General features: G+C 43.1%; 5 protein-coding genes across 11 annotated transcripts; 1 reads left to right on the top strand and 4 right to left on the bottom strand.

The window, feature by feature from the left end:
• Positions 1–6,458: 6,458 nt before the first annotated feature.
• Positions 6,459–16,965, bottom strand: LOC115179875 (immunoglobulin superfamily DCC subclass member 3-like). The gene is made up of 11 exons (XM_029741767.1): positions 16,638–16,965; positions 15,773–15,917; positions 15,549–15,691; positions 15,266–15,403; positions 14,950–15,108; positions 9,719–9,884; positions 9,304–9,554; positions 8,923–9,087; positions 8,452–8,640; positions 7,961–8,071; positions 6,459–6,592 (listed from the first exon to the last, which is right to left on the bottom strand). The coding sequence occupies exons 1-11, from the start codon at positions 16,963–16,965 to the stop codon at positions 6,459–6,461; spliced, it is 1,929 nt and encodes a 642-aa protein (XP_029597627.1).
• Positions 16,966–37,280: 20,315 nt separating this feature from the next.
• LOC115179866 (DENN domain-containing protein 4B) lies at positions 37,281–82,103 on the bottom strand. 2 transcript variants are annotated; one of them, XM_029741744.1, is made up of 27 exons: positions 81,626–82,103; positions 62,026–62,343; positions 61,355–61,607; positions 61,171–61,240; positions 60,786–60,955; positions 54,027–54,268; positions 53,806–53,872; positions 53,029–53,087; positions 52,697–52,841; positions 52,402–52,577; positions 52,177–52,277; positions 51,695–51,910; positions 51,330–51,475; positions 50,961–51,094; positions 50,384–50,498; positions 49,597–49,932; positions 49,336–49,480; positions 49,034–49,186; positions 45,032–45,269; positions 44,627–44,909; positions 44,187–44,467; positions 43,699–43,861; positions 43,360–43,599; positions 43,146–43,245; positions 42,879–43,044; positions 40,448–40,506; positions 37,281–40,340 (listed from the first exon to the last, which is right to left on the bottom strand). In XM_029741744.1, the coding sequence occupies exons 2-27, from the start codon at positions 62,322–62,324 to the stop codon at positions 40,195–40,197; spliced, it is 4,503 nt and encodes a 1,500-aa protein (XP_029597604.1). In that variant the 5' UTR covers positions 62,325–62,343; positions 81,626–82,103; the 3' UTR covers positions 37,281–40,194. The 2 variants fall into 2 exon arrangements, with proteins under 2 accessions (XP_029597604.1, XP_029597614.1); XM_029741754.1 differs by having other exon boundaries at positions 43,699–43,849; positions 81,626–82,101.
• A 4,723-nt stretch (positions 82,104–86,826) lies between these two features.
• On the bottom strand, positions 86,827–103,189 carry LOC115179832 (CREB-regulated transcription coactivator 2). 2 transcript variants are annotated; one of them, XM_029741659.1, is made up of 14 exons: positions 102,932–103,189; positions 99,703–99,804; positions 99,350–99,463; positions 99,059–99,120; positions 97,904–97,972; positions 97,397–97,497; positions 97,175–97,201; positions 96,905–97,034; positions 95,818–96,047; positions 93,376–93,854; positions 92,070–92,606; positions 89,225–89,299; positions 88,884–89,085; positions 86,827–88,609 (listed from the first exon to the last, which is right to left on the bottom strand). In XM_029741659.1, the coding sequence occupies exons 1-14, from the start codon at positions 103,103–103,105 to the stop codon at positions 88,410–88,412; spliced, it is 2,502 nt and encodes an 833-aa protein (XP_029597519.1). In that variant the 5' UTR covers positions 103,106–103,189; the 3' UTR covers positions 86,827–88,409. The 2 variants fall into 2 exon arrangements, with proteins under 2 accessions (XP_029597519.1, XP_029597529.1); XM_029741669.1 differs by lacking the exon at positions 97,904–97,972 and having other exon boundaries at positions 102,932–103,114.
• Positions 103,190–103,636: 447 nt separating this feature from the next.
• LOC115179849 (zinc transporter ZIP1) lies at positions 103,637–116,417 on the bottom strand. 4 transcript variants are annotated; one of them, XM_029741721.1, is made up of 5 exons: positions 116,065–116,417; positions 115,665–115,890; positions 107,274–107,565; positions 105,526–105,656; positions 103,637–105,173 (listed from the first exon to the last, which is right to left on the bottom strand). In XM_029741721.1, exons 3-5 carry the CDS (start codon positions 107,461–107,463, stop codon positions 104,487–104,489), a joined length of 1,008 nt encoding a protein of 335 aa, XP_029597581.1. In that variant the 5' UTR covers positions 107,464–107,565; positions 115,665–115,890; positions 116,065–116,417; the 3' UTR covers positions 103,637–104,486. The 4 variants fall into 4 exon arrangements, with proteins under 4 accessions (XP_029597581.1, XP_029597590.1, XP_029597564.1 ...); XM_029741730.1 differs by having other exon boundaries at positions 107,274–107,491; XM_029741704.1 differs by lacking the exons at positions 115,665–115,890; positions 116,065–116,417 and adding an exon at positions 107,997–108,508 and having other exon boundaries at positions 107,274–107,491.
• A 201-nt stretch (positions 116,418–116,618) lies between these two features.
• LOC115179843 (cyclic AMP-responsive element-binding protein 3-like protein 4) lies at positions 116,619–121,262 on the top strand. Of its 2 annotated transcripts, none has more exons than XM_029741691.1 (10): positions 116,619–116,823; positions 117,564–117,704; positions 117,887–118,151; positions 118,292–118,434; positions 118,865–118,954; positions 119,160–119,266; positions 119,539–119,607; positions 119,708–119,792; positions 119,882–119,978; positions 120,070–121,262. In XM_029741691.1, exons 2-10 carry the CDS (start codon positions 117,567–117,569, stop codon positions 120,393–120,395), a joined length of 1,320 nt encoding a protein of 439 aa, XP_029597551.1. In that variant the 5' UTR covers positions 116,619–116,823; positions 117,564–117,566; the 3' UTR covers positions 120,396–121,262. The 2 variants fall into 2 exon arrangements, with proteins under 2 accessions (XP_029597551.1, XP_029597542.1); XM_029741682.1 differs by having other exon boundaries at positions 116,620–116,823; positions 117,564–117,719.
• Positions 121,263–144,179: the final 22,917 nt, after the last annotated feature.

The raw sequence follows: 144,179 nt of genomic DNA, 5'->3' as shown, positions 1-144,179 counted from the left end.
GCTCACGTCGCGTGCACGAGCATTGCAAAATAAATGTACACATACATGTTATTCAATCATTACACCCACACTGCTCGCGAGTGTCCACGTAGCCAGACGCTAAAATAGAACTTGGTTCTATTTGTGACACGACGCGCTGCAAGTCCAGCCTCTCCCATCTCCTCATTGGTTTTTAGGAGCATATACCCACATGCCATCTCCTCATTGGCTTTAAGGGGCATACACCCACGTGGGTGATTGAAAGATGAACTGAGGTTCACACTCCAGTCCAGTTGGTAGTGGTATTGCAACTTAAAGTAGGTTGCCAACCACCATATAAAGTCCAAAGAAGAAGACAATGCCTGAATCAGGAGAGATTACTAGAAACTAACTCGGTTTACCCTTTTATCTGTGGATTACTTGTCAGAGTAAAGGACCTTGTGCATTTCAGGTAAAATAACAACCCAATGTTTATATCCCAGGACAAATTAGCTAGCAACAGCAAGCTAGCTAGCTAGCTAAATTGCCATAAATGTTTAATGCTTTTCGACCTGTCCCCAATTAATATAGTTGGTTCAGAGTTCATTTTGATATTTCGACCTGCGTGTCCTGATCGCATCTGGTGTGGGTGGACAAAATCAACATGCGCACGAGCGGTCTGGTCAGCATGTAATGCTTAAAATAATCTTTAAAAATCTTCTTCTCATGGACTAAAAGTAGATTCACTCCAAATGGGGTCTTTGGACTCATCATAATAGTCCCTAAAGAGTTTGAGAAGATAACGTTGATGCATTCAATGATGGCCACAATATACCAGTAGATGCTGCTAACAATACTTCAAAATCTTATTTTCATGAACCATAGGACCTAAAGACACCACCTTTGTAATGTAGGCCCATGGTACATGCCTTAACTTAGTTTGAGAAAGCAATGGGATTGGTCAAAATATGTCTGAGTCATTGACAAATCAAAAATAAGATTTTATGTGTCCATTTAAACCACTTTAAATCCACTCCACAGTGGCCTATCAACTTTACACTAGGCATCATGGATGTCACTAAGAACAACCACACTGAATTTGGTGTTGAAATCTCAAAAAACAAGGAAACTATTAACGACTCATTCTTTGCATGTGTAACGCTAATGCTCCAAATCATCTTCTCCTCATAAACCATATGTCAGATTCACTCCATGTTTTGTATTTAGACTCATGATTGCACATAAAGGAAGATAGTTCCTACATGATAGACTGCTTGCTTTGTTATCCAACTCATCTTGTGTCCTTTCTGTCATCCTGTGAACTACCTGCTCTCATAATTGACATGACTTTTTTAACTACATGTTGAACTGTTGTATTTCATAGACTAGATCTACAGTATGTCACTGGGGCTGGAATTCAATCAAATCCACACTCTGACTAACCTTGCATTCCGGAAAAAATTGTTGTCACTGCTTCTGAAAAAGGCATTCTTTATGGTGTAATTAATTCTAGGCAACACTTATTTTAAATTAAATTAGTTTTAACATGAACCATTTCATTATAATATTCACATTTTAGCTGGTTCAGGTCTGGGGTATAGCTTTTTGATGAAAGTCTACAACACACATCTTTGAATCAACAATAAGGTGCTTGGAAACTATGAACATTTGAATAGTGTTAATACATTTAAACGTTCATTCATTATAAGGGTATTAGCAGCATTATAAATGAACTCTCCAGGAAGACTGATGTCTACATAAAGGTCTTAGTTTTATTTGGTTTACAGGTGTCATTTCATTTGAAAGAAGGAGAAACATAAAGAAACAGTTGACATATTCAAACAGTAATATCAACCAGAGACATATGGTTTAAAGGTCAGGGACAAAAACAACTACAACGTGATCTTACTCTGAGTTAGTTCAATTCAATTAATAACCAAACAGCGATCCATTTGTACAGTAAAAAAAATACTACGTCTCTAGTTATGCTATAATGGTACACATACACGTCTTCCTCTCTTTCATCTGGTCTGTAACTAGTTTAAAAGCAGTTTAAAGCTTTGGGGGGGGGGGGTTTATGAAACACACAAAAAACATTTTTTTGAGAAAAGAAAAGTATGAACATTAAAGCATTTATTTTTTTCATTGGTTCTTGCATTCATTCACTACTTCTCTACGTTTCAGGTGTTTTCTATTATGTGTAAATGTTTAGCAAGAGGTAGGTTGTGCGTCTGGCATCAAGAAATACTGTACTCAGTTAATAGGTTACAATTCAGTAACCTGATATCAAAGTATGGACTGTAATACACAACAGTAGTGTAAATTATGGCTTAGGAAAACTCCTATATGGCTTACTTTAGTATGGCAAGTGTCCATCTTTGCAAATTAACTTAACATGGTTGTTGCTGAGCTGCTGCTAAAGGAGTTAAGAGAGGAAATATCCATTTGGAGAATACAAGACAGTTCTTTCAATGTCAAAATAGATTTTTTTACACTACCTTTTGCTGACAACACACCGTTCTATTTAGAATTCTCACATTTCTAGCAAACATTTTCACATCATTCAACTACAAATGAAACAGAAACAAAAAGAGCCAACCAATATGAAAATCAAAATGAAAGGGAGTGAATCCAAAAATGGCAATAATTATAATATTAATAACAATAATAACATTTTAAAAAGGAACGTCTTCATTTTGGCAAGATTTCCCATACACAGCAGGACAGCCTTGAGAGGGAGCATTTATAAAATGAAAGAAGAAGAAATGTTCTATAAAAAGAAAAGTATATCATATTTTTTTCATAATATTTTGTTTTGTTCAAAGAAATATTGGGTCAACTTATGTCTTGTTATTCAAATAATAAAATATTGACCATAATGTTTTACATTTTTTCCTTTTGGTATCACACTTATCATACTCCAATAAAAAAATGGTAGATAAGGTATTCACAGTAAAAAATAAAAAAGGAAGGTATCAGTGATACTTGGAGTAAACAGTTGATCTTAAACCTTGAGGATAGTGGCACTATGTGACTTTGTTAGGGTATGTGGCGGTAGCTAATCCAATTCTGCACAGAATACTAGATTCAGAAACTGGCAATGAAAGATGGACCTCCACACAAAACAGAGACATAAACTTGTAGTGAGGCTAAGTTTTTCACATCCATTCAAACAGTTACAACACAATTAATTTGGAGGATCTGAAAGCAAATTTACTTAAATGGAATCCTCTTATGCTTGATGGAGACTTTCCCGAGTATCTCCAGCAAATTGACTGGAATTTTATTCAGTAGTTACAAAAAGGGGAAAGGCGGTGTTCTTTCACAACACGGATATTCCTGTGGTTAGGTCATTAATAAATGGAACAGAAATTATTGAAAATGTTAGAATATGGTCATAGTATTGGTTATAGTACTTCTATAATTCAAAGGACAGTTATTTGGCAATTTCAACTCCATCCTTCCTGTAACAATATATGAAAATGTCCAATTTTGGAAACTGAAAATATGTGGAATTCCATGCCTCAAGTGGTCTGCCAGTGTGATACATGGAAAACAACCTGTGAACATTTTACAGTGTTACAGGTGGTTTCTTGAATTATCTTTGTAATTAGTTTTTTTGGTTTATGTAAGCTGTTTATGTAAGCTGCTTGTGTGTTTCTTAGTTTGTCTCATCATTGGCTAATGGCAGCCCCTTAAAACAGGAACCCAACTGAAAACTACTTTTTTTACGAAAAGGTTAATTGAGGAAAGACTGAAAACCGTAACAATCATACATCTTTGGATATCGTTCGACTTGGTTTTCATAGAATATTTGGAAAGTTTTGTTGAAACAGCGATCTACGGTAAAAGCTAGTGTCATTTGTGCGGTAAGTGTGAGGTAAGAATTGAATATGAATACAAAACAAATTAGTCACTCAAGAAAGTTAACCATGGTCTGCTGAACAGAAGGTTCCCATGACAACAAAGGTATTTGAGGCACTGCAAACCAATCACCTTAAGTTGGTGACAGAAAGCTTCCTGAAAATGGCCGTCTCAGCAACAATATACATTTCTAATTACATTTTGGAATTCTGCAGGAAAGGCCAAAAAAGTCAGCAAATTCATCCATAACATAATGGTGAAACTTGGGTTTTATATTCCTTAATGTCCATACTTTCATGCAATGTTCAAAGTTGAAAAAATGCTGTATCGCTCACTTTCTGTCAGGCTTCCAACTTTATTTCCTGTTGCACGTTTCTGAGTCATGTCTTCCTATAGCAAGACGAGATGGTGTTTGGCAGCAGCAGGTGATGCCTTAATAAAGAGGCATTCATCTCGCTTTCCCTGTTTGACTGAGGAGACATGTCTGTTGTTCTTGTAGTGCTCCACAGCTGGTCTTCGAGACAGCTTGATTTGACATCATCAATGATGGTGGTCTTTCCATCACCCATTTGTGAAGCTGCTGAGTCTGAGGTAGAATATGTACTTGAATCCTAGCCATGTGCTTCCACACTGCATGTCAGTAGCTGAAGTGACCCAACTCTGAATGAACCGCTTTAAATTAAGGCAGACATTCAGGATCTGGACAAGCTGTTGAGTCCCAATCGCAGGGTTAGAAGCTGGCAGGTGATTCTTGCAGAGAATAGGCGATCAGGAATCATACAATGTCAAACAACATAAGTGAACTGGCAAACCCACAGATCCAACCAGTTACATTCTGGGTAGAAGAGGGGCCTAGTGACATTCAATCACAATCCAAGGCCTCCTGCTTTTCTTGACAGGAAGGAATAGAAAGAGTGTACCACCCTCTGAACACAAGGAGTGGCAGCTGGCACAGGACTGGCATTGGCACCCAAAAAGAAAAGGAAAGGGGGGCACAAAAGTACCCTTTTGGTTGAGGTAGGTATGCTTGACCAGCAGCACGACAGGCAAAATGGTTACCTTGATAGCTCTGACGTTCTCGTCAGGCTGAGGTAGCTATCTTTGGAGGTAAAACGTTTTGGTGGGGGAGCAGAAAGTTAACAAAGAGTTTGGGATAGGGGGTTGAACAAAAATGGCTGAATCTGTGATCCCTCGACACCGGACCGCCTCAAGGCTAACATGGTGACAGGTTCGGCAAGGCTAAAGCAGACCACGTTACGTAGCCCTGAGGTACAATCTTGTGGAGCTAACCAGAGAACACCTATCGACTGAAAACATTCACTATATCTACTGTTTCACAAGTTGAATAGAGAAATCACTTTGGTACTGGCCTCAATGTAAGACTGATAGACTTTCTATCTCATCCATTGACTCAAGCTCAACATCTAATCATCTGAGAGCCACGTTCACTGTTCAAACTGGTAAAAGGCCTCAATATATCTATCAGAACCTAAAAATGGCACCATTGGCCATTAACTTAAAATGACATCAAATGAAGCTATTTATGGGTTTTGGTTTTAAGAAGATGCACAATGTCCAATACCACACTGAAAATATAAGGAATATAGTATTATTGCAGTTATCTTCAGAGATGAGCCAGCAGCATTTTACCTAATGAGTAATTTTGAATAATAAATGGTCTATGCCCATTTCCTCTATGGCTATCAATACATTTCCATGGAACTAAAAATAAAATGTTAAAATAAGGCTTTCAGCTTTGGTGTAAAAGACACAAGACAGAAATGGGGTTAAAATCTCAATAGTTACTCATGACTACATTGGTACTACTTTGTTTTTACTTGAAGCTATTATAAAATACCTTTTTTCCTTTGTGGTATTGGACATTCAACAGAAGTCCTCAACACTTCATCTCTTACTTTCAGTTTCATTCTCAATCTCTCTCTCTCATTCACTGCTAGAACTACGGCTGGACACTGCAATAGGCAGACTATGGCTAAGGCGTTGGTGGGCAGGGGAGGTGGAGGAACCATAAAACAGCCATTCATTTCTCAGGCTTTGGGGACTGGGGTTGGGGGAGGTAAGTGGAGTGGTGTTTGGGTGCTTTAGCCGGTGCCTGTGCCAGGCTGGCATGGTGGGGGCTGCTCGATGAGGACTTGGCATTGCGCTGGGGGGGCTTGACCCTTAACAACCATCACTGGAGCAGTGATAGAGTCACATCTCTACAGGCAGAAAAGAGAAGGATGGTTATTATTATACTAACTGCTCCATAGGACACAGAAAGCTAGAACTGTGAGTGTGTATGATGTAGAATTGTGCATATTACAGCGCCTTACCTGAGGCACTAATTCAATGACCTCGGGCATGCGGATCACCCCCTCTTTTGGTGGGCTAGCCCGCTGGTTCCTGTCTCCTCCTCGGGGCCCTGACCAGCCATCTTGGGTCCTTTTCCTGCAGAAGAAGCTGGGGAGAGAAGCATTCAAACATGGAATGAGACCCGTGTCCTCGAGTCAAAGTGACTCAATATCCAGGCAATAATAAATAAAGCAATGGACACATTAAAATCCAAAGTTATTACACTAAAACCATATTCAAAACTTATTCTGCTACCATATTACATTTGGCCAAAAAGTGCTTCCTTACCTGCGGCGGTAGCCAAACATGAGGAACAGAACACAGAAGAGGATGCATGCCATGCCAGTGTGGATTCCCACCACAATGCCAGTCATGGACCCCTCGTCATCCTGCTTGCAGTTACATGGGCTCTGCCCACCTGGACAAACACGCACAAAAATGGGTTTTGTTAGTGGAAAAGCAATAGAGGGATACACACACTCACAAATGCTCGCACAGACACGCATAAGTGCCACGACTCACACCATCGGTGGTGTCAATACAGCGGTCTGCTTTAATTCTAATATAATGAGGCAAATATTGTGCACTAATTACACCCCAGAAAAAGTTGAAAACAAAAGTACACAAAAAACACATTCCCTGTTCTTGTGTACTTGACAAACATCTGTGCAGACACACACTGAGATGTTCTTTCTGTGATCTGAAAGACTAACTAAAGAGATTTACATTATATTTACCTTTTCATAATATAGCTGACGCACTTATCCAGGATGTGTATATGTTTTTACATATATCCTCTGACTAGGGTTGCAAAGCTACTCGTAATTTACCAATGTAAATTTGGTAATTAACAGAAAATATGTGGCAATCTATGGTAACTTTGGTAATTTACTGTATACTTGAATAGCTTACAAAAATATATATGAATGTATAGTATTAATTTATTATATCTGTGTCCATAAGTTCCTAGTAGATAGACTATATGGTTCAACAGAAAATAGCTGAATGAATGAAAAAAGCATTTAATCAGCAATGGCATTATTTTCAATTAACTCTGCAACTCTTCCAACATTTACTTTTTTTCACATCTGCCACCAGTCTGACGCCAACACATTGACAGCAAATACATATTGAAATAGTAAAATAATTAGAAGTGTGTAAAAAAATATATAAAGGATATTTCATATTAAACACTAATGGTATTCACTAGTTGATGGTTTATATTTAGGATAATGTTTTACAGCTTTGTCATTCAATTGTTTTCTTTTTAAATCACCTTACTTAATTATTTTACATGTGATATTGCCAGAGAGAGGGCCACCGATAACTACAGACATCTGTGATAATCTAAAGTATCCAATAGGGCCACTGGATGTCTTTTATAAATTACATACAATTCTTGAAAGTTACCAACATTCTTGTAGGTAACTGGTAAACTTTGAAAGTTTCCAGTAATATATCCTCCCTTTGCAACCCAGGTAGCCTAGCGGTTAAGAGTGTTGGGCCAGTAACTGAAAGGTCGCTGGTTCAAATCCCTGAGCCGACTAGGTGAAAAATCTGTCGATGTGCCCTCGAGCAAAGCACTGAACCCTAATTGCTCCTGTAAGATGCTCTGGATAAATGATCAAAATAAAAATGTACCCCTGACACATACTGACTAACAGCATCATTGCTCCACATTGCCACCTGGTGAGTATGTTAGACAGTACCGTTTTACACTGACAGTTACACATACAGTATTGATCCTAAATCAGCTTAAAGCTCAGTGTTTGTGTCTCACCGGTGCTGGTCTTGGCGCTGGTACCAGTCTCAGCCAGTGAAACCAGACGCTTGTTGGCAGTACCGTCCCCATTGCCGTTGTAGGCCACCAGTTGGATCTCATACACAGCAGCGGGTTCTGAAACAGAGATGGCCAGTTAGGAAAATCAACCATAGAAAGCAACACCCTAATACACAGTTATATTCATTCCATTTCAAAGGTCCTTTTGGTACCAGTACTGGCACTCTGCATTGTGAAAATGTCTGCTTTGTGTGAGTCATTGCAATCTGAGACCCTGCAGTGACAGTGGTTAGTAGTATTCTGCCTCTTTTTTACTAGGCAAGTCAGTTAAGAACAAATTCTTATTTTCAATGACAGCCTAGGAACAGTGGGTTAACTGCCTTGTTTGTGAGCAGAACAACAAATTTGTACCTTGTCAGCTCAGGGATTCAAACTTGCAACCTTGCGGTTACTAGTCCAACGCTCTAACCACTAGGCTACGCTGCCTCATCACTGACCTAGATGGGAGATGGTGTGGGTGTTGATGTGACCGGGAAACGCTTCCTGCCCCTGGAAGTTGGGCTGGGGGACCTCGCGGTAGGACAGCTTGAAGCCCTCTACCTTGCCCGACTTACTGGGCAGCTCCCAGAACACCTGCATGGCCGTCTTGTTCAGCACCTTGGTGAAGAAACTGGGAGAACTGGGTACTGTGAGGGGAAATAGGGGAGGGACAGAGAGGATGAGTGGATTAACATACAAATTGAATTCCAAACATGAGAAGACAGATAGAAAAAAGGGAAAGAGATGGGTGAGGCTTCGAATAAACTGAAACAAGGAGATTTTACAGAAACAGGAAAAGATAGAAAAGTGAGAAAAATTAAAGAGTTGGACAAATAAAAATATATGTGCGATAGAAGAACATGAGAAATTAGGCACTCTGATATGCAACTGCTTATCTCCTCTCATTTCATGATGTCTAAATGACGTACCGCCCCCTAGTGTTGTAGCCACCACAGTGCTGGACTGCTGGCTGGCTCCCAGAGGGGAGTAAGCCTTGAGGTAGATGGAGTAGGTGGTGGCAGGCTCCAGGGTGGTGAACTCATGCTGGAAGGTGGTTTTACTGACAGCCTCCTGCAGCTCTCTGCTGTCTGGCTCTGGAAGGGACAGGAAACAGGAAGTGAGGTCATCATCTTTGCATCTTACGACAGGAAGGTATTAAAAAGAGGCAGTCTGTGTACTACTAGAGTACTAGATGCATAAGTGTCAGCAAAAAATGATCTTCAATTCTTCATATGAATTACATAAAACAGAAAAAATATAATATTCACTTTGGACATTGAAGTTGTATTATATTACAACAGCCTCCTTACCGCCCAACATGCGGATGTGCAGCACATATCCGATTATGCCGTCTGTGACCTCTGGAGCGGGCTGGACCCAGCTGAGCTGTAGGGCGGTGGGGGACAGGGCCGTGGCAGTCAGGTCCTGGGGGGCCTCGGGCAACTCCGTGGACTGGGTGAGGGCCAGGCGGGCACTGGCCTGGTTGGTGCCAGCGCTGTTCTCAGCAATACACTGGTAGATGGCCTCGTCTTCCGTGGTGATGCGTGTTACCGCCAGCGTACTGGGGGGGGGGGGGGGGGGGGGGGGATATTGTTAAGAGTTGTAGTGACTAATGATGATGGTGTAATGAATGTATTAATAACATTACATAATGTTTCATTTGAATCTTATATTTGCAGATCTAAAAGTAAATCTAGATGAGTAAAAGCATACTAACTACTGTACCTGTTATTGTTGGTGAGCTTGACGTTGTCACCAGGCGTCAGGATTTTGCCGTTCTTCAGCCAGATGAGGTGAGGTTCGGGAACTCCCTGGGCCATACACGTAAACACTGCACTGCTCCCTGCTGGTCTGGAGACAGACTGCGGCCACTGCAAAAACTCAGGAGGAGCTGGGAATAGAGAGAAAGAAAAGGAAAGAGAGTGAGCTTCTCCTATTTCGCAATGTGCTATGTAATTAATGCATGTGATGAAATGTTCCACCATCTTCTATTGTCTCAAAGTCTGCTTGGCAATATCTACATTATGTAGTTTATTTCAATTTCATTTAAATGAGAGGGGGATGCTGAGGGAGATGGATAGGGGACGAGATACTGCTTGCTATTATGGGGCTCAGTGGCTGCTTTGACTGTGCAGTGTTGCCTATGTCTTGCAGTTACTATAAAGCACAGTAGAGGGCAGCATAGGTGTTTCAGCAACGCACTTGACACATGGACTTGATATTATTCTGACCATTCTGGCTGTGAGACTAAAATGAGACTAAGATAAACTTGCCAAAATGATGTTTGGGATAATGGACATTGTACGAGAGATACAATCTTAATTTAAATTCTAGGGTTTACTCAATATTTTACATACCCTGTTTGTGCTCAAATTAATATAGTTTAGGTGTCGAATGTTACTCAAAGAACTTGAAAAGGATGAAATGTCATTCTGTTCTGTGTTTTATGTGGTCAGGATGAGTGTTTGCCTCTGAATCCAAATCCCCAAATAATCCACAAACAAGAAGAGCCACCACATCTCCAACAAGATAAGAACATTAAGGTCCAGACTCAGACTCCAATTGAGCATATGCCAAAACAAGGAGTCCAAAATCAAGTTCATTATCCATGACAGCAGCATCTCGTCCCCAAATTAAAGCGGCACCCCTGTCCGTCCCTCTCGTGACACCCGAGTGGAGAGGGAGACAGAGGGGGGCACAGAAGCAGTCTCTCTGCCACAATGGCATAATGTCTGTGTGCAAAAACCTGAGGCTTCGCCCCCGTCCACACGCATCTCATTGATCTACTACTTCCCCCACCCCCCTCGTAAAAATTAGCCTGCTCACAAATCCATTGTCAGGACTCTGGGAAAAGCGGACCAAGAGGAGAGGGAGGTGGGGTGGGGGGTGTAGGGGTGAAGGGGCTGGGGGCATGGGGGGTTGGGGCGGCCATCAATCAATGGCAGGGATGGATTTTATTTCTAACCAGGGCGCTGGGCCTCAATCTCTTTGCATTAACAAGGGACAGGAAAATAAAAGATGACATGCAAGCTGGGCCTCTAAAGCTTGTGTACCGAAAAGATAAACATAAATACTTAGTTTAATCCTGTGGAGATTTTAGGATATTGAGGAGATATATATCTGTTACGGTTCCCAGGGTAGCAGAACTTGGATATGACAACAAATTGTGCTAAACGTTTTTATATTACCACAGGAACATGTTTAGTCTCCCGAACAGAAATCCACCTGAGAGCAAAGCATAGGGCTAAATATTGGTTTAAGGAAAGTTGAAACAGTAAGCTGCCATATATGGCCCTCTAGACATATCCACCAGCAACGAACTGTCCAATTCCTTATGCCTAGACTGACAGGAGTACTCCAAACTGTCTAGAATAAGTGTTTATTAAGTGTGTATTTCACTTCAGCTTCAGCAGTGTGGAGAGCTGAAATTGAGTTAGAGTAAACCACTCAATCAATGGTGGATGTGTGTGAGAGCCTGGTGACAGAACGGCAGTCAGGGTCATTGTCATTGTCATTCTGTTTGCAGAGAGAGCTCCCCAGCTGTCCCAGCCTGCCCCTCTGCAAAAGGGACCGAGGGGGTAGAGAAGAGGTGGAGGAGGGAGACTGTGGTTAGGGTGCAGGTTTGCTGGTTTGAGAGCAAAAAAAGATGGCTCCCATTGTGAGAGTGAATGGAGGCTGCTCCATACTACTGGATTTGGGGGAAGGACGGGTAATGAATCTACCCTCTAGCATCCCTCTCTCCTGTGCTAGAGTGCACTTCACACTTGGGCGAGGCCATTTATTTAGAGTAGAGATGCATTCAAGCCCTGTTATTTCAATGAGGGTTAGTGGTTCCTTTTGTTTCAGTGAACAAGAGGAGAAACCTGCAGTGAATGCTTTTCTTTGGGTCTGTCTGTCCCTTCGTCTAGGTGTTTGCCTACCAAAGGTGTGGCTGGACTATCTAGAGTTTTCTGTGTTCCTGTACGTTGCTGTGACTCTTATTGAATACAGCAGACTTCAGCATCCTGGTCACACACACATTTAGGTCCTCAATTATGAAAACCAATCACGGTCATAGATTGAAAAATGATGTGAAACAGTTGAAAACCAATCTGAACTATCCAGAAATATACTGAACTATCCAGAAATATACTGAATGTGCTTCCCTCTCTGTAAACCTGATTGCAGTGTCATCAGAGCAATCGAACACAACTTCCATAATGACAAAGTTCAGGACACATAGGTCCCAATCAAACACCACATGGCAATTGGGAATTGTCCTAACTTCCCTGGAATATTATGCACATATTCAGAAGGTGTGAATGAAAAGTAACTATCAGCTTTCCCTATGCATGAGGATGCTAACCAAAAGCCATGGGAATGGCCTGTAGGCCTACACATAGACGTCCCTTAGAATAAGCTGTTTTGCAAACACACAATGGCTGTCATGTCGCTTTGTGTCCTGAGCCCTTCTGTGTGTCTGTCTGGCACTCGGTGGCCTCTGTCCCCTGAACTTGGCCTTGCCTGTGTCTGTCGCCTGCAGCTGTGACAAAGACAAGTGTCCCCACAGGCCAGGGAGGTGGAGCGGGGACCGTCTCGCTGCTCTATCAAGGCCTGCCAATCAATGGCCTATAGCACCAAAACTCAAATCCCACCCCCAACCATCTCACGCATAATTTCCTTAGGGCCTGCAAGGAGAGGGTCAGGGGTGGGAGGTCAGAGGTGATCTCTCACTCTGGCACGTTTACTCTGCTCCCCCTCCTCCTGCACTTGGGCTTTGCTAGCACTGTCTGTTTTATTCTGTTTCTATATCTTGTTATCTTTTTTCAGTTCTCTGTTTTACAATTTCATCTGTATCTGTTCTCCCTATATCTCTCTTTTTCGCTCTGTCAACCTTCAGATGTAGGATCTTAATTTGATCATCCTATTGTAGAAAAACTTTCCTGCAATGCACTTGTAGTGTATTTGAGGTTAAAAATTCTTCTTAAAAGGCTTGGTTGTAAGTTCCACTTTAATATTTCAGACTTGATTTTCCCCTTACGATTTTTGTATTATTATTTTTTTATTACTGTCTGTTTTCTAATTTATTATTTTAATCATCCTTTACTCTACCTCTCTCTGCTTCCCTGTACAGTATATATCTCCTTGCTGTCTATGAGTGTGTACAGTATACTGCAATACTCCATTTCTGTATGCCTTTGTTTCCCGTGTACACGTCCCACTATTTCTATATTTCTCCATGCATCTTTCTCTCTCTCTGTCTCTTTCTCTTCCCCACAGATGGTGGCTATGCAGCCATTGTCTGACTGTGGCCTGCATCTGTCCTGGTCAGGTGGTCCCCTGGTGCAGCCAATTTATGACCCCCAGCAGCCAGCACCCCAAATTAGTTTGGGGAGGGGGGCAGGAGGCAGACGCAACCAGGGAGATGAGGTCTGAAAGGGCATCCCATAATATGCAAAGCCAGCCCAGACTTCATAAGACCGAAAAGGTCTGCAGAAGGTAAAGGCTGGTCAGGTTCAAGTAGAATCAGTGAATTTAGGAGATGTTCAGGCACATTGAGGCAGATGGTATTTGACATGAGATATCAAGGGATTGAGTTAACTAGAATTAATATGGTATGTATTATTGATGTTAGATTTGGGTATGGCCTGAGTAAAAAAAAAAGCAAGGGAAACTAAACCGATTCATATCTGTATATGAACGCTGACTGCAATTGTACTCCTCCAAACTATTTGATGGTTTGACCTCTTTGTTTTCAAATCAAGTTATGCTCTTTGTGCCTTTTCCAACATCAATCAATAAATGAATGAATATATTCACCAAGCCCAGTAAGGGTGCTATGCCAGATCATGATTTTGAAAGACACAGAAAGCAGATATTGATTGATTGAGTTGGGTGGCGAGGACAAGCAGACAGACTCAGCCATTAACACCAGCTACCAGTATACATTTACAAATGTGTGTACTACCGTGCCATTTGGCAGTGTATTACTGATGTACAGGAAAGTATCACCTGACTAAACACTCCAACTATGAACACATACACACACTCCCTCTGAAACCCAAATTTGAGTGTGTTTGTGTTTGAGTGTTAATCTGAGTTTATATTTGTGTCAGCATAATTGTGAGTTGAATCCGTGGGATGAACCACCATTAAGATGCTATAGTATAAAACAAGGTATTATGAGCTAAAATAGGTAGAGTAAAGAGGTAGGTATATAACGCCTCGTTGAAGTAGAGGGAGGGTCATTTCAGCAATAAACGGTATCTCCTCCTTCATCTTTGTCCAGCTGGAGCCCAATGCCAATAGAACATGTTGGCCAACAGCAGAACACTAAGGCCCCGTGCCAGGAGGTCAAAGGTGACCAGAAGAGTTGGGGGATGTCAGTTCACCCTTAAGGTCATGGTCAAATCTACCAAAGGTTAATATAGTCTGACCTTCCTAAAATAACCCCAGCATCCCCACCATCCTCCATCCTGCTTATTACCTCTTTCCCTCCATCTCCCCATCCCTCCCCACACCCCTCTATCTCTACCCCCCAAAACAGAGCCCTGGGAGAGTCAGGTGCTCCCCTGAGGGAGACTTGAGATGAATTTCCAAATGGACCCCCAGACCCGACTCCCCCAGGCTCTTCTGTAGATCTGGAAAGACCACATAGGTTTCAAAAAGATGCAAATAGCTTCACCTTGTCTCTTGATTGGCTGGGTGGAATGTCTGACATGTTTTTTCTACCTATCCACTCATTTCAGATCTACAGGAGTGTTTTCTGGGTATGGGCTAGGGGGGCATTCAGCATAGGCCTGGGAGGCACCGGTCTATTGAGGTGATGGTTGACTGGTTTCCTGGAGGCTGGTAATGGTGGGTTGGGGATCTGAAAAGTGCTGTATCAACAAAACCAATATTGCATTGTGTGTATTTGGGGTTTGAGGGTTATTACTAGTGTGTTTGGTGTGAGACTGATGGGTACCACGACTCACCCTGCACCACCAGTCTGCCCAGCGCGGTACGCCTCATCCTGGTGCCAGGGCGGTTGGCAGAGCACACGTACACCCCAGAGTGTTGCAGGTTGGCATCTGAGATCATCAGGTTCCCCGTACCCAGCACCTGGATACCCTCCACCCCAATGGAGCGCCCGTCTGGAGGAGAAGAGAGAGATAAAGAGAAAGGGGGGAGAGTTAGAGTGCTGAAGGTCTCATCTGTAGCAAACATGGATGATCTATTTAGCACAGAACTACTCAACAATATTAAGGCAGCATTCAGTCAATAATAGAGTGAAAGGGGGCAGAGCCCTACCCAGCCGACTCCAGGACACGATGGGTCGAGGGTTGCCAGTGGCGATGCACTCCAAGATGGCGGTCTGGTGCACAGTGATGGTCAGGTTCTGAGGACCCGACAGAATTACTGGCTCCTTGTAGATCCGTGGAGCTGCCACTGTAGAGACAAAGAGAGAGAGAGCGAGAGAGAGACAGGAAATGGTGACAAAGTAAAAAATACAGATATCAGTAAATACACAAACGGATAGGCATATTTGTTATTAGCAGATCTGATCACTGACACATACAGACTCAGAGAGGACAGCTTCTCTTACCAGTGACAGTGAGCTGGGCCTCGTGGCTGTAGCGAGTGTTAGCGATGTTGGTGGCTACGCAGCGATACACACCACTGTCAGTCCGCCTTACACCGGTTATCTGCAGGATCCCTGTGGGCAGGATGGTGTACCTGAATACAGGAAAGGAGAATTATAGTGTGTGCGTGTTGTGTGTGTGTGTATGTGTGTGTGTGCGTACCCATGCGTTTTACCTGTTATCATCAGTATTCACAGCAGTTCTGTTTTTCTCCCAGGAGATGCTGGCCTCTGGGATGCCATTCACCTGGCAGGTCAGTCTGGCAACGCCACCCTCATCCACCGACTTGGACTCTGGGTGTATGTGGAACTTAGGGAGAGCTGTGTGTGAGAGAAAATAGATCAGAGATTTTGAATAGACATCTCCAAGACGGTTTTCAATGTCCTAGAACCCAAAAAACAACAAAGTCCCTGGAGACAGGTCTTTCTGATAGGCTTAGAGCAACTGCGTTTTTCTTAAATGAAAGTGAATCACCATGGTAACCCCTTTCCCTGAGGGGAGCACCACCAATCCTTCCAATAGCCATAATTCTGCTGGTTTCCCCAAAATTCCCTGCACCTCCCAACCCCCAACTGCCCACTTCTGGTTTTATTTGGCCAGAGGGAGGGGTCAGGGGAGTGAGTGAATGAAAGGTTGTCCACTCAGTGGGGCGTTTAGAGTGGGGGGAGGTGCTGTGGTTATTAATGTTCAGTCCCAACTGGGGAGCTGGTCAGATAATGGAGGAAGGGGTGGGAAGGAAGGATTAAAGCAGTCAGGTATGATTTAAAGGCACAATGTGCAGTATCAAATGAATGAACACACATAAAGATGTCTTGACCAGCATGGGAGACGGTTTATGTGAGATGCTATGTTCACTTCAATGGCTTGCTAGCCATTTCAAAGAGTTTACATACAACGTCTGCATGCCATGTAATGTGTCACACATGACTCTTACAGTATACAGTATGTGTATCATCTGTCTTATGTATGACTCCTAATGTGTGTGTGAGCACTCCAATATGTATATGTGCCTGTGGGTGTCTGTGGTGTGTGTAACTTACATGCCAGCTGAACCCTGGCCTTGCGGCTGATCAACATGCCATAGTGGTTCTGGGCAGCACAGTCATACTCCCCAGCGTCCGTCTCATTGCTCTCTTTCCTCTTCTGGAAGCTCTTGATCAGGAGAGTTCCGTTGGCCAACACGCTAGCCTTCGGCCCGGTGGGAACGGGCACTCCGTTGCGCCGCCACGTCACAGAGATAGGCCCCTCCCCTTCCACCTGGCAGTCCAGCATCAGGGGCCGATCACGCACGGCGATGACATCATTGGGCTCCTTCAGGAAGGCCAGCTCAGAGGCTCCGCCCAACACTGGGTGAGAGAAGAGGAGCATGGGAGGTCAGGTACTGCTGAAGTTCTCCTCCATTCAGATGATGATAAGGATGATGATGATGGAGGTAAGAGGGCTGATGAAGATGAAAAGGGAGATCCTCAGGACAGAATGGAGCCACTGATGATGATGATGGTGGTGGTGGTAGAGTTGATGATGAAGAAGAGGACAATGATGGAAGTAAGAGGGCTGTTGAAAAATGACAATGATGAAAATGAAAATGAGGATGATAATAATGATGACATACACACACACACACACACACGCAAAATACTCTTAAGGCTGAACTGACATCAGGAATATGACCTATCACCTAATATTACACTACTACACCAATCAATCAGTGATTCCAGTACAGAGCCTTCAGAGGGCCAGATGTTGAAAATCTCCCTGCCTGCAGGCTTTACAATGTTAACCTCAAGAAGCAGAGAAGGGCCAGAGGTGGTGCTCCTCAGTTTATAGAGTCATGAACGAATTGAAGACCACATTTTACAATGCCCACTCAACGTTAAGGTGAGGGGAGGAGGGAGGAAGACACTGAAAGATGGCTGACGAAGCCACCCAAGTGCTGATGTCATCGATCTAAGTGGACTTTTTTCATAAATGATTCACTGTTAACAACCTAACTATTGGTTTCGTGAAGCGCCTTAATCATATATCACATTGTGTTAGATCACCATTGTAAAATATGGCTCCTAGACAGTTAGCAAGTTTAGGAGCTTCCAATACCGACAATATATGGCCATCTGGTTCTGGGGAAATATATTGAAGCATCTTTCTTGGTGGATTGATTTATAAGAAATAAACAGTGTGTCTTATAGTTCTTGAGGAATCTACCATTACTACCCATTCTCTACTGGTATTTCATATTTTGTTTAATGTATTTTCCATTATTCATCTTGCCCTACAGCTCCTTTATATTGAAATATCAAGTAAAGGTTAAGTCAAAAAACAGAAAAAGGCCCAAACTTTTCCAGTGCTCTATGTAAACCAAGTTGTGCATCTCTGCCCAACTAGATGTTGGACATAATCCAGGCCCTTGTGTTCTTAATAACACCTTAATTACCGCTGAATAACAGGGTTGTTAATGAGAGATTAAGAGGGGAAAAAGAGGACGCTGGATTACTCCTTGGCTGGGTTTATAGCGCTAGGCTGGGAATCACACACTGAGAAATTGCCAGCTTCATTGAGCAAGAGCAGACAGCCTGAAGCCCTAACTCTTTCCCCACAATGAGACCCTGTGAAAAGTGGGACTGCCTCTCTCAGTGGTGTGCCCCACACACTGTGTGCACTGGTGACAGCTTCATTCTCCAGATGGGGGTGTGTGTGAGTGTGAGAGAGAGAGAGAGAGAGAGAGAGAGAGAGAGAGAGAGGGAGAGAGAGAGAGAGAGGGGGAGAGAGAGAGAGAGAGAGAGGGAGAGAGAGAGAGAGAGGGAGAGAGAGAGAGAGAGGGGGAGAGAGAGAGAGAGAGAGAGAGAGAGAGAGAGAGAGAGAGAAAGGGGTATTGGACTGAAAAAGTGAGAAACAACAGCGCAGAGGGAGGGGAGCAAAGATAATGTCTTCAGAGGAGTCTGTTTGGGTAGTTTTCAGAAGGGTGAACTTGCACTTGACTTTCCTCCAGCCTGATTGATAGCTCTGTTAGTCACCTCCACCCCCCATCCTATTCTGCCTTTCACAGTGCCCCCCCTCCTTCCCCGACACGCAAACACAATTAATTCCCAAAACTGCCTTACAATAGTGCCGAATGCCATGGAGCCATTGAAGCAAGAGAGGGCCTGAACAATGCAAGAAGTGGGGAAGAAGGGGGGGGGGGGGTTAGGGGTCAAGTTTGGATGACTTCAATGAAGTCTGGGTGGATGACTAGTGATAGCCCCCCCACACACCCCCTTTCCCCTTTCCCCCTCTGTCCCCTTCAGTCATCGCCCACTCGGATGAGAACATCTGCCCCCCTCTCACCAGCCACTCTACAGCACCCCCCTGTCCCCCTCTCCCCTTTTTAACTTGAACTTGGAGGTGACTTTCCCATGCCACCCCCATCGCTCACACTTCGCCGAACCCCGTCACCAATTCTGTCGACACGCCCGTCCCCCCATTATACGCACCATTTGGTGATACCCCTTATGTTCCCCCTGATTTTTAACCCTCTCCCTTTCCCCTGACCCATTCTAAAGACCAATCCTCCTTTCCCAGATGTTCAAGATAAAAAAAAGGAGAGATGCTGAGAAGAAGACAAGGTTCAATTCATTTTCGGTCTCTTATGTTTACGTGGCGAGCTGTGGAATTGTAGCGTGTGACGTCTGGATCCCCTGACCCTGTGACCCTTCTTTAGAACAACAATACACACTACCCAGACACAACAAACCCCCTCCAACATCAACACGGCCGGCCACAGCGAACCTCTGCAACCGTCAAACATCCCACCAAAACACGCCAGACAGCTGCTCTTTCTTTCCTAACTCCTTCCCCCCATCCATCCATAGTCTTCCCATCCTCGCCATAGTCCTCTCCCATAGCCCCCTCGCCCACATCAGCCCATTCTGGGAGACACAGTCTAAACTCCAACTCTTGGCTCTGCTCCAACACATGCTGTGTAATCTCCACTGCCTCCAGTTGTTTTTTTGTTTGTCCAATTAGCCTCCCTTTACTCCATTTAATCCCTCCCCCTTTTCCCATTAATCCACCTCCATTGACTTCCTCTGTAACAAATAACAACTAACCAGAAACTACAATCTATTCACAGTAGCTGGCTGTGTAGTGGCTGTGCATCCACAGGACAGATCCTTAAAGCATCTTAATCTAAATGAAGATATCTTCTCGCTCCAGTAGATACCTGATCATTACATTTAGATTCTGGTTATACACTTTTTAATCACTGACATATAATTATTCTCAATCACCTGCACCTTCCAACAACTATATATTATATGAGTGCATGGGCCATTCAGGGTAAAACTCCATCATTTACACAATCATGGATGCATGCCAAACGAGCAGCCGCAGTACAAGGAATCTTAAACCCTTCAACCTTATTTTACAATCTCCTTCATTTCTGCTCTGCAAAATATATAAATTCTGGATTTCAATACTATGACCCAGGACAAGGTCGAAGCTTAAGTCACTCTGGCCTGGAGTCTTAGAACAGGCCCCAAGTCACACTGCCTGACACAGCTGGGAAGCTTGGGCCCCAGGTCTTTGTAGTTCAGAACGACTGCTTGCACTACCCAGAGACACTCAGTCAAGCTTAACATCTGATGTAAGAGGTAGCAGTGGATAATGGAATACCTGGGATGGCTATGCTGGGGATGTAAAGAGAGTGAGATGTCGGTCACGGTAACTAAGGATTAGCTGCATGTCAGATCTTCTGTGGGGACATATTGGATTAGAGATATCTGGGGACTTCCATGCTGGGGATAGAGGGAGAGTGTGTAATGTAAGAAGGGACTATGAAGGAAGCAGTTAAGTCTGATGTCAAATTGTGTTGATTGAGGCTTTGAGGGGTGAGAGCTCTGTAATCAGCACATTATTTTTGGGTTGCTCGATAAGGAAACCTTAATCATTCGTTTTTAGTAGTCGTTTTTTTTCTTCATTTGTACTTGAAATCAGAGGCATAAAGCGAATGATGACATTATTTATCATCTACATGTATGTATGCCATATAAAAGCAGCCAAGCTCAGCTGTGCCTTATAAATTCCCAGCCGTATTCCACACAGACAAAATGCAAAGCCCATCTTTACCACTGCAGCCCTGCATTCACCCTTGTGCCGCGGAGTGTGATTAAGTGTTAAGTTTAGGGATAAATTCGCCACCCATCTGGATGCTCATAATAAGCAGAAGGGGGGCTATCCAGAACACTGAGGACAGGGACCCCCGGCCCCATCCCCCAGCTTTCCCTCACACTCCACCCCACCAAAATCCCAAATCTCCACCCATCAGCCCCAGACTGTGACCCCAGACCCTAAAAGGTCATGAGAGAGTTGGCTGAGGGGCCTGAGGGGGCCGGGGTGGAGGACAGCTTGCATTCGGTCACCAAAGCACCCCCTACCCCAGTCCCTTCATTGTTTATTGTCGCCTCAGACTTGGCAGTGAACTTCACAGTTTCCATTGTGACTGTGGCGTGAAGGTGGCTAAGCCCCCCAGGACGATGAAAAGGGGGTTCAGGGTCGAGGCAGAGAAGACAAACACAAGTAAATCCCTTCATTGGTTGCGTCCTCTATATTGAGTGAGTGAGTCAAGCCCAGTTGCAAGTCTGTCACTGAATCCTTAATTGACTCGTCCCATACTATCCCCTCTCCCTAACCCTGGGAACCCCTGCATGAAGGGGAGAGGCCGACTTTGGAAATAGACGAATGCCATAGTGAAAATGAACATCTTTTATGTGCGCTTCACTTTATGTGCTTTCCTAAATTTTTACAGTGTTGATAAGCTCCATTAGGTGAAATTAATAAGATCAATGACCATGCTATAATAAGCATAGAATTCTAAAGGCTTAGTTGTACTTTCAGCTCAAGTCGTACTACAGGCAGACCCTCTGGTATCGGCTTAAACATTTCTTATTACCAGTGGATATTGCTATAGCCAGCAGCTCTCCTTCTCCCCTTTCACCTTTTCCTTCACTAGCCTCCTTCACTCTTCATCATAGCAGAGGGATAGGCACAGATGATGTCTACTGAATTAGGCCCATGCAGGCAGGCAGGCATAATAGATGGAGGGGAGGGGGGTAGATAGGCCTGTATAAGTATTGGGGACTGATTCCTGGGCCCAGCTGGGATTGAGGATTGGGGGTGCTGGGGCAGGGGGCCGTGTGGATTTGGGGACTGACGTCGCAGGGCTGGGCCTATTGTCCCACTAATAGGAGTTAAACTCCCCTCTCTACCCCTCTCCCAGCCCCAACCTTGACGAGCTGCATGGCACGCTCTTCTTTATGGCTGGCGATGGTGCACCAGCAGATCTGCTCCCAGCATAGCTCCTCTCCTATTGTTTAAACAGCCACTTCTTCATTAATTGCCAGCCAATTTGGCATTAGTGTGTGTGTGAACACGAGACCCTTTTCCCATTGCGCTAATTAATTCACTTCCGCCTACAAGCACTTCCTTACACACCCATGGGTTCGTTCAGCAAGGGTAGGGGGCATTTAAGGACCAATTACAAGGGGTGGCATTGTAGGAATGTGGGCAATGTTGGCAACAGACCAAGCATCCATTATGCAACATTTTGAGATAACATATTTAGCTTGTCTGTTATTCATCATTCTACAACCATTAATAGCCTAGTTAATGACAATACATTCTAATGACACACACTGTGATGATGAATTCATCAGTATTTTAACACTTGTTCTAACTACTTAGAATACGCTCCAAGCATATGTTTTATTTATTTTGGCCAGAGTCTGTATTAAAGCGAAAATCACTTTCCAGAATTTTTCTCACCCCCAGTTTGCTGTAAGTGGGATAGGCTTATACTTAGTTCAGCACTCTGTGACCATGTAAAAACAGCACAATCAAAATAAGACAGATCATAAACTAACCAACTTCGCTTTCCCTTTGCCTCGGCCTGAGTTCCTCAGAAACATGTTAGAGAGATGCAGTGGAGCGCATTATGTCAAAGTAATTGCAACCCCGAATCGGGATGACCAAAATGTATTGACATTGTTACACAGAAATTGCCTATGTCATCTTGTACTGCTGCTTGTGAAAGTGGCTTCTGTCAAGAAGTCAATATCAGAGCCTCCCAGGTGGCGCAGTGGTCTAAGGCTGTGCCACCAGAGACTCTGGGTTCGAGCCCAGGCTCTGTCGCAGCCGGCCGTGACCGGGAGGTCCATGGGGCGGCACACAATTGGCCCAGCGTTGTCCGGGTTAAGGAGGATTTGGCCGGCAAGGAATTTCCTTGTCTTGTCTCGTCATGCACTAGCGACTCCTGTGGCGAGCCGGGCGCAGTGCCCGCTGACACGGTGGCCAGGTATTACGGTGTTTCCTCCGACACATTGGTGCGGCTGGCTTCCGGGTTGGATGGGCATTGTGTCAAGAAGCAGTGCGGCCTGGTTGGGTTGTGTTATGGAGGACGCATGGCTCTCGACCTTCGCCTCTCCTGAGTCCGTACGGGCGTTGCAGCGATGAGACAAGGCTGTAACTACAACCAATTGGATACCACGAAATTGGGGAGGAAAAAAGGGGGTAAAAAAAAAAAAAAAAAATCAATATCAGGTCTCATTGACCACCAGCATTTGATTGAATGGATTTCACTTTTAATAACAGGAAGTCTAGTTTATCTTTAATCGAAAACAATGCCAGAACGAAGGTTGTTCCATGTTTCTATTCAGTAAAAGGGGCATCGGTATTGTTTCAATTAAACTGGTAGATAGAGATGGACATGTTTTTCCAATACTGTCCTCAGAATTCACTTTTACACGCTTTCTTGGTAACTTTCTTTCTTGAGGTTAATACATCTCAGTGTGTCTTTCTCTTTCTCTTATAAAAGGTTTCATTGTATAGTGAACAAAATGTTATTTTCAGTCTCTATACATCCCACCTCAAAGGGCCTTGGGAGAATTTTGCTCTCAATGTATGAGACTCGTAGTGTAAATTTGTTCTTTCATCATGCCCATGATACACAGGCAATTTGTTTTGGCAATATTAACCTTATTGACTAGGTGGCCCTGCCGATTACATTTCCCCAGATAATAAAACGATTCTCTTTTGCAATAGAAAAAGTTGCGGTAACCATTGCTCTGCAATATTGCATCAAAACAATGGCCAGTGTTGCCTTTAGGTCTTACTTATTAAAGTCCTATAAAATGTAATACATATTGAAACACATACCTACAAACTATATGTCATTCATAACTGCTGTCAAAAAGGGTTGAATACCTGCGTTTTTATTTGGTCTATGCATGTAATTAACTCAGTTTTTCAACTGTGGGGAACTTTCTTATCCCTCATACACACAGCAATAACAGCCAGCAGCACTGTTCCTATGCACCAACTTCAGTCTTATTTGTTATATATGAACCCAGGGTGGGTCCAGCCACATAAGAGGTGAAGAAGTGGGGAGGCCACCAGGGAAGGCTATGGCACAGAGAGCAAATATGTCTGAAGGAACTAAGGCCAAGCTTTTGAGCCTCATGGCAGAGTAGCGCCTTGGCCCTGATTCTACCTCATTGTAGATCTTTGGGATTAACACCCCCAGTCAGAAGGGTGTCTGGTTGAGATTGCACTGTCTGTGCAGGCTGGGGGAGAATGTTTGTGTGTGTGTGTGTGTGTGTGTGTGTGTGTGTGTGTGTGTGTGTGTGTGTGTGTGTGTGTGTGTGTGTGTGTGCCTAGGTTTTAGGGGAAGTCTAGTAAGGCAGCTGCAGGGGGATTACTGAACACCCAATCCCACACACCATCATGCCCCAAATGAGGTGTGGGGTGGGAGGCAGACAGAGAGGGTCTGTCTGCTTTATGTAAATTAAGGTGTGAGGTCATCAATCATTGTTTGACCCCAATGTTCAGTCCACATGGCTGCCCTGTGTCTGACCATGACCATGAAAGGTAGATGAGTCTGATCTGACCAAATATCCCTGATGAGATTTCAATGCAAGTGGTAGCCAAAACATTGCCGTTTCCCACCCTACAGTTATTGGATTTACAGATATGTTCCTTGCCTGAGTTTAACACTTTTTTTATGAGAAGTGTAAACATGGTTCTTATGGAAACAGTTACAAACTGCACATCTTGGTTAAAGATGATACAGTGTTTTGAATCAGATGGAGACTTGAACAGCCAATACCTGATTAAGGAATAAATGCATGAGAGGCAATAATCAGGTTCAGGGGATGAGTCAAATTTACTAGCATGTTCAAGGTTAATATTGAAAGGTTGTATTGGATTATTGTTGTGATGATTATGTGAAGTTTGTTTCATGGATAGTCATTGTCATTAATTGGTATTAAGTGGTGTAATCAGAGAAAATAATGTGGGAGCTGACTAAAGTTAATAACATGAAGCCTGACATGATAAAGCACCGTCAGTTCCTGTCCCCAAATTGCCTTATAGAGAAGTAAACTTGCGCGTAAAAGGAGAGAGAATAGGCTAGTATCTTTACGCATCTGCTGAATGGTGCATCATACTAGCACACCGTTAAAATCTCTGATCAAACATCTGTCAACTTTTGTGCTGATAACACACAATTAATGAAACAAATTGGAATGAAAAACGTTTTTAAAAAGTATCTAATGCTCTTGTATTTCACCTTACCCGAATCAATAACAAAAAGTTTTCTATTTTTTGAAGGCTCTCCATTCTGCTTTCCACGCATAATGAAAATATTAACACTATAGACATGTATGTTGAAGGTCAAAAGCCTCCCTCCAAAGACACAGTTGTAAATATCCTAACGGTTCCAACTTGCCATTCATCTTTACGCGCGCCTTAATAGCACCCATTGATTTCTCTAATTACACCCATGGTATCCCAGAGGCCGCAAACTACACATGTCCCCTAATCGACACCAATGACTTTATGGAAGACATATACAGACGAGATGGAGTCGACAGGAAAGGAAAAATAGCTTTTACGCACTGCAATAGGCTAGAGAGGCAGGTGCACACTAAAGACGCATGGCTTCACGAACACCTCAAATACAGGAGATAGTGAGGCTGCATGCTAAAATCATTTCAAAGTCACATGCAAGTAGCAAGACATTCAGTGTGCTCCGCATGGAGCACATTTACTTGACGTTTACTATCGTTACCTATTCAAAGCTCGAACACTCATCCGCTTATACATGAAAAGCATTACCTGAAGATATGACCACCAATAGAAAAAGCAGAAAAATCCTCGTCTGGTTCATGTTTTAGTATTAATCCCTTTTAGTTTGAGGTCTAACTATTATAGCGACGCTTTAATAGCGAGCTTCACTCCTTAAAATGTATTAAATTAAAATCCCAACAAAATCTCAAAAAAACATTTCCGCAGTTTCAGTTCCACAGTCCAGCGAACGGCTGGCTTCTGGACGCGTACAAGGCTGCTTTGAGAATGTCCTGTTTGCTATTGTAGAAGGGCCCTCGCGGGGTACTGGGGCTATTAGTTATGCGTAAGGTATTGTTGTCCCCGCTGACATCCCGGTCAATGAATGGACACTGATACAACAATAGAACTGGCCAGCGGAGGCTGGGGCATGTAAACGAGCCAATGGCAGGATGGGGGCCAGTCAAAAGAGGTGGCCCCTTCTGCACCCCAAAGCATCACTTGAGGGGACCTGCTATAAAGAAGCTCCAAAAGCCAAATGTTGTCTTGATATGCAGGTCATCATCATTATATTGTCAACCTACAACACTATACATACACTTTAATGCTGTTATAGTGGTTATTGCTGTCAGTTGTGGAGGTGCTGGCAATGACAATGTTACTGGTACTCCAATAACCACTTTCCAAATGACATTGTGAGCATCTGTAAAAAAAAATATATATATATATATATATATATATATATATATATATATATATATACAGTGCATTCAGAAAGTATGTTATAGCCTTATTCTAAATTTGATTAAATAAAAAATGTTCCTCATCAATCTCCACACAATACTCAATAATGAGACAGCAAAAACAGGTTTAGAAATGTATGCAAATGTATTAAAAATAAAAAACAGAAATACCTTATTTACATAAGTATTCAGATCCTTGCTAAGAAATACGAAATTGAGCTCAGGTGCAGCCTGTTCCCATGGATCATCCTTGAGATGTTTCTACAACTTGATTGGAGTCCACCTGTGGTAAATTCAATTGATTATACATGATTTGGAAAGGCACACACCTGTCTATATAAGGCCCCACAATTGACAGAGCATGTCAGAGCAAAAACAAAGGTTTTTGAGGTCGAAGGAATTGTCAGTAGAGCGCCGAGGCAGGATTGTGTCGAGGCATAGATCTGGGGAAGGTTACCAGCACATTTCTGCAGCATTGAAGGTCCCCAAGAACACAGTGGCCTCCATCATTCTTAAATGGAAGAAGTTTGGAACCACCAAGACTCTTCATAGAGCAGGCCGCCCGACCAAACTGAGGCCACTTCTCGGGGGAGAAGGGCCTTGGTCAGGGAGAACCCGATGGCCACTCTGACAGAGCTCTAGAGTTCCTCTGTGGAGATGGGAGAACCTTCCAGAAGGACAACCATCTCTACAGTACTCCACCAATCAGGCCTTTATGGTAGAGTGGCCAGACTGAAGCCACTCCTCAATAAAAGGCACATGACAGCCTGCCTGGAGTTTGACAAAAGTCACCTAAAGGACTCTCAGACCATGAGAAACAAGATTCTCTGGTCTGATGAAACCAAGATTGAACTCTTTGGCCTGAATGCCAAGCGTCACATCTGGAGGAAACCTGGAACCATCCCTACGGTGAAGCATGGTTGTGGCAGAATAATGCTGTGTGGATGTTTCTCAGCGGCAGGGACTGGGAGACTAGTCAGGATCGAGGACAAGATGAACAAAGGAAAGTACAGAGATCCTTGATGAAAACTTGCTCCAGAGCGCTCAGGACCTCAGACTGGGGTGAAGGTTCACATTCCAACAGGACAACGACCCTAAGCACACAGCCAAGACAACGCAGGAGTGGATCTGCAGAGAATAATGGGAGAAACTCCCCAAATACAGGTGTGTCCAGCTTGTAGCGTCATACCCAAGAGACTCAAGGCTGTAATCGCTGCCAAAGGTGCTTCAACAAAGTATGAGTAAAGGCTCTGAATACTTATGTAAATGTGATATCAGTTTTTTATTTTTAATACATTAGCAAACACTTCAAAAAAGCAGTTTTTGCTTTGTAATTATGGGGTATTATGTGTAGATTGATGAGGAAAATCAAACAATTTCATACATTTTAGAATAATGCTGTGACATAACAAAATGTGGAAAAGTGAAGGTGTCTGAATACTTTCCAAATGCACTGTATATATATATATATCCTTAACTTGACACCCAGCATCATAACATGTTATGACATGGTCATAACCATGTCATGTCATAACAGCTGACATAACTTGTCATAACCTGTTATAATATAGTCATAACACTGTCATGACATATCAAATCAAATGTTATTTGTCACATGCGCCAAATACAACAGGTGTAGACCATACAGTGAAATGCTTACTTACAAGCCATTAACCAACAATGCAGTTTTAAGAAAAATAAGTGTTAAAATATTTACTAAAATTAACTGAAGTACAAAAGAAATAAAGAAAAAAGAAAAAGAAATCCAGGTCCCCATTTGATTAATTGTTCAGCAGTCTTATTGCTTGGGGGTAGAAGCTGTTAAGAAGCCTTTTGGACCTAGAGTTGGTGCTCCGGTACCGCTTGCCGTGCGGTAACAGAGAGAACAGTCTATGACTAGGGTGGGTGGATGGCAGGAAACTTGGCCCTAGTGATGTACTGGGCCGTACGCACTACCCTCTGTAGTGCCTTGCGGTCGGAGGCTGAGCAGTTGCCATACCAGGCCGTGATGCAACCAGTCAGGATGCTCTTGATGGTGCAGCTGTAGAACTTTTTGAGGATCTGAGGACCCATGCCAAATATTTTCCATCTCCTGGGGGGGAATAGGCGTTGTTGTGCCCTCTTCACGACTGTCTTGGTGTGTTTGGGCCATGATAGTTTGTTGGTGATGTGGACACCTAGGAACTTGAAGCTCTCAACATGCTCCACTACAGCCCCGTCGATGAGAATGGGGGCGTGCTCGGCCCTCTTTTTCATGTAGTTCTCGATCATCTCCTTTATCTTGATCACATTGAGTTAGAGGTTATTATCCTGGCACCACACACATATATATTTAGACCTGTTGTGACACAGTACCGTGCAAAAATTTTAGGCAGGTGTGAAAAAATGCTGTGAGGTAAGAATGCTTTCAAAAATGGATATGTTAATAGATTATATTCATCAATTAACTAAATGCAAAGTGAGTGAACAGAAGAACAATCTAAATCAAATCCATATTTGCTGTGACCACCCTTTTCCTTTAAAACAGCATCAATTCTTGTAGGCATATAGTCAGGTGTATGATTAAACAATTATACCAAACAGGTGCTAATGTCACGTTCTGACCAGTAAAGGGGTTATTTGTTATTGTAGTTTGGTCAGGACGTGGCAGGGGGTGTTTGTTTTATGTGGTTCGGGGTTTGTTGGGCTATGTGTTATGTAGAGGGGTGTTTGTTTAGAGTGTTCCAGGGTTTTTGGGTTATGTTCTTGGTTAGTGTATTTCTATGTTAGATCTAGGTTGTTAAGTTCTATGTTTAGTTAATTGGGATTGGCCTTCAATTGGAGGCAGCTGTTCCTCGTTGCCTCTGATTGAAGGTCCTATGTATAGGGGTGTGTTTGTAATGGGAATTGTGGGTAGTTGTCTCCTGTTTAGTGTCTGTTCACCTGACAGGACTGTTAGTGCCGTTCATTGTTTTGTATACGTGTTTTGTTTGTTTTTCCTTCTTTTTACTATTAAAGAAGATGAGTATACACGTTCCCGCTGCACCTTGGTCCAATCCTTACGACGCACGTTACAGCTAATGATCATCAATTCAATACGTAGGTTGAAACACAATCATTAACTGAAACAGGAACAGCTGTGTAGGAGGAATAAAACTGGATGAGGAACAGCCAAACTCAGCTAACAAGGTGAGGTTGCTGAAGACAGTTTACTGTCAAAAGTCATACACCATGGCAAGACTGAGCACAGCAACAAGACACAAGGTAGTTATATTGCATCAGCAAGGTCTCTCCCAGGCTGAAATGTCAAGGCAGACAGGGGTTTCCAGATGTGGTGTCGAAGCTCTTTTAAAGAAGCACAAAGAAACGGGTAACGTTGAGGACCGTAGACGCAGTGGTCGGTCAAGGAAACTTACTTCAGCAGATGAAAGACACATCATGCTTACTTTCGTTCGCAATCATGAGATGTCCAGCAGTGCCATCAGCTCAGAACTGGCAGAAAACAGTGGGACCCTAGTGCACCCACCTACTGTCCAGAGAAGTCTGGTCAGAAGTGGCCTTCATGAAAGACTTGCGGCCAAAAAGCCATACCTCCGACATGGAAACAAGCGACTCAACTATGCACAAAAACACAGGAACTGGGATGCAGAAAAATGGCAGCAGGTGCTCTGGACTGATGAGTCAAAATCCGAAATATTTGGCCGTAGCAGAAGGCAGTTTGTTCTCCAAAGGGCTGGAGAGCGGTACACGAATGAGTGTCTGCAGGCAACAGTGAAGCATGGTGGAGGTTCCTTGCAAGTTGGGGGTTGCATTTCTGCAAATGGAGTTGGGGATTTGGTCAGAATTAATGGTCTCCTCAATGCTGAGAAGTTCAGGCAGATAATTATCCATCATGCAATACCATCAGGGAAGCGTCTGATTGGCCCCAAATGTATTCTGCAGCATGACAACGACCCCAAACATACAGCGAAAGTCATAAAGAACTATCTTCAGTGTAAAGAAGAACAAGGAGTCCTGGAAGTGATGGTATGGCCCCCAGAGCCCTGATCTCAACATCATCGAGTCTGGCTGGGATTACATGAAGAGAGAGAAACATCTGAGGCTGCCTAAATCCATAGAATAACTGTGATTAGTTCTCCAAGATGTTTGGGCCAACCTACCTGCCGAGTTCCTTCAAAAACTGTGTGCAAGTGTACCTACCAGAATTGATGCTGTTTTGAAGGCAAGGGGTGGTCACACCAAATATTGATTTGATGTAGATTTTTCTTCTATTCACTCACTTTGCATTTTGTTAATTGATAAATATAAACTATTAACATGTCTATTTTTGAAAGCATTCTTACTTTACAGCATTTTTTCACACCTGCCTAAAACCTTTGCACAGTACTGTATATTGCGTTATTGTATGGCTGGTTATAACACCTACATAAGTACAAAAATCCACAAAACCTACCACACAAGGCAAAACATTCCATTACACCCTAACCTACGTTTCAACAGTATGTTTATGTTGTATATTTTTTTGTTATATTGACCATGTTAAATTATCATTGTAATTGTGCACACATTGATGTCAGACATGCACCTACACCAATGCTCTGTTGCTGATGACTGGGATGAATGCAGGAGCAGATTTCAGGAGCAGGACAAGACACCCTCTTTTAACAGATGACTGATATAAGGGCATGTATGGCATTATCTGGCATTATGATGCTAATAATGCTTTTTGACAGTGTCATAAAGTGTATTTTCTTGGTCAAAGTAAAGTGACACAGGATAGTCAATGCTTCATGACAGTGTCATAAAGTATATTTTCTACAAGCTATTTAAAATATGAAAAAAAACATGACTGTAAAGGATTCATTACAACAACAACAAAGCATTTAAGAAACAAACTCTCAAACGAAAGGAAACTTCTTAGCAAGGGATAAACTCATTTGAATAACTGTGGGTTTTGACACTGTCACTGTATGTAGGTGTCATAACCAGCCATAAAATAACACAATATATGTCACAACAGGTGTAAATATATGGGTCATGACAGTGTTAAGACCATATTATGACATCGTTATGATGACACTGGGTGTCAAGTAAAGTGTTAACCATACAGGTAGTGAAGTAACATTTAACATGAAATTACAACATAGGTATTGTCATCATGTTGTTCCTCTTTGGTGTTTTTTTTTCTCCCCTAAAAAATGTGATTCTTGATGATGAGAAGGGGAAGCATATCGTACTGCAGCTTTACTAAAAACACAGTCATAGTAGCTACAAGCAAGTTGAAGGTCTGTTCAACGAAGACCATTCACCAACTCAAATCATCTCATCATCGCAACTCCACCAGCCTCAAAGAAGTTCTCAACCTTGGGTACAATAACGAATGTTTAAATAGAAAAACACATTCAGCCACCCTCTGCCCCAACGGTCCTCACTATGGAGTTGTAAAGGAAGGGGCTCCATTACCCAAGCTGTTGGAATGCGGTGTGGCTCACAGCAGGATAGACCAGCCAATTAACAGGCATCAGTCCCCCATAACACACACAATACGCACCCCTCTTAAGAGAGAACAACAGGCTAGTAGCAGCGTGCTATTCATTAGGTGGTCTTCTGTTCGTATAAAGGGATCTAATTGGGGATCGGTCCAAGTGGGAATGGCTGGTCTATTATGAGGGAGATATCAACATGCAAAACAAGGATCTGGGAGGAGAATGAGATGCATGTTTTTTAGACATCTGAGGGAAGAGGCATAGATCCTACCTACACACACAGTTTTTGTTATCTTCTTAACTAGCTCATTAGTAAGTAGCTCAGTGACTGTTCCTATCCTAATCCCCCTGGTTCTCACCATCATTAAACCATCAAAAACTATCTGATCTTCTGGTCACTCATCCTACTCTAAAATCAAGCTTATGTTCCCATGCTCCCCACACACAGTACAACTTTTATTAAACTCACCATACAATGTAGTCCCCATTTAAAACATTTTTTTTTTTTTTACACATCTTGAACACCAAATATAATGTTTTACACAGTCTTGTAAGGGAGTGAAGGTGGTCATGCTTGCCAATTATACTGGACAGCATCAATCAACTGTCCCCCATGGGCTAGTTAAAACTATACTGCAGCTGTATCAGCATCTCATATCATACATTCTCCTAATCTGGCCATTAAAGTTGCTAGGGAGATAGAAAGGTTAGAGGACATGAAAAAATATATATACTCAGGGGTCTGGTCCAACTGGGAATGTCCTGAGATATACATGGAGAGTCAGAGAGAAAGAGGCAAAACATGTCTACCCATTCCAGGGTCTTTGAAAGGGTATAGACATAATTCTGCCCCCCCCCCCACCCCACTTTGTGATTTTCGTAGCTGACTCATTAGGCAGGCCAATTCTGAGATTTTTTCCCCACTAAATGGTATTTTGACCAATCACATCAGATCTTTCACATCAGCTCTTTTTCTGATCCGATTGGTCAAAAGACCAATTAGTGGAAAATAAATATCAGAATTGCGCTGCCTGTCTAAACGCAACTTTTGTGATTTCTCATAATCACCCTGGTTCTTCTCACCACCATTAAATCAGTTCCTACTGAAAATGTACCTTCATCTGTTTAAATCTACATACTGCAAGTCTCATATGGTGTCAATGTGTACATAATGTTTTGTAGATTTGTAGTGAAGCCGATCAGGTTTTACTGTGCAACATCACTCAAATATCCCTCATTGACAATACACCTCTGTATGATTCAGTTGGTTTTAGAACAAAACATCTAACCTCACATATTACTGAAATTGGTCAAATTCATATTTTGTAGCACATACACTTCTGTATATGTTATCACAAATTAAAGGAATTCAGCGCATCAGAATGAAGTTACTTTGGATTCAACATTCAAATTACAGGGACGCTCAACACTCAACAAACTGACATGAACCTTCAACCTGTAATGCATCAGATGATGTGAATCAGTAATCATACCCTGCAGGTACATCAGCTTATAATAGCCTATGATATTTCACCCAAGAGAAAATGGCAAATATGCATTTCAATTGATAGGAGCACCTTATCCTCCATAGTATGCATACAGAGACTAATAGAGTTATTCCCAGACCTCTGTGGTTAAACAGTGTGCAGTAAGCATGGCTGTATTGAGAACCCTTTGTAGCTCATTGTCCGCCCAGCAGTAGCGAAGCTTTATCCTATTAGCCACATAATGGGGTTTAGGGTTTCACATAGTGACGATCACAGTGGTCTAATCTGAGCTGGCCTGGCAAGACCTCCTCTCACTGCATGCATTCGGCTCAGATTTTTACACCATTCCTCTCTACAAGGCTTGTGGTCATGGAGGAAATAGGATGGAGAGGAGTAGAGATAAAGATGAAGATTATTTGCTTCCCCACCTTTGACATTTCCCTGTTTACATTTTAGAAAAACACTGTTTCCTGCAGCAGACTTGTCCTCGAACTACACAATGTACCAGAAACTACTTTCCATTTCATGGAATAGTAAGTCTTCGGAAAATAAACAAGCTGAGGCGTATAAAAAATACCAAAAAAAACAGGGCAAAACAACCACAAAACATTTTGTGCCCAACCGCCAGGGAAAAAAATACCACTTTGATATATTGTTCTTGAAATAAAGGTGCCATGTACAGACTTATACTGACTGTGGAATAAAAAGGTCCATGGCAACTGGACCAGATGATTTGGTTTGGAATGTATACCCCACTGGGCTGTTACAACTACTGTACAATGTGGATCAGACAGAGCTTTACTGTAAGATGACACCGCTACCTAACCTTATGCAGGATACGATGATCTCATACTGACTATATATAGTTCTCACATACGGTGAGCACTTGTTGGCTGCTTTTCCTTCACTCTGCGGTCCAACTCATCCCAAACCATCTTAATTGGGTTGTGGCCGGGTGATTGTGGAGGCCAGGTCATCTGATGCAGCACTCTCCTTCTTGGCCAAATAGCCTTTACACAGCCTGGAGGTGTGTTGGGTCATTGTCCTGTTGAAAAACAAATGATAGTCCCACTAAGCGCAAACCAGATGGGATGGCATATCGCTGCAGAATGTGGTGGTAGCCATGCTGGTTAAGTGTGCCTTGAATTCTAAATAAATCAGTCACCAGCAAAGCACCCCCACACGTCCTCCATGCTTCACGGTGGGAACCACATATGCAGAGATCATCCGTTCACCTACTATGCGTCTCACAAAGACACGATGGTTGGAACCAAAAATCTCAAATTTGGACTCATCAGACCAAAGGACAGATTTCCACCTGTCTAATGTCCATTGCTCGTGTTTCTTGGCCCAAGCCAGTCTCTTCTTCTTATCGGTGTCCTTTAGTAGTGGTTTCTTTGTAGGAATTGACCATGAAGGCCTGATTCATGCAGTCTCCTCTGAACAGTTGATGTTGAGATGTGTCTGTTACTTGAACTCTGTGAAGCATTTATTTTTTGTGCTGCAATTTCTGAGGTGCAGTTAACTCTAATGAAATTATCCTCTGCAGCATTGGTAACTCTGTGTTTTCCTTTCCTGTGGCAGTCCTCATGAGAACCAGTTTCATCATAGCGCTTGATGGTTTTTGCGTCTGAACTTCAAGAAACTTCAAAAGTTCTTGACATTTTCTGAATTGACTGGCCTTCATGTCTTAAAGTAATGATGGACTGTCATTTCTCATTGCTTATTTGAGCTGTTCTTGCCATAATATGGACTTGGTCTTTTACCAAATAGGGCTATCTTCTGTATACCATCCCTACCTTGTCACAACACAACTGATTGGCTCAAACACATAAAGGAAAGAAATTCCATACAAATATAATTTTAACAAGGAAAACCTGTGCGCTGCCCTATGGGACTCCCTATCACGGCCAGATGTGATACATCCTGGAATCAAACCAGGGACTGTAGTGACACCTCTTGCACTGAGATGCAGTGCCTTAGACCGCTGTGCCACTCGGGAGCAGTTTTACACTTGTTTGGTTACTACATGATTCCATATGTGTTATTTCATAGTTCTGATGTCTTCACTATTATTCTACAATGTAGAAAATAGTAAAAATAAAGAAAAACCCTGGAATGAGTAGGTGTGTCCAAACCTTTGACTAGTATTGTACAGTTGTGGCCAAAAGTTTTGAGAATTACACAAATATTAATTTTCACAAAGTCTGCTGTCTCAATTTGTATGACGGCAATTTGCATATACTCCAGAATGTTATGATGAGTGATCAGATGAATTGCAAAGTCCCTCTTTGCCATGCAAATGAACTGAATCCCCCAAAAAACATTTCCACTGCATTTCAGCCCTGCCACAAAAGGACCAGCTGGCATGTCAGTGATTCTCTCGTTAACACAGGTGTGAGTATTGACGAGGACAAGGCAGGAGATCACTCTGTCATGCTGATTGAGTTCGAATAACAGACTGGAAGCTTCAAAAGGAGGGTGGTGCTTGGAATCATTGTTCTTCCTCTGTCAACCATGCAAAACACGCGCCGTCATCATTGCTTTGCACAAAAAGGGCTTCACAGGCAAGGATAATGCTGCCAGTAAGATTGATTTAGGTGCAACCATTTATCGGATCATCAAGAACTTCAAGGAGGGCGGTTCAAATGTTGTGAAGAAGGCGTCAGGGCGCCCAAGAAAGTCCAGCAAGCGCCAGGACCGTCTCCTAAAGTTGATTCAGCTGCGGGATCGGGGCACCACCAGTAGAGAGCTTGCTCAGGAATGGCAGCAGGCAGGTGTGCGTGCATCTGCACGCACAGTGAGGCGAAGACTTTGAGGATGGCCTGGTGTTAAGGCCACAAAGAAGCCACTTCTCTCCAGGAAAAACATCAGGGACAGACTGATATTCTGCAAAAGGTACAGGGATTGGACTGCTGAGGGCTGGGGTAAAGTCATTTTCTCTGATGAATCCCCTTTCCGATTGTTTGGGGCATCCGGAAAAAAGCTTGTCCGGAGAAGACAAGGTGAGCGCTACCATCAGTCCTGTGTCATGCCAACAGTAAAGCATCCTGAGACCATTCATGTGTGGGGTTGCTTTTCAGCCAAGGGAGTGGGCTCATTCACAATTTTGCCTAAGAACACAGCCATGAATAAAGAATGGTACCAACACATCCTCCGAGAGCAACTTCTCCCAACCATCCAGGAACAGTTTGGTGACGAACAATGCCTTTTCCTGCATGACGGAGAACCTTGCCATAAGACAAAAGTGATAACTAAGTGGCTCGGGGAACAAAACATCGATATTTTGGGTCCATGGCCAGGAAACTCCCCAGACCTTAATCCCATTGAGAACTTGTGGTCAATCCTCAAGAGGCGGGTGGACAAACAAAAACCCACAAATTCTGACAAACTCCAAGCATTGATTATGCAAGAATGGGCTGCCATCAGTCAGGATGTGGCCCAGAAGTTAATTGACAGCATGCCAGGGCGGATTGCAGAGGTCTTGAAAAAGAAGGGTCAACACTGCAAATATTGACTCTTTGCATCAACTTCATGTAATTGTCAATAAAAGCATTTGACACTTGTGAAATGCTTGTAATTATACTTCAGTATTCCATAGTAATATCTGACAAAAATATCTAAAGACACTGAAGCAGCAAACTTTGTGAAAATTAATATTTGTGTCATTCTCAAAACTTTTGGCCACAACTATATATATACACACTTACATTTTTGTAATACACACACAATTGAACAATATTTGAGGCTTGATCTAGCCTGAAAGCTTTTCAATTGTTCAGAACAAAGATGGATCAGAGAATACTATTTGAGGATGTAATCCAGCGCCGCTCTAATACTATTGTTAGGCATAGAGAAAATCATACTGTACATTAAATCACACAAGAAAACTCAACTTTGGGGAATCTGTGTGTATTTTCTTCTATAAAACAAGACATTTACAACTGAAGTCACATCCATATAAATTACAACAGCAAACACAATACATTTTAAATACAGATCTCCTCTCTTCATTCCTTTGCTCACTTGACCATTAAAAGAACAGACAATATAAATGACCCTTATATTCACTTGCAGTCAGATGCGTTGAAATAGCAGCCATAAATGTAATATTGCCTACGTTGGGGAACAAATCTACCTGCATTATTTTGATCTTACTCTGGGCTGGGAAATCTTAAATTATACACCATTTTATCAAGAGACGCTGACAATAACTCAGTCTTAACTTTTAAACAGCATTCCGTCTTGGGTCTCCTTTAAGTCATGACCACTGATTATTCAAATTACTTAACAGGTTCCCACCATGTTATTACTAAAGACATGTCAATTCCAAGACCAGGGTTGCGTTAGCCAATGGTTAGAACTGGACTCTATGCCCTACTGCCCTCTACTGGTTGAGAATGCTCAATGCTTTGCTCCAGTCTATATCCCTGTTGACTGGATGGCTGTGTGCAAACAATGTCTCTCTTGTACTTTAATGATATAAGGGTCCGATTTCACACAATGATATCAGTGCCATCTGAAATATCTCACCCTAAGGCTAAAATATGAGATATGAAAATTCTTCTCCCTACAACTTCACATCCCTAGTTGTAATTACAGCTTTACTCCCCAGGTGGGACAATAATTTATGTCACTCACACAATCTTCAAAGGCAGAACACAAGGTATTCTCTCGTGACGCTGCTATATAACACTGCAAGAACAAAAACAAGGTATGACGGTAACAGAGGCATTTAAGTGTGACAACATATGAAATTGAAAGAAAATGAAAAATCCATTGTGCAATTGATATGTTTTCATATACAAAGCTGCACAACAAATAAAGGGTTAAAATATGAGGGGAAAGCCTCACAGGTATTGAACATGAAAACAAGAACCTTGTAGGTAATGGGCTCCACGGTGAAGTACCTTCCTCTCTTTAAATCCTTCCACTCAAGTGGATCTTCTGAAGTTCTTTAATCTCTGCCAACAATCCATAACATACTACTGCCTAAATGTGTGGTGAATAACTGTGTGGTGAATGAAAAATTGGTGATGTGTTACTAAAGGTCCATCACAGTCTACTACTACTAAAGGTCCATCACAGTCATTCCTTGTGGACCATCCTCCCAGACAAATCACTCCCGTTTAACACGGGAAGAGGTGTGAGATGAGGTAAATATGCATAAAAAGTGAGAAAACACATGACATCATACATACCATAATAAACCCCCCTTGCACACGTTTTTATTTTTTTCTTCTGTCAGCCACTTTTCTTGTACAAATACCTCAATCACTGAAAACCAGTTCTTGAACTGAGAACCCCCAATCACACTTCGAATTCACAAGAACAGTACAGGGAATTAAAAACACAATCCAACTGATAAATCCTGTATGCAATATGTATGTGTGTCCGTGTATGAAAGGTCCTTCTTGGTTGTAACTTGTGGATTATCCTTGACTGTCAGTGTCTGTTCCCAGTCACACCCTCCCTCCACTTCCTGCCTAACAATGTTGCAGGCATAGAGACGCCTGTGCAGTTCCCACTTCCGTTAGTTTGAAAATACTGTATCCCTGAAAACCGGATGTTAGCATTTTCTGGCGATTCTGCATAGGCTATTTCCTGCCTTACCCAAAGTTTGACCATAGCTCCATTCCACACCATGAGCTGGAAAACACACACACTAAGTAAACCATAGTGATAGTGACCAAACCATTACATTGCTGATCCACACTGCTTACCATCTGCTCCCAAAACCGATAGTTAACGTCATCCTCTCCCAAAATCAATAGGAAACATCATCCTTTCCCAGTCGACATCCTCCTTTACCAGAGTTGACATCTTTTCCTGAGTTGACATCATCCTCTCACAGGTTTGACATCATCCTTTCCCAGTCAACATTTTTTTTAGTTGACATAATCCTCCCGAAGTCATCCTCTCCCGAAGTCGATAATCAACATCATCCTCTCCCAGAGTAAACATCCTCGTTTGGATTGGCTAAGACTTGCTGAAGCAGTCTCATCCCAAAGTTAGACTTTACCACCAATGTCCAGTTGATAGAATTCTTCCCAGAGAGTGAAAAAGAGCAAGAGAGGCATGAAATGCAATCTAATCTAAAAGTTTTGACTGTGACTGTGAGTGATTGGTATGTACCCTTGCAATGTAATGTATGTGTTACAGTTCGATGATATTGGCACTTCATCACATCAAGGATCACTAGACATCTCCCATTCTTATGAGATTTTCTGTCTGAAAGCAATGCAATGCAAGTTATAGAATATGTTCACATTGAATGCATAGATTGCAGGTTGGTAATATGCCTTACATGTTGCATACATATGAAATGCATGGTTTATGACCTACAAACCAGTATGAGTTATATTGGTGAGGCAGAGGCCATGTATATACGAGCAATGAGCAAAGTCCAAGGGGGCTGGGTTGTATGTACAGTACCAGGTCCAATAATCCCTGTAGCCAAACTATAGGCCGAGAGGGTTGTGTTTAGTTGTTGAGGAAGCTGTCCAAAGGCCAGTTGCACAATGGAAATGAATGAAGGTCAAATGTAGATATCGGGTTCACACAAACAAAAACAGTGAGGTACAGTTGCACAGTCGGGGGGCTTTTATAGTGTGGCCAGACTGTGCAAAGGGGGCAGCACAGTGGAGAAGTCCAAAGTGAAATGTGAAGCAAGAATTTTCTGTTTGTTGTTTTCTGTCTAGCTTTTCTCATCCCTTCTTCTTGGCAGCTGGGTATCAGTGTTCCGAGGGAGCGGAGGCAGCAGCGATGGGGGTGGATCTGGATTGGAGTGGGTGGAGGCTGCAGGTGGTATCAGCACTCGAGGGGCAGCAGGAAGCTCCGTCTGCAGTCCACAGCCTTGGGGCTAGGTGGCTGGGCTCGCTTCCTGCGGAGCTCCCCGCGACCCAAGGAGCCACTCAGCCGTTGGTACGCAGCCTTGTATTTCTTATCAAACGCAGCTAAAAGACAGAGAAAGTGCTGTAAGCAATAAGCCTGGTTGGTCTGAAACTATAGTGAAGTTCTAGTATTCCAACTGTGTTTAAAGTGTCTTAAAGAGGCTGCTTACCAACGTGATCTCTACCCATGGCAGCCAGCGTGAGGAAGAGCATCTCTCTGTACAGACTCCTGGACAAGCAACACAAAGTACTATTGATCACAATTGTGCAATCACATAACCAATACATTGCCTTGAGAAAGTACAGTATTCATAGCCCTCGACTTATTCCACATTTTGTTGTGTTTCACCCTGAAGTCAAAATGGATTAAATAGATTTTTTTCTCAACCATCTACACACATTACCCCATAATGACAGAGTGAAAACATGTTTAGAAATTTTTGCCAATTTATTGAAATTTAAATACAGAAATCTCATTTTCATAAGTATTCATACCCCCGAGTCAATACTTTGTAGAAGCAATTTTGGCAGCGATTACAGCTATGCGTCTTTCTAGGTAAGTCTCAACGAGCTTTCCACACCTGGATTGTGCAACATTTGCCCATTATTCTTTTCACAATTCTTCAAGATCTGTCAAGTTTGTTGTCGATCATTGCCAGACAACCATTTTCAGGTCTTGCCATAGATTTTCAAGTAGATTTAAGTAAAAACTGGAACACTCAGGAACATTCACTGTCTTCTTGCAACTCCAGTGTATATTTGGCCTTGTGTTTTAGGTTATTATCCTGCTGAAAGGTGAATTTCTCTCCCAGTGTCTGGTGAAAAGCAGACAACCAGGTTTTCCTCTGTGCTTAGCTCCATTCTGTTTCTTTTTTATCCTGAAAAACTCCCCAGTTCTTAATGATTACAAGCAGTCCCATATCATGATGCAGCCACCACTATGCTTGAAAATAGGGAGAGTGGTACTCAGTAATGTGTTGTATTGGATTTGCCCCAAACATAACATGTTGTATTCAATACAAAAGCGAATTGCTTTGCCACATTTTCTGTAGTATTACTTTAATGCCTTGTTGCAGACAGGATGCATGTTTTGGAATATTTTTATTATGTACAAGCTTCCTTCTTTTCACTCTGTCAATTAGGTTAGTATTGCACAGTAACTACAATGTTGTTGATCCATTCTCCATATTTTCCTATCACAGCCATTAAACTGTAACTGTTTTAAAGTCACCATTGGCCTCATGAGGAAATCCCTGAGTGGTTTCCTTTCTCTCCGACAACGGAGTTAGAGAGGACGCCTGTATCTTTGTAGTGACTGGGTTTATTGATACACCATCCAAAGCATAATTATTAACTTCATCAAGGATATTCAATGTCATAATTTAAATGTTTTACCCATCTACCAATAGGTGCCCTTCTTTGCAAGGCATTGCAAAACCTCCCTGGTCTTTGTCGTTTAATCTGTGTTTAAAATTCACTGCTCAACTGAGGGACCTTACAGATAATTGTATGTGTGGGGTACAGAGATGAGGTACCAAAAATCATGTTAAACACTATTCATTCAACTTGTTAAGCACATTTCTACTCATGAACTTAGCCTGTAAAAAATATAACACAACATGCAACAATTTCAATGATTTTACTGAGTTACAGTTCATATAAGGAAATCAGTCAATTGAAATAAATAAATTAAGCCCTAATCTATAGATTTCACATGATTGGGCAGGGTCGCAGCCATGGGTGGGCATAGGCCCACCCACTGGGGAGCCAGGTCCAGCCAATCAGAATGAGTTTTTCCCGACAAAAGGGCTTCATTACAGACAGAAATACTCCTCAGAAGTCGGATGTGGAGGTCCTGGGCAGGCGTGGATGCATGTGGTCTGCGGTTGTGAGGCCGGTTGGACATACTGCCAAATTCTCTAAAACGGCGTTGGAGCCAGCTTACGGTAGAGAAATTAACATTCAATTCTCTGGCAACAGTGGACATTCCTGCAGTCAGCATACCAATTGTACCCTCTCTCAAAACTTGAGACATCTGTGACATTGTGTTGTGTGACAACGGCACATTTTAGTGGCCTTTTATTGTCCCGTGCACAAGGTGCACCTGTGTAGTGATTATGCTGTTTAATCAGCTTCTTGATAGTCTATCCACCTGACAGGTGACAATGCTCACTAACAGGGATATAAACAAACTTGTGCACAACATTTTAGAGAAATTAGCTTTTTGTGCAAATGGATCATTTCTGGGATTTTTTTATTTCAGCTCATGAAACATGGGACTTTACATGTTGCGTTTATATTTTTGTTCAGTATATTTAGGCTTGCCATAACAAAGGGGTTGAATACTTATTGACTGAAGACATTTCAGCTTAGAATTTTTTATTAATTTGTAGAATTTTCGAAAAACTTTGACATTATGGGGAATTGTGTGTAGGGCAGTGACAAAAAAATCTCAATTTAATCAATTTAAAATTCAGAGTATAACAACAAAATGTGGAAAAAGTCAAGGGGTGTAAATAATTTCTGAAGCCACTTTATTACTCACACAAACAAAAAATGTAATCAACAACTCATGATTCAGAGGCCATTTCCTGTACTCACCTTTGTATCTTGGGCGTGCCTGGGTGCTTGGCAATGGTTTCCAGGAAGAGGGTGATTCCCTTGTGTACCTCGTTCATGCCAACCCAGCGCAGCACTTCCTCCAGGAAGGCCAGGGTGAAGGGGTGGTTGTGCCTCCGCCAGCTGTGGTTCCGCATGGGTACGCCACCTGAGAGAGAGAAAGAGAGAAAGAGAGAGATATGTAATTTATGAAAGGATCTGAACCTGTATCATCTGACTATTTCCGAGTGAATAAAGTGTGTATCTTACTGTGTATCCTCCACAGGATGTAGAGGGGGGGCCAGTGGTCTGTGTCAGGGGTCAGTGTGTCCCACAGCAGCCTCACCCTCACTGCTGAGTTCTCTGAAGTCTGACATACACACAGACAGGAGCTCAACATTAGTATGAGGACATTATGTATTGTAATATACTAATGCTAATAATTCATCACTAGGCCCCAAGAGAAGCCTGGGAGCGGAGTTACCTGTGCTAGTTGGTTGGCCAGCGGTGAGGAGCGAACCAGCTGCAGCAGGTTGCTGGGCAGGCCCAGGCGATGGAAGTACCACACCAGGTTCCAGAAGATGATGGAGTGGCTGTCCAGGAGCTGGCCCTGTGCCAGCACTGCCTCGCCCTCGTTCTCCAGCAGGCTCTCAAGCTCCTTGCGCAGCACCAATGGGCTCAGGTAGGCCACCGTCACCTGGGGAGACTCGCCCACTGATGAACCCTGGAGTCAATAACACGTTAACTGTGGGTATAGCAAGACTGAATATTTCCCAGAAGCCAACAGATAAAGATGAGAAATAAACCAGTGTTGGTAGAGTACCATGGTAGCGCTGCTGCTCTCAGAATAACTGCTGGTCTCAGAGCTGGAGTCCTCACTCACACCGTTGTGACCCAGGATGGCCTCCTGGCCACCAGGGGGCTTGGCTGCGCTCTCAACCTCCTCCTCCGTGTTCCAGTTGGTACGTTCCAGGCTGTGGTGAGCGCTTTGTTAGTCAAAATGAAAGGATTGGGTGCCAGAAAATGTCTAACGTTCATTCAGTTTAAGAATCATACAGTCCTATCCGTACATTACACAGTCCTCACCATATGTATTTAGACAGTAAAACCGTAGCTTCACTTTCCAAATAGATATGGTGAGGACTGTACATGGCCCTGAATATACAGATTGAATAAGAATAGGAGTCAAAATGAAGGGATTTTGACTTCTACGGGCCCAGGTCAAAAGTTGTGCACTATATAGGGCACAGGGTGCAATTTGGGACACACATAAACGTTACGGTGATGTTATGATGAGAGGAGTAGTCCTACCTGCTGATGGGTCCTAGGTCACAGATCTCAGCGTTGAGAAGGGGGACGAAGGTGGTCGAGCAGAAGGGACAGCTGGAGTTGAGGTTGGAGTCATCAGACGTCCACCCGGCCATAATCTCCTCGTCATAGACCAGGGAGTTACAGCTCCGACACAAGGAGCAGCTCGACATCAACACCTGTAGTCCCGCTCCCTCTTGGTTGGTGTCCCAGGACTTGCGGAGAGGAAAGGCCAAATTGGTGGTGTCAGGGAGGTCGACGTCACTCCCCACCGACAGAGAACTCTACAGAGGGAAAGGATGGAGGAACATTAAGCATGTTTAGACAGGTTTGATAACTCTCCCTACATCTGCAAATGCATTTTACCACAGTAAACTAAATCAGATGGCCAATACAGTATAGTAAGACTATAAGCTACAACAACCCACATGTTGTCCCTTCACCTCAGAGGTAGCATTGTAGAGCCTCTCCTTAGCCTTCAGTAGGCTCTCAGCCACCTGGGCTTTTCGGGACTGTCTCTGTTCCGACACCCTGTGCACCGGCCCGTTTTCTCCCCCCGAGCGTCGGGCGTCTACACTGGCGGCCCGCCGCCCCGAGACTCGATGGCGAGTAGGCGTGAGCAGCTGCTGCAGTTTCCCCGTCAGACTGCCCCGACTCGGCGGTGACACATTGTTGTAGTTCTCGTCCACGGCCTTGCGGCTCACAGTGTCTCTAGGCCCAGGTGGCCTACATTGAGAACAGAGGAATGCAGAAAGAACAGAATGGGAGATATACTCAAGTAGTATATCAAAGTGATATTCTAACTGTAATCCAAAAACATATCAGTCCAAGCTTCTCCACACCCTCACCTGCCGTCTCTCTCCCCAGGCTGGCAGCTGCAGTCTGGGTCAGAGTCGGCCGTCTCGGCACAGTCTTTGTAGAAGTTGGACAGGCACACCTGGTCGCGGCGCACCAGGACACCACCAGGGGGAAAGGGAGAAGGGGTGGATGTGTCTCGTGGCCCCACGGGGGGTTTACGGGAGGCGGGATCGCTGCAGCCATTGGCACCTGCGTTCCGGAGCACCGCCTTCATTGAGAGCTTAGACTCTGTGGGGTGGAAATTGTTAGGAGGGTGGTTCCCAAACATTAGACACAGTTGTTTGATGAGTGTTATGTTACATTAAACATTAAACCAAATCAAAATTGTAATTGTCACATGCGCCAAACACAACAGCTGTAGACCTCACAGTGAAATGCTTACTCACAATCCCTTAACCAAAAGAAATAGAGTTAAGAAACGATTCACTAAATAAAGTAACAAATGATATGTAACAATAAAATAACAATACAGTGAGGGGAAAAAAGTATTTGATCCCCTGCTGATTTTGTACGTTTGCCCACTGACAAAGAAATGATCAGTCTATAATTTTAATGGTAGGTTTATTTGAACAGTGAGAGACAGAATAACAACAAAAAAATCCAGAAAAACACGTCAAAAATGTTATAAATTGATTTGCATTTTAATGAGGGAAATAAGTATTTGACACCCTCTCAATCAGAAAGATTTCTGGCTCACAGGTGTCTTTTATACAGGTAACGAGCTGAGATTAGGAGCACACTTAAAGGGAGTGCTCCTAATCTCAGTTTGTTACCTGTATAAAAGACACTTGTCCACAGAATCAATCAATCAGATTCCAAACTCTCTACCATGGCCAAGACCAAAGAGCTCTCCAAGGATGTCAGGGACAAGATTGTAGACCTACACAAGGCTGGAATGGGCTACAAGACCATCGCCAAGCAGCTTGGTGGGTGAGAAGGTGACAACAGTTGGTGCGATTATTCGCAAATGGAAGAAACACAAACAAACTGTCAGTCTCCCTCGGCCTGGGGCTCTATGCAAGATCTCACCTCGTGGAGTTGCAATGATCATGAGAACAATGAGGAATCAGCCCAGAACTACACGGGAGGATCTTGTCAATGATCTCAAGGCAGCTGGGACCATAGTCACCAAGAAAACAATTGGTAACACTACGCCGTGAAGGACTGAAATCCTGCAGCGCCCGCAAGGTCCCCCTGCTCAAGAAAGCACATATACATGCCCGTCTGAAGTTTGCCAATGAACATCTGAATGATTCAGAGGACAACTGGGTGAAAGTGTTGTGGTCAGGTGAGACCAAAATGGAGCTCTTTGGCATCAACTCAACTCGCTGTGTTTGGAGGAGGAGGAATGCTGCCTATGACCCCAAAAACACCATCCCCACCGTCAAACATAGAGGTGGAAACATTATGCTTTGGGGGTGTTTTTCTGCTAAGGAGACAGGACAACTTCACCGCATCAAAGAGACGATGGACGGGGCAATGTACCGTCAAATCTTGGGTGAGAACCTCCTTCCTTCAGCCAGGGCATTGAAAATGGGTATTCCAGCATGACAATTACCCAAAACACGCAGCCAAGGCAACGAAGGAGTGGCTCAAGAAGAAGCACATTAAGGTCCTGGAGTGGCCTAGCCAGTCTCCAGACCTTAATCCCATAGAAAATCTGTGGAGGGAGCTGAAGGTTTGAGTTGCCAAACGTCAGCCTCGAAACCTTAATGACTTGGAGAAGATCTGCAAAGACGAGTGGGACAAAATCCCTCCTGAGATGTGTGCAAACCTGGTGGCCAACTACAAGAAATGTCTGACCTCTGTGATTGCCAACAAGGGTTTTGCCACCAAGTACTAAGTCATGTTTTGCAGAGGGGTCAAATACTTATTTCCCTCATTAAAATGCAAATCAATTTATAACATTTTTGACATGCGTTTTCCTGGATTTTGTTGTTGTTATTCTGTTTCTCACTGTTCAAATAAACCTACCATTAAAATTATAGACTGATCATTTCTTTGTCAGTGGGCAAACGTACAAAATCAGCAGGGGATCAAATACTTTTGTAATTTGTACATGTAGGTACTGGTAAAGATAATAAACAGTGTAAAAACAAAGGGGGAGTGGGGGTGTCAATGGAAATAGTCCGGGTGTCTATTTGATTACTTGTTCAGCAGTCTTATAGTTTGGGGGTAGAAGCTGTTAAGGACCCTTTTGGACCTAGTCTTGGTGCTCTGGTACTGCTTGCCGTGTGGTAGCAGAGAGAACAGTCTATGACTTGGGTAACTGGAGTCTTTGACCATTTTTTGACACTGTTTGCTTAGGGGGGAAAGGCGGTGTCGTGCCCTCTTCACAACTGTGTTGGTGTGTTTCGACCATGATAGTTTGTTGGTGATGTGGACACCAAGGAACTTGAAACTCTCGACCTGCTCCACTACAGCCCCGTCGATGTCAATGGGGGAGTGTTCGGCCCTCCTTTTCCTGTAGTCCACAATCAGCTCCTTTGTCTTGCTCACACACACACTGCCATGTCTCTGACCTTCTCCCTATAGGCTGTATCATCGTTGTCGGTGATCAGGTCTACCACATTTACATTTTAGTCATTTAGCAGACGCTCTTATCCAGAGCGACTTACAGTAGTGAGTGCATACATTTCATGCATTGTTTTTTTTTTTTTTTTTGTACTGGCCCCCCGTGGGAATCGAAGCCACAACCCTGGCATTGCACACACCATGCTGGCGTTGCAAACACCATGCTCTACCAACTGAGCCACAGGGAAGGCTACCACTGTTGTGTCATCAGCAAACTTAATGATGGTGTTGGATTCGTGCTTGGCCATGCAGTTGTGGGTGAACAGGGAGTACAGGAGGGGACTAAGCATGCACCCCTGAGCGGCCCCCGTATTGAGGATCAGCGTGGCAGATGTGTTGCTGCCTACCCTTACCACCTGGGGGCGGCCGGTCAGGAAGCCCAGGATCCAGTTGCAGAGGGAGGTGTTTAGTCCCAGGGTCCTTAGCTTAGTGATGAGCTTTATGGGCACTATGTTGTTGAACGCTGAGCTGTAGTCAATGAACAGCATTCTCACATAGGTGTTCCTTTTGTCAAGGTGGGAAAGGGCAGTGTGGAGTGCGACTGAGATTGCATTGTCTGTGGATCTGTTGGGTTGGTATGCAAATTTGAGTGGGTCTAAGGTTTCCAGGATGATGGTGTTGATGTAAGCCATGACCAGCCTTTCAAAGTACTTAATGGCTACCGACGTGAGTGCTACGGGGTGGTAGTCATTTAGGCAGGTTACCTTAGTGTTCTTGGGCACAGGGACTATGGTGGTCTCCTTGAAACATGTAGGTATTACAGACTTGGTCAGGGAGAGGTTGAAAATGTAAATGAAGACACTTGCCAGTTGGTCCGCGCATGCTCTGAGTACACGTCCTGGAAATCCGTCTGACCCCAAGGCCTTGTGAATGTTGACCCGTTTAAAGGTCTTGCTCACATTGGCTACGGAGAGCGTTATCACACAGTCGTCCGGAACAGCTAGTGCTCTCATGCATGCTCCAGTGTTTCTTGCCTTGAAGCGAGCATAAAAGGCATTTAACCCGTCTGGTAAGCTCGCGTCACTGGGCAGCTCGTGGCTGGGTTTCCCATTGTAGTTCGTAATAGTTTTCAAGCCCGGCCATATCCGACGAGCATCAGAGCTGGTGTAGTAGGATTCAATCTTTGTCCTGTATTGACGCTTTGCCTGTTTGATGGTTCGTCTGAGGGCATAGGGGGATTTCTTATAAGCATCCAGATTAGTGTCCTGCTCCTTGAAAGCGGCAGCATTTAACTCGGTGCAGATGTTGCCTGTAATCCATGGCTTCTGGCTGGGATATGTACGTATGGTCACTGTGGGGACGACGTCGTCAATGCACTTATTGATGAAGCCGGTGACTGAGTTGGTGTCCTCCTCAATGCCATTATATAACATTACAATGACACTGCTATTTCTATATAATAGATATCCGTCACTCACTGTCTGTTGAGCCTCTCATGCTGTTCAGGCTGTTGCTCTTCACCATAGACCCCGTCAGCGATTCGTGGCTGGAGCTTTCACTCAGGCCGCTCCAGCTGGACTGACGAATCAGGTTAGATTGTGGGCGGGACCGTTGGTCACTGTCCATTGTATCTTTTTAAAAAGACAAAACATGTTTCACCTCTGTTTTTACATATATAATGATTTTTTTTTAAACCATTAAAAAGGCCACTCTAAAACCATTGACCATTTTTTGTTACAAACAATAGTAAAAAATAAATAACATGTAAATATGTCCTGACCTGTCCGCGAGCCTACTGAACCACTCTTCTGCCGCTGTCTGACTGGCTGTCTGAACTGCGCCACGGCCATCAGAACGTTACGCAACTTGGCCCAGCGCAGACGGCCACCCTGATTGGTGGAGGGCCACTTGCTCTCCAGCACTGCCTGAGGACAGCGGGCCGAGCCAGAGGTGAGTCAATATGGAGAAAAAAAAATACAAACACTTACAGATGGGATCACAGACGGGGTTCAACTTTTCATTGAAGTAAATAATGGCTCACCTTGTTGTAGTATGCATAGGTGATGGTGTTGGGTGTGATCCCAGCTTTCTTCATCTCCAGAAGTACCCTAACAGCGAGCACAGGCTGCCCGTACTGCCCACACAGCTGCATCAGGATCCTGTAACACACCTCATCTGGTAGTACCACCTTCCTGGTCTCCATGTGCTTGAGCACCTCGTATGCCGTTTGCAAGGCACGCACCTTGGCACTCTCCGCCCGCACAAAGGTGGGCAGGTAGATGAACCACAGCCCATAGCAGTGGCCCAGCAGGCATTTGGACCACATGTCGGGCACTGCCGAGTATATCTGTGCCCGCTTCTGTGCCAGCTTAATCTCCTAAAGGAGAGAGCGGGATACAGAGGAGTTAGGTAATCCAATCTAGATTTACTAAAGCCGTAATAATGTGGTTCCTATGTGTCCTAGTAGGCAAACTTAACAACCCTGAAGGGTGCTTGGGGTATTCACCCAAAATACACAGCCGCCACTGTGCTTCCTGCTTTTAAATATTGAATGAAGGATGAAATATGAATGCTCATTAAATTCAAATGGCACAGAAAAACAGTGAAGCATGTTCCCTCTTTAGCTGTGGAAAACTGGGTTATCATAAAGCTAACTGGGGAGTCTTGAACAGATCAAGTTGATTGATGCTAATACATTTTGATTTGCGTTAGTCAGCCTCTTACTATTGTATAGTTCTTAGTGGTTTTGATGCAGTGGATCCACTGGGGTTGTGTTGGCTTTCAGTGGGGTTGTATTGGGGCCCTGGTGCGGAGGTTGGGGTCTGTACCTGTTTAGTCCGCCGTGGAGCAGGGCTGCTGGGGGCACTCCCCTTGGTAGGGACACGTAGCTGGTCCTGAGGCTGGTCAAACAGATCCATGCAGAGCACAGGGAACGTCTCATAGCTGTAAACAGACAAACACGCCGTCACTGGTCACAGCATCAGACAGTAAAGTGCCGGGGCCCTTATTTGTGCTCATCTAGAATCAGATCAACCCTCTTATTCTTTATTATTTAAAAGACTAAACTGATCCTAGCCCTACTCTGAGAAGCTTAGTGAACACATACCCTGCTATATATAGAGCCTGTGTTACCTATAGTGAGTGGGGCACTCTGAACCGTCTGGCTCCTGGGGTTCCTCTGGGGGCATGATGAAGACCCTGTTATATATAGAGCCTGTGTTACCTGTAGTGATTGGGGCACTCTGAACCGTCTGGCTCCTGGGGTTCCTCTGGGGACATGATGAAGACCCTGCTATATATAGAGCCTGTGTTACATGTAGTGAGTGGGGCACTCTGAACCGTCTGGCTCCTGGGGTTCCTCTGGGGACATGATGAAGACCCTGCTATATATAGAGCCTGTGTTACCTGTAGTGAGTGGGGCACTCTGAACCGTCTGGCTCCTGGGGTTCCTCTGGGGGCATGATGAAGACTGTGTGCTCCCCACTGTGGGCCTCATCCAGGTCTATTAGACGCACCTCCTCAGGCTTCTCCACATCCGACTGCTTACGCACACCACATATACACACACACATACACACCACAAACACAGGTCACATACACAGGTATACACAAACATTGACAACAGAGGGCAGGAATGGGATCACACACACATTTCCATTAGTTGCACAAACACAAAAAGGCTCATCCGGTTTCAGTATTAGAATCAACACACTAAAGGCTTCCATAAGATATGGTGCTTAAACATCCTGTAAAACACGAAGATGTGATTTTGACCTTCTGGACACACTCGTCGAAGAACTCCAGACAGGCGTGGCGGTCACTGACAAATGAGCACTCCTCGATGAACTGAGTGAACATCTGGGTCCTGGTCAGCTGGGTGTAGAACTTCTGGTGGGTGCGTTCACGAGACTTCAGGAAGCCTGCAAGAGCCAGGGAGGGGTTAACTTCAGACACACATTAAAACACTAGCTTCACAGGGATGCTGGTTATGGACACAGTAAGTACAGTAAGTACGTAAGTAAAAACACCCACACACACGTACTCAGCTAGAAAGTTATATAATATTTGTGTACACTTGTGTACATTTTTTTGTGAGTTATGAGTCACACACACAGGCAGTCACTCCCTCCCACACTGACCCTGCAGGTTGAAGAGGGAGCTGCAGTCGGTGGTCCTGTCTGAGGGGGCCTGGGTGATGGGCAGCAGGTAGGCGCGGTAGCCCCTCAGCAAGCAGCTCATGAAGCGCAGGAAGGCCTCCTGGATCTCCAGCTCCAGCTGCTTCTGACGCCCGTAGATCAAGTCATAGTCCGTCAGCAGGAACTCCAGGGTGGCCTCCTCTTGGCCAGTGGTGTAGACTGATGGAGGGGAATGTGGGGAGGGGGGAGAGGGAAAGTGAGGGAAATGGGGATAGTGGTGGAGAGAGGCACAGAGAGAAAATGATGAAGATAAAAAGCATTGGCACATTGAATTATCAAGAGTCAGATGTATTGCACCAATATGTTTTAGCTTGTACTCATTTTCTAGCATCAGTCCGTAGATGGGCTTCAGAATAATTAGGCTAGATGATATAAAATGATTGACAGAATGCATGTCATGCATGGAGCCTCCAGCCATCACTCACTTTTCTCCAGAGTCTTCATCAAGTTGGTGAGGGTATTCACCAGCATCTTGCCATGCTTCCTTGGTAGCGATCGCCATGACAACGGCTTCTTGTCCTCTGCTCTGCAGGAGAAGAGAAAACAAAACTGTGGATTTCTTCCTTTCAAACGTGTGTATGTTTGGTTTTGTTGCTTCCTCTTCCATCAGTTGCATCCTGGTCCAGGTCCTTCAAGGTCAGTGTACTCACTGAAAGATGGTGTTGGTGTCCAGGTCAACACACACCACATCAGTAGGGGGGTCATAGAGGTCAAAGTAGCTGGAGTGGACACCCACGATGAAGGGCATGGGGGCACACAGTACGTCTGCCAGCCGCAGCGGGCACAGGGGGATGTACGGGCAGTGCCAACGCAGAGGGAACGTCATCTGGAGGGATAGAGTGTATTCTTTGATTGGAATGAGTGTGTGTGTGTACCTATATGTCTTTGTTTGTGTGGCGGTTTGTGTGTGTGTGTGTGCAGGTTTGGCGTGTGTGTGTAACTCACAGACACCAGGGCCTCGCTGACGGAGGTGAGGACGTCGGGGCGGAGAGAGTGGAGCAGTAGTTTGTGCTCCGTCAGCACGGCCAGCAGCAGGACACAGGCGTTCTCAGGGCCCAGGTTCTGCAGCAGCTTCACAAAGCTGGCACCACTACAGACAGAAAAGAACAGCCTCTTTATCAATTCATTATTGTTTTAATGGATTCACTTCAATATGATAATAGAAATCCCTCAGGGGAAACTAAGCCATTGTTGGAGCGATAGCGCCTAGCGCAAAATAACGCATTCCACCACATAGTTTATTGCGACTCGACCTAATGCAGTTTTACTGTACTGACCTGAGCAGTAAGGGGGAGGAGACAGGCTGACAGAGGAGAAGGTTGTCATAGGGGGAGAGCTGAAATGACACACACACACACACACTTTTCATTAACAAACCAACATGGTGGACAATAATCTATAGATCTAAGGAAGAAAGTTTAGCCATGCTTTAATTTCATAGACCACCGTTCACCAAATTGATATCTGTTGATTTGAAACAAGCCATTAGGAATCAAGTTTGAAAAGCCCCATTTTACTTGATTTGAGTTTTCTAGAAATCCCCAAACAACTTAAACAATCATCTCTACTTTCTAGAGCCGGAAGGATCATTCAGTGATGTGAAATTATTTTAAATCCACAGTAAATTATAGATTGTTTTGATTGGGTGTTATTTTTACCCTGTCCATCTGCACACACTAACCAGAGAAACCATCAATTAATTCAAAGCCCATTTCCTGTGGGGGAGATCAAATCTTTAGTTAGAAACACCACAATGCTACTGGTGTCAAGTTCAAAATAGAACTCAAGCTGAGGTTCCGCTTGTAACGCACACACAGGCATATACAAGCACACACAGAGCAAGGAAGTTTTTGCTCTAAACTAGCACTTAAACACCTATCTCAACTAATAAATCACAGTCATGCCTTACTTGAATTAGGAGTTTTAATGCTGTATAGCCCTGAGCTAAACCAATGCTTAGCAAGGTTTTCCATTCTACCTTTCTGATGCTTTGATGTGTTAATAAGGAATAAATATAAGAGAATGTGAATTGAGTTAAAGACAGGTGTCCCTACCTGCACTAGGATGCGAGGCCGTTGAGGGGAAGGGAACGGGACGTTGTGCATGAAGCTGGAGATGTGCCTGGAGAGAGCAGAGTTCATGTTACTAAATCAACCAAACAATCAGCCATAACATGAATCAATAGCCAATAGGCCTACGGTTTGTTAGCCAGTAGATTAGCCAGTTTAGGTTCATAAAGACACATTGCTGATATTTGCCATGAAGGGCCACTGACTTCTCGAGGGGCAGCACGTGGGGTCCGGAGATGGAGTATCGGTAGACAAAGGTGAGGAACTTCTGGAAGACGGTGAAGAAGGGCCAGTGGGAGAGAACACACACGCTCTTCTTCACTTGCAGGGTGCGGTTGGTGATAGGCCGCCGGTCCACCACGCTCACCAGGCCCAGACGGACACTCTGCCGCTCCGAGAGGCACTCCCGTGGGAACGCCTCGTAGAACTGGATGGCAGCACCGTAAACCTGGGACGGGAAGAGAAACGGGACTGTTAAAAAAGTAAGGATTCAGCTAACGCTAGATGCTTTGAACTGAGTGAACAGTTAGCATTTAGCAAATGCTAGATAGATTTTTTTAAATTAAACTGTGAGCGAGTTCATACTGGAGTCATTTCCATCGCAATGGTTTTGTTGTTGTTTTTATAGCTTCTTGCTGCTGTCGCAGACAAAGTCTAAATAGTGGGCCAATTTAAAACATGTAATTTAGGTAGGCAAGCATGATATTGAATAGCTGCATTGGTAAATAACTACACACACAATCAACAGATAGTTGGTATTTATCAGCATTATAACTTGTCAATGTTAATATGTCACACTTGATATACATTTATTTGTGTGTATTTCTGAACATTCTCAGCCACCGTAGGACATGGCATTTTGTAGAATTAGAAATATTTCAGCCCATTTGGTTCTAGAATTTGGTTGCCTCACTGGCATGTCATTGTGATGTCATAAATCATAATGCTGATTCCCTGATCATAATCAGATGAGTTCTGAGTTACCATAGTGATGAATACTATATCATCAAACAAAAACAATGGGGCATCATACTCCAAAATCGTCAGTCTGTGAAAAATCCTTTGAAGAGACAACCTTGCTATTTCCGCAGATTTTTCACATTCATTGGACCCTCTGTTCAACAAAGCAATAAATCGAGGACTAAGTGTGTCCATGTCCCGAAGAAGTGCAGTTTCTGATGAAGAGAAAATTGTCAGCCGTGGGAGAGGCCGATCCAGGGCTAGATGCCACTGCCCTACTTCAGTAAACCAGCCAATACATAAGACTGTACTTATAAGTAACACAGATGTTCCGTAATAAACTTTTTCAGTTCTGTTTCAAATGAAAGCAAATTTGAGAGTGGTCTTGCCTGAGAGTTGTTTAATTTTGTCCACAGAAAAAGAAGAGAAGGCACTGACTCTGTGACCCAAACAGTGAAACAGCCTCAGAAGGCAGAAAAGGACATAATGAATTGTGGACGTAGTGCGTCTGTCCCTCGAAGAAGGGCAAGATCTGTAAGTTAAAATAATCATATGAAAATGTTGTTTTAACACGATAGCCTAATCGTAGAAGTCTTAATCTGATGCCATATGCATCAGATTGATCCATGTCATGTTCATAAAACAAGACATGTTCATAAAACATTTTCAGGAGGATGAGAAATCTGTCTGCCGTTAGCGAGGCAGATCCAGGATCAGACGCCACACGCCACTGCCCAATTTTGGTAAACCAGCCCTTACACTCATTGGTTAATACAGTATGGAGGAACACTGACATTTTCTGAAAAGTTATTTATTTTTACAACTGGTTCCACCTCAACTTTCAATCTAGGCTAACAGTTATTTCATTGTCTTAACAGATCCACACAAAAGAGAGATGGCACTGACTGTGTCCCAAAAAGTGGACTACTCTCAGAACGCAGAGAGGGACGTTATGACTCGCAGACGGAGTGTGTCGTCTATCCCTCAAAGAATGGCAATAACTGTGAGTAAAAAAAAACGTACAAAAAAGCTTTAAAAACATGCTACCCTAATCTCAATTCTTAATCTCATGCCATACGCCAATCATTCTTGATCCATGTCATGTGCTTGTCATAATTGTAATTTTTTTGTTTCACCTTTATTTAACCAGGTAGGCAAGTTGAGAACAAGTTCTCATTTACAACTGCGACCTGGCCAAGATAAAGCAAAGCAGTTCGACACATAACAACACAGAGTTACTCATGGAGTAAAACAAACATACAGTCAATAATACAGTAGAAAAATAAGTCTATACAATGTGAGCAAATGACGTGAGATAAGGGAGGTAAAGGCAATAAATAGGCCATGGTGGAGAAGTAAATACAATATAGCAATTAAAAACACTCGAATGGTAGATTTGACAGTAGATGAGTGTGCAAAGTAGAAATACTGGGGTGCAAAGGAGCAAAATAAATAAATAAATAAATAAATACAGTAGGGGAAGTGGTAGTTGTTTGGGCTATTTATAGATGGGCTATGTACAGGTGCAGTGATCTGTGAGCTGCTCTGACAGCTGGTGCTTAAAGCTAGTGAGGGAGATAAGCGTTTCCAGTTTCAGAGATTTTTGTAGTTCGTTCCAGTCATTGGCAGCAGAGAACTGGAAGGAGAGGCGGCCAAAGGAGGAATTGGCTTTGGGGGTGACAAGTGAGATATACCTGCTGGAATGCGTGTTACGGGTGGGTGCAGCTATGGTGACCAGCGAGCAGAGATAAGGCGGGACTTTACCTAGCAGGGCCTTGTAGATGACCTGGAGCTAGTGGGTTTGGCGACGAGTATGAAGCGAGGGCCAGCCAACGAGAGTGTACAGGTCGCAGTGGTGGGTAGTATATGGGGCTTTGGTGACAAAAAGGATGGCACTGTGATAGACTGCATCCAATTTGTTGAGTAGGGTGTTGGAGGCTATTTTGTAAATGACATCGCCAAAATCGAGGATCGGTAAGATGGTCAGTTTTACAAGGGTATGTTTGGCAGCATGAGTGAAGAATGCTTTGTTGCGAAATAGGAAGCCAATTCTTGATTTACTTTGGATTGGAGATGTTTTATGTGAGTCTGGAAGGAGAGTTTACAGTCTAATCAGACACCTAGGTATTTGTAGTTGTCCACATATTATTCTAAGTCAGAACCGTCCAGAGTAGTGATGCTGGACGGGCGGGCAGGTGCAGGCAGCGATCAGTTGAAGAGCATGCATTTAGTTTTACTTGTATTTAAGAGCAGTTGTAGGCCACGGAAGGAGAGCTGTATGGCATTGAAGCTCGTCTGGAGGGTTGTTAACACAGTGTCCAAAGATGGGCCAGAAGTATACAGAATGATGTCGTCTGCGTAGAGGTGGATCAGAGACTCACCAGCAGCAAGAGCGACATCATTGATATATACAGAGAAGAGAGTCGGCCCAAGAATTGAACCCTGTGGCACCCCCATAACCCCACACCCCCATAATGATAATTGAAACCTTCTCTTTATTCAGGAAGACGAGAAAAACTGTCTGCCGTGAGAGGCAGATCCAGGACCAGACGTCCCTGCCCAACTTCGGTAAACCAGCCCATACATTCATTATGGCACTGGTATTTTCATTTTTCAGATCTGTTTTGAGTGAAGGCAAATGTGAGAGTGGTCTTGGCTATACTCTCCATATAGGCTAAGTGTTGTTCCATTTGCACTGACTCTGTGACCCAAACAGTGGAACACCCACAGAAGGCAGAGGGGAATGTAATGAATTGCTGACGCAGTGCGTCTATCCGCCCAAGAAGGCCAATAACTGAGTATAAAAAATAAGAACTCACAAATATTACCAAAACACTACAGCCTATTGCCATATGCTAACCATTCTTGATCAATGTAAAGGTCTTGTTTGCATGATTATATGGAAACATTTTCTTTTTTCAGGACGACAAGAAAATTGTCAGCCATCAAAGAGGTCGTTCCACACCACTGCCCAACTTCAGTAAACACTGGCATTTTCTGATTCGCTTTTCTGCTCCGTTTCAAGTGAAGGCAAATGTGAAAGTGGTCTCGGCTAAATTTCCATATAGACTTATAGTAGTTTCATTTTGTCTTAACAGATCCATACAAAGGAGAGAGATGGCACGGACTCCCAAACAGTGGAACCTGCACTGAGTCCCAAACAGTGGAACCTGCACTGACTCCCAAACAGTGGAACCTGCACTGACTCCCAAACAGTGGAACCTGCACTGACTCCCAAAACAGTGGAACCTGCACTGACTCCCAAAACAGTGGAACCTGCACTGACTCCCAAAACAGTGAAACCTGCACTGACTCCCAAAACAGTGGAACCTGCACTGACTCCCAAAACAGTGGAACCTGCACTGACTCCCAAAACAGTGGAACCTGCACTGACACCCAAACAGTGGAACCTGCACTGACTCCCAAACAGCAGAGCACCCTCAGAAGGCAGAGGGAGATCATATGAGGAAAAAACAGGACCTACCCCTTTTTGAACAGAAATGTGACAGAATGTTCAAGAGAGAAAGGGAGTGGTTGGAGGAAAAGAGGAGAAAGATCAAAAAGAGGGAGATCCTATGGAGACAGAAAACTGGAAGTAGAGGGTAGATACCTAGCCAAGATGGATGGATTGCTAGAGGACATGGCTTGGCGAGTCCAGGATTTGTCCACAGAGAAAGACGGAGAAACAAAGGGTGGTCAATCAAAGGTGAACTTTAGTGACTAAACTTAGCAAAAAAATAAACATCCCTTTTAAAGGACCCTGTCTTTCAAAGATAATTCGTAAAAATCCAAATAACGTCACAGAACTTCATTGTAAAGGGTTTAAACACTGTTTCCCATGCTTGTTCAATGAACCATAAACAATTAATGAACATGCACCTGTGGAACGGTCGTTAAGACACTAACAGCTTACAGACGGTAGGCAATTAAGGTCACATTTATGAAAACGTAGGACACTAAAGAGGCCTTTCTACTGACTCTGAAAAACACCAAAACAAAGATGCCCAGGGTCCCTGCTCATCAGCGTGAATGTGCCTTAGGTATGCTGCAAGGAGGCATGAGGACCGCAAATGTGGCCAGGGCAATAAATTGTAATGTCCGTACTGTGAGACGCCTAAGACAGCGCTACAGGGAGACAGGACGGACAGCTGATCGTCCTCGCAGTGGCAGATCACGTGTAACACATGCACAGAATCGGTACATCCAAACTTCACACCTTCACACCAAGTACAGGATGGCAACAACAACTTCCAGAGTTACACCAGGAACGCACAATCCCTCCATCAGTGCTCAGACTGTCCGCAATAGGCTGAGAGAGGCTGGACTGAGGGCTTGAAGGCTTGTTGTAAGGCAGGTCCTCACCAGACATCACCGGCAACGTCGCCTATGGGCACAAACCCACCGTCGCTGGACCAGAAAGGACTGGCAAAAAGTGCTCTTCACTGACGAGTCACGGTTTTGTCTCACCAGGGGTGCTGGTCGGATTCGCGTTTATCGTTGACGGAATGAGCGTTACACCAAGGCCTGTACTCTGGAGTGGGATCAATTTGGAGGTGGAGGGTCCGTCATGGTCTGGGGCGGTGTGTCACAGCATCATCGGACTGAGCTTGTTGTCATTGCAGGCAATCTCAACGCTGTGCGTTACAGGGAAGACATCCTCCTCCCTCATGTGGTACCCTTCCTGCAGGCTCATCCTGACATGACCCTCCAGCATGACAACGCCACCAGCCATACTGCTCATTCAGTGCGTGATTTCCTGCAAGACAGGAATCTCAGTGTTCTGCCATGGCCAGTGAAGAGCCTGGATCTCAATCTCATTGAGCACGTCTGGGACCTGTTGGATCGGAGGGTGAGGGCTAGGGCCATTCCCACCAGAAATGTCTGGGAACTTGCAGGTGCCTTGGTGGAAGAGAGGGGTAACATCTCACAGCAAGAACTGGCAAATCTGGTGCAGTCCATGAGGAGGAGATGCACTGCAGTACTTAATGCAGCTGGTGGCCACACCAGATACTGATTGTTACTTTTGATTTTGACCCCCGCTTTGTTCAGGGACACATTCCATTTCTGTTAATCACATGTCTGTGGAACTTGTTCAGTTCATGTCTCAGTTGTTGAATCTTATGTTCATACAAATATTTACACATGTTAAGTTTTCTGAAAATAAACGCATTTGACAGTGAGAGGACGTTTCTTTTTTTGCTGAGTTTATTTCAGCACTATAATGTTGTTTCTACTGTACTATCCTTCTGTTGAGTAAACTATCATCTCTTCAACGTAGCCATTTTAGAATGAATACAGTAGTAGCAGTAGTACAAGTAAACAAGAAATCAGTAGCTATACTAGTATGCTGTTGTTACTGCAGTTAAACAATACTTGTTATCTTTCTTAGAAAAATAATGGCCAGGTCCCCCAGGTGACAGGACAAGGCAGGGGATAAGAAAACACGGCTTGAGAGCAAGGCTGAGAGGAAAGAGCAGAAAATGAAGGATAGGGAACAGAGAAAGGAAAGGGGAAGAGGATGGTGATGGAGATGATGGAGCAGGGAAAGAGTACAGGGGTGATTTGGCTGGAAATAGGTCTGAGGAGGGTCTGGAAACAGTTGAAGAAAGTGGTCAGATTCATCCTTGGCACATCCTAATAGGATGATATGATTTACTTTTTGGAATAAACTGAGCTTTTATTAGAAAAAAACGTTTGCTTGTTGTCTGGATTTAATATGAATTAGGAAACTTTACTATTACCACTGTTACTGCAGACATCATGGATGGAGTGAAGTATTTCAATGTCTGACAAATAATGACATCTTAAGTTACTGTCATTTGTTGAAATTGACTGAACCGGTGACTTACAACGAGCTAAAATAAATTATACATTCACCTGATATTATATAGAGAACCTTCCTACACAGCTTAACACATAACCCAATGGATTCAAAAGCTCAGCCACTGCGCAGTGTTAGAGTGTTGGAGAGTGTGTGTGAGAAGGAGGCAGGTAGGCGGACCCACCTTGTCGCCACAGGCGCTAGTGAGGACGAAGGTAGAGAAGACAGGGAGCTGGTACTTGGTGTTGAGGGGCCAGCTCTCCACCGTCACACCCATGGGCAGACAGAACATAGGCACAGACTCTGGCAGGGGGAACGACTCCACGTCCGCTTCCGGATACCGACTGATCAGACCTGGGAAACACACACACAGAGACAGACGGTTAATAAAAGTACCATTTTGATTACTGACTACAGAGAGACTTTCATTTTTGGTAGCTCTTTCTACTTCTAAATATATTTAATTGTGAGAAGTAGGTCAATAGGCCTTCTCTGTTTACAACGTCACATACGGCGACGCAGCAGAATGAGTGCTGTGATACCATCAGAATGGAACAGTCTACACTCACCTGCTTCATAGACTAGGGCATTGGCTTTGGCTACAGCTCTCTTGTAGCACAGGTATAAGGCTGGACCCCACTGTGGAGCCAAATCAACAAAGCACAGTGAGAGAGAGAGGGATGGAGGGAAAGCGAGAGAGATTAAGAATTAAGTAAAAAAAACAGAGTAGAAAGTAGAGCGCTTCAAACCCACTATGCCAGTGTTGAGGTTCTTCTCCACCCGGCAGAAGGTGTGGGCGGCCACCTCCCCCTTGCTGGGCAGAAGGAGGGAGATGTCTGTGACCCCCAGGGTGTGGAGGGCCTGGGACTCTGGGGCCCGGCGGTAAGTCAGGAAGGTGCGGTGGGTGGCGGGCCCCCCGAAGCTCAGGCTGGCTGAGCGGCTGTAGGGGGTGGTCTCGATCACGTACCAGCCCTGCTTCACCACCTCTTTGCCCTCGTACAGCACCCTGGGGACCGGGCAGAGTCAGGACAATGAGTCAGTGAATGTCACTCGTTATACAGTTCACAGAAACCAATTTCTATCACTCAATCAGGAAAGCTTTTCTTTTCATGTTTAGAAGACATCCCGCACTTTGTCCAGAATTAATGTATCATGTGACGTGCATAGCTCTTTCCATTAAAGAATCTATGGGTATGTATACAATTACATATGGGTATGTATACAATTACATGGTTACAGCATGCAGTATGTCGATAATTGCATAATGCAAGCTCAAAGCATTGTTATGTATTAGCTACAGTATGTGAACTCCAGTATGTGAACTCCAAGCACCCTGCATAGCTTTAAATTGATGTTGTGGCTAATGTCTGACTCCAGCACAGATTAGAATGGCAATTTTTTTCATCACTGCTCGAGTGTCTCACCCGAGGTCGAGGATGGGTGGCTTGTCATGCCCACGGCGGTAACACAGGTACATGTGGGGGTTGTTGATGAGTCCGGCGCTCAGCTCGGCCGGGTGGCCCCCCTGGGTCTTCTCGATGCAGGTGAAGCCCTCGGGCACCTCCTCCCCCAAGCCCCGGGCGATCACCACCAGGTCTGTGACGGGCTCCACCACCCGGCCCCCTCTCTGCTGGCCCTCTTCGTCCAGTGGGGCCGAGCCCCCCGGAGCCAGCCCTGCCACCACAAAGTAGTCCACTAGCTGGGGGCATTTCTCCTCCGTCATGCCGCCTGTCTGCCAACTGCTGTGGAGAGGGAGGGAGAGGGGGAGAAAAAGAGAGCGAGAAGTAGAGGGAGGGGGAACCAAGGTGAGATTCTGCGATCTTGCTTATGTAAACATACATCTGGCTGAGCAGTTGATGATGAATGGATTCCTTCCTTCCGACAGTCTTATAGAAACAAAACATTATTCAGACTGACAATATTTGGTTCTCATCATTGGCAATAGATAAACAACCAGGAGAGTGATGATAATATCATTGCACGAGGATGCCGCACAGTACCACACACACAAGTATTTATTTTTGACTATAAGGCCTTGAGTCATTCACATTTCATACAGATATGACCCGTCTGAGAGGTAGTCTGAGGGTCAACAATAAGCTGCCGAGTTCTGCTGAGGGGAGATCCCACCAATTACCACTCATCCTCTCCCCACCCATTAGTTTAGTTTGTTTATTTCAGTATACATGGCAACTAAAAGTTGGATTTCATATGTATCAGGAAATACAACAAGAAAACAAAACAAAAATAAATGTGATACAGTTGGCAAATCAAGAAAGTTAAGAAGTCATGGATGGGATCAGGCTTGCACTTCGGATGGTCAGCGGAGGTCCGTAGCCTCGGCAGCACAGAGCACACCTCTCCATTCCCAACTTCCTCTCTGTGCGTTGGGCTTCGTAGATAAGTCTATCCCTACCCTAACCCTTTGTAGATGCCACTCCTGCCACTGGCGCACAGGCACACCATACATTTTGTGACCGTCAGAGTATTGGACAATCTTCACTACTGCAAGCCATCTCTGCTAATGCAGTCCTATTTGCTTCTGTAGTGCTGCGGCATTCAAAGCTAGCTAGCCAACATCGCTAGTAAGGTAAACCAAACCAAACGCCAACAAATACATCAAATCTGTTTAAAAGCTAATAAAAAAACTAAAACCGATTCAGCGAATTGGAAACAAATAATGTGGATTCCCTCTCCAATCCTTTCAGAGGGAGCATTACTGTCTAGAGAGCATTTATACAGGATGGATAGGCCTTCCTCACAGAGTGGATGAGTCGTTAAGTCACTGCTAGGAAGACAGGACAGTGTGTTGCGTTTGCTTTGCTCTGTCAATCTGTGGATCGAGCAGTCAACAAGTCAAGCAGTCATTTGAAAGAGTAACACATTTTCAGCGAGACAACTCAAAAGGTGAAATCCATTACAGCCAAGATAATGGAATTCATTGCCCTTGACAATCAACTGTTGCCCTTGACAGTTCTCTGTCGATGGTGATGTTTGCTGTCGCCGATAGGTCGAGCACCGGTTAACACTACCAAGTGCGCTATTTTTCCGATGTTGCCCTACCGGAGTTACACAGTAATAGCGTCACTGCTATTAGCTTCACGACATACATACTATGGAACGCCGTTTGGGTCTTTGCATGTCAAAAAAAGATACAGTTGCACTGTCAAAGCTGTACGAAAAAGACAGCAAACACCGGCCACGAACGATGTGGTTACAATACCACGTTGGTAATAAAGCATAATTTATTCGACCGAAACTTCTGGGGTAGCTAGATTTAGCTTGGTACCTAGTTAGCAACAATACAACCAGCCTGAAAACAATGACCAGTAGAAACTGCAGTCATTTTTATTATTCTTAGCAATGATTTAGGAATCCTTGTGAGTAAGTATTAGCTAGGTTACCACTTGTTCGCCAATTTAAATTTAACTTCAGTTCATGAAAATAAATAGCTAGCCAGCTACTTAACCCTGTTGCCCAAAGCTAACGTTATAAGCAGCCAGCTAGCTTTATCTGGCTAGTGAGGCTCGACCGGACCGGTTTATGTGTTGTGAAGCTAGCTATAGTAACGATTAGCCACAAGTGGAATTTGCGGTTTGCCTTCAAAATAAAAGTATGTCATTGACAGTGATGCAAATTAATACATAGTAGAATTATACCATACTATAATTTTGAAGGCTAACCGCAAAGTCCACTATTGTCCGACCACCATTAATGAAATAAGAACTGTCTTATAAATTAGGGTTATTTTAGATGATGACACCTAGCTATATAGTTAGCTAGCTAACTATTGCTACTGAAACAGATGTCATTTTGCTATGTTTTTGGGGAAGAACATTGTTTGCATCCACGAGCTAGCAAGCTTTTTTTTTATGACCAGCACTGTAGGTGAGCGAGACAACTTTACCAGCATCATAGCATACGTATCGATGAATCGTTGTGACATATGAAATGATAGTTATTACACTATGTAAAAAATGTACGTTAAATTATTATATGACGTGCAGTCATATTCAGGTCCAGATTGGTCTACAAACTTATTTGACACGACAAAGTGTTATTTGACACATTAAATAGCATCTTTTTTTGACCCAGAAAGAGCCAAACGGCGTTCCGTAGAAATCCTGGTTGAGAATGAAACGACTGAACAACGAAATAGCACAGCAAGTAAGTGAAATAAATAGGTTTCGATTATGTTTTACTGGTAATGGGGACATACGTAAATGCCAACAAAATAACTTTTTGGTCAGTGCGTGTGTGTAACCTTTATTTAACTAGGCAAGTCAGTTAAGAACAAATTCTTATTTACAATGACAGCCTACCCCGGCCAAACCCGACGACGCTGGGCCAATTGTGTGTCGCCCTATAGGACTCCCAATCACGGCCGGATGTGATACAGCCTAGATTCGACCCAGGGACTGTAGTGACGCCTCTTGCACTGAGATGCAGTGCCTTAGACCGCTGCGTCCATGTGTGTGTGTGTTAACTATTTGACTGTACTAGAATGCTTAAAAGGCTGAAAAAAAAAATATCGGTTATCGATATCGTTTTTTTTGTAAGGAAAATATTGGATATCGGTATCGGCCACAAGTGTCATATCGGTGCATCACTAGTAGAGGTCGACCGATTATGATTTTTCAACGCCGATACCGATTATTGGAGGACCAAAAGAAAGACGATACCGATTACATCGGTATATATATTTGTAATAATGACAATTACAACAATACTGAATGAACACTTATTTTAACTTAAATACATCAATAAAATCTATTTAGTCTCAAATAAATAATGAAACATGTTCAATTTGGTTTGAATAATGCAAAAACAAAGTGTTGGAGAAGAAAGTAAAAGTGCAATATATGCCATGTAAAAAAGCTAACGTTTAAGTTCCTTGCTCAGAACATATGAAAGCTGGTGGTTCCTTTTAACATGAGTCTTCAATATTCCCATGTAAGAAGCTTTAGGTTATAGTTATTATAGGACTATTTCTCTCTATACCATTTGTATTTCATATACCTTTGACTATTGGATGTTCTAATAGGTACTTTAGTATTGCCAGGCTAATCTCGGGAGTTGATAGGCTTGAAGTCATAAACAGCGCAATGCTGGAAGCACAGCGAAGAGCTGCTGGCAAATGCAGGAAAGTGCTGTTTGAATGAATGCTTACGAGCCTGCTGCTGCCTACCACCGCTCAGTCAGACTGCTCTATCAAATCATAGACTTGATTATAATATAACACAGAAATACGAGCCTTAGGTCATTAATATGGTCAAATCCGGAAACTATAATTTCAAAAACAAAACGTTTATTCTTTCAGTGAAATACGGAACCGTTACGTATTTTATCTAACGGGTGGCATCCCTAAGTCTTAATATTGCTGTTTCATTGCACAACCTTCAATGTTATGTCATAATTCTGTACAATTCTGGCAAATTAACTACGGTCTTTGAAGAAATGGCCTTCACACAGTTCGCAACAAGCCAGGCGACCCAAACTGCTGCATATACCCTGACTCTGATTGCACAGAACGCAAGAGAAGTGACACAATTTCCCTAGTTAAAAGAAATTCATGTTAGCAGGCAATATTAACTAAATATGCAGGTTTAAAAATATAGACGTGTGTATTGATTTTAAAAAAGGCATTGATGTTTATGGTTAGGTACACATTGGTGCAACGACAGGTTTTTTTTCGCGAATGAGCTTGTTAAATCACCCGTTTGGTGAAGTATGCTGTGATTCAATGATAAATTAACAGGCACTGCATCGATTATATGCAACGCAGGACAAGCTAGATAAACTAGTCATATCATCAACCATGTGTAGTTAACTAGTGATTATGTTAAGATTGATTGTTTTTTATAAGATAAGTTTAATGCTAGCTAGCACCTTACCTTGGCTCCTTGCTGCACTCGCATAACAGGTAGTCAGCCTGCCACGCAGTCTCCTCGTGAAGTGCAATGTAATCGGCCATAATCGGTGTCCAAAAATGACGATTACTGATTGTTATGAAAACTTGAAATCGTCCCTAATTAATCTGCCATTCTGATTAATCGGTCGACCTCTAATCACTAGTATTTAGCACATCTAACGCGTAAGAGTACTATGCATGCCTAGAGAGTGAGAGAATTACTAAAAGGGTCTTGAAAAAGTGAGAATAGAGGAAATCGATGGAGGTTGGGCTCCAAAGGTTAACTGGCAAACAGGAAGTGGCCACTGGCAGCCTGTTTCCTGTTATATTCCAAGAGTTCATCAGTAGCTTCCTAGTGACAATGGAGCACGGTGACACTTCTCCAGGGAGGGAATTATGACAGGCTACAGGAGGTGATAATATACAGTGAGCTCCAAAATGACAATTTTGTGTTGTTTTGGCTCTGTACTCCAGCACTTTGGATTTGAAATTATACAACGAATACAATAACTATGAGGTTAAAGTGCAGACTGTCAGATTTAAATTTGAGGGTATTTTCATCCATTTAGTGAACCGTTTAGAACTGTTTTTTTGTATATAGTTCCCCCATTTTAGGGGGCCAAAAGTATTGGGACAAATTCACTTATATGTGTATTATATGTGGATGCTAGCATGATTACGGACAATCCTGAATGAATTGTGAACAATGAGTGAGCAAGTTAGACGCACCTAAATATATTACATCCCCCCCTCCAATAATGCTGACCCCCTGTTATTGTAATGTTGAGAGGTTAGCACATCTTCGGGGTATGATATGTGTGCATCTCTAACTTTCTCACTCATCATTATTCACAATTCATTCAGGATTATCCGTAATAATGGTAGCATCAAAATGTCATCCAATTTCTAAACAGTTCACCCGACATTAAAATACCCTCAAATTAAAGCGGACAGTCTGCACTTTAACTACATAGTCATTGTATCATTTCAAATTGAATGTGCTGGAGTACAGAGCCAAAACAACAAAAAATGTGTTACTGTCCCAAAAGTTTGATTATTTTGAGTATTATTAATGTCTTATGAAAATAAATATTTCAGTGCAGCATTTGATGCAAAACAAACACACCAGTATAAAGGATCTGTTAGGCCCTAAGGCCTACAATGGTACTATAATAAAAGGGCTTTGCCCTGCTGGGAGCTTGTCAAGGACACTGAACCTCAGGGTTTTCAGAAATTGCTGATGTAGGCTAATAATTGCTGGTTCCCTTTTTCATAGTACCCTACGTGCATGGTAACGTGCACTTTCTATCTCTCACACACACACACGCTTGCGAATGTACACACAAACACACACACTGGAAAACCCCTTTTGAGTACTGGATTGCCCCAATGTCCAACATGTCTTAATATTAGTCACAATCCTTGCGACTGCAAGTTATTTCAATATGTTTGTCAGTATAACTAAGAAATTAATTCATTAAAACTGTCGGTGGTTTGAGCGAGAGAGAGAGAGAGCAAAAGAGAGAGCAAGCTCTGGGACTAGAGCGCCCACATCCTGACAAGAGGCTTTTGAAGACCCATTCGTATGAAACCCAGTGCATCATAGATCTAGAATTGAATACGCCATAATTAGACAAGCAACAAGAGAGAAGTAAATGTCTTATTCCCCAGAATTATGACGTGTCTGACAGTGCACTTCAGCCTGGAAGCAGTGGACCACCACCATAATCATACGAGCTGACATCAATGTGAAGTATTAGACCATGGCCTACTACTGAAGGAGAGGGGTTGTTTTAGGGCAGGGGTTCGGTCTGTCATTCTGCTAGTTCTTTCCTCCCTGACTGATAACAAGTGCGGCCGTCAAGGACTAGAGTTGTGCATCCCTGCTTGGTTGAACTAATGTCAGAGTTTGAGTCATAACTCATGAAAACATCCACAGGCGTACACAGATGACATAAGATTCAAACAAGTTGAGCACATGAATTCGGGTCGCTACCCACTTCGCCATCTAGTCTGTATTGCATCTTGAACATATCAGCCAGCCTCTCCCTCTGGCTGCTTTCCAGATATTATAATAATTTACTGATGTTATTATTCAGTGGGGTGATACAATACTTAAACATACAAAACAAAGTCTGTTGTGTGCACCCTGAGGGTTCACCAAGAATTCATTGAGAAACAGTGGCTTACACAATTTGTCAAAATAGGCTAGCTAATGCTCAGAAACAAAACTGCAACTGAAAGCCTTCCAGCCACTCACATCATGCCTCAACCTCCTCAGAAAAGTAGTTTCAAACAAGCAGGAAATAAAAAGAGCCACAAGATATTTGAAAAACAGGTCATGAGTTTGGTTCTTCTTTTAATTCACCTGCTATTATTGAGCACCAGCCAGGCTGGAAGGCTTGAATATATATTTCCACAAGAGTATAAACCTCTAATGCAAGCTACTGAGGAATGAGTCATTTCAATGAACATTTTCTAGGAAAGGAGAAATTGACTCTACCTTACGTAGGTTGAATCCCCATATCAGTCAAATAAAGCAGTTAGTTATAGCTCACTGTGTATATGAATTACAGTTTAGCCTTGCCTCCAACTGATTGAGAAGAGTTATTTCTGAGCCAGTGCAGTGACAACACTCAACCCGCACCCCCACATCTCTACAGGTGTGAGCTCCTGATAAGGACACCCCAAACAGACAAGGAGAGCTCTGTTCAGGCTTGGCAGCTAGACATCCTGCCCCCGAACTGGCAGACAGGCACTCTCACTCTTCCTATACAGCAGGTTCTCAAACTCCTGACATGTTTGAGAATGTGTGAAATGATGTGTGTGAAGAGGTGCTACACGCATCATTTCACATGTTAACATTTCTTCATAGCTTTGTCAATAACACCCTCGAAAGAACAGATTTTTACTTTGTGTTATGTAATACCTGGGGGAACATTTTGAAAGCACAAAAGTGTGGAGATCTTTAAAAAAAACTTCCAGATAATTTCCAATACTCACCACAGCACTCACAAAATGTATTTGAAATACAGCAGAATGTACAGTGCTAACAGCTGTTATGAACACTTGTATCTTGCAACTTAATGCCATACATTCTTCCTCAAAATATGCTTGCCAGCTGATTTGGGGAGTTTTTCCGAGCCACCGAGCTTCTACACCTGCATTGCTTGCTGTTTGGGGTTTTAGGCTGGGTTTCTGTACAGCACTTTGTGACATCAGCTGATGTAAGAAGGGCTTTATAAATAAATTTGATTGAAATAAATGTGATTGATTTGCCTGTCAAAACAATGCTTAAGATAAAGTTGTTAGGGATGAATGCTGTCCAGAGGCAGTGCCTTTGCTCTTGTCAGAATGCTGCTGCCCATAGCTGGCCTTCAACCAGAGCCACAGCTAGTGACAGAGGTGGTATTCAGGGTCGCTCTTCCCAGCGAGATGATGCAGGAAGTCAGCGACAGGGAGAGAGATGCCTGGTAGCTGGTACAACCACGCCCACACCAACTCAGGGGCATCGCCACAATACCATTCTAAAATGGAGGCCCGGCCGGCCCACAATGCCCCTTTTGTGTGCACGGGGCAAGCACGTGATGACGTTAAGAGGGGACATACATTGACACACACGTGTGCATAGCCTACACACACACACACACACACACACCGTGAACAGAGTTAGGCACGGAGGGGAGTACTGTACCACAATGGTCATTTCACAAGCTCACCACAATAAATAGCATTATCCAAAGTGTTGACAACAGTGAGAAAAAGCCATTATCGCACACTGTTTACCAAAGACCACAACTCTGACTTAACAGAGCTGCTTGGAGAAAAAAAGTGTAGGCCTAGAAGAGCGATAGTGGAACAACACGATAGGCGGCCCTTCCATTAGTGTGAACTTAACTTGAAGGGTATGATGATTAAATATTGTAGGGTGGTGGGGGGACAAATCCTTCTCTGTCCAGTCAGCATGTTGTTATGAAGGTGATCTTGGCCCATTAGACCACTAAAGAGAAGGCATGACCTACACCAGTGTTTTTGGCAGTTATCAGGAATCGACAAGCTATGTTCCTCCTTCTTGGAGTCAATGCTACTGAACTAAAACTAGCACTAGAGGGTAGACTAAAATTGGTGTTAGATCATGGGATGTACGAGTAAGTGACATCTCATTGGCCAGTGCCAGTCCACAGTCCAGGGGTTGAGAAACACTTAATGACACCTCTCTAGATGACACATGAGTCATGACTCGGCAAGGGGGGGGGGGGGGGGGGGGTCATAAACAGCGGTCTGGGGATAGTAGACAAACTAGGTCAACAATCCAACCTAAACATCGCCTGGCTGAGACATTCTAACTGAGGCATGGTATACCTGAGGAACAGGTATAAGGTTGATACAGATCAGGCCTAAGCCTACCTAATAAGCTTCATGTGGATACTGTGTTTAATTTTTTTATTCATCACTTTGTATTCAGCAAGTCAATAGTAAACAACATGCCCAATGTGTTGTTCTATATTTGACTCTGGGATTTTCAAAGTAGTTCTTAAACATTGTCTTGCTGATGTTGCAACACAGACTGCCAGAACTAAAATGATCAGGGAGCAAGAGTGTCTTCGATGTGGATAACTTCCAGAGTTGATCCTTGATAATGCTTTGATCAATCTAAATGCCATCCACAATTAAATTCAGGAAACTTGATACAGGCAACCACAGTGGGAAAGGTTAGTCATTTCGCTTACTCCAAAAAAACAACACAACTAGGCCTACTTAGTCTCAATTCAAACAAAACGTTTTCCTCTGCTAGTCACTCTCCTCCTACTCACTTTCCTAGGCCATAACAAACTAAAAGGGGTCGAGAACAAAACCAACACAGACAGCCTCTCAGGCTACATGGTCCCCTGACCACGTCACAACGCAACATTGTCCAGGGTGTCTGAATTCACCCTGGTAATACCTCAGGGAAGGAAGACACACCACTCTCAAGACCACAGAAGATTCTAATAACAGTTCTGGTTGGTTCACCCAAAGTCAGAGAGCCAAACTGATTCCGAGGCCTCAGTGGCCCGAACACCAAGGTTCATGCTACCAGCCCTGTTAATTCCGCTCCAGCAGCGTCCATTGAGCCACGTGGCTGGCACAGTCTCTCTGTCAGCACTCCTGAGAAATTGTTATTTCAAACGACGCTTCTATTTAAAGCCTGCTCAGAGAGTCGGTTCTGCCTCTCTCTAATAAAGAGACCTGCTTCAGACGGCTTCAGCAGCACTCTTCTCTCTCTGTTGCTGCTGAAGTATTAGAATTCAAATTCAAACGTCTCCAGGTATTGGTGTGATAACTGACTTGCGCTTCAACATACAGCAGCTTCCCAGGATTTCTGGAAAACTGTCTCCCGTGGGCCTCGTCAAAATGTAAAGGATTAGCCTATTGCCAAACAACAACACAGGAAGAAACGAGAGACCTAACTGCTGAAATGAGAGAAAAAAAATAATGACAGACACTTGAAGGAGATTAAGATATCTAAAGTTATAAATATCCAAGACTCCCTACTGGGCGAGGCTGACAGCTTCATGAAAGGGACTTCAGTCAATGCTGGCTTAAGTGTACAATATGATGCACCAAGCAACGGTCTTATTATCTCGAATTTGGATACTATCCATGAAAATAAACAGTGTCCGTCATTTTTTTAGACGCTAGAACCAAGATGTATCCATCCACATTTAACAGTTGGTAGGGTACTAGATAATGTTAGAGATTTTGGTGTAGGCAATTGCCAATTATTGTGATTGTTCTACCAAGATCGAATGCCCATCTTTTCCTTGTTGTTGAGCACTGGGCTTTGGCCTAACCCCTATGGTAATGTGGCTAAAGTGTTTATGCTAGTTTAGTGGATAGAGGAAGGAGGGACAGACTTTGCCTTTAGCTGGCAGAGATGGAGTTCGGAAAGAGAAAGAAAGGTAGAGGAAGGAGGGATGAACTACAGGCTGTAGCAAGGGAAATGGATTTGTGTGTGTACGACAGGGGGGATAGACAAAGTGGTGTAGGTGACACAGTGAAGGTTGCAAAGTCAGCTAGGGCTGACAGAAAGTATGAGCAACTGAGGAATACAGGATTGAAGGGACAGATGACAGGGAAGAGGCAGAGAGCATGATAGACAGAAAGAGAAAAGGAGAGGAGAGAATGGAAGCGTAGAGAGAGAGAGGTTTATTTTGAGCAGTTGCCAGGTTTGATTTAGCCAGCACAAGTGGGATGATCATTACATTGCAGTGGACAAATATATTCCTTGACGTTGAACGAGGTGGACAATAAAATGTGGCTATAACTGATATTCATGCATTTCCCTACTAAAGCTTTACATAATCACTCCTCTTTGTGTTGCATAATGCAGCATACAGTAGGCCTACATATTACACAGGGTATGAGGCTTAAGTGATGCTCTGTTTTGAGAACAGTAATTTAAACTGCGTTAGCCATAGCTAGTGAGGAAAAGATACAGGGTACAAGTGAAAAGAGGAGACATCCATCGCAGATGGATACATAATCTTGACACTGGCCATTTGCCAATGGGGCTCTAGGCTGTAGAGCTGTTCTCAAAACTAATCACAGTTTATGTGAGTGCAGACAACCCAACAGTAGCAATACGGGGCTAAGCATTGTGAACCAGGCCCTATAGCACAGTGTATAATGCGGCTGTTACAGCAGTACAAAGGAGAGATTCTTGGACAGATGACAGACTAGCTGACTGTTACTAAGCCTGATTCTACAACAACATCAGGTTTGCTTTTAGGAGTAACCCGTTTAGAAAAGCTGACAACGATCCACAGGTTTAGGCTGGCAGAGGGGTTACATGAGTTTCATTGGCCTCCCAACCTGACTTCATTGTGGAGTGAGGAATAACAAAGTCTCTTTGCTTTCCATCTGCATTATCAGTGATCACAGTGCAACCTGGACTCCACCAGGAAAAGTAGACCCAACCTGCATCATCCCACAAATGTATTCACATCATATTCTCCCAACACTACACCCACTTCCTAATCTGATATTCACTAGTTGGATGACGTGCCACTTCCTCAGATTGCCAGCTGCCTAAGCACTTTCAACACATGAATGTAAGTCCTCATTCCTCTTCTCTTATGATGACGAGGGAGGGCAATACACATCTGGGAAGGACTCTCTAGCCTTTCCTCAGAATCAAATTGTATTTGTCGCATTACGGTGAAATGCTTACTTACAAGCCCTTAACCAACAATGCAGTTCAAGAAATAAAAGGTAAAAAAAAGAATACATTTAAACAAATCAAAAAGTAACAAGAAATGTACATACTAATGAGGCTATATAAAGGGGGTACTGGTACCGAGTCAATGACTGGGGGTACAGGTTTCTCGAAGTCATTTGTAAAGTGACTATGCAGAGTTAATAAACAGAGAGTAGCAGCTGTGTAAAAACAAAGTGTAGACTGCCTGGGTGGCCATTTGATTAGTTGTTCAGCAGTCTTATGGCTTGGGGGTAGGAGCTGTTAAGGAGCCTTTCGGTCCAAGACTTGGCGCTCCGGTACCGCTTGCCATGCGGTAGCAGAGAGAACAGTCTATGACTTGGGTGACTGTAGTCTGTTTGGGCCTTCCTCTGACACGCCTAGTATATAGGTCCTGAATGGCAAGCAGTTGCCATACTAGAAGGTGATGCAACCGGTCAGGATGCTCTCGATGGTGCTGCTGTAAAACCTTTTGAGGATCTGAGGACCTATGCCAAATCTTTTCAGTCTCCTGAGGGGGAAAAGGTGTTGGTGTGCCCTCTTCACAACTGTCTTGGTGTGTTTGGACCATGATAGTTTGTTGGTGATGTGGATACTAAGAAATCTGAAGCTCTCTACCCGCTCCACTTCAGTACCGTCGATGTGAATGGGGGCGTGTTCGGCCCTCCTATTCCTATAGTCCAGGATCAGCTCCTTTGTCTTGCTCACATTGGTGCCAGGACAACAACCTCTCTCTCACACTGCCAGGTCTCTGACCTCCTCCCTATAGGCTGTCAGGCCTACCACTATTGTCGTCAGCAAACTTAATGATGGTGTTGGAATCATGCTTGGCCATGCAGTCGTGGGTGAACAGGGAGTACAGGAGGGGACTAAGCATGCACCCCTGAGGGGCCCCAGTGTTGAGGATCAGCGTGGCAGATGTGTTGTTGCCTACCCTTACCACCTGGGGGCAGCCCGCCAGGAAGTTCAGGATCCAGAGAGGTGTTTAATCCCAGGGTCCTTAGCTTAGTGATGAGCTTTGAGGGCACTATGGTGTTGAACGCTGAGCTGTAATCAATGAACAGCATTCTCACATAGGTGTTCCTTTTGTCAAGGTGGGAAAGGGCAGTGTAGAGTGCAATTGAGATTGTGTCATCTGTGGATCTGTTGGGGCGGTATGCAAATTGGAATGGGTCTAGGGTTTCTGGCATGATGTTGTTGATGTGAGCCATGACCAGCCTTTCAAAGCACTTCATGGCTACAGACGTGAGTGCTACGGGGTGGCAATCATTTAGGGAGGTTACCTTTGCTTTCTTGGGCACAGGGACTATGGTGGTCTGTTTGAAACATGTAGGTATTACAGACTCGGTCAGGGAGAGGTTGAAAATGTCAGTGAAGACACTTGGCAGTTGGTCCGTGCATGCTCAGAGTACACGTCCTGGTAATCCGTCTGGCCCTGCGGCCTTGTAAATGTTGGCATGTTTAAAGATTTTGCTCACATCGGCTACAGCGAGTGTGATCACACAGTCGTCTGGAACATCTGGTGCTCTCATGCATGCTTCAGTGTTGCTTGCCTCGAAGAGAGCATAAAAGGCATTTAGCTCATCTGGTAGGCTTGCGTCACTGGGCAGCTCGCAGCTGGGTTTCCCTTTGCAGTCCGTAATAGTTTTCAAGCCCTGCCACACCCGACGAGCATCAGAGCCGGTGTAGTAGGATTCAATCTTAGTCCTGTATTGACGCTTTGCCTGTTTGATGGTTCATCTGGGGGCATAGCGGGATTTCTTATAAACATCCAGATTATTGTCCTGCTCATTGAAAGTGGCAGCTCTAGCCTTTAGCTCGGATGTTGCCTGTAATCCATGGCTTCTGGTTGGGAAATATAAGTACGGTCACTGTATGGACGACGTCATCGAGGCACTTATTGATGAAGCCGGTGACTGAGGTGGTATACTCCTCAATGCTATTGGATGAATCACGGAGGATATTCCAATCTGTGCTAGCAAAACAGTCCTGTAGCGTAGCATCCGCAACATCTGACGCGGAGTAACTGGTAGTTTCTGCTTTAATTTTTGCTTGTAAGCAGGAATCAGGAGGATAGAATTACGGTCAGATTTTCCAAACGGAGGGCGAGGGAGAATCTGTGCGACACTGGGTCATAAAGCAAAGGTCATGGATTTGATAAACTTGGTGAGGAATGAGGCCAAATTTCACTATTGAGATGAAATGGTATATGACTGCTGGCTGGTATGATGACATCATACTGACACCCTCCCTGTATTAGCCAACTGAACATGTCTCAAGACAAACCCTGGTTCCTCCTTCTAAACATTCCGTTTCCACTTCATTGTTATGACATTCAACATGGACCATTATATTTAGCATTAACTTACAGGCTTATATAAATGTAGCACTAGTGTGAAAGGTTAAGCAGAAACATACGCAATCCCTCATGCACAAAGCCTAGCCTACCTCTGCAATGAGATATGATGTGAAAGGGAACTGGGAGTCCTGGGAGATAGCATTCCACCTTTAGTGTTTACACTGAGGAGATAGTCTGTAAGTGAGGCAGACTGTTGGAGACGAGACATGATTTCAGATAAACATTCTTTACGGAAGGCTCTACCACTACTGATCAAACTATACCTTGAGCATTCAGCTTCTATTGAGAAATCATAATTCAAAGTAAATAGCAAGCTTCAATTCTAGAATTTGAGTTTCTTGACTGAATTGAAATGTAATTGACTCCCAACCCTAGTGCCCAGAGAGTTATGAACACTGACAATGTGTTGCTTTTAGGTTCCTTTCTTCAATAAACTTTCCCCAGCTGTAGCAAACCCCTAACAAGAGGTGACAGGTCCCAGGTCGCAATCTCAGGCATCATGCAGACAGACTACTGACATGAGGAGCAGGCGGCTGTGAAAGAACACTGGAGAGCCATAGAGAGGTATAGTTAGCAAAAGCTGATAAGTAGGCCTAAATGAGAACAGAGTACCCTCCGGAAACTATGTCCCAAATTCTACTACAAGGATACATTGAGTGCACGAGGGTCTTTGAGAAAGTTGCCTCTATGCCTTTATGGGTTTTGTGAGGATAAGTGGAAACATAGTCAGACTTTTAGTTGTGTCACAAAAATACTTGCTAAATCAATGATGATTAATTAGTTGGTGCATGGCTAACCTAACTAGTCACTCATTTTCCACTAGTGTAAGTGGTGAGGATATGGAACAATCAACAATGCAAGCCTCCGTTGTCTATGCAGAGGAGTAGCTAAGTAGGCCTGCCAGCAGCAAATAGCAGTTGTAATATTATATTAAATCAAATTTATTTGTCACATACACATGGTAGCAGATGTTAATGCAAGTGTAGCGAAATGCTTGTGCTTCTAGTTCTGACCATGCAGTAATATCTAACAAGTAATATCACCTAACAGATATTACTGCATGGTCGGAACTAGAAGCACAAGCATTTCGCTACACTTGCACTAACATCTGCTAACCATGTGTATGTGACAAATACATTTGATTTGATTTAATATTACAACTGCTACACTTATTTCATGTCAGGTAGCTGCTGTAGGCTCAGTTCCTCTACTACTTAGAACAGCTTCTCTCCATTTTAGAAATTAGTGTAAAGAAATGTATCGTCTAAACCATCTGTCGAAACCTGTACACACAACATCTACAGACACATTTAGACTGAGTGTGCTTTTTTTTATTTAACCTTTATTTAACCAGGTAGGCCAGTAGCGAACAAGTTCTCATTTATAACTGCAACCTGGCCAAGATAAAGCAAAGCAGTGCGACAAAAACAACAACACAGAGTTACACATAAACAAACGTACAGTCAATAACACAACAGAAAAATCTATGTACAGTGTGTGCAAATGTAGAAGAGTAGGGACGAAAGGCAATAAATAGGCCACAGAGACAAAATAATTACGATTTAGCATTAACACTGGAGTGATAGATATGCAGATGATGTGCAAGTAGAGATACTGGGGTGCAAAAGAGCAAGAAAATAAATAACAATATGGGGATGAGGTAGTTGGGTGTGCTATTTACAGATTGGCTGTGTACAGGTACAGTGATCGGTAAGCTGCTATGATAGCTGATGCTTAAAGTTAGAGAGGGAGATATGTCGCCAGTTTCAGTGATTTTTGCAATTCGTTCCAGTCATTGGCAGCAGAGAACTGGAAGGAAAGGCGGCCAAAGAAGTGTTGGCTTTGGGGGTGACCAGTGCAATATACCTGCTGGAGCGCGTGCTATGGGTGGGTGTTGCTATGGTGACCAGTGAGCTGAAATAAGGCGTGGCTTTACCTAGCAAAGACTTATAGATGACCTGGAGCCAGCGGGTTTGGCGACGGATATGTAGTGAAGGCCAGCCAACGAGAGCATAGAGGTCGCAGTGGTGGGTAGTATATGGGGCTTTGGTGACAAAACGGATGGTACTGTGATAGACTACATCCAGTTTGCTGAGTAGAGTGTTGGAGGCTATTTTGTAAATGACATCGCCAAAGTCAAGGATCGGTAGGATAGTCAGTTTTTCGAAGGTATGTTAGGCAGCATGAGTGCTTCTCTGTGCGAGCTCAGTACACCACAACAAAGTAGGCCCACAAACCTACAGCTTATTTACCCCTATATGAAAATCTAGGTGTGTCAAGTTGAAATCATATTTATTATATTTTGTCTGGAATTGAGTCATCTATAAGGAATGAATGGGCAAGAATACATGCTGAGGATTACTGACAGCATGTCGATGTTGAGCTCAATTGACATGTGCAAATTGTTATTTTAACAACAGGGGTTTGTAACAGTTTAAACATCAAATTGCAAAATGTAATGTTTAAACATCAGGAACAGATAGCGAGGCCATGTCATGAGACCTACACTATACAAAAGTGTTTAAAACCTTCCTTGACATAGACTGACCTGGTGAATCCAGGTGAAAGCTATGATCCCTTGTTGATGTCACTTGTTAAACCCACTTCAATGTGTAGATGAAGGGGAGGAGACAGGTTAAAGAAGGATTTTTAAGCCTTGAGGCAATTGAGACATGGATTGTGTATGTGTGCCATTCAGACAGTGAATGGGCAAGACAAAATATTTAAGTGCCTTTGAACTTGATATGGTAGTAGGTGCCAGGCGCACCGTTTGTGTCAAGAACTGCAATGATGCTAGGTTTTTCACGCTCAACAGTTCCTGTGTGTATCAAGAATGGTTCTCCACCCAAAGGACATCCAGCCAACTTGACACAACTGTGGGACTCAATGGAGTCAAAATGGGTCAGCATTCCTGTTGAACGCTTGACATCTTATAGAGTCTATGACCCGACAAATTGAGAATGTCCTGAGGGCAAAAGCAGGGGGTTGCAACTCAATATTAGGAAGATGTTCAGGCTAACTGTTGTAGAAGATAATATCGCATGAGCATTCCAAAAATCATGTTTATGTGTTTAGCCTAAATTCTTCCTGCCAAAATATATTTGACCCTAAACATCACCTATGAGCTTTAAACAGCTCTATCATTGGTCCCTATTCAATATCAGCACAAAAAAAATGCTACGGAAAATTATTTTATTCCATATGCTGAAACATGAAACACATGGGGTTAACATTTGTTTGAAACATTGTAAATGGGGAAGAATATCCAAACAACCGTATTGCCAAAATGATAAGATAAATCAAATCAATGACAGATGTGAGGCAAGATGCATGACGCTGTCAAAATAGTAACGTTATGCATTGAGAGTATCATTCTTTGAGGTATTCCCCACTGGCATAGCACACACCCCCACAAGGCGAGCTCAGAGATTCTTGTCCGGCAAGGAAGCTTTATTTATATAGTTATTTGAGCTTAAAATGTACATTTTTGGGGGGGATCATAATATTTATTCACCCTTTATTTAACTAGGCAAGTCAGTTAAGAACAAATTCTTATTTACAATGACAGTCTACCCCGGCCAAACCTGGACGACGCTGGGCCAATTGTGCGCCACCCTATGGGACTCCCAATCACAGCTGGATGTGATGCAGCCTGGATTCGAACCAAGTACTGTAGTGACGTCTCTTGCACTGAGATGCAGTGCCTTAGACCGTTGCGCCACTTGGGAAAAGATTTGTTTTAAGGATTTTAAAAATACATTAATTATTACTCATTTCCATGTCGGCTCTATGCCTGGAAATGCCCTTGTCCGGTGCAAAGGATTCCAATTTCAAACTGTCCAAAAAGTGTTTAATTTTTTTTATTTAAACTGTCAATATTGGATATTAACTGGAAAATGTTATGTAGTTTCTTGCAATATCCCTCTGTGACTTTAAAGAATAGCTCTCTCAAAACTGTGATTCCTAAAAGATGTGTCAGGGGGTTTGGTCAACTCCGCCAGATTTCTCTAAAATCCTAAATTAATCAGGAATGAGCAGGTGTAACCGATGTGAAATGGCTAGTTAGTTAGCGGTGATTCGCGCTAATAGTGTTTCAATCGGTGACGTCACTCGCTCTGAGACCTGAAGTAGGGTTTCCCCTTGCGTTGCAAGGGCCGCGGCTTTTGTGGCGCGATGGGTAACGTTGCTTCGTGGGGTGTCAGTTGTTGAAGGGTCCCTGGTTCGAGCCCGGGTTGGGGCGAAGAGAGGGACGGAACCTACACTGTTACACAGGGTCAGCATAAAGACCCCTTATTCATGTCCTCATTACATGTAGTGCAACAAGACCACTCATTGTTTGTAAAGTTATCAACTTTTGATAGGTTTAAACAAACAATATTGGAATCACCATGGTCAGAACCATAATCTGTCAACTGCATCTGCCTGATAGAAAATACATTTTTGTTCAAATATGCTACATTTTGTTAGGTTTTAGAATCATAAAATAACTGGAAAAACTAAATTGTCGTCTTTTCAAGTGGTATACACATACCACTTGAAAAGACGAAAAATGTACTATTCAACTCCGTAAAACAAACTCCATCAGATTTTTGTCTAACGTCAACTCCATCAGAACGCTGAAAGATCAGACAGAATGGTTGTTTTTAATAGGGTATTTTCAAATGAATCATTTTCTATATTTTACAAATGTATTTATCTTTTTTTTTTGACACAAATATGTCTGTCTTGAGTATCTGTTGTCAACTCCGTCAATATTTGAAGTCCAATTTTTTCTGGTCAATATTCTGAATAAATATTGCTCGGACCTTGAGAGGGGCCCACGAAACTGCGCTACAATACTGGTATTCCCATGTCGTTGTGGAATATGAAGCATTTGCAGGATGTAGGTATGCTTAATACTCAAGCAGAAACACGATAAATGCACAACGCATTTTCCAAATCCACAAAGTACCATGAATGGACAACACAGTATATGAGATAGCAAATGCGGAGGAATGCGTTCCAATGCAAAGCATGATGCACGCCCAGTACAACGTCAAATATCCTTGATCAATGTCCGCGCTGGCAACATTTTTACATGTTGGACTAGGGGCAGGGAGCACCAGGCAGTGTAGTATTACTACCAACCTTTATTTGCTTTAAAATCTGTTGTACCATATACATTTGGGTCAGTGCTTGGTACCACTCATTTGATCACGACACGGGCCACCATGAGAAATAGCCTAACGTTACACACACCACACTACTGTTTTATCGCTTCGCACATTAGCCGGTTAGCGCAGCACTACGGCCACAGATACTTTGGTATTATGGCTAACAACTATTATTGTGGGTTTTGAATTAAAAAAAAACTCGAGAGGGTTTGAGTTGTCACCATACCTTAATTGTGTGACATTAATCCAGAGCAGAGACAAGCATTAGCTAGCTGACGTTACTTAGCTTCCTAGCTAGCTAACAATCAAAATATTGTGGGGATACTAACGCTACTACCACTATTTAACTAGCAATATAATTTACCTTGTAATCCTTGCTGGCAGTTCCGATTGCTCACTTTGGATATCATCCTGTTCAGGACATATTTAGACATTTAGCGTCCATGTTTGCGGTCGTGTGTACCATAGAGTCGGTTTCTAATTATGAGCCAGTGCAGAGGTCTGTCGTATCAGTCCGCTTCTTGCTGGTTGGGAGGTTAGCTACAAACAGCTCCTTCGGTCGAGATGGGAAACTAAAACACTGTCGTACTTCCAGTGCCAGACCAAAAGAGCTCTCAGAACACAGAAAATTGCGCCTTGGTAGTGCTCTACTATTTTACTAATACATACAAACTAGTTATTAATTTGTTCAACACCCTGCCGTCTATTGTTGTGCATTTAAAAACACGTTTGCTGTGGCAATATTCATTATAAAACTAGAGGAAAGGAAATTGCGAGGGTAAAAACAATTGGTGGACACCCCCGCGTGCATGCAGCTGTTGGGTTTTGTTTACAGCTGTCACTGTACTGGAGACCAGTGAATCTGTTATGACAACGCGGATAATAATACAATATAAAACCAACCTTTGCCAGGATTTTTTATTTTTTGTAAAATAATGTGAAGGTACAAATATTTTCTTGTTAGGTTTAAGATGCAGTGGTTAGGAACAGTATTTACAACATACATGGGTTCCCTGGATATTACAATAAAAAAAAAGTAAAATAAACATTTAAATGTATTCCTCTGAAAACGCAAAATACATATGGTTTTGACCCTAAACATGAAGCAAAAATGTTTTTATTACAACCGTAAAATACACTGAACACAGCAATTAATATGGCCATCTCACTGATCCCTATCACACAACTTCACTGTTCAACAGTAACCCCTACTGGCAGTGTTATTGCCGTGCATGGTCTTCAACTACAATGTTATTGCATAACAGACAGATGCTGAGAGATCTATGAAGTTGTAAGCGCAGAGCCTCCACGTAGTCCTAAAAATCGGAAATGAAACCTCAGGTTCGTTCAGGCGTTCCTATAGAGGAAATTAATGAAGTTTGGGGCTAAACGCCGCAAATAAGGTCCGAGATTAACACATCCTTTGATGATTTTATATGCTTTGTTCGATGAGATAATATCTGTCTGTTAACATGACCTTTATGAATTATGAACCCTTTATGTGCTTATTTTGATTACATAAATGCTTCAAAATTCACAAAAAAATTACTTTAGGTGATGAAGATGATCTCATAGAAAAAAACATAAGATCTCCTAAGCTTGTGTTTTCCACACAGGCCTTGTTTTTTGCATTTATCAAAACAAACCCCCAAATAATTTCTCCATAGGCTTTGGCCAACAAGCCATGGTGGAGTAAGCCTAGCTCCATTAGTGCCTACAAAAAGACCACATTACTATTGCTCTCTATAGGCATGACAGCTGAAACATCAAATTGCAGCTGTGAAGAATTGCCAAGACGTGAGACAAATTCACTTAGTATAACTAACTAATACTGAGGGGGAAAACATAAATGAGCAAATATTGCTCCTTTTCTCAGTAACTAAAAACTGCAGTGTACACATTCAAACTTTTGGATGTACATGATGATTTTGGGCTCCTGAGTGGCGCTGCATCACAGTACTGGAGGCGTCACTACAGACCCTGGTTCGATTCCAGGCTGTATCATAACCTGGCCGTGATGGGGAGTCCCATAGGGCGGCACACAATTGGCCCAGCGTCATCCGGGTTAGGCTTTGGCCGGGGCAGGCCGTCATTGTAAATAATAATTTGTTCTTAACTGACTTGCCTAGTTAAATAAAAGTAAAATAAAACATTTAAATAATTGCCTGAAGAAAATGTTTCAACAAGCCAACTATATTGGCAAAGTGACCGATATCTCTCAGAGGTATTGAGTAACATTGATTTAGAATCTGTGACAAACAACTGGTAGAACAAATATGCTTCACCCTGGACTAATCAAGCAGGACAACCAATGGCGGGCGTGCTCTTGGGTTTTCAAATGACAAAGTGCAGAATAACAGTGAAAACAATAAAATGACTTTCTCTGCATTTCAAGTCTGTTCTCACACCAGGTGAAGATAGAGATCATATAATCATCACATCTCGAGTCAACTGCCAGCGCTGACCCTGAAATTAACTGGTACTTCATCAGAATACCCTTCAGACCCAATCCAAAATATACTACCTACACTTACATGATTCCTTCTAAACAGACAAGACATTTCATCCACTCTACCCTACAGTCCAATTAAAAAAGGCCTCATTCAAATCGCCATTATATAGCCTATCAATTCAAATATCACTTCAAACTAATCTTTTCAATTTTGGTTGGGAATGGTCCACAGTGCAGAACTAAACAAAATTAGAAAATACAGGAAACCTGCCACAGAAAATAAGGAACACAGGACTAAGCAATGCAGAAAAACTTGTAACACTTTCAAACTTTCTTTTTTTTTTATACCTCCTCATTAACAGCTAAATTGGAAATGCATTATTATGACTTTTCAAAATGACTTGTGGTCTTACCAACACCACCAGCCTAGTAAGAAGCTAGATAAAAACTCAGCAAAAAAAGAAACGTCCCTTTTTCAGGACAGTCTTTCAAAGATAATTCGTAACAATCCAAATAACTTCACAGATCTTCATTGTAAAAGGTTTAAAAACACTGTTTCCCATGCTTGTTCAATGAACCATAAACAATTAATGAACATGCACCTGTGGAACGGTCGTTAAGACACTAACAACTACCAGATGGTAGGCAATTAAGGTCACAGTTATGAAAACTTAGGACACTAAAGAGGCCTTCTACTGACTGAAAAACACCAAAAGAAAGATGCCCAGGCTCCCTGCTCATCTGCGTGAACGTGCCTTAGGCATACTGCAAGGAGGCATGAGGACTGCAGATGTGGCCAGGGCAATAAATTGCAATGTCCGTACTGTGAGATGCCTAAGACAGCGCTACAGGGAGACAGGACAGACAGCTGATCATCCTCCCAGTGGCAGACCACGTGTAACAACACCTGCACAGGATCGGTACATCCAAACATCACACCTGCGGGACAGGTACAGGATGGCAACAACAACTGCCCGAGTTACACCAGGAACGCACAATCCCTCCATCAGTGCTCAGACTGTCCGCAATAGGCTGGACTGAGGGCTTGTAGGCCTGTTGTAAGACAGGTCCTCACCAGACATCACCGGCAACAACGTCGCTTATGGGCACAAACCCACCGTCGCTGGACCAGACAGGACTGGCAAAAAGTGCTCTTCACTGACGAGTCGCGGTTTTGTCTCACCAGGGGTGATGGTCGGATTCGCGTTTATCGTTGAAAGAATGAGCGTTACACCAAGGCCTGTACTCTGGAGCAGGATCGATTTGGAGGTGGAGTGTCCGTCGTGATCTGGGGCGGTGTGTCACAGCATCATCGGACTGAGCTTGTTGTCATTGCAGGCAATCTCAACCCTGTGCCTTACAGGGAAGACATCCTCCTCTCTCATGTGGTACCCTTCCTGCAGGCTCATCCTGACATGACCCTCCAGCATGACAATGCCACCAGCCATAGTGCTCGTTCTGTGCGTGATTTCCTGCAAGACAGGAATGTCAGTGTTCCGCCATGGCTAGCGAAGAGCCCGGATCTCAATCACATTGAGCACATCTGGGACCTGTCCGATCGGAGGGTGAGGGCTAGGGCCATTCCCCCCAGAAATGTCCGGGAACTTGCAGGTGCCTTGGTGGACGAGCGGGGTAACATCTCACAGCAAGAACTGGGAAATCTGGAGCAGTCCATGAGGAGATGCACTGCAGTACTTAATGCAGCTGGTGGCCACACCAGATCCCGACTGTTACTTTTGACTTTGACCCCTCCCCTTTGTTCAGGGACATAATATTCCATTTCTGCTAGTCACATGCCTGTGGAACTTGTTCAGTTTATGTCTCAGTTGTTGAATCTTATGTTCATACAAATATTTACACATGTTAAGTTTGCTGAAAATAAACGCAGTTGACAGTGAGAGGACATTTCTTTTTTTGCTGAGTTTACATCGGCTCACTGTGGTAAAAGGAGAGTTTGCAAACCCACACTGTTACTGTTGGATAGGGGGCAGTAGTGAATGGGTTTTACCATAGGTTTGATACTCAAACCACTTCAACCACCACTCCTGTCAAAACAGATTTGCATTTGGCTCATATGATCAGTGTAAAAGCAATATGGTTGAAATAAAGCATTCCGGTAATTAGAGGTACTTCAATATCTGTCAATAAGGGGGTTAAACTCTATGTTAGCACAACTTCAGAACAGCACTACTTCATTTTAGGATGGATGTTACCACCAATCTATGATGTAACAGTTGCATCCAGCTTTCTATATCCAAATTGCAATGCTTGTGTTTTATTAAGTCTGTCAAACATGGCCTCTTTCAGTCCACACTGGAAAGAAGGGCTGATTTCCATAATCTTTGTCATTATGAAAGTTAAACGATATTATCTCAAGCACTCTAACTTCCTGTTGCTGCCACACAATGTCAAACTTACAGTAGTCGTTAGACACCAATATCAAACATTGTCACCAAAGCAAAATATGACCATTTAAAAAAACGATAAAAAAAGCAACAAAAAAAAGGAGAAAATGTAAATGTATTTTCAGTACAATAGTATGATGCAAATGTACTATTTGCAACTGTACTAAATAAAAAAATGTATTTGACAACTCCCAGACAGTCACACGAGACATGCACAAGAACACTTTGCATAGCAAATGGACTACATTGTTCAGAACCTGTTGCTTTTCAAATCATGCAACTGGTTTCAGGGTGTTGCGGAACCAAAAGGCTTATTTTCTTAAATATACTCTCAGTTATTTATACATTTATATACAAAGACATAGACCACCTTTAATTAAAAAATAAAACTTCATAGTAATAACTACTTTGTTAGATAAAAATATGTTACTATAATCTGGCTATGGCCCTTGCTGTGGCAAGACAGGTGCAGCAGGTGGGAGGGGTTAGAGGTGTCAATCACAGTGGCTAGGATTACCTGACTAAAACGGACACTAAAGCTCCAAGGCCTTAGAATAGTAGTAGCAGTTAAAATACATACTATGGCAAAAATGTTGCTATGCATTAGTCTACTTGGTTTTGGCCTTGCCGTTTCCCAATTCCTCAATGATAAAACATACAACTCCAATTCAGGTAATTGAAATGTATTGAGGGCTTTTCCTTTTCCTCTTCCATTTTCATATCAACAATGCCAATTCTCTTGATGGAAGGCAGACACTTTGTGAATAGCAAACATTTAAAAACAAACAGTCCCTAGTTGCTTTAAAGGGAATGTGCAGAAGAGGGTAGGTCTAAAATCTGAGGGGGAGATAGCAGGCACACAGGGGTGGTACATAGCAAAAGGTCCTCGGCTTAAACTTACTGAGAAGCACAATAGTGTAGAAGCAGGCTGGCAGAATGGCAACAGCTGCCATGTTGGGACATAAAAAAGAAAAAGAATACAAAAATATTTTGTCACACACCAGACAGGTGCAATGAAATGTGTTATTTTCTGTGTTGTTTTTATAGACAGGAGAGTTGGATAATGGATTCTGTGGACTACTTGGTTCAATATGAGGACAATATCCTTAGACGATTGATTTAGTAATTTTTTTAGATTCGGAACCATCAAGACGATTCAAGTTAACAGATGTCAAATGAGAAAGGTCAATTTAGCTGGGTCTTGAACACAGACACAGTGATAATCTTACAGATGAATATGCCGTCCAGACACGAAAATGGCCCCGTAAGTGCCAACTTGTCCGGAGGGACTGAGAATGTCACCTCTCCAAAAAAACACTTTCTTCTCTTGTCCGTTGAAAGACTGAACTATATCTGAACTATAGCTAGCAAGGTCCGCCATTGAATTAACTTCACCAAACTTAAATAAAATATAAACACTTAATGACATGTCAATTGGCAACTATTGGTTGAAGAGTCTCTGGTTGGGTTGATGTAATCCATAAAATACCCCAGATCTACCGTATGTTCTTGCAGTAGAAAGACGGCGAACATGGCCGATATTCCAGCCTCACCATACTGGCGTTGGAATGATGGAACACCGACAGACAAAGCCGAAAGACCAGTCGGGAAAGTCCTGTCTCGTAGAATGCATATTGTATGGTTTTTAAGACAGCATCTTCAAGTGTAAGTGACCTCATGCGTGATCCCTGCGTTTATGCATTATCCGAAGTGCATTTGTTTACATGCAGATAAGACTCGTACAAGCTAATGCCTATATTTTCTTTTTTTTTCTCTTAAGCATCACAAGTGCATTTTCAATAAATGCCTGGATGTAGCGGAAAGAACCTTAAACGAACTTGCTCCACCACTGACATGTCAGTCCTGTCCTCCAACCTTCCTCACCACCACACAAAAAGCATGTGGCGAGGTCCCCACTAGACCAGGTGCCTCCAACTCTGGTCCTGGAGAGCATGTAGAATTATATTCAAGCCCAGCACTAACACACCCAATTCAAATAATCAAGGTCCAGATTTAAGACAGTGATTAGCTGATTATTTGACAGGTGTATTAGTGCTGTGGTAGAACAACAGCCTGCTCCCCAGTTTCTCTCCAGGACCCGTCAGAGATCCCTGCACTAGACTGTCCAAAACCTCCCACCTGACCTTTTTTTTCGCAGATGCTGTGGTTGGGTCAATCGCCAAGGAGGGGGAAACAAAGCAGGGCTCAACCCCACCTGTTCCACTTCAGTCTGGGGTCGTTCCAACCCCCTTCCCTCCTCACTCCTACGTATCCACTCCTGGGGGGGGGGGTCACTTGAGGCGGTCGGAGCGGAAGGAATCTTCCACGGCAGGGTCAGTCAGCATGAGGTCCCCATCCAGCATGCCCAGCCCCTCAAGGGCCAGGGGGTCCATCCTGAGGGGGTCATCCAGGGCAAAGGAATCCATCTCAAACCCTGGCACGTGGGACAGGGCGCTGGCGATCTCTTTGGAGAGGCCCAATGAACTGTCTCCTGGTGAAGAAAGAAAATAGGGCTAGTAATACATAATAATAAATGTTCCATTTAGCAGACGCTTTTATCCAAAGGGACTTACAGTCATGTGTGCATAGGTTTTCGAATGGGTGGCCACAGCGGGAACCAAATCCACAACCCGTGACATTGTAAGTGCCATACTCTACCAACTGAGCCACTCAGGGTTAGTGTTAGTTGTAGCTATAATTATGTACTTGGAAAGCATTCCTCTCCTACAGGGGAGTAATAGCCGAAGTGTTAGCCCAGATCTCACCTGTGAGGATGATGTTAGGGACGTTGTGGCATCCCTCTCCCCCAAAGTTCTGGTTGTTAAGGTGTTGCCTATCCCCTGAGTCGTGGCGCTCCAGGAAGCCATGGTTGGGGTGGTAGGATTCCTCCTGGCCTTTTCCACCACTCCCACAGCCCAAGCCACCGTGGTTGAACAACAGGCTGTCTCCCGGAGTCTCCATGTTGAACTGAGACGAGGACAAAACACCAAACGTGAATTCAGGCAGACAAATACAGTACAATAGAACTCAGCAATGAAAGCAGAGGTACAATAGTCAATACAAATATGAGCCTGAGAGAAATAAAGTGTCTGCAGAAATGGCATACCTGCTGGTTCTGTCTGGAGGCGATCTGCAGGCCCAGGTAGGGATCATCCAACAGAGAGTTTAACAGTAATGTGTCCTACAACACAAAACACAGGTACTTTAGTGTAAAGACAGAACAACACGTCATACCAAGTTATGTTGAGTGACATCACCTACAACATGACTGTAGCAGTGAAGTGGGGCTTCATTGATGCTTCATCCAACAGGCCAATTTCACTGTGGTCCCAATGTCACAGCTCTTCAGCACACTAAGACAGTCAGCTCTCTGGACTGCTATTAATAGAGACATTCAACAACAGAGCCCAGGATCCATTTCACCTCACTTGGGCATGACATCAGCGTTCCCTCAAGTTTCACACACCGCATTCTGCAGCTAAAAAAAATTGTGCGCATTTTCCATGTCAGAAGGATGTTGTGAAACAATCTCCAGTGGCAAGTTATGGATCCAAGTTGAGACTTGAGTGAGCATTGGAAATGTATTGAGAAACTATACAGGTCCAGGAAATGTGAAGCATCAAGTAGGAAATTATTGAGCCACAGTTATAACAAGATGGCCTCTTGAATAGCCCAAGTTCTGTTTTAAATACAGTACCAGTCAAAAGTTTGGACACACCTACTCATTCAAGGGTTTTTCTATATTTTTACTATTTTCTGTATTGTAGATAATAGTGAAGACATCAAAACTATGAAATAACACATATGGAATCATGTAGTAACCAAAAAGAAGTGTTAACCAAATCAAAATATATTCTATATTTGACATTCTTCAAAGTAGCCACTCTTTGCCTTGATGACAGCTTTGTATTCTCTCAACCAGCTTCATGAGGTAGTCACCTGGAATGCTTTTCCAACAGTCTGGAAGGAGTTCCCACATATGCTGAGCACTTATTGGCTGCTTTTCCTTCACTCTACAGTCCAACTCATTCCAAACCATCTCAATTGGGTTGATGTTGGGTGATTGTGGAGGACAGGTCATCTGATGTAGCCCTCCATCACTTTCCTTCTTGGTCAAATAGCCCTTACTGTTGAAAAACAAATGATAGTCCCACTAAGCCCGAGCTGACAAGGTAAAAATCTGTCGTTCTGCCCGAGCAAGGCAGTTAACCCACTGTTCCCCGGGCACCGAAGAAGTAGATGTCGATTATGGCAGCCTCCCACACCTCTCTGATTCAGAGGGGTTGGGTTAAATGCGTTAGACACATTTCAGTTGAATGCATTCAGTTGTACAACTTACTAGGTATCCCCTTTTCCCTAAGCGCAAACCAGATGGGATGGCATATTGCTGCAGAATGCTGTGGTAGCCATGCTGGTTAAGTGTGCCTTAAATTCTAAAATTACTGACAGTGTCACCAGCAAAGCACCCCCACACCATCATACTTCTATACTTCACGGTGGGACCACACATGCAGAGATCATCCGTTTGCCTACTCTGCGTCTCACAAAGACACGGCAGTTGAAACCAAAATTCTCACATTTGGACTCATCAGACCAAAGGACAGATTTCCACCAGTCTAATGTCCATTGCTCGTGTTTCTTGGCCCAAGCAAGTCTCTTCTTATTGGTGTCCTTTAGTAGTTGTTTCTTTGCAGAAATTCGACCATGAAGGCCTGATTCACGCAATCTCCTCTTTACAGCTGATGTTGAGATGTGTCTGTGACTTGCACTCTCTGTGAGGTGCAATCTGAGGTGCAGTTAATTGCCGATTTCTGAGGCTGGAAACTCTAATGAACTTATCCTCTGCAGCAGCGGTAACTCTGGGTCATCCTTTCCTGTGGCAGTCGTCATGAGAGCCAGTTTCATCATAGCTTTTGATGGTTTTTGCTACTGCACTTCAAGAAACTTTCACAGTTCTTGAAATGTTCTGGATTGGCTGACCTTCATGTCTTAAAGTAATGATGGACTGTCGTTTCTCTTTGCTTATTTGAGCTGTTCTTGCCATAATATGGACTTGGTCTTTTACCAAATAGTGCTATCTTCTGTATACCACCCCTACCTTGTCAACACAACTGATTGGCTCAAACGCATTAAGGAAAGAAATTCCACAAACGAACTCTTAACAAATTGAAATGCATTCCAGGTGACTACCTCATGAAGCTAGTTGAGAGAATGCTGAGAGTGTGTAAAGCTGTCATCAAGGCAAAGAGTGGCTACTTTGAAGAATCTCAAATTTAAAATATATTTTGATTTGTTTAACACTTTTTTGGTTACTACATGATTCCATGTGTGTTATTCCATGGTTTTTATGTCTTCACTATTATTCTACAATGTAGAAAATAGTAAAAATAAAGAAAAACCCTGGAATGAGTAGGTGTCCAAACGTTTGACGGGTACTGTATATCCCATGACAGCAGAGTAATGTGTCAAGTGTAAAGAGATGATATTATACTATTTGATACTTGAGGATGTCACACACTAAGAGGCTGAACAGTGATCAATTTGCATGGCCAAATGTATAAATAAATTAACTGATTACACAAATATACAATACAAAATAGTGAGCTAATTCTAGCTAGATGACAGAGTAAACTCTTTAAAAAACATGTCCTGGTGTGACCAGAAGCCATTGGGCTGGTTATGGTCTTGATAATAGCTGTACAGATGATTACATCATCCAGACCATTCTAGTTGACCTCAGTTTCTATCACAACCAACGTTTACAACATTGCGCTTACTTTAAGCACCATGCGTTTACAAAGACATCAAACCATGGTGGCTGTCATGCCCCAGAGAGGTGATATAGGTTAACCGTGACGGACCGATAGTAGGAGGACAGAGGAAATTGTGGCTTTATTGGGCCAATTGGCGGCAGTGTGTTGTGTGTATGGGCTGGCACTGACTCCACTCACGTTGCAGAGGCCCAGGTCTGTGGCCAGGGAGTGGCTGATCTGCTGCCTTTGCTGCTCCATCTGCTGCTGTTGGTCTTGCTGGTCCTGTTGTTGCTGCTGCTGCTGTTGCTGTTGCTGCTGCTGTTGTTGGGTTGACTGCGGGTCTTGCGTCTGCATGCACTGAGAGTTCTGGCCCTGCTCACCCTGCTTCTCAATTTTGACTGACACCCTATGCTGCTGCTGCAGGTGCTGCATCTGCTGGTTCTGGGCATTGCGCAGGTTCTGCAGGTGCAGCTGCTGGAGGGCCTGCTGAGAATGGGCACATTGCTGCTGGTGCAGCTGGTGTTGCAAATGCAGCTGATGGTGTTGATGCTGTTGTTGATTTTGTTGTTGCAGTACCACGGACGGCTGGGAGAGCTGTTGTCCTACCTGAGAGGCCTGCTGGGGCTGATGGGATGCTGGAGGTCCTGGCTGATGAAGCTGCTGCTGGGGTTGGCTGAAGGGGTAGGGAGGGAGCCTCTGGTCCATGGGGAGTTTGCTGGTGTCCAGAGGGACACCCTGGGAGGAGATAAACACATTGATTGGAAATGGAATACGAACTCAATTGGCATGCAGGTCAGCCAATGTTATGGTGCCGTGTAGGCTTGGGCGGTTTACAGTATAAACTATATATATATATATATACACACACCAGGGTATTTTGAAATACCCATGGTATGATTTTCAATACCGTCAAAACAATTGGGCTATTTTTCATCAATTTGAATATGAATATATATATATATATATATATATATATATATATATATATATATATATATATATATTTTTTTTTTTAAATAACTACAGTCAACTTGTGCACTAGGTTAATAGATAAAGCAGCATTAACTACCCTTGTATGCTGACGAAAAGGGCAGTTTAGTTAAAAACTAGCAGTATTTCAATGTACTCAATTCATCATAATTAGGAGTACAGCGCCATCTCCCATTCCTGGATTGAGGTACGTTTTCTGAGCCATATCTCGCGCCGGCTCCGTGGCGTCCACATTCTGGCATTGCACAGTTCCAACCAGAGAGAGAAGTAATTAACGTCTAGTCAGGTTCTTTTGTATAACTAAGTGGCTAGCTTGCAAGGTCAATCTTATTGGTTACAGCAGAGACAAATCCCCTCCTGGATCAAGATCCCTGATGTCTACTATTTGTTTTGTGTGTGCAGCACAGGAACGGCATGAAGGTATGAACATCTGGATACCGCCCAACCCCAGGGCAGTCTTATTCTGGCCTATGTGATTAAATCATGGTAAAAGGAGAACGTAGGTAGACATTACCTGTGTTATGGAGGACAAGTTAGGAGAGATGGTGGGGGAGAACTGTTTGGAGTGGTGCCGGCGAGACTCCCCTCCCATGGGTAGGATCAGAGGGGAGAGCTGAGCTCGTCTCCGTGGCAACGTGCTGAGAGGCGACTGCCCCTGGCTAGTTAGTAGTGGCGAATAAGAGGAGCACGAGCCGGACCCTCCCACCCCGCTACTGTAACTAGGGTTACTGGCTGCGGTCTGGAGGGACTGGCCACTCAGGGAGGAGTTGCTGAGGGAGGAGTGCAGGGATTGGTTGCTCAGGGAAGACTGGAGGGAGGGGGAGGAGCTAAGGGAGGATTGCAGGGAAGGGTTGCTAAGTGACGAGTGCAAGGAGGTGGAGCTGAGGGAGTTGGGGAAGGAGTGGCTGCTGAGAGATGATTGGATGTTGGGATTGCTTAGCGAGGACTGCAGGGAGGGGTTACTGAGAGTGCCCTGAAGAGATGCCAGGAGACCTGTTCAAATAAACAAGACCGATAAACAGATTTGAATATAGAGCTACATAAAATAAAACACACATTTTGAGTCCTGGTGTGAAAAGTTGTGGTAATGCGTACATAATAGACTGAACAAAAATATAAACGCAACATGTAAAGTGTTGGTCCCATGTTTCATGAGCTGAAATAAAAGATCACAGAAATGTTGCATATGCACAAGAAGCTTCTCTCTCAAATTTGCGCACAAATTTGTTTGCCATTGAAAAGGAGTGGGACAAAATTGTACATGCCACAATCAACAGCCTGATCAACTCTATGCGGAGGAGATGTGGGAAATGGTGGTCACACCGGATACTGACTGGGTTTTCTGTTCCACACCCCTACATTTTTTTTAAGGTACTTTATCTGTGAGGAACAGAAGCATATCTGTATTCCCAGTCATGTGAAATCCATTGATTAGGAATTTATTTCAATTGACTGGTTTCCTTACATTTCAAATAACTACAATCTTTGAAATTGTTGCATGTTGCGTTCATATTTTTGTTCAGTGTAAAGACTACAAACATCTAAAATTCAATGAAAATGTATTGCAACATTTCATTGTTTTAAAATGTAATATGACAAACTGCAAACCCAGTTTGTCTCCTGGCGATCATATCAGGAGGTACAATGCTAGCTCAGACCCCTGAAGAGGCCCTGAGCTGCAGGGTGCATCTCAAGAGTCAAACTAGGTTTCCTTTCATCATCTTCTATCCTTAAATTTGCACTGATGTGAAAGAACTAGAATAATAGCAGCAGATATCTGGTAAGCATTCACCATACTGTTCACCAGTTTCCGTCAGTGACGAAGAGACGAGACGAGAAGAGCAAGCCACCTCAGACTATTGACATGCACCCTAGGCCTTGCCTCTAGACTGAAGTTAACATTTCCTGTGTGGTCGGCCAAATCCCCTCAACACACATAAGGTCAGTAGGGCCATATAAAATCTGTTTAATTTCTTGCCTGATTGCGGTTAGTTATTTTTACACAAATTCTGTTGAGTTTTACAGATCTCTGTTTTCCCCAGTTTCTTTCAGGCTTTCACTCTCCAAATGACACTTGAATTGAAAAACAACTAGATGGGATTTTAAGTCCACAACAATGCTTAAACCACATAAGGAGACCATTTTTGAGGTCTGGGAATTGTTTTTGAAATGTAGATTTTTGGGTGTAGTTGCCCTTTAATTCCAGCAAGAGGCTGTTCACCTGTGCTTTTGTTATGATAGTTTGCAAAACAAACACCCACTGGACTGATGAAAATAATCATGATATCATTCAGCCAGGTAGGCATAGGCTTTGTTGTTAAGATTTAATTTAGAAGGTTTTTGGGAAAGCCTTTCCATCTACCAGAAGACTGTTTTCATTAGCATCATCGCTAATAGCTACACAAAGAGGTAACTGCGCGCACCGTACATACACAGATGGGGGAATTCTCATTGCCTCTTCAGAAAGTTGTAGAAAATACAAATCACTGATGCATTCTGTTCATGTCTTATGATAAACCTGGGCTAATTAATAAAATGTTCAATACATTTAGTTGACTCCCTACTAAGTTCAATAAAAAAAAATTATACTGTTGAATTCCGTTTTGTCTGGATTCTCTGATTCTGTCCGCGTTCTCTGCATCCGGGATTTTATAGGGACCTAGGACAGCTACTATTTCAGAATGCACAGCCCTGCACTTTACCTCCACTTTCTAAATGCATCTTAGACGCGCCCACCTAAATGAATATCAGCCTGTCTCCCTCTTGCACCAACACCCACTAGCTTCCTCCGTTTGATTCACAACTTAGACATTTTAACTAGTGTGACGGAAAGGGTTGTATTGTTCCTAGCATGCCTGCATGAGCGCGCACACTAACATACACTCAAGAGAGAAGTGCTGAAGATCAACATGGCACACATACTCTTCAGCCTCTGTCCCACAGTCCCTCCCTGTACCTGGCGAGTGGCGGAAGGCATTGATGCCCAGCTGGGTCAAAGTGGAGGCCAGGTTGCCCGTGCTGCTGCCCCCACTCAGGGACAAAGGGTAGCCTGGCTCGTCTGGGTCCAGCGGGGTGGGCAGCGGCGACGGGAAGTGCAGGCTGGAGAGGTCGGGCAGGGAGCCCCCCGTGTTCAGGGCTGAGGGAGCATGGGGGGTGCTGGACTGCTGGTCAGGGGAGGGGAAGATACTGGAGGAGGAGATGGAGAAACTATTTAGAAAGAAACCACAGTGGTGTCTCACATTCGTCAAGAATTAGACACTGGGGCGCGTGTGATTTCCAGACAGGATGACCTCAGCGTCCCAGAGCTAAACTGATCCACACCCAACAGCAGCCTCCAGACCCACACAGAGAGACAGAGAGAGACAGAGAGAACGACAGAGAGAAAAAGAACAGAATAGATCGAGAGGGGAGAAAGCGAGCGAGAGAATAAATTACAGAGGAGAGAGAACGAGAAAAAAAAGAAAAAAAGAAATGGGGAGAGAGAGCAAGTGAAGGAAGAAAAAAGAAAGAATGGAACGTTTGTGTAGTGGACAATCTAAACCCCAGCTATGAGAGAAAGATAAAAGAATGCGCAACGAAAGTCACGCTAGTCATGACGAAGAAGAGGAGGATAGACAAACAGAGGCTGAAAACAGAGGAAGATATTTCAATTGGAAAACAAACGGTGATTGAGCTTGAGGCTTTTACATCAACAGAAAGTGTTCAACAGAAAATCAGCCATGCATTCATATGTCATACCTGAGGGCACACACTAGCCATAGTACAATACTATGTCCTATCAGACTCCCCTCCATATATTGCTGCTTCACATTAAATTAAACAAATTACATTAATGTAAGCAGCAACAACAAATTCCATTAGTTCTAAATGAATGCACAACATCGCAGGTTTTTAATAACTGTGTGTCTGCACTGAAACAGATTACTGTAGATAATTAATTGTGTGCAAACTTCTAGAGCCACAGACATTTTCTCATAAGTTATTCTCTCCTGTGAGAAAAGCTGTAGAAATGACTTGGATGTGTTTTAGAAGGATTTACTTACTTGATACCGGGAACTTCACAGGACTTGGGTCGAGAAGACAGCAGGGGCAACTTCTTGGTGTCCCAGGGCTTGAGCAGTTTGCCCTGATCCAGAATGTTCTCCTCAATGGGGGGAACTGGGTACGGAAACACTGTGGATGACAAACAACATGATTGAGGAAATCAATGTCTCCTAGTCATAAGGATTTCTTTCCATTGTCAAGATTATTTGTGGTGTGTTTAAAGTCCGACAGAATTGTTAGTGTACAGCGAGTGTGACTGTTAGACTCACTTCTTCTCCCCTCTCCTTCACTCTGACCTAGAGGAGCACAGAGAGATACAAGTCAGAGTAGTGAGGCAAACTGGGAATGGGCTTAAGGCACAATCACACTTAAACAATTATAACAATATGGTCATTTAGCAGACACTTATCTCAGTGGCAAACCCTCAACTCCCACTCCGATTTGTTGACTAAAAACATATGCTGTTGGTTTAGTCTTTAGTGAGTCCTCACCAGTGAGTCTGCCCTGAGGGGTGAGTGTGTGTCCAGCGCTGAAGGGGTCTCCTGCAGGGGGGTTCATCACACTGGTGTGGAGGGCAGAGTCTGAGTTGGTCCTGTATAGAGAAAAAGCATTAGGAGAGGAGAAAGATATATCCAGGGGGGTCTCTTTCCATTGCCACATCAACCCACATAGACCAAAACAGGAACCAACTACTCAAGTCAATCCATGACTCATTAGAAAAGTCCTCCGGTAAACACATCATGACAATCACCACTTTACTTTTACTTCTGCTCAGCCACAAACTAACTCCATCCATGATATATTGGAACTCAGTCTTAAATATCAATTCATTCAATATAAAAAGGATAAACTCATTCCATATACAAGCTCTTGAAAGATCTTTGAATGGTCATATATTGCACTGGCACAATCGTCTGTTAATGTCTGCCCCAGGACAGTGAGTTGATGCCCTTTGTTGAGGGGGAGAAGAGATGATAGATGGAGAGGGTGGGATTCACCTGTTGAGTGCCATGGTGGGGAGGTGAAACAACTGGCTTTTGTCTCCTGGGAAGTTGCCCGAACAGTTCCTTTTGTGATCAACAACAAAAATGGACGTTATTCTCCAGAGAAGGATTAAAAGAGAGAAAAGAAGAGAGTGAAGGTTTGGGACGAACGGCGAGCATAGGAGACGCAGAGAGGAAGAGAGGGATACTGACATTCTACAGAACACATGGCCCATCCATAGATGCTTTTTTTTATAGAGAATATTGAGTGCATTTGTGGGTCTGTGTTACTGCATGCTCATGTGCACAAATGTATGCATTCACAAGAGTGAGCTTGCGCTCATGCGTGTGTGCTCATGTGCTTCTGTAAGACTGGCTATTATGAAAGAGGTTCTTAAATTCTCTGCTAAACCGGGGTCTCGCAGCGATCGGTTCACGTCAGTTGAATTTACGAAGATGTTTATCAGTGTTTCCAGCCCCAGTGCTGATCTGGAAAGAATCGCACAGATTTGTGCCAAATCCACCAAACAAACAAACTTTAGGAGCAGCTCCCTCCATTCACCTGATTGATGGAGGCTATTTCCCAAAGCGCAGCATCCAAGCGAGCAGGGATGAGAAACGCTGGTTTAGAGCGGCCTTCATTTCATTCATGCGTCAACGCTGCTTTATAAGTCATCTCGACATGCCTTTATTTTTTCAGAGAATAAGATAAAATGGAACTGTTGGGAGGTGTGTAAGAGTCGTATAATTTCATGTCAAAGCCAGTTTCCCTTTCTCAAAGAGTTTGTCCTTTTCCATTTAGCAGAGAAAGAAAGAAAAGAAAAAAAGAAAAAAAAGAGGACTGGCAAGAAGGGAAAAGAGGTGGGAGTTTCGTTCCAAAACTTGAAGAAAAAAGAGTGTAAGTGTATTCGGATGCCAGAAAAAAGGGAGGAAAGTGGAGAAAATAAAACAACTAAAAGTTCTGAAAAGCAACTAAATTCACGACTATGAAGGAAAGCTAAAATCAGGCATCTTGTTAGTCAGTCCCAATCGCGTTAGCATGCATTGTTACCGTGAGACCAAGCTATAATGCTGCAGAGAAAAACAACTAAACACAATACATAAAAGATAAAACAGGCTCCCTGAGGACACCCATGTCTCTGCAGATTGGGGTCCACTCTAGATCATTACCTTCTCCAACTGGTGTCCGGAGGCGGGGACAGATAGGCTGAGTTGTACGGAGAGCTGTCCACCTGAGGAGCACACAAGTCAAGGCAACAACTAAATTGTTACACTTTTTTACTCTTCTCATCCACAATCAGAGATTAACAACCAGGGATTTGGTCAGCACAACACAGAAAATGACAAAATAATATATCATCAAAGCAGTCCTTTGCCTAAGTAGAGCAAAACTCTGGATAAGCTCCTAGATTGTGCAACAAGGTCTGAAGATGTTCTTTTGTGTTCTATTGTGAAGGATACTTGTTTCCTGTAGGGGCGCACTGGGGAGATGAAGCGTCTGTCTCTCTGGACCCGCTCTACCAAGCCGTGGTGCCGTGTGGAGCGACTGGAGTCCAGGTTAGAGTGGAACAAACCCTAAGAGGGGGACCGATGATGGAAACAAGTAGGAGAACAGAGAAACAAAGGGAGAGAGGATAAAGAGGGGTGCAAGAGAAGAGGGAGAGACGCCATGGTGTTTAAATTGGTGTCAAGTGATTGTATGGATAGATTTTTAGGCTATATATATATTAATGTGGACCCCCACACACACACACACACACACACACACACACACACACACACTGAGGATTAAAAAAAAGGTGAAACTCTCTCACCTGAAAGTCGCCTGGGTTCCTGCCGATCTGATTAACGTTGGGTAGGGAGCCCCCATAGTACGGGCCCTGGGTTCTAGCCAGACGCACTTTCTGAGCCTGGATCTGGAGAAAAAAGAGGAGATAAAGACTTTATGAATACCTAATGTCTTTTGTAAGACAAACTGCAATACTTGTGCCCTTGACATACTTCACTGCTGGATTGCTGCATAGCCTACACAGAGACAGAAGCCACATCAGTGGATTGAGATAATCAAGTGGGTAACAAGGTCCTCAAGAGTTTGTTGTAGTGTGCTTTATCACCTGCAAAGCTGGGGTTGTCCTATGTCATGATAGAATGTTTGAAATGAGCTGGCCCGTTCTTTTAGTAAGACACTATCTGGCCATTTTCATTAATGACAGCCAAACATCTTGGTGTCTTTTCAGACCTTGTTCTTTTGAGTAAAAGCTTGACATTTTATAAGATGTGCTGTCCTGCCTCTGACATCTTTCATGCAGTCTCTCAACCTTTAAAACAGATGGCAGTGAGTTAGTTCATCATTGTAAAAAAAAAAAAAAAAAGGACAATCACTCACAGGGAAAAACCACAAGTATTGAGGAAAAGCTGTTAAATTATTATTTCTAAGAACAATAAGAACTTTGAAAACAGTCACAAAGCAACAATATCCCCACCAGCATATTAGATATTACTAATAACACCCAGGAGTTGCCTAATACATTCCAAGTAGGACAAAACATTTCCAGTGAGGTGACAGTGAGAAAATACTGCTTTGTGTGCCTCCCAAATGTGACATTGGCAGTGTAAAATATTATGACAGCAGAAGAATTTGAGACAAGGTCTTCATAGGACATAAGATTAAATCTGCCCTTACAAAGTTCCCTTCTAAAATGGCTTCATATGAACCACTACTGTTCCAGCATACAGATAAGATAGACCTACTGTGTCATATTTTACGAACCCATCTAAAAATTTCCAAAAGCCTTAAAGCTTGAATACTTAATTTTGAAACTGCGATATTACAACAACAAAGAAGTTAACAAACAGTTTCTTTCCCCTCTGACATCATTGCACGAGTGACAGAACAGCAGAATATGTGATACAATTTTTACTATGATGGGTGACGCTCCTCACCTTCGCTTCGTCAACAAAACAAAAGCGATAACAACGGCCATGGGGCGGAAGGTGGCGCCGTTTACTGCGGATTCCATCTTTAAATCCCCTTTCTCTTTTGCAGGCGAAGACGATTTAAGTAGCTAGCACTTTCAGTATTCATCGCACTGATGACAAAATGAATTATCCACACATATACAGGTTGTACAACCAAACTGATTCATAAATACAATGAATGAACGGAAGTGGTAACGGATTTACACAGACTCAGATTTTTCACTTTAAAATGTATACCAAACAAAAAACATTGATTTATAAGTTTAATTAACAAACCATAGAACTCTATTCACAAGTACTACTTTTAACAATTTCCACTGAACATTTTACAAAAGCACATTTACAGGATGGGGGTCCAAAGTCTGAAAACAAATACAACTGAGTGAGAATTTACCATAATTCTGTTATGAAACTTTGCGCCTGTACAGTTTTTCCAGTAAAATGTTTTTTATTTACTATGTAAATTGTTCAAAGTAGTCATTGTGCATAGAATTGTATGGTTTGTTAAACTTTGAAATCAATGGTTTTTGTTTGGCATACATTTTAAAGTGAAGTCTCAGCGTAATTCTGCATTACTCTAATCCATAGTTTGTGCCTTCTCTCTCGCACACACACAGCACATCAGTTTCACAGCATGCTCCGTCTCCATTTACCAGTAACCGCACCCCTGCCTTGCTATTAGGCTGATTGGACCACCCTGACAAAAAGTATATTAGATGGGGAGGTTGTAAAGGACAGGACTCAAAAGGAATTCCCAGAAACGACAGTGGTTGAGATGGCAAAGGGGAATTACCGTGAATGAAGAAAGTGGGGTGCTATGAGGGGTTTGGATGAGTCAGTGTAAGACTTGAGCCCTTGAATGTGCTGCCCAACAATGCAATTTAGGAGGGTGAGTCGTCACTGAATTTGATTTGCCCACTCTTCTCCTTTCTATTCCTCCCACTCAGTCTGCATCACATTCACCTCAAAATGTATAGGATATTCATAGAGGGGGGAAATTCTGGCCATTATCATGTTTCTAAAAGATTGAATGTTCAAAAAAATATGTTGAATTCATTAATAACCAAATGAATGATTAGTATCGGTTTGAAAAGCAGTTCAAACTTTATTCACTTCAAATTGAAAGATCCTTAGATTGAACTCTGGGGTGTATTTATTATGTCTTGCAACGGAAACACGTTAAAGAATCAAACGTACACAAACAGAGCAAACGATGAAAAACGGGGAGGGACCTACCTGAATTTGTCCAATAGAAACTAGTTTTCGTTGAACAAAAATGTATGTTTGGAGTAAACGGTTAACGTTGCTAAACGTTTTGGAACAGAATCGGCGTACTTAATACAGCCGTGGAGTTCCTATAAAAACACAATTTTGTGAATGTTAAACTCAGTGGAAAAATAATGGAGTGGGTTGCAGTTATGCCAAGAGTTTGCAATCTGTTCTGCTGTGGTGGTTGACAGCAACCACTATGTGCCACTTCACTTGATGCACCGTCTGTCTGACAAACTAGCTAGCTAAGCACCGAAAAACTAACGTTAAGCCAAAACATGGCTGGTAACTAACGTTATCAACCAGTCACACAGTTCAGCAGGTTTGAAAATGTATTAAAACAGTTATAACTAACGTTACAATGTCTCATTAACATTAGCTTGCTAAGTAGTTAGCTAGCTAACGTTAAGTAACGTAACGAACTAGTTAACATTAGCTATGGAATTTGAAATACTACTTAGCCACATATGGCTAACTCAGGGCTAGCTTACTAGTTTATTTACTTTAACTTTAGTTAACTAGCTAGCTGGTTCGCATTACACTTTTGACAAGTTAGATAAGATAGCAATCAACATTGTAGTTAGCTAGTTAACGTTAGGTAGGTGAAATAACTAGAAGACATTTAAACTCCAACAGATAAAATGCAAATCGTGGATAACGTTCATTCTTGGCTAGAGTTCGCTCGCTAAACGTTATATTGGTTTATCATTTTCGTATTTTTTGTTTACTCTCTTGTCAAGCCCCGGGCCTGTACTTACTCCAGCTTTCCTCTCCTGCCGCCCCCCTCCGACTTACCCTGGTAGAGGTGATGTCCATCATAACCTCCTGAAAAGCGGCAGTCTCTTCAGCCTGACGTTGGGTATGTAGAGCTATTTTCTCGCTAAATTTCCGAGGGTTTGATGCTCCGGACCCAGCACCCGAACTGGGTCCTGCTCCGGGTCCACAACCGCCTACATCCGTAGCAGACATCTTTGCCGAACGACTTCACGCAGTGGGATGATCTGACTTGGTCGTCACTAACGTTAGTTACTATAGCCACAAAGTGATACGGGCCGCCTATTTCTACAATTTATCTTCTTAAAATGTGATTTTAAACGTAACATTAACACAGTTAACCTTAAATGAAGACCAAAAAGCTATTTTTGTTTTCATGAATTTGTACGACAGACAATTTTGACATTGTAGCTGTGGTAACTAGCTAGTCGAAACCATCTGACTTGGAGGGGGAGGAGAAAGTGAGCGCCCAAGCCAATCTGGGGCATGTAGTTTATTTGGTTTAATTTTTTTTTATGTACGGCTAGGTCAATACAGAAATTACAGTACTGTGTAATGGATATTGATTTTTTAAAAAACGTTACACTGTTCCAAAATACAACTATTGTATTGGTTGGTTTTCTCAAAATTAAAAGGCTGCATATAAACCAGATTATTCAGTAGTAAAATACACTGCCAGACTGGTTGTCTGATCACTCTCCAGGTGATAAAGAACTAGGAAACATGTTCAATTATTTCAGATTACTTTTAATCAGTAAACCAGGTACAGATAAACAAGTAGCTGATATAAAAGTGAACATAAAAACAAGAGCAGCCACTTCAATTATTCAAACACAAGTTTTACAAGAGAATAGAGGACTAATTCAAAGCTCTCACCACATGGCAGTGAAATCAGGGCCTATATTTAGATCTCAATGTAAGGCTCTGACAAAGAGCAACCACTCCATTTATCTTTTTAAGCATTTAAAGTAGTAGCCAGCTGTATATGCTCTTATGTTTTTTTTTAGGGGCTAGGCAGTCATACTACTGAACAAACAAATGTGTGTACAATTCAGGACACACCTAGTCAGATTTCACAGTCAGCAAAACATTAGGTATGCTATAATATCAAACCAGGAGTTATATAATGCTCATATTACCTTTTTTTAAATCAGGTAATTTTGACCACATCACGGTATACAGAAAGACATTTGTGAAGTATGTCATTGTTTATATAAAAAATATAGATATATTCAAATATCTAAAATAGAAAACATTATATGATGTTAATTTCAAAGCATGGCAGGATTAGCATATCCTTTTTTAAATCTGAATGAATAACATTCATCTACAAATTAAAACTAAAACAATCAAGTTTCCAGTGTAAGGCAAATCAGCATTCTCCCTGCACCTTAAGAAAACTTGTTTGAATTAATGACACGCTTGAGTATCTTTTGGGCTCATGCTGTAAACATTTGAATGCTTATCAGTCCAAATTGCATTCTCACAGCGCAAGAGGAAATTTGTTTTTGTCTTAAATCCCAGAAGGGTTGTCAGTTTGATAGAATCAGACCCAAAGGATTGATCTACAGAATATTTACATTTTGATGAACAGCATCCCAGTGACCACTGCGAACCCAGTGAGAATCATGGCCACCTTGGGGATGCGGTTCTGCGGGGAGCTTAGCTCATGGGGCAGGATCTCCATGAAGGTGATATACATAAAGGTGCCAGACGCCAGGCCTTCTAAGGTGGACCTGGCCAGCTGGTGCTGGGGGGATGACTTGGTCTCGGTGAGGGCAATGCCCAGCCCAATGCCCATTGGGGACATGAGGGCAAAGAGCAGGAGGCAACCTACCACGGCTGCCCGCCGCAGCTTGCCCTGGGCCAGCTTTAGGGCAAGACTGAAAGAGATGATGCTCTTGTGGAGGAGTAGAGCAACACAGATCTCCAGCACCTCTTGACTGTCCTCCTGTAACCCCACAGCCAGGCCCTCAAACACTGAGTGCAGAGATAAGGAAAACACGAGAATGAAGGCCCGGATGGCCGAGGTAGAGTTAAAGTCCACATGGAAGTGGGCATCCTCTCCCCCTAATTCCTCCCTACCATGGGAGTGTCTCCGGCCATCTCTGTCATGTGATTGGACGCTGGAGTCCACCAATAGTGCGCGTCTTTCTTCAGAGTGGCCCGCCGATCGGTCTTTGAGGGCCAAGACTATTTGCTCCAGCACCAGGACCAAGAAGAAGCCCATGGCTATGATAAACTCAGGTAGAGGGAACTGAAGCTGGAAGTGGTAGATAGACAAGAGGATAACACACACTTTATAACTTACCTGGAAGAACTAACTACCACAAAGATAGCCTAATCAGTCAGATTAAGCCAACAAGTGTAACATAAAAAAATCTATAAAAAAAAAAGATGTCTGCGAACAGAAATTGAGTCTACACAAAGTCATCTGTATTTTTCTCAGCATTCAAATTTGACAAAGTTTAAAAATGTAATTCTGACATTAAGTAATACAGGGCAGGCCGAGATAACGCTGTACTTCCTAAATACTAATCAGATGTGAAATGACTAACCGAAGGGCAGAAACCAAAAAAAAGACACCGCTAATGGGGACTTCCCCAAATTCTTACTGTGATGCCCAGGTTACTAAATGCTTCATTGATCCCAGATAGGTAGTCAGGCACCAGGTCCAGAAGGCAAGTAGCAAAGAACACTCCTCCAGCGAAGCAGCTCACCAAGCCCACTACCTTGTGACGAGTTTCTGTGGAATACATTTTACATTCTGTGGAATACATTTTACATTTACATTTTACAAAGACAAAACTCAGCCACAAATGTATCAGCCAGTCATGCAAGTTTATTGAAAGGCTCTACAACAAGTAAGGTCAATGTTTTAACCTGTTGGTCTTCATCTGGTCTCCATGGAAAAAATATACAGATTTGACAGACTACATCTTGACAACATCCGAGAACAGATTACACAAGTGAGTAGGTATGTCTTCCTTTTACTAATTTACCTGCACTTTATTATTCAGCCCTGTGCAAAGTTATCGGATGTGCATGGAAGTTGAACCCACTTACATTCTACTGTCTTTACATGGATTTGGGTGTTCTTTCTGTTTCATGTAGGGTTTGTGAAAGGAAGGAACACATAGGAGTCAACAAGTAAGTTTACACCCAGGACTTCTTTTCGGATAAATCCGTCTGAATTCAATCACTTTTGGACAGCATCCCTTTTGATTTAAACAAAACGTTCCTACATGTTTTCCAATGGAAGAAGTGCTCAGAAAGTTACTTTTTGGACCTCAATCCCAAAACATTCAGGAGATAAGTGCTCAAAACTGACCCATTTTGCATACTCCACCATACCATAAGACATCAATGTCTTTGTCACTGGGAGAAAAAAAAACAGTTGAGTTTGATGCCATTTAAAAGCTTACAAACAGGGTTATCAAACTACTTAATAATTTATTGAAAAATGTTTAATATTTTTTTGTACCTTAACATCAATTATCTAAAAAATAATCTTCATGTTCACATACATATATAAAATATATTTTGATTTGTTTAACACTTTTTTGGTTACTACATGATTCCATATGTGTTATTTCATAGTTTTGATGTCTTCATTATTATTCTACAATGTAGAACATTTTAAAATTAAAGAAAAACCCTGGAATGAGTAGGCGTGTCCAAACTTTTGACTGGTACTGTATGTTGTAGCTTAGACCCTATTTTTACATCTGAGGTTTGCTCTTGAATACAGGGTGGGTGTCATTTCAATCATAGAAATATATTTCATAGAATGGACCTATCCCTTCAGACCTCTGCAATTTAGCTGGTACACCATTGACATTTTAATTTAAATGACATTTTAACTTTATTTACTAACAAAGATTTCCGCTGGTCCACCCATTGTCAAATATCAATTTAAATGGTCTTTTCTATTCTATGATCTATATTTCAATAGGTTTCCTATGGAGTATTGACAGTATAATATAAAACTACTGATATTCCCATCCAAGTCAACATTGTGTGTAATTGACATTTAAGAAGAAAAAAAAAGAGTTTAAAAAGCATGTTCATAAGCTTTTAAATATGTAAATCTCAACTGTTTATCTTTTCCAGTGATGACGAGATGGATGTCTCATGGTATGGTGTGTATGCAAAATAGGTCAACTAAGTACTTTATCTCTTGACTATTTTGGCATTCAGGTCCAAAAAGTAACTTTCTGAGCACTTCTACAATGGGGGAAAAAAATGTAAGGAAGGGTCTAATCAATTCAAAAGGGGTACTGTCAAAAAATGGATTTAATGCAAATGGATTTACCTTTAAATCACATTCTCAAAATTCATTCTGATCTAAAGTACCACTTACCTGGGTCTACATTGCACCTCCCTGCCCCCCTGACTAAGCACAAAGGGGCGAAGCCACAGACCAGTGTGATGGAGAAAAGAACAACCAGTGCTCCCAGCTTTACCTCCAGGCCAGGGACATCAGCTGGGTTCATCTGCACTTCAGATGGCCACCCGGAGAGGGCAACAGAAGATCCTTTTCTGAGAGCCATCTCTGCACTCCCTGCTTCTCTTTTATGCCTGAGTGAAACAGCAAAGGGTAGCTCTCAGACGCCCTCCATTGGCTTACAGTCGAATGGGGAGGGGGAGACCACCTGCATCAGAGAAGTTTGAGGAACATTTGCCTACATTCAAATCAAGTCAATACAAATAAACGCAGTTTGACATTTATTGCATACATTTTCATAGTGCCCATGGTTTAGGGTGAGAGACTTCTGTGACAATGTCACATTGTAGCATCTGCTCTGGGATCTTGGCAAACTAACATGAATTCCCAGATATAGTATGTGAAAGGATGGAAACGTACAGTTTGTGTAGGAAAGGGGGGGCATAGTGACTGATCTAACATCAGATAGATAACATTAAATGGCTTTACCGGGACTGTTATAATATCCTGTACAGCTGTTTAGAAAGTTAAAAGCTATAGCTAGTCCATAAAAAGTTTTCAACAATTTGACTAAACGTATAGCTTTCTGCCTATGGCATCTCTCACATTACAAATCGCAAGCAATAAATAATGTACTACCTTCTGTCGTATTCTCTCATAAAAGGACAGCCTTGGTGAGCAGCTTGTATTGGCACAGACTTAATAACAAGTGGAAAAAAGGCTGCAAAATTACATTACTGCTATGCCAAAAAACTGCACTCTGTACGGGAAGTGATGATTCAACTGATCAGAATGAGGCTGGGACGACCTCGAGGGAGGGGCATATCCCGGATTCATCAACGCTCAGTGAAATCTGATCTCAAGTCAGATCTGCGTTTTAGCTGTCGATAGTTAATCTCAAGATTGGGGGTCCGCAAAACAGAATTTATCAGTTGTTTCGGAGCAACTTCGAACTCTCGCGGTCTATTCATTCGTGGACTTTTGATACAAGAAATTCTAAACAGTGTATCACTTATTAAATCGCACACAATTGCAACAGATGAAGGATTGAGAGGACATCATGTGCCATCTCTAGACTTTGTATCAGTCCAGTAAATGTGCGAAATATGACAATGGCATGCGTTCCAGTACCACACCTCTGTTGCATCCCTAACCTAGTAGGCTACATACCAGCTAAGCATTTACCGTCAGGCAATGTAATTTGGACGTCGTTTTTTCTGGTCCTGTCTGGACCAGTGGTATTTATATTTTTTTTTGCTGCGGTCCGGACTGGCCTTGATTTCAACGTCAACAGACGGCTATGATCGGTTTAAATTTGGTCTGGTCCAGGCTGGCGTTGATTTGGCCACATATAGATTCCTATGATTGGTCCGATAGGGTGTTTGCCTTTCACGCCAAGAACCGAGTTTGTTGTTTGCTACACTGGTGTCAGAAATGGGATGACAGCCATGACCATGAAACATGACGAGTAGCCTAAGAAAAATGCTGGAATCTCCTACTATCCCAAAATTCCACTGATCCTACTTTTAGATTTGTGGGAAGTACTGTAGTGAACGAGTATAGCCCAACACTTCCCAACAAAGCATTGATGTCTTTTTTTTTTTCAATAGGGCTCTGTATTGTACCCTGCTTTACTCTACTGAATAAAACTTGACTGTCCTGTACCGGGCCATACCGTACTGTGCTCTACTGTCGTACTCTAATGTGATGTTTAAACTTGTTAAACATACTGGCTGAGCGTACCACCCTCGGTAGAGCGTTGCGGTCAGCGACGATGGAGTAGCCATACCAGGCTGTGATGCAGGGTCGAGTGTGTCAGGGACGGAGGAGGTGATGTGGTCTTTGACTAGCCTCTCAAAGCGTGAGTGCTACGGGTTGGGATGATAGGGGACATCTTGAAGCAGGAGGGGATAACAGCCTAAACTAAAGAGCGATGGAAAATGTCTGAAAACACATCAGCTCCGAGGTTGCGGCTCGGAATGCCTTCTGGGCCGGCATCCTTGCGAGGGTTAACACGTTTGAATGACTTGCATATGTCCTCTGTGGAGACCTAAGCACGGAGACCTGCTTGGGGCTCTCCTCGGCAGATCAGAGTCGTTAACGCTCGAAGTGTGAGAAAAAGGTGTTTACAGTGCCTTGCAAAAGTATTCATCCCCTTGGCGGTTTTCCTATTTTGTTGCATTACAACCTGTGATTTAAATTTGGATTTCATGCAATGGACATACACAAACTAGTCCAAATTGGTGAAATGAAATGAAAAAATAACTTGTTTCAAAAAAATAAAAACGGAAAAGTTGTGCGTGCATATGTATTCACCCCCTTTGCTATGAAGCCCCTAAATAAGATCTGGTGCAACCAATTACCTTCAGAAGTCACATAATTAGTTAGATTGCACACAGGTGGACTTTATTTAAGTGTTACATGATCTGTCACATGATCTCAGTAGATATACACCTGTTCTGAAAGGCCCCAGAGTCTGTAACACCACTAAGCAAGGGCCACCATGAAGATCAAGGAGCTCTCCAAACAGGTCAGGAACAAAGTTGTGGAGAAGTACAGATCAGGGTTGGGTTATAAAAAATATCAGAAACTTTGAACATCCCACAGAGCACCATTAAATCCATCATTAAATAATGGAAAGAATACAGCACCAAAACAAACCTGCCAAGAGAGGGCCGCCCACCAAAACTCACAGACCAGGCAAGGAGGGCGTTAATCAGAGGCAAAAAAATACCCAAAATAACCCTGAAGGAGCTGCAAAGCTCCACAGCGGAGATTGGATCCGCTATGTATCTGTCCATAGGACCACTTTAAGCCGTACACTTCACAGAGCTGGGCTTTACAGAAGAGTGGCAAGAAAAAAGCCATTGCTTGGGGAAAAAAATAAGCAAACACCTTTGGTGAGACTCCCCAACCACATGGAAAGGAGCCAGCAGGTAGCCTAGTGGTTAGAGCATTGGACTAGTAACCGGAAGGTTGCAAGATCAAATCCCGGAGCTGACGAGGTAAAAATCTGTTGTTCTGCTCCTGTACAAGGCAGTTAACCCACTGTTCCTAGGCCATCATTGAAAATAAGAGTTTGTTGTTAACTGACTTGCCTAGTTGAATAAAGGTAAATGAAATGGTAGATGAGACTAAAATTGAGCTTTTTGGCCATCAAGGAAAACGCTATGTCTGGCGCAAACCCAACACCTCTCATCATTCCGAGAACAGCATCCCCACCGTGAAGCATGGTGGTGGCAGCATGTGGGGATGTTTTTCATCAGCAGGGACTGGGAAACTGGTCAGAATTGAAGGAATGATGGATGGTGCTAAATACAGGGAAATTCTTGAGGGAAACCTGTTTCAGTCTTCCAGAGATTTGAGACTGGGACGGAGGTTCACCTTCCAGCAGGACAATGACCCTAAGCATACTGCTAAAGCAACACTCGAGTGGTTTAAGGGGAAACATTTAAATGTCTTGGAATGGCCTAGTCAAAGCCCAGACCTCAATCCAATTGAGAATCTGTGGTATGATTTAAAGATTGCTGTACACCAGTGGCACCCACCCAACTTGCAGGAGCTGGAGCAGTTTTGCCTTGAAGAATGGGCAAAAATCCCAGTGGCTAGATGTGCCAAGCTTATAGAGACATACCCTAAGAGACTTGCAGCTGTAATTGCTGCAAAAGGTGGCTCTACAAATGATTGACTTTGGGGGGATGAATAGTTATGCACGCTCAAGTTGACTGTTTTTTTGTCTTATTTCTTGTTTGTTTCACATTAAAAACATATTTTGCATCTTAAAAGTGGTAGGCATGTTGTGTAAATCAAATGATGCAAACCTCCAAAAAAATGTTTTTAATTCCAGGTTGTAAGGCAACAAAATAGGAAAAATGCCAAGGGGGTGAATACTTTCGCAAGCCACTGTAGCTCATCCGGTAGAGCGGCGTTGGTGTCTGTGACGTGATTGGCTTTCTTTTTGTAATCCATGGATGTTAGAAGCCCCTGCCAGATACGTCTCGTGTCAGACCCGCTGAATTGCCCCTCCACTTTGTCCCTATACTTGTGTCTTGTCATCTTAATCGATCTGTATTGATCATATTTATACTCTTTAACCATACAATTGTGCCCGGTCACCTTGCTGTGTTTAAGCAGCATCTCTCTCTTTCAGTTTCCTCACAAGGATGCCATCAACCCACGTTTTTTTTATTTGGTCATTCAGCAGACACTCATATCTAGATTGACTGACAGTCAGGGCATTCAACTAAGGTAGATAAAGAACACATCACAGTCATAGCATGAACAAAAACCCCATCTGTAACCGTTACTAAGAATGTTATTGTAGTTGAAGTGATCTGTTGGTTTATTCTGTAGGTTGGACTACTTTGAACATCATCGCTGCAAGTTTTAAAGCTTTTGAAAAATCTAACATTAAGTGCGTGACAGATGGGAGCAATAATAAATATTCTGTTGCAGTCTTCAGTTGCAGTCTTTCCTATATTATTGTGATAGAATGCTTACTTCATTGAGAATGTATGTGCAGTTGAAATTTGTCCATAGAATCAATGACAGAAAAATACATATTTTTCACGTCTGTACATTTTTGACATCAATTACAGACATATTTTTGATGTCCGTATAAGAGGTCTTCTAACCTTTCATTCAGCACCCGAAATGCACGTGATGTCAACGTATGGAAAAGTATTTTCAAAGTAATTTTGCTCACTGGGTAATGTATGTTATTACTTCCTGTATAGAATAAAAATATCTTGATTGCATAGTATATTGTTTAGAATTTAGGCCCATCTGTGTTTTTCAAAAGATCACCAACACAATTTTTTTTTTTAATGTATTTATTGAGGCAGAAATTGCTGATGCCACAACCCAGTTCTTATGAGGTGAGATCATGTGAGATCATAAAGAGACAAACCTTGCCTTGTAAAAAAAAGAGAAAAACAGAGTTCCATGAGTCATATATAACTGTCCTATTTTGCCATAGTATACAGGAGATCATATCCAATTTATATTTGCCATAATACGAATAAACCATGAAATACAGTATAAAGGACATGAATATCTTGAACACATTGTCTGACATTTTGGCTAAAGGCCTGGTTTGGAATTTAGCATGTAGATACGGCTTTTGAATTTACGGTGTTATTATATGTACATGAATGCTCAACGACACAATCCGACATACCGGATCCAAGATGGTGTAGCAGTAGGACGTTTGTCTTTGTCTTATCCCGTATCTTATCCTGTGTAAATAGCCAGTCTTTTTCATATATATCTTCATCTCACTTTCTATCTACGAACTAAATATACTTTCCTGCAACCCGCCTCACTCAATGTGGTACGGATCTGCTATTTTTATTCTTTATAACTGGAACTTCCATCAGGAGCTAGCCAGCTATCTAGCTACTAGTCCTTGTTTGCCACGGCTAGCGGTCTTCACCTTTTTCCCGGTCACCAGCCAGCCGTAGCTCGGACAACACCTGCCAGTCTGCACAGCGCGATATCAACCCAGAACATATCGGACTGCTTCTCTCTACCACAACACCGGATTCCTGCCGCTCTGGATCATTACACCGGATCATCGCAGCTAGCTAGCTGCAAACGAGTGGCTACTGTTAGCTAACGCCTCTAGCACCATCTAGCCTTGAGCTAGCCTTGAGCTAGGCCCATATAGCAGCTAATTCTAGGGCTACAATACCTCCTTTGCCAATTGGCTTAGACCCTTTATTGTCGACACGGAGCCCCGCCAATCCATCACGACTGGACTGCCGACGTGATCGCCCGATGTGGTCTCAACAGGGTATTCTGTTACGATGTTGCCGAAGAACCATCTAGCTTTTCTGAACGCTGTGTCCCCCGCTCGCCTAGCGTAGTAAATGACTACAGAACGGCACCCTGGCTCACCTATTGCTTCTCTTTTGCCCCTATGATCACTCGGCTACACAGCTGATGCCCCCTGGACTGTTTCAGTAACACGGTACCTAATTTTGTTTACCTGTCGGCCCCAGCCTAAAACTCAGGTCCTGTATGTATCTAACTGACCTGCTCTGCCCATTAATCGCCATTTACCCGTTGTTGTCTTAGCTCTCTTGATCAACACCTGTGTTGCTTTATGACTCTCTCTAATGCCAATATGCCTTGTCTACTGCTGTTTTGGCTAGTTCTTATTGTTTTATTTCACTGTAGAGCCCTCAGTCCCAATCAAAATGCCTTAGATAGCTCTTTTGTCCAACCCCACACACATACGGAGACCTCACCTGGCTTAACTGGTGCCTCCAGAGACGAAACCTCTCTCATCGCCACTCAACGCCTAGGTTTACCTCCACTGTACTCAGACCCTACCATACCATTGTCTGCACATTATGCCCTGAATCTATTCTACCACGCCCAGAAATCTGCTCCTTTTATTCTCTGTCCCCAACGCACTAGACAACTAGTTCTTGTAGCCTTTAGCGTACCCTCATCCTACTCCTCTGTTCCTCTGGTGATGTAGTGGTTAACCCAGGCCCTGTAGCCCCCAGTTCCACTCCTATTCCCCAGGCGCTTTCATTTGTTGACTTCTGTAACTGTAAAAGCCTTGGTTTCATGCATGTTAACATCAGAAGCCTCCTCCCGAAGTTTGTTTTATTCACTGCTTTAGCACACTCCACCAACCCTGATGTCCTTGCCGTGTCTGAATCCTGGCTTAGGAAGGCCAACAAAAATTCAAACATTTCCATCCCCAACTACAACATTTTCCACCAAGATAGAACTGCCAAAGGGGGTGGAGATGCAATCTACTGCAGAGTTATGTCATGCTATCCAGGTCTGTGCCCAAACAGTTCGAGCTTCTACTTTTATAAATCCACCTTTCCAGAAATAAGTCTCTCACTGTTGCCGCTTGTTATAGACCCCCCTCAGCCCCCAACTGTGCCCTGGACACCATTTGTGAATTGTCTTCAGAGTTCATACTGTTAGGTGACCTAAACTGGCATATGCTTAACACCCCGGCCATCCTACAATCTAAAATAGAGGCCCTCAATCTCACACAAATTATCAAGGAACCTACCAGGCACAACCCTAAATCCGTAAACACGGGCACCCTCATAGATATCATCCTGACCAACCTGCCCTCTAAATACACCTCTGCTGTCTTAAAACAGGATCTCAGCGATCACTGCCGCATTGCCTGAGTCCGTAATGGGTCCGCGGTCAGACAACCACCTCTCATCACTGTCAAACGCTCCCTAAAACACTTCAGGGAGCAGGCCTTTCTAATCGACCTGGCCCAGGTATCCTGGAAGGATATTGACTTCATTCCATCAGTAGAGGATTCCTGGTTATTCTTTAAAAGTGCTTTCCTCACCATCTTAAATAAGCATGCTCCATTTAAAAAATGTAGAACTAAGAACAGATATAGCCCTTGGTTCACTCCAGACTTGACTGCCCTTGACCAGCACAAAAACACCCTGTGGCGTAATGCATTAGCACCGAATAGCCCCCGCGATTTGCAACTTTTCAGGGAAGTTAGGAACCAATATACACAGGCAGATAAGAAAGCAAAGGCTAGCTTTTACTTGTCCTCTTGCTCAGTTGTGCACTGGGGCCTCCCACTCCTTTTTTATTCTGGTTAGAGCCAGTTTGCACTGTTCTGTGAAGCGAGTAGTACAAAGCGTTGTACGAGATCTTCAGTTTCTTGGCAATTTCTCACATGGAATAGCCTTAATTTCTCAGAAAAAGAATAGACTGACGAGTTTCAGAAGAAAGTTCTTTGTCTCTGGCCATTTTGAGACTTTAATCGAACCCACAAATGCTGATGCTCCAGATACTCAACTAGTCTAAAGAAGGCCAGTTTTATTGCTTCTTTAATCAGAACAACAGTTTTGAGGTGTGCAAACATAATTGCAAAAGGGTTTTCTAATGATCAGTTAGCCATTTAAAATGATAAACTTGGATTAGCTAACACAATGTGCCATTGGAACACAGGAGTGATGGTTGCTGATAATGGGCCTCTGTACGCCTATGTAGATATTCCATAAAAAATCTGCTGTTTCCTGCTACAATAGTCATTTGCAACATTAACAATGTCTACACTGTATTTCTGATCAATTTGATGTTATTTTAATAGACAAAAAATTTGCTTTTCTTTGAAAAACAAGGACATTTCTAAGTGACCCTAAACTTTTGAATGGTAGTGTATAATTGTAAATAACACAACTAGAGAATGTTATATGTCAAATGACTGGACCTCAGAACTGTGGCCATCAAGGACTGCAGTTGTGCACGTCCCTGCTCAATACAAACCACACTGGCATGCAAGCTATGTAGGCCTACCTCTTTGGCCAACAGGCGATATCTAGACAGTTTTTCAGGTGTTGGGTCGTGTCCTCGGCACAGTCTTCGGGCAAGTGACCTGTGGAAAGTGACTGCAGGCATACACTGTCACATGTCTCTGGATGGCACCAGTAATCCCCTGGCCACTCACACTAGGAGCCACCCACAGCCCTTGCACCACAATGGTCTCCCCACCATCCACCAGCAGGACAGACTCTAACGCCACCTACAGGGTAAAGGGAATGATACAATTTCACAAAGTTGCATTCAAGATCGCAACATTTGGCTGCCTTTTCCATTCTTGACTCAACTACAAAGAATGGTGAGACAAAAAGATCAGTGTCTATTTGAAATAGATAAGTGCAAAGAGAGCTGTGAAAACATACAAAGATTGACTCACCACCCTGCTATCCATTTTTGCAAGGAACACCAACAGACCAGGCTCTTCCAACCATCATTGACGTGCCAGCCATGTAGTCCAAACCATCAAAACTGCTTTGAGATATCCATGACCTGTTCAAAGTCAGAACTCCAGATGGTGTGACACACTTTTAGATTTTGCCATGATCCCTTGATTTTGCTCTGACTTTCCTACTGCAAAAACGTCTCATTAGAGAATGTTGGCAAAAGTATAGGTCTTTTGAGTTCAATACGATACTGTGACTGTTCTTTTCCAGTATGTCCAGTACAATCTCTAATTCACTGCTACATTTTGCCCACAAAGTATTCACACATAAATTGCCCTGCCGAATCAAAGGCGTAAAGTAGGAGGGACTTCGGGGTTATTTGACGTTTATGAACTGTACAACGTTGGTGTAAATGTACTGATTTATAAAAGGGACATGTTTTTGCATTATGGAATAAGTAAGAAACATAGAGGAATCCACATACTCTATCAGTTAGTGATTTTAGAGCCAACGGTTGCGAATAGGCGACGCACATCCGCCGTGTCAGTATGGTTATTCGCCCTCCGGGATGATTGACATGAGAATTGCCAGCTGGATTTTTGTGAGAAATGCGTCTTACACTGGTTGATCTTTAAACACTACTCGTCTGCATTTTTCTCCTCACGTTGGGCCTACTATTGTTGTAATGCTCTTGAAGTAGACCTATATATATATTCGGAAGAATCATCGCTTCTGAAAACCGCAGCAGACAAGTAAGTTGTTTGTGGTGACATGAAGCTATAGTCGGAGAGTACAATGTAACACTTGTTTATCCTGCTTGACAGGGAACGGAATCCTACACATGACCGAGGTGTCGTGTCAAACTCAACATCTAATACGAACAAAGAAGGCAATCGTTTACGAATGTTGAATTTTAATGGATCAACTTTATTTAAGTTCCGGCATTTAATAGTGTGAGATCATTATCTGAACACTTGGCTGAAATATTCAGGCAATAGCCTACGATATAGAAAACATACGTATAGACAGACTATAATTTATTAAAGACTAATGGTGTGGGTCACGTGCTATTATTATTTCTGCTAGCCTAACTAGTAGGCCAACATATTAAATATGAGGCCAAAAAAGGGTAACAGTTGTGATTTTATGAGGGGGTACAATTGCTATTGAGAAAGCCTATCAGTTTTTAATACAACTGTGTGTGTGTGCGTGCGCGTGCGTGTACCAGGATGCTGATATCCTCTTGCGAAAGGACTCCCACTGATCAAACAGTAATCATAGATATAGCTACCCCCTTTAACAGCTCTCTGAGCAGTTGCCACACCTTCTTCATGCTTTATAAATCTTCACTTACAACAACATAGATATGAGTTTCAAACACTTTAATAACAAAGAGTTGTAACATTGGCAGTGCAATAAGAGAAGTACACAAAAGTGAACTGAATTGATAAATATTTTGTAATACTTCAAACTGCTGTTTTGTTTCTTGTAGGACATGGATATAGAGAATGGAGAGCTGTTTTTCGGACACAAGGAGGACAGTATGTCAGAGGAGAGTTGGGGACTGGAAGGGCCATTTTCTTGCTCTGATGTTATCTATGCTGGCTCTGAAAAACCCCTCGATGAATGCACGGTAGACCCCCAAAGTGTGCGGATGGTTTCCCATTATGACTAGTTGTACAATATAGTGAGCCAAGTTGTAAAGACCTGGGGCAATATTTACTCAACTTTATTTATTAACTCATTATTAACATGTAATAATGTATTATGCCCATTTGCTTAAAGTATTACCAAATTCCTCTCCATATGTTACAGGGTCTAAACAACAGCGAGCCAGAGGATGTGCTTTATGCCATCAATCCAAATGACGTCTTCCCTACCAGAGACCCAGTGGAGACCTCCTCAGAGAGCGACAGTGGCATCTCTGAGGAACCCTGCTCCAAGAGCCACCTAACTGCCACGGTGGACCCCTCTCAGGTCCCAACAACTGTCTATCAGGTGGTCTATGACATCAGCACCCTGGCCAACATCAAGACGGAGCCAGAGCAGCATAGTGTTGATGTCATTTCCATAGAACTGGGTGAGTGTGTGTGTGTGTGCGTGTGTGTGTGCGTGTGCGTGTGTGTGTGTGTGTGTATGCTTGCGCACACGCATCTGTGTGTGTGAGTCCATGTGTGTTGGGTGGGAGTTTACTCTCTTTTCCTATGTCTTCTGCTACAGATGAGTGGAGTTCTCAGATGTTGATCTCGGAGTCCTGTATCGTCAACGAGTTACCCCTAGTATCCGCTGGTAGATTTGACCATGGTCACCTTTCTACCCTCTCTGGTTCCACCTCAGGCCCCACCAGTCCAGACAGCCCGCTGGTGAGACTTAAAAGGGGCAAGTTGACTCCAAAATAAGAGTTTTAAAAAATATTTTCACACCACAAAAGTGGTCTTATGCCAAGATAAGTCCATATTCAATGGCATCTGTTGTGAAGATCCCACCGTATGCATTAGGACAAAGCTGCAGGGCTCAATCCCAAATGAGTAGGGAATGTTTTTACCATCTAATTAGATGTAATTACATAGTGACAATCTTTCCCACTTATTTATAATGGAGGCCTGCAAATTTATTGTAAAGATGTGGTGAAATCCATAGGCCTCAATCTCTAATGAATGGAGAAGATGGGCACAATAAGAAGATAGTGGGGGAGGGGGATTGTTAGTCTGAGCCCCGGTGGTTGTTCAAGTGTCTCTCTATGGGATTATGGCGGTGAGGATTATAAACACAATATCCTCTTCTCCTGATCAGCTTTACCCTGATCTCACACTGACTGAGGAGGAGCAGAAACTGCTGAACCAAGAGGGGATCTCTCTGCCCAACAACCTGCCCCTCACCAAGGTCAGACACACACGCACGGTAGATGGTACACTATTCTATGTACCCCAAATCCATTACTTCCCTGCATGCACTTGGATTACATTACTTTTGCATAACAACTTTGACATAACAAATGACTTTGCTGTATATTTTATATGATTTGACGGAAATTGTTTAGCACTGAGTTGAATTGCATCTAAATGTACTGGACTGAATTCCCTTCTAGGCTGAGGAACGGATTCTGAAAAAAGTGAGACGCAAAATACGCAACAAACAGTCAGCCCAAGACAGCCGTCGCAGGAAGAAGGACTATGTGGATGGGCTTGAGAGCAGGTGAGGCCTGAGGCTTCAATTAGGCTCCATGAAAATTGGACCCACTATGTAGTTCATGGTGGATAATATCCTCTATAAACAAGTCACTTGCATTTCCTTAGCATTTTCAAATGTGGTACAACAGTGAGGCATGTGCAGTAGGAAGTCCTGACAATGGGTCCTTCTGTTCTATTCTGCCACTGAGTTATTGTTGACTTTCCCCAATGGGGTGACACTATCGGACAGTAGGAATACTTTTCTGTCAGTGACCCTAGGTATTTTCTGTGTCTCAGGGCAGCGGCTTGCTCAGTGCAAAACAAAGAGCTGCAGAGGACCGTGGAACAGCTGGAGAAACACAACATGTAAGTAAATTGGCTAACATCACCTTTTTGCACTGATGATGCTCAATGAAGATGTTTGTGTCTTGTTAGTTCTGGTGTTTTATAATATCTCCATGCACAGGTCTCTCCTGGCTCAGCTGCACAGACTACAGTCACTGATCAAGCAGACGGTCACTAAAGCAGCACAGACCAGCACCTGCGTCATGGTGAGATCAACATGTCTTTCATCCATGTCTTTGGGTACTTTCAGGGTGATCTTAAAAAAAAGTTAATTGAACGGTGTGTTTCCCATTAGATTATCATCTTCTCTCTGGGCCTCATCATCTTCCCAAGTTACAGCCCCTTCCACTGGGGCGCCTCATCCATAGAAGAGGACTATACACCAAAAGGAGGTTAGTTATCCATTTAGGAATTAATAATGGATCATTTTTCTTCTGAAAACTATGAAAGTTAAATAGCCTTCCCTCTTCTTTACCATTTCAGTTATCTCCAGAAACATCCTCACAGATCCTGCTTCATCCTTGCAAGCTGCTGAGGAAGTGGACAACCGTATCATTCAGCCCAATTCCCTACTCGTTTCCCGTGACCTCAGCCAATCAGATCCCCCGGATGCTTCCATAATACTAAAGCAACCAATAGAAAGTCCCAAAATCACTGACATTGAGGGTGTGGCCCTGGAGGAGAGCCAACCAGGGATCAGCTCGACTCTGGTTGACGGGCAGACTGAAACTCTGGCAAAGGTGTCAGCAAGAGGAAAAGGGAGTGCAAGCCTTGACCCCACCAAACCAGCCCACACTGATGAGATGTAGACATTGTTGATGAACTAGTTTGACTATATTCCATTTGCTTTATAGAGCTCTTCAAAGCTCCTTGAATTTATTATGAACAATGGACAAGTCCAATATGCTGCCACATTACCACATTGGTTTATGAACAAGACCCCTTTAGGTGCATTCAATGCCTAACCATTGCCTTACTCTATTTTGGTGCTGTGGTGCAAACAAAGTTTATTCTGGGATTCGGTGGAATGGTCCTCAAAATGGGTTAAACATTTTTGACTGTTTTGACTTTTCTATTTAAGCACCACTTCTTAATGTTTGTATGGTAAAGGTTTCAGTACATTTCTAACTTTGAACTCCGAGGAGTTAGTTAGTACATCCTGTGGGAAGGATGAAGGTTGTTAGATTGTAGCTGGAAAAACACCACAGATATGAATATATTGTTTTGGCTGTGCATACTTTAAGCAAGTCTTCGTGTACACCACACACACACTCCCTGAAAGTGAGCCTACACTGATGGATTATGTTTTGGACTAACTACCTACTCGTGTGCAAACTGTTTGTGAAACTGCCTAGCTAGTTTCTGACTGGCATCTGTGCTCAATGTAGTTTGCAGCTCCCATAACTGAATGCTGAGAGACTCATTTTGCACTGTAAGCAAACTGTCATATCTTTTGTGTGTACTTAAAAATGTCCTTTGGCCCTCATTCGGTTAAGAGATTAACAGTGTGTACAATCCAAACATGTCCTTATCTTAAGCATGAAATTGTGGTCCAAATGTATACTCTTCACAGAACTTGCTATCCTAATTTTAGTGGTTGCTGGTGTCCTATTTTATTTGCTTTACTTTACTTTTTATATTTATTAAATGGGAACAATACTGGTTTTGCTTTATCGTAATTATATAGCCTACCTGAAGTTTGACTATTCAGAGCATTGAAGAAATCCATGAAAAAATGTATTGACAACTGCCATAACTACGCTTGCCCTAAGGATAACCTCATGCTTTTGAATGCTGTTGAAGATGATGAGTTCCCCTCTTTACCGGTTACTCCGTGCAAACCTCCACCCTCCAAAAAACCAAACATGGACTCTGACATCGTGGCTACCCTCTCCTTACCTATCAACTCCAGGTCTGACGCCATTGAGACAATGGTAGGCGCGAACACCGTGGTAATCAAAGGCTTGAAAAAGACTGTGGAGTTTGCATGTGATGTAATCAAGGATGTCAAATGATGCGTTAAAGGTGGAACAGAATAACAATGTCTACCATAGAGGTCTCACTGATCTGGAGCAATACACAAGAAGATGGAACCTGAGACTACGGTGTGCCAGAGATGGAGAATGAGGATATGTGACAAGAGGCTATCCGCATCTGCCAAGAAGTTATGCCTGCAGAGAAGAACAAAGTTGGTGATACCATCGACGTTGTGCATCGCCTCGGCAAGAAGCAACAGCAAAACGATTCAAGACCAAGGGGTATCATCATCCTCTTCACTGCCAGATTCTACAGGGATGCTGTCTGGAAAGCTGCTAGGAAGAACTCGTTCCTTCAGAGCCATGGTCTGCGTTTCGCCGAGCATCTCAGCCCAGAGGATGCTTACTTCGTCTGAGGACAAGGCTTCATCAACGGTTCGGAAATCCATTTTCATCCCTAGAATCTCACCAGAGTGAACAGATTGATGGTTTCAGCCATGGTATTCTCATTTTCCTTGTACTGATTAACGTTACCTAACAAGCCTCAGGTGACTCTTTTTCGGAACACTCAGGTACCTCAATAATTTATTAGCTTGTTCTTGTATGACCAGACCAGAAGAAGGTGTATTTTGTTTACAAACTCATGAAGAAGACTGAAAGTTGTATTTATTTTTATGCATACAGTAACTAAAATACTGTTTTAAAGGGGCATACAGGTCTGTTCTGACTTTATACAGTTATTGTTCTATTTAGTTATTAATACTTATTGCCAAGTGAAAAAGGTCTTAGGAATGTGTATATGTGAAAAAAAATTTGACTCTTTATTTTTTTTTATGATCAGTTTTCATATGCACTTAAAATAGTAGGTACCCTTTTATTTTTTAAATTAATATTTTGTATTTTATTTTTATTTCTCAGAATAGTCCCTGATAACACTAAAGAGGGTTTTTAGTCTCTCTTACTACAGAGAACCCTTGGTTTGGTTTTGAAAATAATTTTCTGTTAAGTTGAATTTCAAAAGCCGGAAAACAACTAGCTCAGAGTTTATGGTATAAGCTATTTTCTCTTTAAGTTGACTTAAATGGTGCAGATCTCGGTTCCTTATGGCTTATGTTCACTGCTCCAACGTTTTTGACTCATCCTACAGTTTATACTTCTATATTGTCTTTGTTGTTTTGTCTTTGTCTATAGTTTCTCTTAATGCTAGGGGGTTACGAAACAATGTGAAGCGCAAGGTCTTATTTTTATTTGCTAAACAATTTCGAACAGATTTTTGCTTTTTTCAAGAGTCTCACTCAATTTCTACTGATGCCAACTTCTGGAGGTCACAGTGGGACAACGATATTTGGCTTTCTCATGGATCTGAACGCTCCGCTGGTGTCACTACAATGAAAAATACCTTTGGTGGTAATATTCTACACTCGGAATGTGACCCATTTGGTCACTTTATTTGTCTTGTGATCAGTTACAATGACATTACGCTCATTACTGTAAACTTCTACGGGTACAACACCAAACATGAAAATCATGAGTTCCTTGAAACTATAGAGAAACATATACTTCATTGTTTATCTAAATTTCCCAATTTGTTATTATTGATAGGAGGGGACTTTAACATTACTATAGATAATTCATCTGATAGATGGCCCCCAGGTAGGCCAACCAGTCTGAATTTGGGTTTAATACTTTTTATTGAAAAGTTTGTTCTTACTGATATATGGAGAGAGAGGTTTCCGGCTGACAGATCGTTCACTTGGAGTAACAAAACAGGTTCCATAGAGTCCAGAATAGATTTTTGGCTTATATCCAAATGTATTGATAGTGAGTGTGTTACTACAAATATTTGTGCTACTCCTCTCACAGTTCATATGGCCATTTACATTGATATCAAAATATTTACCCTTGATACTGACCTTGATAGAGCATCCTACTCGAAGCTATACGCTAGACGAGGTGTGTCAGTAAAATTAAGTATGTGTGTAACGGTCGTCGTAGTGGATGGACCAAGGCGCAGCGGGTTGAGTGCTCATATTAACTTTATTAGAACACTTATAAACAAAACAAGACAAACGACCGGACGACAAACAGTCTTGGAGGCAACACACAGCTATGCAAAGAACAACCTCCCACAAATCCCATGACAAACACATTCCTATTTATAGGACCTTCAATCAGAGGCAACGATAGACAGCTGCCTCCAATTGAAGGCACCAACCCCAATTACCTAAACATAGAAATAGAAATGACTAGACAGAACATAGAAATACACTAACATAGAACAATGACAAAAACCCCGGAATACATAAACCAAACACCCCTCTACATACACACACACCCCAAACCATATAAAACAAATACCCCCTGCCACGTCCTGACCAAACTATAATAACAAATAACCCCTTTACTGGTCAGGACGTGACAGTACCCCCCCCCAAAGGTGCAGACCCCAGATGCACCTTACAAAAAAAATCTTACAAAAATAAACCCCTAAAACTAAATGGAGGGAAGGGAGGGTGGCTGCCATCACCGACGGCTCCCGTGCTACACCCCCCGTCCCCAAACCTCCTACAGTGGAGGTGGCTTAGGCTTAGGCCTTAGTCCCCTACCTGACCAGTCCACCCCCACTGAATACCTCGGCCTGAAGCCTGTCACTGTAGACCCTGGACTGGACTTTGGGAGCTCCGGACTGTAGGGCGACTCTGGGAGCTCCGGACTGTAGGACGACTCTGGGAGCTCTGGACTGTAGGACGACTCTGGGAGCTCCGGACTGTAGGACGACTCTGGGAGCTCCGGACTGTAGGGCGACTCTGGGAGCTCCGGACTGTAGGACGATCCTGGGAGCTCCGGACTGTAGGACGACTCTGGGAGCTCCGGACTGTAGGACGACTCTGGGAGCTCCGGACTGTAGGACGACTCTGGGAGCTCCGGACTGTAGGCCGACTCACTCGGTTCCGGACTGTAGGCCGACTCACTTGGTTCCGGACTGTAGGCCGACTCACTCGGTTCCGGACTGTAGGCCGACTCACTCGGTTCCGGACAGTGGGCCGTCTCTCTTGGTTCCGGACAGTGGGCCGTCTCTCTTGGTTCCGGACAGTGGGCCGTCTCTCTTGGTTCCGGACAGTGGGCCGTCTCTCTTGGTTCCGAACAGTGGGCCGTCTCTCTTGGTTCCGGACAGTGGGCCGCCTCTCTTGGTTCTGGACAGTGGGCCATCTCTCTTGGTTCCGGACAGTGGGCCGTCTGTCTACAGGGCACTGTCGCTGGAGGCTCTGGACGAGGCACTGTTGCCGGACACTCTGGACTAGGCACTGTGGCCGGAAGTTCTGGACGAGGCACTGTTGCCGGAAGGCCTGGTGCGTGGGGCTGGCTTAGGATGCGCCAGACTAAGGACACGCACCACAGGGCTAGTACGAGGAGCAGGGACAGTACGAGCTGGACTGGGCTGACGCACCGGAGCCTGGTGCGTGGTGCTGGTAATGGAGGTACCAGACTGGAGACACGCACCCCAGGGCTAGTGCGAGGAGCAGGAACAGGACGTACTGGACTGGGCTGACGCACTGGAAGCCTGGTGCGTGGGGCTGGTACTGGAGGTATCAGACTGGAGACACGCACCTCAAGGCTAGTGTGAGGAGCGGGAACAGGATACACTGGACCGTGAAGGCGCACTGGCGGTCTCGAGCGCTGTACTGGCTCCACCCTTACTGGCTGGATGCCCGCTTCCCCCTGGCAAATGCGGGGCGCTGGCACCGCGCACACCGGCCTGTAAATGCTTGGCCTCGACGCCGTGCGCATCACTCCAACGCACGGGACCTGACCAGTAATAGTCTGCCTCCAATAAGCACGGGGAGTTGGCTTGCGGCTTAATCCTGGCCCCGCCAAACTACCCGTGTGCCCCCCCCCCCAATTGTTTTTTTATTGGGGCTGCCTCTCAGGCTTAAATGCCAACCATGTACCCCTGTAACAGTCCCGGTCTTCGTTCCACTTTTTCCGTTCCTCTCTTGCTGTCTCCACCTGTCTCCATGGCAGGGTCTTGTCCCCTGCCATTATCTCCTCCCATGTCCACGATGTCCTCCACTCCCTTTTCTCCCTGGCCCAGGATCCTTCCTCCTCCTGGGCCCGCTGCTTGGTCCGTGGTTGGTGGGAGATTCTATAACGCTTGGACGTCGTGGGTGTGGAGTCAGGCGCAGGAGGCAGAAAAATGTTTGGTACAATATATATATATTTAATAAGTACCACAAAAGAGGAAAAAATGCCCAAACACAACAGAGCGTAACAAATCCAAAGTCCAACACGATACACAACACGAACACAGTGAAAACACGTAACAAGCCCGCACCAACAACATGGAGTAAACAGAAGCAGCCACCACTCTACCATCGATGGAAGAACGGGTCCTCCACCACACCACCGTCCTCCATCGGATTGGGTCAGCCATGGACCAGATGATGGAGAGGATGGATCGATGGGAGAGGAGTGGTTTCCTCCTTTCACCTCCGGCTCACCCGACGAGTCCACCTACTCCACTCCCTTCCCCGTCTGGATCTGGGGCACTGCGTCTGACGCCTCCGAGGGAGTACGATGGAGCAGCGGCAGGGTGCCAGGGTTTTCTATTACAACTAGAGTTATACCTGGCGACCGTGAGGCCGACTCCCTCGGGGGAGGAGAGTGTGAGCCTCCTCATCTCCTGCCTGACGGGTCGAGCATTGGAGTGGGCCAACGCTGTTTGGAATGGACCAGACCCATTAAGGAATAACTACCCTGAGTTCACCCGCCGCTTCAGGGCTGTATTCGATCACCCCCCAGAAGGACGAGCGGTGGGTGAACGACTGTTCCACCTCAGACAGGAGATGAGGAGCGCGCAAGACTTTGCCCTAGAGTTCCGGACCTTGGCGGCTGGGGCTGGGTGGAACGACAGGGCCCTAATGGACCACTACAGGTCTAGCCTCCGGGAGGACGTCCGCAGGGAGCTAGCGTGTCGGGATACTACACTCTCCCTAGATGAACTCATCGACATGTCTATACGACTGGACAATCTGCTGGCTGCCCGCGGGCGTTCAGAAAGGGTCCTGTCAGTTCCATCTCCTAGCCTACCTACGCCCATTTCTATGGAGCTAGGGGGAACCGCGTCAAGGGGAACCGGAGGAGGGCGCCCCTCCTGCACCAATTGTGGTCGCCGAGGACACACGGCTGACCGGTGCTGGGGGGGTCCCTCTGGGAGTCGAAAAGGCAGGCAGAACACCTCGTTCATCCCAGGTGAGTCAGCACCACACTCACCCAGAATCCTCTGTTGGTCACATGTTTGTCTTCATTTTTTTCCATGATTTTGCTCCCTTTTCCCAGCATAAGGCACTAGTCGATTTAGGCGCAACTGGGAACTTTATCGATAGCGGACTCGCCCTTAAGTTGGGAATTCCGCTGGTACCGTTAGAATGTGAGAGATGGCGGTGGAAATGCCTTTATGTGCAAATATTTATATACTAACCATAATATCAAAATAAACTCTGATTCACGCAAAAATATTTTGTGCTCCTCTCACTACGACTCGGGAAAACATGGTTTATTTGGCTACAGATGAAATACACTATATGTTATGAACTTTACAGGGTGTTTAAGTGCACGGTGATGAGCTTGATGTTCCTTTCCAATAAATATCGAGGGTCTTATTCTGATGACATGATGATCAATGTTTGGCTGCCATTTAACAAACAAAAATGATCTCTCTCATCATGTAGGTAGCCTACCCGCACTGTATCTGCGAGCTGTTGGCTAGAGTGCACATGCCAAGACCAGAGATTTGCTGTATAACGCAACATTTCTTCTTAGATTACCAACAGTTGAGTTGAGAATGTGATAGAAACCCATTTAACTTGTATTTTTGTATTCAGTACATGAGAATTGAACCGCAAAAGTAATTTTTATGTGCACTACGTCATCACGCAGAGACTGTTATCCGTAACAAGTCAATTTGATGGAAACACATCTCTGGTGAGAAAATTGAATCAGTTTGTATGCAGATTTTAGAATATTCACATAAAAATCTGTCGCCAATTGGATGGAAGCCTAGCTACTGTCACAGATACATTATCAGTGTCCTCGACTCAAGTCTGAGGAGGGACCCACTTGAATTTGTCAAATAGAAACTAAATGGATTTAGTTTTTATGCAGATTTTAGAATATTCACATGAAAATCTGTTGCCAATTGGATGGAAGCCTAGCTACTGTCAGTAAAAACTAAATCCACAACATTCAACACTTGGCAGACATTTGATACAGGTCAAAGGTAAGATCATCAGTACATAGTTACATCAGATAATGATAAAGTAACAGGTGCCAAACGGCTTCATTAAATATGGTAATTAAACATTCATGGTTAACTCCTTTTTCCCTTCCCCAAGGGAATGCTTCTGTCTGCATCTCCCCACAGATACAATCTACTGCAGCCATCATCCTCCACATACAATCTACTGCAGCCCTCATCCTCCACATTCAATCTACTGCAGCCCTCATCCTCCACATACAACACCCGTTCTGCCAGTCACATTCTGTTAAAGGTCCCCAAAGCGCACACGTCCCTGGGTCGCTCGACTTTTCAGTTCGCTGCAGCTAGCAACTGGAACGAGCTGGATCAAACACTCAAACTGGGCAGTTTTATCTCAATCGCTTCATTCAAGGACTCAATCATGGACACTCTTACTGACAGTTGTGGCTGCTTTGTGTGATGTATTTGTGGTCTCTGCCTTCTTGCCTTTTGTGCTGTTGTCTGCCCAATAATGTTTACCCTGTTTTGTGCTTCTGCCGTGTTGTGCTCCTACCATGTTGTTGCTACCATGCTGTGTTGCTGCCATGCTATGTTGTCTTAGGTCTCTCTTTATGTAGTGTTGTCTCTAGTCGTGATGTGTGTTGTGTCTTATATTTTTTTTATCCCAGCCCGTCACCGCAGGAGGCCTTTTGGTAGGCTGTAATTGTATTAAGAATTTGTTCATAACTAGCTTGCTTAGTTAAATAAATAAAAATAAACGTTTATTACCTATCTATCCACAGTAACTAAAATACAGGAAAATGGTTACTATCATTTCCCATTACAAATACCTAATTGTTGTAAGATCTGGCATGTGTCTGCAATGTTTCGGGCAAGAACTGTTGTGGATTTCAAGTGCTCAAGAAGTTGTGTGTGTTTATGCCAGTTTGATTTCAGACACTTGGTGGCAGCCTACTCCATAGTTTAGTGGTGCCCGATGTGTTACTTCACTCCAGCTGTGTGCTTCATAGACCAGTGTTTCTTAACCCATTTTGAACCAGTATCCAGGATGATACCAATTAAACTAGCACATTAGAACTGCCATCAGACAGTAGTTTTCCCTTTACTCTCTCTCTTCTAGTCATCCATCTGGTCACCAAAATCACCAACGTCATTGACAACGTCATCGTTTCAGCTCGGGCTGATGAAGTGGTACGTACCACAGTGTCAGATTTGATCTCACCAGAGAAATAGTTTGGTGAATCCTCAAATGCAGGGATGAGGGAATTTCAAACAAGTTAGTTGAGTTGAATGTGACATTGTTTTCATCCTTTTCTAACTCTAGGAAATTGAGGAAATGAGACAGGTGGGCTCCTACAAGAAAGGCACCATGACAACAGGACACAATGTTGCAGACCTTGCTGTCATTCTGAAGATATTGCCTTCTGGTAAGTTTTTACCTAAATGCATTTATAATGTCCCTATTACTTGATAATCACTACTCTGAGGAAATAGGGTAGTGGATGGAACACGGTCAAAACTGACCACTAATATGACTGTTTCTCCCAGTGGAGACAGTGACCGCTCTGGGAACCAAGGTGGTGGAGAACCTATGCACACAGGACCCTTCAGAAGGTAATGCACATCACTTTTCTTTACATTATCATCAGTCTTTTCCTCATACATCTCCCCTCAGAACCTAATCAAGTATCTGACACAATTACACATGATTTTAGGTCTGGATTTCATGAGATTATGACATTGGTAATCTACAGTATGTGTGGGATCTGGTTCTGGCCTATCAGGGTGAAGGTCCTGGTCCGTTTGCTGAAGGACCTGAGGACCCGCTTCCCATGCACAGCTGTCTGCATACACTCAATTTATCGATTTTTATGTTGTATGTCTGTCCTGACCCCGTTTTAGCAAACTGGTTGTCTTTGTTGGAGAGTTTGTGTGTTGAACCTGAAGAGGTGTAAAAACCACTCCCATATGTTAGTGTCCTCATTAGACTTCAGTGTGGGCATAATATTTGGATTTCCTGAACCTCATGTAGTGGGCCTGCTCCTGACAAGCTTCATTTGGAGGAGAGGTTTTGGTTTGCTCAGCAGTTGGATACGCACTCATTGGTCTTTAGGTGTCATTTATTACCCAAGCAAACTGCACTTTACGAGGCCAAAGAAATGGCCAGCCCTGCTATTTTAACGTTGACACAACAGTCAAAATGCGTACTGGCACAAGATGCTGCCTGCCTGCTTAGTCTGTTTTTCCGTGGTGAAGATTTTCGGTTTCTCTCTCCCTCTCTGTCCAGGGTCACTCTGCAGTCATGAACAACCCTAAGCAGACAGCCACTAGCCCTCAATGTGGCCTTCAGGCAGATGCTGTCATCAGGGCTTTTCTTGCCTGGTTCAGCTGGGATCGCAGACCCCTGTGAGAATGGACACTACCGTGTATTCACTGTCATGAACCTGGAGCAACAGGTACTTGCCTGCCCGCCTCTGTCCATTACATTTACATTTTTGGTCATTTAGCAGATGCTCTTATCCAGAGCGATTTAACAGGAGCAATTAGGGTTAAGTGCCTTGCTCAAGGGCACATCGACAGATTTTCCACCTAGTCGGCTCTGGCTCAGAACTCTTAAGCGTTATGCTACCTGCCAGCCGTCTCTTATCCTATCTTGTAAGAGTGTAAACCTGCACTTTCTGAATGCAATCTTGAATTATTGTTTGATTTACGTTTTTTTTTTTTTGCTCGTCTAAACCGTAGTCTGCAAGACAGTAGTCTTGGCCTAATTTGTAATACTAAGGTATCAAACAATACATTTTCAGTGTGTTCTCCACATTACACCAAGATGCCGACATAACATTTGCTCTGTCCAGGACATGGTGTAACCCCCCTCCTCAGACCCTGGTGAGGTTGCTGTCTCATGGCGGCTACATGAAGATTCTGGGTCTGGATGGAGACGCTAGCCGTAAGTCAACTCACCTGAACATGAGGCATTTGCAGCACTTTTATTACATTTTTACATTTTAGTCATTTAGCAGACGCTCTTATCCAGAGCGACTTACAGTAGTGAATACATACATTTCATACATTTTTTTGTATTTTTTATTTTTTCTGTGCTGGCCCCCCGTGGGAATCAAACCCACAACCCTGGTGTTGCAAACACCATGCTCTACCAACTGAGCTACAGGGAAGGCCAGGAAGGTCACTTATTAGTGATTGAACTTTCTCCCCCACGCACGTTTACCTGTTCTGTCCTCTCTGGTCAGATCTGGTGGTGGAGACATCCACGTGGGATGGAGTGACAGTGAAGCCTTCTGAGAAGGCGTATGAGAAGATTCCGCAGTTGGAATTGGAGGTGGATGATGAGGATGGTGATGTAGAAATGGAGGGCATGGACGCTAAAGAGGGCATGGACGCTAAAGAGTGATTGTGGTAAAGGGCTTTATTCAGTTTGTCATTCGACTGTGTTGCATAGTCCCCTTCTGAGGAGGGATGGGGATTTATATTTTATTTTTGTACCATCTCCTACCCGTGCCCAGTTTAAGGGCTTGTTTTGTTTTCAGACAAACCTGATATTAGGGACACAAGGTGTGGCTTCCTATGTTTGATTTCACAGTCTTGTTAACAGAAATTGAACTATTTTCTCTTGGCTTATTGTATGTCAAAGATTTTGATAAAAAAATATATTTTATTGGAAAATCTTATTTCTATGGTCACTCCCAATTGATGGTGCTCCAGTGTACAGTTTCTCACTGAGCTGGTTGTCAAAAATGTATAGATCATGTCAGTTTGGTGTCTGAAGATACTGAGCAGCCAGTGGAGACCAGACGTGTCTCTGTTTATGTTATCTGGACTATTACATACAGCGGTGGTGTTGTCAGTAATAACTGGCCTTTAATCAATGAACCCAATTACGGAGTCCCTTGACAGAAGAACTGCAAAATGTCATAATCAGTTAGAGGAGCTGCGAAGGGAGGGGGAGGCAGTAAGCTGCTGGCACTCAGCAATTAAACCCAAGGCTGGCTTATTGAGGTTTTCTCTGGCTAGACAGAGATCGAGCCATGGCTGATAGAATATCATCTATTTTGTTTGATATGAGTGCACAAAATACTATGCTATTGGTATGAAATCTTTAAAGTATCTGTTTCAGCGCTTTTGTAAGCCATTCAACTCAAGGATTTATTCTGCCCCACACATCAAACAGAGCTTTTTCAATATTTAAACTTTTTCTTGAATAATTAAGCTCAATAAACATGCCGTAGTTATTGTTGATACTCTAGCTGACTAACCACATCCTCTTCAAATGGAATGTTGCAACTGTGGTATTGGAGTACTTGTCCTGAGACGGCAGAGGTTTAAACTTTTGCATCTTTCTGAGGGTTCCAACCATTCCGAGAAAAAACATAGCTGGATAGACTACTTTTGTGTCAAAATAACAAAAGTGATGCTGGTGTTTTTCTCTTGGACCTTGACTATGGTTAGCTTTTCAATGGGTTGTTGATTTGCATTATTCGTCCACTCGTACCTGTATACAGTTTGAAAATGGCAGATTTGGACACTAATAAGCTTAGAAATTGGAACGCTGTACGTAAAATCAGAGCTCTGGCTCTGCGCTTCACAGCTCTAAATGGGTTTTGACAGACAGCCGTTCTGAACTTGAGCACCGCGTAGGACAAGAAGTTGCCCCCATCCCTCCTGCTAATTGGGCAGGTAGCCTAGTGGTTAGAGCGTTGGGCCAGTAACTGAAAGGTTGCTAGATCGAATCCCAGAGCTGACAATGTAAAAATCTGTCTTTCTGCCCCTGAACAAGGCAGTTAACTGTTCCTAGGCTGTCATTGTAAATAAGAATTTGTTCTTAACAGACTTGCCTAGTTAAATATTAAAATAAATTACGAGGGCTCTATGTATTTTCAAAGATAAGACATTGACAACTATTAATAAATACGGCTTTGATGTCATACAATCAAGCCAAACACCGTGAGTACAAATGGGCACTTCACATTACCATATGAAACTTGTAATATACAGTGTTCATGTTTATGATCACTATGTTTGTACAGTCGTGGCCAAAAGTTTTGAGAATGACACAAATATTAATTTTCACAAAGTCTGCTGCCTCAGTTTGTATGATGGCAATTTGCATATACTCCAGAATGAGTGATCCGATGAATTGCAATTAATTGCAAAGTCCCTCTTTGCCATGCAAATGAACTGAATCCCCCAAAAACATTTACACTGCATTTCAGCCCTGCCACAAAAGGACCAGCTGACATCATGTCAGTGATTCTCTCGTTAACACAGGTGTGAGTGTTGACAAGGACAAGGCTGGGGATCACTCTGTCATGCTGATTGAGTTTGAATAACAGACTGGAAACTTCAAAAGTAGGGTGGTGCTTGGAATCATTGTTCTTCCTCTGTCAACCATGGTTACCTGGAAGGAAACACGTGCCATCATCATTGCTTTGCACAAAAAGGGCTTCACAGGCAAGGATATTGCTGCCAGTAAGATTGCACCTAAATCAACCATTTATCGGATCATCAAGAACTTCAAGGAGAGCGGTTCAATTGTTGTGAAGAAGGCTTCAGGGCACCCAAGAAAGTCCAGCAAGCGCCAGGACTGTCTCCTAAAGTTGATTCAGCTGCGGGATCGGGGCACCACCGGTACAGAGCTTGCTCAGGAATGGCAGCAGGCAGGTGTGAGTGCATCTGCACGCACAGTGAGGCAAAGACTTTTGGAGGATGATCAGTCCTTTGTCATGCCAACAGTAAAGCATCCTGAGCCCATTGATGTGTGGGGTTGCTTCTCAGCCAAGGGAGTGGGCTCACTCACAATTTTGTCTAAGAACACAGCCATCAATAAAGAATGGTACCAACACATCCTCCGAGAGCACCTTCTCCCAACCATCCAGGAACAGTTTGGTGACGAACAATGCCTTTTCCAGCATGATGGAGCACCTTGCCATGAGGCAAAAGTGATAACTAAGTGGCTCAGGGAACAAAACATTGATATTTTGGGTCCATGGCCAGGAAACTCCCCAGACCTTAATACCATTGAGAACTTGTGGTCAATCCTCAAGAGGTGGGTGGACAAACAAAAACCCACAAATTCTGACAAACTCCAAGCATTGATTATGCATGAATGGGCTGCCATCAGTCAGGATGTGGCCCAGAAGTTAATTGACAGCATTCCAGGGCAGATTGCAGAGGTCTTGAAAAAGAAGGGTCAACACTGCAAATATTGACTCTTTGCATCAACTTCATGTAATTGTCAATAAAAGCATTTGACACTTATGAAATGCTTGTAATTATACTTCAGTATTCCATAGTAACATCTGACAAAAATATCTAAAGACACTGAAACAGCAAACTTTGTGGAAATTCATATTTGTGTCATTCTGAAAACTTTTGGCCACGACTGTACAGTTACAAAATGTTATGTGGTTATACCCTGGGTTGTACTGAACAGAATGAGTCCATGTTTGTTGTATTGTGAAGAACATTTGCTGTGGACCATGCATCTGAATGCACTCATGACAACATTCTATGCTCACAAATTACGACCTGCTTCTATGAATTGCCTTGTGAAAGCATAACACTGTAAGATCATATTTTACAACTTTGCTAGTCATATTGGCAATAGAACAAGCTTTCAAATTATGCCCACCTGACCCAGATTGCGATTTATATTGGGCAGTTTTTTGATTGCGTAAACAACTGTAATTGTGTAAAGGCTGGATGCACTGCTGTGTTCCAAACAACTACAAGTGTTCTTCCTCTAGTTCCTCAATGGCAGAGCAAGGAGACAGTAAATTTAAAATGCACAAAAAAATCAAGTCATGTTTGGATTGTCCTGTCAGGTGAACTATTGTCCTTACCTTTAGTCTTAATTTTCCCATAATCTCAACTGTTTCCTTTTTAATAGCTGCCATGGGTATACATATGATATCCATATTTCTTCTGTAAGAAACATTTCAATTCATCCTTATCCATATAGGCCAATTCCCACACATGTAATTAAGCAATGTATGTCTATGGAATTCAATGACTGGGGACAATGTAATTAAATCTGCAAAATAGAATTTGGCCTTCAGCAGAGGCTATCCCGTTGCTATGCTGTAGCAGAGCCATTCTGATAAGAATAGAAAAAAAGAAAATGACTGCAGGCAAAACAATTATAATTCAAAACCGATTTGACATGTTGGAGATTATATTTGACGAGAGAGGTGTGTGTGTGTGTGTGGTGTGTGTGTGTGTGTGTGTATGTATGTATGTAATATATATATGCCTAGGGCTGTGACTCATGGAATTTTGGACGACGGTTATTGGTCAGCCAAATGACCGTGGTCAAAATTATAATCGGGAATAGCAAAATATATATATGTAATACGCACATTCTCTCGTCCGCTCCTGACTGACTGTATGTGCTGTGCTGCTGCAGGGAGGGGGTGTTACCTAGGCAACTAGACTTGTTCGCTACAACACCATGTTTATTTCAGCAATGCACAACAAAGTTTCATGTTACAAAGGGTCCATGTTACTGCGGAAACTGACTCAACCGCATGAATGCCCGGCCGTCCCGTCTTCAGTCAGCTGTTGTTTTTTTACGGGTTATGGCAGTTATTTTATTTTCATGACGGTCTTCATCCTTAATCGTTGGTTACACAATTATACGGCAATTGTGTCAGCCTGTAAATAAAAAAAGATCTGATGCTTTTCAACAAAAAAACAACCTGACATCTCATCCCCAGCTTTTGAACATGGCTGTCTGCAATCATCATGGAGCTGTGACTTTTCCTCTGGTACATACTAGCCTACATCCCCGTTTCCACCAGGTTAGGTCTCACATTCTGTAATGGAATTAAAAATGAATGCTTTGGTTCAAGTAAAACATTTTAACAAAGTTGATTATTCTACTATTTATTTTTAGTGCGTGCTGGCTTTGTGACCCTAAACTCGTTTTTAAACTTTTTATTTCAAAAAGTAGGATTTCTTTCCAATCTAATACAAGTGTTACTGATGGTCGTGTTATTGAGTATAGTGTCAAATGTGTATTGTCATAGAAATAAATCAAATTATGCAGCACAGAAAGAAGATGAGAGAATGTCAAATTCGCTCAACAGCAAGCATTAATATGTTTTGTTGACGTTCAGGGACACTGATGAGCATCTTGTCCTGAGTCGATGGGGAGGCTGAGTCCTGAGTCGATGGGTATTCTGAGTCGATGGGGAGGCTGAGTCCTGAGTCGATGGGTATTCCACAATCTGCTGAGACAGATTGAGTGAACTGAATCGTTCTTTCACTCAGGAACTCTCTTCTTCCCTCCCAGTCGGCATCTCATGGGAACAACAGTGAGACGTGCTGTCCCAGTGCCATATTCATTTAGCCAACCAAGTAATCTGTTCATGCTGCACAAAATGCACCTTATATGAGCTTATTTTGTGGTGATCTTCTGGAAAACGGCCACCTATAACTATTGTAACATAAAATCTTTAGTCTTCTACTGACAGCCCGGTGAATGTGATATGGTCATTGATATAGATCTAATTAATTACATACAGTTGATGTCGTAAGTTTTCTTACACTTATGTTGGAGTCATTAAAACTTGTTTTTCAACCACTCCACATATTTCTTGTTAACAAACTATAGTTTTGGCAAGTCGGTTAGGACATCTACTTTGTACATGACACAAGTAATTTTTCCAGCAATTGTTTACAGACAGCCTATTTCACTTATAATTCACTGTATCACAATTCCAGTGGGTCAGAAGTTTACATACACTAAGTTGACTGTGCCTTTTAAACAGCTTGGAAAATTCCAGAAAATGATGTCATGGCTTTAGAAGCTTCTGATAGGCTAATTGACATAATTTGAGTAAATTGGAGGTGTACCTGTGGATGTATTTCAAGGCCTACCTTCAAACTCAGTGCCTCTTTGCTTGACATCATGGGAAAATCAAAAGAAATCAGCCAAGACCTCAGAATGTTTTTTTTCCATACGGCTGAAAGTACCACGTTCATCTGTAGAAACAATAGGTCGCGAGTATAAACACCATGGGACCACGCAGCCGTCATACCGCTCAGGAAGGAGATGCGTTCTGTCTCCTAGATATGAACGTAATTTGGTGCGAAAAGTGCAAATCAATCCCAAAACAATAGCAAAGAACCTTGTGAAGATGCTGGAGGAAACAGGTACAAAAGTATCTATATCCACAGTAAAACGAGTCCTATATTGACATAACCTGAAAGGCCGCTCAGCAAGGAAGAAGCCACTGCTCCAAAACCGCCATAAAAAAGCCAGACTACAGTTTGCAACTGCACATGGGAACAAAGATCATACTTTTTGGAGAAATGTCCTCTGGTCTGATGAAACAAAAATCGAACTGTTTGGCCATAATGACCATCGTTATGTTTGGAGGAAAAAGGGGGAGGATTACAAGCCGAAGATCACCATCCCAACCGTGAAGCACGGGGGTGGCAGCATCATGTTGTGGGGGTGCTTTGCTGCCGGAGGGTCTGCTGCACTTCACAAAATAAATGGCATCATAAGGTAGGAAAGTTATGTGGATATATTGAAGCAACATCTCAAGACATCAGTCAGGAAGTTAAAGTTTGGTCACAAATGGGTATTCCAAATGGACAATGACCTCAAGCATGCTTCCAAAGTTCTGGCAAAATGGCTTAAGGACAGCAAAGTCAAGGTATTGGGGTGGCCATCACAATGCCCTGACCTCAGTCCAATAGAAAATTTGTGGGCAGAACTGAAAAAGTATGTGCGAGCAAGGAGGCCTACAAACCTGACTCAGTTACACCAGCTCTGTCAGGAGGAATGGGCTAAATTCACCCAACTTATTGTGGGAAGCTTGTGGAAGGCTACCCAAAACGTTTGACCCAAGTTAAACAATTTTAAAGGCAATGCTACCAAATACTAATTGAGTGTATGTAAACTTCTGACTCACTGGGAATGTGATGAAAGAAATAAAAGCTGAAATAAACAATTCTCTCTACTATTATTCTGACATTTCACAATCTTAAAAAAAAGTGATGATCCTAACTGACCTAAGACAGGGAATTTTTACTAAGATTAAATGTCAGGAATTGTGAAAAACTGAGTTTAAATGTATTTGGCTGAGGTGTATATAAACTTCCGACTTCAACTGTATATACCATATATATCTTGGCTGTATTGGGTACTCCTATTTATCCTAAAATAGCCCAATACTGGAAACTACAGTACATGGAAAAATTGCCAAAGCCGCACTTAGGTTTGCTTAGCATGGAGCCTTGAGGAGTGGTGCAGTAATCTGTTCTTGGGTACTCCTTCCTACACTTTCCCTGATAAGGAGAGAGAGGTGCAGGGCTAGAGGGCACCAGAGAGGAAGCTGACATGACAGACTCCCTCACTTTGTTAACCCACTAATGGACATCCCTCCCCATCACTAACCCCTTCTTTGCACGGACTTGTCTGTTTTAGCAAAACTGAGGAAGGAAATATAATGCAGGAACAGATAGATCAAAATTGTGATGAAAATCAACAATATTAACCATAGATGAAAATGAAATAGAATGTATACATATCTAGGTTTCCATCTAATTGGTGATAGATTTTCATGCAAATATTTTCAAAATCTCCATTAAGAAAATATGCGTATTTTCCCACCAGTGGTGTTTCCACCAAACTGACTTGTTGCGGATAAAAATCAGTACGTGATGACGTAGTGCACACAAAACTGAAAGTTCAATGTGTTTCCATCGCTTTTTCAATTCTACAGATAGTTTTGTCACAAGAAGTGTTGCTTTAAATAGCAAATTTGTCTACTCTGGTCTTGGCACGTGCACTCAAGCCAACAGCTTGCAGATACAGTGCAGGTAGGCTAGTCTACATAATGAGATTATTATGGATAAGAGCAAGAATTGCTTTATTTGTCAAATGGCAGTCAAGCATTGTTCATCATGTCAAGACCCTTGATATTTATTGGAAAGGAGCATCAAGCTCATCATCATCCACTTTCACAACCCTGTGAAGTTCATCATAATTTATTTAATCTTTAGCATAATAAATGGTATAGTTTCCTGAGTCATAGACCAACTGCCATATTGAGTGACTCTAAGTTTGCTTCAGTATGATGGTTATTATATCAATATTTGCGAATAAAGGCATTTCTACCACTATTTCTCGCATACTTAACTTTACAGACACAAAATGATCCCACCATGTCGAACGAACAAATTACCTGTTGGCATTTATAAAATTGTACCTTAACTTCCTGTTTCCATCTAAGCTGTTGTGATTTTTTTTTGTACGATATGACTTTACTCTAAAAACTGTGGATGGAAATGTGCTAACAGAGATAGAGGAAATAATGTCCAATGCTATGGTGGCACAGTGCCAGCGCTCTCCATGATTTCCCTCGTCTGTAGTGGAACAAGAAAAGGTTTTCTTGTTACCGGTTGGCTTTGATCTAAAGGTCATGGTTAAATATGAAATATTCAGTGATCAAGCAAGTGAAAAGGGTATATAGCAGCATCTGCTAGTCTGTGCGACCACAAAATACAGTGCCTTCAGAAAGTATTCACACCCCTTGACTTTTTCCACATTTTGTGTTACAGCCTGAAATTAAAATGGATTAAATAGAGATTGTTTGTCACTGGCCTACACACAATAACCCATAATGTCAAAGTGGAATTATACTGAACAAAAATATTAATGCAATTTGCAACATACATAGGCCCACCCACTTGGGAGCCAGTCCCAGCCAATCAGAATGAGTTTTTCCCCACAAAAGGGCTTTACCACAGACAGAAATACTCCTCAGTTTCATCAGCTGTCCGGGTGGCTGGTCTCAGACGATCCCGCAGGTGAAGAAGCCACATTTTGAAGGTCCTGAGCTGGCGTGGTTACACGTGGTCTGCGGTTGTGAGGCCGGTTGGACATACTGCCAAGTTCTCTAAAATGACTTTGGAGGCGGCTTATGGTAGAGAAATTAACATTTCAATTTGTGCAGTCAGCATACCAATTGCACACTCCCTCAACTTGAGATATCTATGGCATTGTATTGACTGACAAAACTGTACATTTTAGTGGCCTTTTAGTGTCTCCAGCACAAGGTGACCTGTGTAATGATCATGCTGTTTAATCAGCTTCTTGATATGCCACACCTGTCATGTGGATGGATTATCTTGGCAAAGGAGAAATGTTCACTTAACAGGGATGTAAACAAATTTGTGCACAAAATTTGAGAGAAATAAGCTTTTGTGCATATGGAACATTTCTGGTATCTTTTATTTCAGCTCATGAAACATGGGACCAACTCCTTACATGTTGTGTTTATATTTTTGTTCAGTATATGTTTTTAGATTTTTCATTTTTTATTAATTAAAATAAATAGCTGAGTCTTGAGTCAATAAGTATTCAACCCCTTTGTTATGTCAAGCCTAAAATAATTTCAGGAGTAAAAATGTGCTTCACAAGTCACAAATTGCATGGACTCACACTGTGTGCAATAATAGTGTTTAACATTATTTTTGATTGACTACGTCGTCTCTGTACCCAGACATACAATTATATGTAAGGTCCCTCAGTCGAGGAGTGAATTTCAAACACAGATTCAACCACAAAGACCAGGTAGGTTTTCCAATGCCTTGCAAAGAAAGGCACCTATTGGTAGATGAGTATACATTTTAAAAGCACACATTGAATATCCCTTTGAGCATGGTGAAGTTATTAATTACGCTTTGGATGGTGTATTAATACAACCAGTCACTAGAAAGATAGACAGGCATCCTTCCTAACTCAGTTGCCGGAGAGGAAAGAAACTGCTCAGGGATTTCACCATGAGGCTAATGGTGACATTGTAACGGCCGTCGTATGAAGTGGACCAAGGCGCAGCGGGTTGAGTGCTCATTTTAACCTTTATTAGAACACTGACAAAACAAAACAAGACAAGACAAGAAAATGAACAAACAGTCTTGCAGGCTACACACAGCTATGCAAAAACAACTTCCCACAAGGGACATGTGAAAACAGGGCTACCTAAGTATGACTCCCAATCAGCAACAACGAAGTACAGCTGTTCCTGATTGAGAGCCATACCAGGCCAACACAAAGAAATACACAACATAGACAGATCCTAGAAATACAAAACATAGAACATAACCAAAAACCCCAGAATACTCTAAACAAACACCCCTCTACATAAACACATATCCCAACAAACCCCGAACCACATAAAACAAACACCCCCTGCCACATCCTGACAAAACTACAATAACAAATAACCCCTTTACTGGTCAGGACGTGACAGACATGAGTTTCATGGTTGTGATAGAAAACTGAGGATGGATCAACAACATTGTAGTTACTCCACAATACTAACCTAAACGCCAGGGTTGTGGGTTCGATTCCCACGGGGGGCCAGTACAAAAAAATGAAATGTATGCATTCACTACTGTAAGTCGCTCTGGATAAGAGCGTCTGCTAAATGACTAAAATGTAAATGTAAATGTAAAAAAAAGGAAGCCTGTACAGAATAAAAATATCCCAAAACATGCATCCTGTTTGCAACAAGGCACTAAAGTAATAGAATAAAAATACATGGAATAGAGCTACGCACAGACAAAATCATATAGGAAAACCTTCAGTATGCTTTCCAACAGACATTGGGAGACAAATTCATCTTTCAGCAGGATAATAACCTAAAACACAAGGCCAAATATACACTGGAGTTGCTTACCAAGACAACATTGAATGTTCATGAGAGGCCTAGTTACAGATGGACTTGAATCGGCTTGAAAATCTATGACAAAACTTGAAAATGGCTGTCTAGCAATGATCAACAACCAACTTGACAGAGCTTGAATAATTTTTGTAATAATGTTTAAATATTGTACAATCCAGATGTGCAAAGCTCTTAGAGACTTACCTAGAAAGACTCACAGCTGTAATCGCTGCCAAAGGTGATTCTAACCTGTATTGACTCGGGTGTGAATACTTTTGTAAAAGAGATATTTCAGTATTTCATGTTCAATACATTTGCAAACATTTCTAAAAACATGTTTTCACTTTGTCATGTGATTATGGGGTATTGTATGTAGATGGGGAAACAAAATCTATTTAATCAAATTAGAATTCAGGCTGTAACACAATGTGGAATAATTCAGGGGTTATGAATACTTTCTGAAGGCACTGTAATTGGGGATGTGTTCTCAAACCACAGCCTTGGAGAGTAATTTAGGGATTGAAGAAAAAGTGACAGCGATTCTGGTGGAGAATTCGATAATGAGTGTGTTAGATATAGATATGGGGGAAAAAAGGGAAATATAGAAAGGAGAGAAGTGTGTGTTAATTGGTTACAACTGTTGCATCCTGTTAAGTTGTACTTTCTCTGCATTTTACACGTGCTCTGTCTCTGCATGTCTGTAAGTGAGCAGGGCAGAGGCGAGGGAAACCGACATGGCACAGCACTGGTGTCATCTTGGCCACAAGGGAGATAAACCTCTTGGTTGAAAGCCAGTTCATTGGCAAATGTGATTTACGTGGGGCGTCTCCCTTTCTTGTTTTTCTCCTAGAATTATTTGTTTGTTTGTCAAAGGGATTTGTTGAGTTTATTGATCTGTAAACTGCTGTTGGGTAAGAGGGCATAGAAGAGAGGAAAGATAAGCCCTAGAGAAAGAATAACACAAAAATGTGAGGGGGAAGGAAGACATTGGGGTGAGGAAAAGACTGCAGGATTCTACAGCTCTTCAGGTAACAGAGGAAGGATTAGAGCGGCCACAATGTCATTGCTTTCACATGGAAATGTACAGAATGCATTTTTCACTCAAAACGGCATTTTGGTTCACCTACACAGCTATAATGTACGGGGTCCTAGCTTTATTTTAAATTGAATATGGGAAGGCAATAACTGTTATCTTCCCACGCCAGGTCTCAAGAAATGTCTCTCTGCTATTGCATATGCCTGATGATGAAGAAATGGCAGTAGGTTGTCAGTCAGTCACCAAGCAACACTTTTGTCTTGACACAATGAAGACGGGTGGAAAATATTTTTGAAAAGGTATGACAATCATACATTTTACATGAGTGAGAGTTATGGCCTGACATGCACATAATGCACACAAACTAGGGAAAGGTAGTCAGTTGCACAACTGAATGCTTTCAACCGAAATGTGTCTTCTGCATTTAACCCAACCCCTCTGAATCAGAGAGGTGCGAGGGGATTCCTTAATGGACTTCCACGTCATCAGCACCCAGGGAGCGGTTGTTAACTGCCTTGCTCAAGGACAGAACAGCAGATTTTCCCACCTTGCCGGCTCGGGGATTGGAACCAGCGACTGGCCCAACGCTCTTAACCGCTAGGCTACCTGAGGCTGAGAGACAATGTTTCCGTTTTAAATCTAATAGCTGTAATGATCCCGCGGTGAGGGAATCAGCTCAGTGGCAGTTTGACCACGAAGAGATTGGGCACTCATACAGCACAGCTTGTGCCTGCTGTCTCATGCCTCCAGAGATCAGGGACTAAAATACTGCCTAGTTTAAAACTGTTCAACTGATGTCTCCTCACTGGACAGATGTGCTGCTCAGAATGAATGAACGAAATGTGAGTTCTGTATATGCTGTATAGTACTACTCTATTTTATTAAGCACTTCATTTAAAATGTTTTTTAGATGGCTGTGAGGTGTTTTTGGATTTTGAGTTCCTCCTGTGTGCATTTTGTTTTAGACTTTATTTCATTTTTTTTACCAAACGGGGATGCAGAGCACGTACCCTGGGGCCCCGGCCTCCAGGGTCAGGGGCCCCCAGATAGCATATGATAGAAAGGTGTGTAGCATTGCAGGAAATTAGCTTTAAAACTGAAACATTTTGTCTCAGCCTCATGGCAAAATGTAAACAAAAGCATGAGATGAGCTGTAAAACAGCACATTTTTCCCCTGCCCTGTGGCAACAGTGTAGAATTGCAGGAAATGTGCTTTAAAACTAAATGTTTCTCTCTGCACCATGACAATATGTGTTGAAATGCAGGAAGTTAGCTGATTTCCTGACCCCCTCAGTGGGCCCCTGGAGGTCGTTGCCCCGTGGCCCCAAATGCAGTAGTCAGGCGGCCCTGATCATGGCCTTCACATGTCACAAACAGTTGCTCTCAGAAAATATATTCGCTCACATCATGAGTATGGTTACCTGCACACAATAATGACATTATTGTGGATAGTCAGATTAATATAACAGTTAGACTAAAATGTTAGGTTAGTTAACCTATATGCATTGCAAGAAGAACGATTTTCCCTAATAATCCTGTTTACATGGAGACATCTGAAATCAGGCTTGATGGCACTCTGATAAATGCAGAAAATCGGCAATCAATATAAACGTTCTACAACAGCGACT

The sequence above is a fragment of the Salmo trutta genome, chromosome 3 (genome assembly GCF_901001165.1).
Source record: "Salmo trutta chromosome 3, fSalTru1.1, whole genome shotgun sequence".
Taxonomy (NCBI): domain Eukaryota; kingdom Metazoa; phylum Chordata; class Actinopteri; order Salmoniformes; family Salmonidae; genus Salmo; species Salmo trutta.
Note: the sequence above shows the minus strand (reverse complement) of the source record. Positions and strands in the feature narration are given on the sequence as shown.

Excerpts from the sequence above, each read along its gene's own strand:
- LOC115179866 (XM_029741744.1), bottom strand. The coding sequence starts at position 62,324 with ATGACGGAGGAGAAATGCCCCCAGCTAGTGGACTACTTTGTGGTGGCA. Across the intron at positions 61,608-62,025 it reads CCACCCATCCTCGACCTCGG|GGTGCTGTACGAGGGCAAAG; the intron begins GTGAGACACTCG and ends CCCGGTCCCCAG. Across the intron at positions 61,241-61,354 it reads AGAACCTCAACACTGGCATA|TGGGGTCCAGCCTTATACCT; the intron begins GTGGGTTTGAAG and ends TTGGCTCCACAG.
- LOC115179832 (XM_029741659.1), bottom strand. The coding sequence starts at position 103,105 with ATGTCTGCTACGGATGTAGGCGGTTGTGGACCCGGAGCAGGACCCAGT. Across the intron at positions 99,805-102,931 it reads TGGACATCACCTCTACCAGG|ATCCAGGCTCAGAAAGTGCG; the intron begins GTAAGTCGGAGG and ends TTTTTTCTCCAG. Across the intron at positions 97,035-97,174 it reads TGAAGGAGAGGGGAGAAGAA|TGTTTCCGTACCCAGTTCCC; the intron begins GTGAGTCTAACA and ends TGTCATCCACAG.
- LOC115179875 (XM_029741767.1), bottom strand. The coding sequence starts at position 16,965 with ATGCTCCTCTTCTCTCACCCAGTGTTGGGCGGAGCCTCTGAGCTGGCC. Across the intron at positions 15,918-16,637 it reads GGCCAGGGTTCAGCTGGCAT|CTCTCCCTAAGTTCCACATA; the intron begins GTAAGTTACACA and ends TCTCACACACAG. Across the intron at positions 9,885-14,949 it reads GGGCAGACTGGTGGTGCAGG|CTCCTCCTGAGTTTTTGCAG; the intron begins GTGAGTCGTGGT and ends CTCTATTCCCAG.
- LOC115179843 (XM_029741682.1), top strand. The coding sequence starts at position 117,567 with ATGGATATAGAGAATGGAGAGCTGTTTTTCGGACACAAGGAGGACAGT. Across the intron at positions 119,267-119,538 it reads GTGGATGGGCTTGAGAGCAG|GGCAGCGGCTTGCTCAGTGC; the intron begins GTGAGGCCTGAG and ends TCTGTGTCTCAG. Across the intron at positions 119,979-120,069 it reads GGACTATACACCAAAAGGAG|TTATCTCCAGAAACATCCTC; the intron begins GTTAGTTATCCA and ends TTACCATTTCAG.
- LOC115179849 (XM_029741704.1), bottom strand. The coding sequence starts at position 108,016 with ATGAGAGAATACGACAGAAG. Across the intron at positions 107,492-107,996 it reads ATGAGAGAATACGACAGAAG|GCATAAAAGAGAAGCAGGGA; the intron begins GTAGTACATTAT and ends TGTTTCACTCAG. Across the intron at positions 105,174-105,525 it reads TTAGTAACCTGGGCATCACA|CTTCAGTTCCCTCTACCTGA; the intron begins GTAAGAATTTGG and ends TACCACTTCCAG.